The sequence below is a fragment of the Archocentrus centrarchus genome, chromosome 14 (genome assembly GCF_007364275.1).
Source record: "Archocentrus centrarchus isolate MPI-CPG fArcCen1 chromosome 14, fArcCen1, whole genome shotgun sequence".
NCBI classification, from domain to species: Eukaryota; Metazoa; Chordata; class Actinopteri; order Cichliformes; family Cichlidae; genus Archocentrus; species Archocentrus centrarchus.
In genome coordinates, this window is record NC_044359.1 from 4149562 (window position 1) to 4276847 (window position 127286).

Sequence of the window (127286 nt, forward strand, 5' to 3'; positions counted from 1 at the left end):
TGGATGCGGAAAAGGCCTTCGACAGGGTTGAATGGGATTATCTTTTTTCAACCCTGTCAAAGTTCAGTTTTGGTCCAGGATTCATATCCCTGGTAAAATTATTATATACTTTTCCTCAGGCTTCAGTGCAAACTAATAATGTCTATTCAAGTTATTTCCCTCTTGGTCACTCAACTAGACAGGGCTGTCCACTCTCACCACTACTTTTTGCACTGGCAATTGAACCTTTGGCTCTTTTACTGCGTGAAACAAAGGAATACACTGGGATAAGAAGAGGGCAGACAGAGCACAAAGTTTCCTTGTATGCTGACGATCTTTTACTGTACATAGCAAATCCTACAAAATCCATTCCAGTAATAATGGAAATCCTAGAGGAATTTGGGAGGATTTTGGGATACAAATTAAATCTATCAAAGAGTACGTTATTCCCTATCAATTCTAAAGCTTGGACAAATATTAATGCATTTAAGATTTTCCCTAAAAATTAAAAATTAATTTCCCCCAATACAACCGATCTTTCACATATTTCTTATCAACTTACTTTAGCTAATGTTAGCACATTAAAGTGTCCATCAGTTCATTGTAAATATGTTGCTGCTGTCTGATGGAGGCCAGATTGGTGTATCAATATTGTACTATATTAGATTAATCTGACACAAAACCAGAAGATGGGACAGTGGGTAATATTAACCATGATATAAGTGGGATAACCCCAGACTAGACATTTTAATTTATTTCCATCCATGTCAGCTACTGCCAGCCACCTCTTAGGTAAGCACAGGTATGCCAGAGATGAGATTGAGATTGATGCTGAAGAAATCAAGTGACTTATACCAGGACTGAAGAACTCTTAATGCCACTGTAACAAACCATAAACACTAATCAACTCTTTGTGTACAAATAGTAGGATGAAGGTGAAAGTGATCTTCCCAGGAAAAGTCAAAGTGTGCTTCAGGAAAGGACCAGCTGGGTATCTAAGACAAGATCCCTCAGATGAAGCCAAGAGAATTAAAGACAACCCTGATCTCCAGGACAAGTTGGCCCCACAGAGCAAAGACAGCATTAAGGAAAATACTCGCTCTGTTGTGTTCATGAGAGGGGGAGATGTGGCTGACAGACAGGAAGTGCTGGGAGAGTATGTGCTTCAGTTTGGAAAGTACAAGGGCAAGACTTTCAGGTGGCTGCTCGAGAACGATGTAGGCTATGTGATATACTTGATGAAGAAGGTTGAGCAGGAGGAGCTAGCTGGGCAATTTAAACCCAAGAAGGACAGCCTCCTCTCACTTATTGAATATTGTAGAAGCTTCCAGGAAATAGAGGACCTCCTGAAGTATCTAGCTGAGAGGCCAGTGGAAGCTCCTGTAAGCAATGAAGATGACAACTTAGTAGGATTTGGGATTCATGCTAACAAGTCCTGGAGGGATGTTTGGGACAGCAGGGCAGATGGATACGCTGCATTCATCCTCCGGAGGCGGTGTGTACCAGGCAGCAAAATGTATCTGCTACAGCAGTACCTGACTCATAAAGAGAGGCAGGACCAGCACCTTACTCCATCCAGCCTTGCAGAATCTGCATCCAGATATCCAGGTTTGCTGATATTGCCTTTTGTGTATATTAAACCACATTAAAATGTGTAACTCTGGGAGGACACACAATGACATGTTACATGATTGGTTTTGTGGGTTTTTTCTTTTCACAGAAATGGAGGATGATGAAGATTTGGAGAGAATGATGCTTTCCATATCCCCCTCCAAACTTCAAGGCCAGCTTAGTAAGAAAACAACCCTGACATGCAGTAGGTACACACACACACACACACACACACACAAACACCCACACACACACACGCTGTTCATTCATAATTGTTCTTTTTCATTAGAAGTTGTGGAAGATGAAGAAATGGAGAGGAGGATGATGATGCCCACAGATCCAGGCCATCTGAGTGAGAGCAGCAAACATACACACTCACACATACAGACACACACTTCTCCCCTCTGTGAGGACACATTCAATTCATCAATACATCATTAAATTTCCTTATCATGTTTTTGTACAGTCTGATGTGGCCTGTTCCAATGCCATATTCATTTTCATCTATATTCTGTATATCTATTGTTTTATCTCTCCCACTCTCTTGGTTTAAGTAATAAATGTTGAAAAGGTTAAACATGTATTTTTACTTTGCCTTCAGGTTCAGAAGTTGTCGGAGTCCAGTTGGTCAAAGGTGTTTTTCACGCTGAATATTAATGATGATTCTGACATGAGTCAGGATCCGCCGTTCCACCGTTCTGTAGCGGTTTAGTAGTTTGTTTATTTGGCCACGTTCAGGCTTGTTCTAATGCATGTGTTCAACTGTTTTCATATCACTGGAGGCATTTAGGGTAAGTACAGAGTTTTTTTTCTTGCATGTTTTTGTGGCTTTGCTTTAAGGGTTTGGTTTGTAAATGATTTAGAAGTTTGCTGTAGTTGCAGGAAGCAGAAGTACATCAATAATACATATTAAAAATACATTTAAAGGAGGATAACATGTCACATTTGATGCACAAAGCTGCTGATTACTTCAATTAACCTGTTTCTCATAACATACCAAACCCTTAAAGTTATTTTTGGTGTGAAATTTGAAGTGTGTTCTATTTATGCATGTTTATAATAACTTTCTAAAACTAAGGGACAATATTACCGGGGAATCAAATGATTGACTAATTTTACTGCTTCAGGGAGGTGCAGACCAACAGCAACTCTCTCTAAACCAGACCAGCTTCATCAGGGTAGCATCCCTGCATCTCCACAGCCTGGTTGGTATATACACGCAAGATAGATTCACTCCACTCTAAGAACCCACCTGTTTCTGATTACTCTCATCAATTTTCACCAGTTTCCTCTGCTCCAGTGAGGGCTCCGCTCGCAGTGCCGCCAGAGTTTCTGTCTTTGGACTTAACTACATGTAAGACTTTGAGATTAGTGCACAAAACTGTTTCTGTTTGATGTAAAAAAAAAATATATATATATATATATATATATATATATATATTTTTTTTTTTTTTTTAGTCAAAAACAAATTGAATGTGTTTCATCTGTGCAGTTCAAATATCAAACGTTTCATGTAAAATTATTTGAATGTTATCTATGAACTTTGTCCAGCAAAAATCCACCCAGAGACAGCGTCTGCTCCACCCACAGCTCCACCTGCAGCCTCTGCTGGGTGTCCTTCGGCTCCACTGGAAGAAAAGCCTGCCATTCCACAACTCCCCACATACGAGCAGGACGTGAGCCGATGGAGCTGCTCTCACCAGCAGAGGATCTGGATGAAAACAGAGATGGAGGCTTTGGGACTGTGGCCGGGCTCTCGACCAGTGAGACATTTAATGAACATGATTTCCTTGTGGCGTTATCCACCTCAGCCTGAGCTCATCGATGCTGTCTGTGAGCTGCATTCCCCAAAATACTTTCATCTCCATCCATTTTTCATTTGGAAACCTGAACACGCTATTATGGAAAGAGTCCGGAACAACTACCCTCTGCCATGTCTGTACGGGTGTAGAACTCCACATGTGGTCTCATCAGGTGTTGGACGGCCCCGTGTCATTATTGGCACAGTTGGCCAGTACTACATATTAGCATCTCGGCTCACCTGTAAAGCCTGCAGAAAGTACTGGTTTGCAGATAAACCTCAGTGGTTGGACATGCTGCCGAGCCGGTTCCAGAACATTTCGCCAGCTTTTCTGACACACAAGAAGGCCATATGTAAAACTGTGTTGGATGAGCTGCGGCGCACTCATCCTCATGTATGATCGTGCACATCTGGCTTACTTGTCTGCTGTCAAGAGTGTGTTGGATGGAGTGAGAGCAACAAATACTCCTGCTCCTTTTGGTGACTATGGTGATGTGGATGGCTGGTATGGAGTAACCATCACTGCTCATTACCTGGTCGACTGCCTTGTTCAAGAATATCGTAGGCAAGAGGGCGCACTCAATCTGCTCCTGCGAGGCACGTTTGGACAGGCACTGAGGGCAGACCATACCCGCAAAGTGGCCCGGAAGGTGGTGCTCGCATCAGGCACTATGTCATCATATGCCGTAATGAATGAGAACTGGATGATCCTGTCGTGGGTGATGCTGCAGTCAGAAAGTGACAGATCATGTGAGCCAGTGTACGAGGGGCTCTCATCATTATGTTTCTGCAGGGCTGCCAAAAGCCAACTACCAGTGGGTGGACAGGTAAGAAATTAAAAAGAAAACCTCCATTCCAACTTATTTCATATTTGTTAAATAAATAAATAGATTTCTCTCGCTTACTTGCTGTCTGTCTTTATTGACAGGGACTGCTGTGCTGCGTTCAGGATCGCAGACCCTGAGCCCCATGAGCACCTTGTCTGGGATTGCTGGAAGTCTACAGAGGCTGCAGTGGCTGAGGAACCTCTGGGCAGCTCACCAACAGTTGTGCGTCATGCAGAAAATATAACGACAACCTCAAGCTGGACTGATTCACTACATGCACCGCTTCACCAGAGTGTGTGTGTGTGTGTCAGAGCACCATCCCCTGCACAGCCCTCTGTAAGTTCCTCTCTGCAGCTTTCAGTGTTGTGGACCAGACTGACCTTCAAAGGCTGAAGCAGGCCTGTGTCTTCTGTGGCATAGTACCTGCTAATCCAACAAAGCAGCACATCAGACAGCACTGCTGCACCAGAGTCCCACAGCCCAGAGAGCTGCAGGAGAGAGTGGAAAGAGTTCCTGAAAAATTCTTTTTAGAATGTGATCCTGATGGTGAGCTGCTGTTTAAACCTTCAATGTTGAAGGTGTGGAGGATTCAGCAGGTCCCCATCCTCAGAGGCTGCCTCAGTGACCCGAAGGTTGCAGGGGGCATCCTCTACAGACATGGTGGAAAGGTCCAACTAAAGCAGAAAGAAAGGTTTGGACTGCAGTACTTGGAGCCAGGCTGTCACCCCTTCCCCCTGGACTGGGACAAGCACAAGTCCCTGAAGGTTCCTGCAGAAGGACAGGGAGAGCCTCACTCCTCTGAGCTGTCTGCTTTCAGTGAGAGAGTCACAGATGACCCATCTGAGGAGGAGAGGAAGGAACAGATTGCTCAGGTAAGCTTGTCCTCTGAAACATCCTCACTTACTTAAATCAATGCAATCATGTAGTCACTGACTGTAACCCTCTGTGCTGCAGGATCACATCTTTGCAGCATCTCATGGATCAAAGACAATGATCCAGCCTGCTAGAGTAAAAGGTCATTCAGCTCACCTCTTCATCCTTCAGTTATTATTTCTATTATTGTTACATTCATAGAGATTAGAGTGAAATAACTTTTTTTTTTACACTTCCTCTCCTTCAGACATCCAAATGACAGCACAGTCACCACTGCCCCTTAGCGTCTCTCCACAAGCTGCACGTACAGGTCCCATCAAAGCAGGAGGTCTGCTGTATGTCCTGGACCATTCTCGGTGGACGCAGCCCATGAGAGATGCCATTGATAACTTGCTTATAAAGCACCATGGGCAGAAAGACTTCCTCACGCGGGTGGATGCTGAATATGCTGCATGTGTACAGGCTGCATCCAGGGATCCCAATAGTCTTTTACACCCCACCACCAAACATCACATCTCCCGCTATGTGAAGCACCTGGCCAAGAAGATTAACACCAGTTTATCCCTGAACACCAGTCCAGAGGAAACTCCAGGAAACCCAGAAACTGTGGCATCACCTTACAGAGGGCAGTGAAACTGTACACGTTCCAGTGGTGACCCTCCCATCTGCTCCAGTAAATCCAGCCAGCATTAAGCCCCAGACGCCTCCTTTAACTAAGGAAGAAATAGAGCAGATGGTGAAGGAGGTCATGGAGACACAGCAGCAACAACTTCAGCAACCACTGAAAAAAAGGACAAGGAGTTGTCTTGCTTGTGGCCAGCCAAAGTCACGCTACCTTGGTGATGGTTCCTCCATTCGCTTCTTTTATCAGTCTGGAGAAGTGAAATATTTCTACTGCTCCACAAAGGTTTACCAAACATATGCAGCAGAAGGTCTCACCAATCCTCGAATGGCATTTGCTGACTTTGCTGTCACACCTTTTTTTTAGCAGAGAACTCAAGGCTGCAAAGCAGCGTTCTGCAGAGTGGAGGCGTATAACGGAGGAGCGGGGAAAGAGAAAGTCCCTGGAGCAGCATCCCACTGGCCGTCTGTGCAGGTTCTGCCACAAGCCATTAAAACAAGGCCCAGACAGTCCCCATATTCATACTGGGTTCACTGGTGTGGCTGGGAAATATATCTGTTGTCCTGCTAAAGTGTTTTCCTTGTATCAGAAGAATTGGAGGACTCGTGAGATGACTTGGGGAGAGTTCTGTCAGTCTTCTTTTTATGAGACTGAAAAGAAGAGGTGGGCAGCAGAAAGGGGGAATGACTGCTCTCAGACCTTTGGTTTGAGTGCATCTATAAATGTGTTTTACTCATACTTACATGCTGAAACTGTTGTTGGTTGGTTCTTGTAGAGTTTTTAAAACTGTAAATACTCTGAGTCTCACCTGGAACATTCTTGTAAATATGTCCTATACATGATGTCACATCATTGTCCTTACTTTTTATTAATTTATGGATATTGCTTATCACATCTATGTGTAAAAGTACTGAACCTGCTTCGGTTTAATTCTTATAGAAGTTTGATGTTTAAATTGTCATTTGAGGGATTCATTATAGTTTATTTATTATTAATGTTGCTGCAAATTTGTTTTATATTTTATTTCATCAGTCATCAGTCTGCTTCATGGCATTTGTTATTGTGGATTTATAAATGTAAACATATAGCGCATGGTCCCTATTTCAAACATCATCGTGCTTTGGCGCTTTTAAGCTCATAGATGAGGATCTGGGAGCGAGCGGGTGTCTGTCTCACCCCGTCATAGCTCGGGTGTACCTCAACCCAGGGTGCTCTGATAGATGTTTGACAAAACCAGGAGATGGAGTTAAGTATTTCCAAAGGAATGCAACACTTCAGCATCTCGGGGAGTGTTATTTCAAAGGAAGTTAAAAATTGTCACACAATGATGCAGTCTTTATTTGTTGTTTACTGTTCACTGTTCATATTTGCGTACCAATGGCCTCTTATACCATAAAAAAAACTGTTTGTCTTTCAACCCTGAGAAGGAAAAGTGGAAGAGAATGGATGGATGGATGGATGGATGGATGGATGGATGTCTTTTAATTAAAACACAATTTAACTGAAAAAAGTCCTGCATATTTTTGCTCTTCATTTCCTTTCTATGAAAGAGGTTTATCTTAGAAAACAAAGGGAAATTCTTTTATTAGATTAGATTAAACTTTATTACTCATGGCATTTTTGAAGCATTCACTCGTTAATGTTAGAGTCACAATCAAGAATACCACCTGAAGATAGCGTCTCTTCTGAGCTCTTCCACAGCAGACCTTTTGACTCGTCACAGTAATGAAAGCACAGGTGGAATGAATATTGGTTCAAACCCATTAAAGGGGTAGTGGTGTTAGATTGACTGGGGAACGGGTGGAGACATCCCACAACCTCTTCTGGAATGATGAAGTCAGCGCACGAATTCCTGCAGTCTGTGATTAATGGCTCTGTGGTAAGTCCAGGCAAAACCCAAGGCAGCAGTCGCAGCCAAAACACTCCCCGTCGGGGAATCGAACCCCGGTCTTCCGCGTGACAGGCGGAGATACTGTCCACTATACTAACGAGGAAGTCTGAAGCACCCACGGAGTCGCGTCAGGCTGGGCCCGTTAGAAGGTGCGACCAGTGACGGTCCTCATGCTGCTCCAAACCTCCCTTGTATTGTTGTGGTGGAGTTTCCACCCCAGCTTCTTGCTGTATGTTTCCTTGGCCTCCTTGATTGATGTCAACAGTTCCCATCGAGCTCGTCTCACCTCTGATCCTGTCAGGTGATTCATTTCGAGAATGAAGCGGGACGTCATATGTCACGTGATTCTTTTTTTCACCCTGAAGCAGTGGTTCTATGTTGTAAGCCCAGGGTTCCAAGCACGTATGAAGCTTCAGTTTCACACTCGTCACCTCTCCAAAGCGAGTTAGTTCGGTAAAGGTCATTAACACTGTGTCGGAGATCATTTCTGAGTTTCTCCTCAGTCTCCCATTCAGCAGGAATCTACGGTACTCCTCACATTTCCCACAGACACAAAGCCAAAGCGGTTCCTTCCAGATGGCGTTTAAAGGATACCCGTTGTCCTCAGCTCCAATCAGCCTCCACGGTGTGAACACTAAAAATAACAATCGACCACGGGTTTGACGATTTATTGACACGAGATGTGGTACTATGACCATTACAAATCATTTACAACTGGCTTACAGCAAGGACACAAACGTTTCCATTTCATAAGATGCTGTGACAGACCTCGCCATACATTGTGTGTTTCTGCCAACAGCTTTGGATGCATTTCTATTTGCAGGAGTGTGTTTAAGACTGTTGTAGAACAAGAGTTCTACAACGGAGACGGGAGGTCAGGAGGTCAGGAGCCGAACACTGAAACTAGAGCAAATCCACAGCTGGGATGAAAAAAGGATAAAATGACAGAGAGCTCATGCAGGCACAATAATGTTCTGACTTCATGTACGAAAATGTCACCAACACAACTTACACATTGGGGGGGGGGTTAATAGAGGCAACGCTTCATTTTCATACATACTTATCAAACATTTTCCTACTACACCATTACTGGCCTACAGTGCAACTCTGGGGCTTTGGGCATATGCACTCTAAATGTTCATATAGCTCACACTATGCTACCTTTATAAGGTTTTATTGACAGAGTATTAAAAATAAACTTGGCATTTCGTTTACATCAATGTGTGGTCCTGTGAGTCTGACTTAACTGATTTGCCACAGTATAGGTGAAAAAAAAAGCAACAAAAAAAATAAACCACTGGCATTCGAATAACATTTAAAGCACAGCACAGAAGGAACACTAATGTGACAATAAAACCTGTGAAAACACAGAGGTAGATGCACAATAAATAGGAATGACAATGTAGCTGTATAAAGTGTGGTTGCAGTAAAAGGGGCTGTCCAAAAAAAAAAAATCAGTGGCACTGGAGTGTGAACACAAAATCAGCTATTGTGGTTTGTGTAGTGGTTGTAAAACTAAGATTTTTAACAGTCTAAATGACAGCTTGCGTTGCTCTGCTTTTGAAGATTTCTGATTACTTCATACGATTTTATATTGTAGTTATATTTTGTCAGAACACGTCAGGAAAAGGTGGAGTGTCAACAAAGATGTGCTGAAGGCTGAGGGGAAAAGGTTTAGATCTTTGTGAAGGTTGGATGGCTGCATTTACAGCCATCCAACCTTCTATGCGTCCACTCCGCCATGAAGACCAGAAACAGCATCGGAAACAACGATAAAACACCAGGATTTTGCAGTTGCAGAGTTGCTAGTGCTCTTATTTCTTAAATCTGGTCCGCATTGTGTCTAAACACCTCACAGTTTCTCAGTTAGTGCACAGTGCTGCACACTAAGGGAAGAAAAGGTAACATTTGTTACTAAATGCTGCACAAATATTAAGCAATCCCACTGGATGTGACGCAAGTTGTCAGACATCAGCTCAAATCAAATGAACATTATGTTTACTCTGAAGGTACAACTGAAGCAAAGCCAGGCTCAAAACTGGATGTGAATCAAAAGAAGTGTGAGCTAAACAAAATCACAAAAACGTCACTTTTTTCCCCACTCAGGACAATTTCATCATCAGACACATCTTTACAACAATAAGATGCTAAAGTTGAGGATGGAATGGTAAAAGCGTTTTCTCTGAGACATAAAAATGTAAAATCAGGGGTAGAATTAAGAGGATCTAATGATGCTTTCAACTGCCAAAATAAAGGAAATGTCAACAGCACATTTGGCAATGACTTCCAATACCGCTGTCTCATCTGATATTTACCCTGTTGATCTCTTGGAGAAAAAATAAACTCAATGTCCAAAATTGCTTAGTATCCATCTTTTACTGTTTGGATTCTCTTGTTTTGGCAGTCAGCTGCACATACAGAAAAAATATAAAAACAATGCGGTTTGTTGTCAGGATGAGTTGCCAAGTGTTGAAGCAGGTCAATTCTTCAGCACAGAATCGTACATCTGGTAGACGTACTGAGACACTTCTGGGGCCCGACACTTGAGGGAGAGCTGTGGAAGTGAAGAGAGCAGAGTTACAAAGGGAGACACATTTCACTAACACACTCGTAAAGATGCTGTTTTAAGACCTCAATCAGAGCTGTGTTTACACCGAACGGCTGAGGAACAAAAGAGTAAATCTGGAACGAAGGAAGTTATTTTACTTTGGAAGATTTGTGCTGTCTTTGAGCAAGGCTACTTGATGAGCTGACCAGACTCTCGTGTGAATATTGTAGTAGACTTTCCGTATTAAGGTAAGAAAGTGCTATATAAATGTAATCGACTCTATTAACCATTTGTAAATCTGCATATAAAAGTATTTTGTTTACCCTTCCTTGGATAGGGTCACTGGGCCCTGCCTGTACGTCTGAGTTTTCACCAGTAGACAGAGGCTTGCTTCCCTGTGCTTTCGGGCCAGGGAATGGGTCCTGACTGTTGTTTGTGCTTATGTGCCAAATGACAGTTCAGAGCACCCACCCTTCTTGGAGTCGCTGGGCGGAGTGCTGGAGAGCGCTCCATCCAGTGACTCCATCGTCCTGCTGGGAGACTTCAACGCTCACACGGACAATTACAGTGAGAGCTGGAGGGGCGTGACTGGGAGGAACGGCCTGCCCGATCTGAACCCGAATGATGTTTTGTTATTGGACTTCTGTGCAAACCACAGTTTGTCCATAATGAACACCGTGTTTGAACATAAGGATGTCCATAAGTGCACATGGCACCAGGACACCATAGGTCGCAGGTCAATGATCGATTTTGTAATCGTATCACCAGATCTGCAGCTATATGTTCTGAACACTCGGGTGAAGAGAGGAGCTGAGCTGTCAACTGATCACCACCTGGTGGTGAGTTGGATCAGGTGGCGGGAGAGGATGCTGGACAGACCTCGCGCACCTAAATGTGTCGTGAAGGTGCGTTGGGAACGTCTGGCAGAAGCCCCAGTCTGCGAGATCTTCAACTCCCACCTCCGGCGGAACTTCAACTGCATTCCGAGGGAGGCTGAGGACACTGAGTCCGAATGGACCATGTTCCGCACCTCCATTGTTGAGGTTGCTGCTCAGAGCCATGGTTGCAATGTGGCTGGTGCCCGTCGTGGTGGTAACCAGATAGTGGTCACTGGAGGTGAAGAGAGCCATCAAGCTGAACAAGGAGTCTTATCGGGCTTGGTTAGCCTGTGGGACAGTTGATAGGTATACGCAGGCCAATCCGAACGCAGCTCGGGCAGTGGCCGAAGCAAAAACTCGGGTGTGGGAGGAGTTTGGTGAGGCTATGGAAAAAAACTCAGTGCTCTACTCACACGGTTTATAGTGCGGGTGGAGTGCTGCTGACTTCAACTGAGGCTATAGTCAGACGGTGGAAGGAATACTTCAAGAACGTCCTGAATCCCACTGACATGCCTTCTGTAGTGGAAGCAGAGTCTGGGGGTGAGGGGGATGACTCGCCCATCACTGGGGGTGAGGTCACTGAGATGGTTAAACAACCCCTTGGTGGCAGGGCCCCTGGGGTGGATGAGAATCACCCTGAGTTCCTGAAGGCTCTGGATGTTGTAGGGCTGTCTTGGTTGACACGCCTCTGCAATATCGCGTGGAGATCTGGGGCAGTGCCACTGGATTGGCAGACCGGGGTGGTGGTCTCCATTGTTAAGAAGGGAGACTGGAGGGTGTGCTCCAACTTTTGGGGGATCACACTCCTCAGCCTCCCCGGTAAGGTCCAGGAGGAACAATGCGGTTTTCGTCCTGGTCCTGGAACACTGGACCCGGAATGAGCTTCCTCCAAAGGGTGACTGGCCTCTACCTTAGAGATAGGGTGAGGAGTGCGGCCATTCGGGAGGGGCTCAGAGTAGAGCTGCTGGTCCTCCACATCGAGAGGAGCCAGTTGAGGTGGCTCAGGCATCTGACTAGGATGACTCCCGGGTGCCTCTTGGGTGAGGTGTTCTGGGTATGTCCTACTGGGAGGAGGCCCCGGGGTAGACCCAGGACACGCTGAAGAGATTAAATCTCTCGGCTGGCCTGGGAATGCCTTGGGGTCCCTCCGGATGAGCTGGTAGAGGTGGCTGGGGAGAGGGAAGCCTGGGCTTCTCTGCTTAGGCTGCTGCCCCCACGACCCAGATAAGTGGAAGAAAATGGATAGATGGATGGAAAAAGTATTTTGATCAATATTTAGAGTCAGTATTTATTTTGACTTTAATCAATTTGAACTTCTTCTTTGTTAAGTTTAGTCTTCACAGGAGACAAAAAATGTAACAGTTTGAATAGGTCTTCTCGTGTTAAAAAAAAAAAAACCTGGATGTTTAATAAGTATTTAGCACAACAGAAGGTTATTCTGGTTATTCTGCTGATACTGCACCGTGTAGTTGGGGTTGCCAGGCTGAATGCGGAGTTCGGCCAGGATCCAGATGCCATTGGTTAGCTTCAGGGACTGGTACAGCATATCCTGTCCTTCTACATTTCTCTTGGCAATAGTGTAGATGTTGTTATTCTGCAGCTTCCCTGACACTGTGTCTGCAAGACCAGAATCAAGGCCATTCAGGTTATGATTACAACTCACACCCAACTCAGCAACCACATAAACACACACACAAACAAGGGTGCTATCACTACTGGAACCATAATCACTTCAAGGAACTCACACCAATGTATGCATGAGCTAATGCAAAGTCCACTACTGGCAGAAGGTAAACAGGCTTTGTGAGGGTTTTAGTCAACAGGTATTCTAACTCTAGCACTGCTCTGATCAGCCACTATGGGCTGCTAACCAATCTACTGCTAGGATCACAGCGGCCAAAATATTGGCCACTTCTAAAAAGGAAAGGAGATGTCATTCAGCATAGGTAAAAAGAAAGTAAGTATCCAAAGATAAGCATGTGGGTGGAGAAAGAAAACAGAAATAAAGCTTTTGGACAAGTTGGAACATTTTTCGAAGTCTTAAAAATGAGAGGTTTTCAACAGCTGGAAATGTGTTATCCACTAATCTAATGTGTTCAGCACAAACACACTGATTATACCCATCAAGTTAAAATGTATTAAATCATTGAAACAAAGAAGAAATTTTGTCATTTGTCATATTCTGCATGAGTAAAAGCACTGTCTACTCTTTGGATATGCTAGAAAAAACAACCAATTACAGAAGTACAGGCCCAAGTTATGTGGAGGAGAAAGAAAAAAAAACAAACACGCAGGTGAAACAATTTTATGTCCTAATGTGAGATTTTGCCAAATGCGTCTACCTGCATTAAGGTGGCAATCTTTTATCTGATACTGTAGCTCATTCTCATTGGGGATGTCTTTCCAAGTAGCCAAGAACACCTGTCGCTCTGAAGAAGGAGAAACAACATGAACATCATCAGTGATAAAGAGTTTCAAACCACTGAAACTGATGTTAAAGGCCCTTTAAAGGATTTACTGTTTTTGTCCGATTCCATTCAGTCTCATTATTTTTGAACATTAGGGTTGATGGACTTCATTTCATTCTATAGCTTGTAAACACTTCTAAGGCAACTATGTAAATACAGCCCAAAAGCAGGTTAAAACTGGTCTCAACTAAAATCTTTATTTTCACGTGTACTCTCAAACTTTTTATTAAATCACATCCAACATGAGAATTAAATGACTGAACAAACATTTTAAAAGTAACAACAATCTTAGTCCTGCTTCAAGAGTTGTAAAAGATATAAATTTGCCATTTAAGCAATAATGCCACAGTGCTGTTGCTGTTTTAAAAAGTTTTAAGAATCATACCCATTTTTCCATCTTCAACAAAGAATATATTGAGAGGGATGAGTACGCTAAAGTAGAACACATCGATGTTGTTCTTTACAGCCACCTGTAAGACAAGAGAACATCAGTTTGACATTATATATCTTGAGTATAACAAGCAACATCCCAACACTCATTAAAAGGTTAAAATACTGCTGCCAGTGCTGCCCCTCAGCCTCCTGGCACTAGACTCTTTAGGTGGCACAAATCTCCTGCAAGTACAAGCTCTAGGACACATAATTACAGGTCTCAGTAGATCTTAATGTTTCAGACAGACCCAGGTATGGGATCTTGTTATGAACACTAACTCTGAATCTGCCTAATCAATAACTAATGTGAATGTTAAGATTTGTTCTCAGCGCTTGTGTTTCCAGCCAGCTTTCTGAATGTTCCACTGCTGATGAAATGTATTCTTCTGTACCTGCAGATTATTGAGAGGATCCATCTTCATAACTGGCCCAATGGTGTTAAGAGGCAAAGAGATCTCAATACTCTGATTGGGCATCAGTGGCGTGTGAATGGGCAGAGGACTGGTGGGGATCATCCCAAAACTGCAGAAACAAACAATGTTAAAATTTATGGCTGCTCAGCTGCACATTTCTGAAAGAGCAAAATAAGCAGCTAGATATGACTTTCCCTTTGAGTCACATTACTAACCTGTTCTTGTTAAACTGGATAGCAAAGTCAGTCATGTGTTGCAGGGCTTTGTTGGTGAAGGTCATGTCCATGTACATGTGACCCTGGCGGCGAGAGAACGTTCCAGAGATCTCCAGTCCCTTGGCTTTCACTGCAGGAAGCCACACCTAATTAAAAGTATAAATGCAATCAGTAACACAGAAAGACATTCTCATCCCACCCCATCTCTTGCATCCTTTCCCATCACCCCAACAATCTGCATGTCCTCTCTCATTACATCATAAACCTCCTCTGTGGTCTTCCTCTTTTCCGCTAGATATTACTTTGCTCAATATATCCACTATACCTCATCTGCACATGTTCAAACCATCTCAACCTTGCCTCTCTTACTTCTCTCTTCAAATGTTACCTCGTGGCTGTTCAACTTTATCCCTCTGTAGTTAATATAGCTCTAAAAAACAAAAAAAAAAAAAAAAAAAAAATCACCCTAATTCTTCTTCTTTAAAGGTCCACTGGCCTTTCTCCTAGACATCCCCATACCTCCACACATAACTGAACACGTTTAATTCATTATCCATGTAGGCTGTGTTATAACTGCCATGATACAGTTGTGGGAACTCACTGCTTTGGGGACTATATAGCCTCCTGTGGTGATGGCCATGCCCGTGGAAAGCTCAAACAAGTCGTTAAGGCCACTGCTGGCAGCAGGAGGTGCAGGTGTAGGTGAAGGAGCAAAAGTGTTCGGGACAGATGATGGGATAAAGTTCTGTCCCACCTGCAACAAAAAAAAAAAAAAAAACACACACACACACACAAAAGCAAAATCTAAGAAAGTATAATTTCAGGAAGTGACAGGGAATACTTAAATCTACTAAATCGTCACACAGAAAATCTTAGACCAGAACAAAGGAAGAAGCCACTGATAAAAGTCTTTGTGATTATGAAGAAAAACAAGATTTCAATCAAATCAAGATCATGATTAGCCAAATCGCAGAGAAAAAAAAAATCAAGTGTGAGGTTAAAGATCTACAAATTTAGTTTTGTGTGTTTGAGCCCATTTATTACAAAATTATTATTAAAAAAACCACTACCCTTCAAAAAGTTTGATTCCAAACAAATCAACCTCAGATTAATATACAATATACAATTATACAACAATATGGAAGAGAGTGCATAAACCAATTTTAGATCAGTCCTATTTATATTTTGATATATTCAAATTTCTGTAAAAATCAAAGAAAACAAATCAAAGTACTTTAAAAGGCACACTGGTGGACTTTCTAGTCTATAAATGGCTCTACAAAATGTAACCATCATCTGTCCCGATGATGCAACAATTATGTCTATCCCCTTGAAATAATTTAGAAACCTATGAATAGTGTACAGTTTAGAAGGAAAATAGTTCTATTTATAGAAGGAAGTGCCAGTGGCCACTTCAAGATCACAAAAACAGCAAAATCCAACAGTCTACTGCACGGTTGATCTGACAATATTAAAAGAAAGGTCTTGGAAAGGGAACTAGCAACATTGCTAACAGCTAAATGACTGATGTATTCATCCAGGCTGGTGTTCATCTTGATGTCTGAGGGAAGGAGAGAGCTTTCAGTTTTGCCTGCATCAAACTATTTTAAATACATGGTCTATCGAGGGCTAAAATGGGCTAAAACATTCAAAACATCTGTGTGGTCTTGTTAAAAAAATGTGTGCATAAGACGAATGTGGTGGGTTAAATTCAGGAAGCATGCAGCACGCAGACGGCCAAACAGAAGGTCTTGACTTACTGCTGGACTTCCCCCAACACCTCCGCCCAGGTCTCCCCCCAGCTACAGGAGAGAGGAGAGGCCACCAAAGACAGCATCCAAACATTACCGACAGACCAAAGACACAAAGACAGAGACATTCTTAGCAAGTAGTACCCATCAGAAGGAGCCCTCACTTTCTGGGGAAATATTCAACTCTGCGTGGTATATTTGACAATCAAAAATTGCACTGCAACGAGATTATGAAGATATCCAGATATTCCAGCTGCTCGGGAAAAAACACCTATTAACATTTTTATGAACCAATGTTATGGTATTCAAACAACTTCAATATGTGCTACAGCAAGATGCGGTAAATGTGCATAACAGTTACTTATTAGTTATCAAAAGCACATTTACATGAACAAATGAAACCCAGTGGAAAGAAAATTTGCTGTCAGAAGGCACAAGGTCTGAATAGCATTCTCCTCACAGTAAGAACCATAAGAAGGAGCAGAATATAGACAACTATATGCTTCATTTGGGCAAAATTCTGCTTTTAAGATGTTACAAAACAGGCTGTGCAGTCTCATTTTTCCCTAATGTGATGACAGAGCTATTCACAATGAACTGTGATGACCACTAGGCAGCCTCACATAACTGCCACTGGTAAACTATATTCACAATAGAAGAATCTAATGGGGGTCAAAGCTTTAATACAAAATAAATCTCTTATTATTTCTTACAATGTGCCAAACAGGTGAACAGACCCACTGCTGCAAAGACAAAGCAGCACAAAAGCTGTGTAAGTAAATGTGTGTATAAATATGTTCATGCTCACCAAACTGTCCAGGCCTCCTCCAAGAAGGTCCACCGCACCCATCTGCATGGAGGAGACCTGGGGAACATTAACTGGAGGGCCCAGGTCTAGGTTCAACAGGTCACCCAGCAGGTCACCCTGGCTGGGGATCACATGTGGCTGGTCCATGGCTCCTGCCGGCCCCACCGCTCACTGGGCTCTCACCTGTGTCGATGCTGTGAGTGTGATAAGAAAACATTAGACTGGTAAAATAAATGTACGGGAAGAAACTCAAATTCCAAGAATTCCAAAATATCACAGATCACTGGAAAATTATGAAAGGATGGAAAACAGAAGATTCAGTAATGAGGCAAGGCAACAACATGCACACTCATTCTTTTTTTTTTTTTTAAACATTACTTTTGAGGGCTTTTTGTTAGATAGCATAGTGGAGAGTAGACAGGAAGGCAGGAGAGTCGAACCCGGCCCGCTGTGTTTAGCCTTGCGGCATCTGTTTGCCTGCTGAACTGACAGCCAACATGCACACTCTTAGAGACCTTGTGCTACAGCACTGTGTGGAAGAAGTGAGCTTAAAGCAGGAACACACAGGGAACAAATCGGGAACTTCCTGTTGTGGATTCTTCTGTCGCACAAAATTTTGCCTGACTCTTCAACATCAGTGTGACATGAGGCAATATCTTCAAAGTTGGGCAATGTCCTGTTCTTGAAACCAGTGAGTAAAGTAGAAACTGAGCTATGATTAACAGACCTGTGTCTGAACCAGGCTTATTATAGTTAACGAAAACGAACAAAATAACGAAAACTGAAACTGAAAAAACATTGTCGTTAACTGAAATAAATAAAAACTATAATTAAAAGGAAAAAAAACAATAACTAATTAAAACTGAATTGTGAGTTTACAAAACTAACTAAAACTAACTGAAATTATCCATAAACTGACTTTCATTTACTTGTTTTTTTTTTTTTTTTTTTAAGCCTTGTGGATTGATATGAAATCATTTTTTCCGCTCTCCGAGTTTAAGCTGGGAGCGCCAGAGGACAACTGTGTGAGTGAGTGCGCATGTGCGTGCGCTCAACTCGCTGGTCGGCAAAGTAATGGCTGCGGTCCTGCCCGACGGAAAGCGGCAGAGTCCCGTATATGGAGGTTCTTGAGTACAAGAGCAAGATAGAATCGAAAGTCTGTTGTGGACGATGAAAAATGTGTGGAACATTCTCTCAGTCAGGAAAAACCAGCAACATCAAAGTCCATCTGAGAATCGCACAACGGCTACAGAAACCGCTCTGATCCTACCAGGTAACCTGGCCTGCGCCTCTGGAGAAACGGGACTACTTGTCGGGTCCATGCAGCCCCAGAACGTTGTGACTAAACTGTTGCGTCCTTGTGCGTTTCCGGCTACTTTATCAGTCAGAGAATAACAATCAGGGAATAATAATCAAAGCATCAGTTTAAGGACTCACAACTGTCAACAAAATTCCTGGTTGGAGGACTGCTGAAACTGTCAGGATGGACGTGAAGGAATGAAGAAAGTGAAAAAAAAAAAAACAGGGACAAATATGTTTTGCAGCCAAAAAAACTGAGCACAAAGAGCGAGGACCAAAAAAGAAGTCCCAGCATGCACTGCATATAAAACACCTGCACACGACCACAAGGTAATTAATAACACAATCCAGCTACACAAGCAGAAATGTGGACATGAGGTCGGCAACTTCCGTTAGGTTGTGTACAGAGGCCGCAAAGACCCTTCAAGTCTAATCAGCGAGCATCTAACCAAGCTAGCTCCAAAACAGAAGCAGCATCAGTGAGAACATCAGGATGCAGCTGGATTTGACCTTTGACTCCTTCAAAGAGTTTGTTTTTGTCAAACACCACATGTAGCTGTTGTTAATCTGCTGCACTGATGCTGAACTTTATTGTGGAGTTTATTGTAGAATTTATTGAGTTTGGGAGTTCATGTTTTTTCTTTGTTTCTCCCTGTTGATGTCCATGTGTGTCCTTAATATTACACACATTAGCATGTAGTGCTTCTGTCTTGTGAACAGTTGGTTGTTGAATATATTTCTTTAAACTGTATCTTTTGTCAAGTTTTTATTACACAATAGTCACTTTGTGCCTTGAATCTTGCACTGATCAGGTATGAAAATACTAAAACTAATACTGAAACTAACTGAAACTAAGCATGAAACCAAAATAAAAACTAATAAAAACGAGAAAAACCACTCTGAAAACTAATTAAAAACTAACTGAATTAGAGAAAAAAAAGAAAAAACTAACTAAAACTAAACTATAATGTAAAATCCAAAACTATTATAACCCTGGTCTGAACATGGTGCAAGTGCAAGGAGAGTCACTATAGAGCTTCTGCTTATAACAGCAGGCATCAAGCAAAAACAACTACTCCCCAGTTACTGTCTGATTTCTGCCTGATTGCTTTTAAAGAAGAAGAGACAATATGGATAAAATTGGCAATTAAAAGTTATGCAATTTCATCTACACAAAGTCAACAAATGGCATGTTTTCATGAACTGACCTTGCTGACTGGCTTGCAAATTGCCTTGTGACATAAGTATTAAAGGGATAAATATGCAAAAATTATTTATTTTCTTCTACTCTCATATGTGGAAAATAGAGGCAAAGCATGGTGTGACCCACATGAATCATTTAAATATAATCAGTGGAAACCAAACTGCTTATTAAGGTTAGGCTCCGAACAGTTTCAAGAATTTATTGCATTTAATTTTCAGTGCAATAAACCTGGATAACTTTTATGACAGACCATAATCCCCCCAAAAAACAAATATTGAAGCATGAACTGCATGTGTGTTTACTTAGTACGTGGTGCTAGTAATCAGAAGAAGTTTGCATGATGGCGCCTTGCTCCCAGAACTGCAGCTGGTAAAAAAGGCAGACACGATATTGCGTAAAAACAGATGCGGCACTTTAATCTGTATCTGACCTGCTGTGCTGAACAGGAAGGTGCTTCCGGTGATTCCGTGGCTTCCCTCCACAAGGCGCTGGGGGGCTTGTGATAAACGGAGGCCAGGGAACCAATGTGGCATATGAGCTCATCCAGTAGCGTGGGCTCTATCAGGTCAGTCTCCTCTGAGATCAGGGGCTTCTCTGACAACACCACTCTTTAGCAGTCACAGGGTCAGTGGACAACAGGCGCCAATAAATGTAACCCCTGTCACGCAGGTCAGGGTTGTCAGAGTCCTGCATGAGAGGTCGACACGTGCTGTAAATTATATTTATTAAGTGCAGAAAGCACATACTAGAAAATCATGAGGACCACAGTCTCACAGTTCAGAGTTCAGGAACAAATACTTTCATATATGTTAAAGACATGCTTCTCAGAGAGGGCCAAAAAAACTAAAAAAAAAAACCCAAAACAAAACAAAAACCTCAAACTCATGTAAAGCTTGAATGAAATATGGCCACTCACCTGAGTGGCCAAGCTGAGGACCTGTTGCACAAGCTCCTGAGTCTCTGATGGTCTTCTTAAGGAACAGCTTGACAATGCAGTCAACAGAGTAAGCTGGACCTGCAAGTCCAAGCACACACTATTGGAATATGGTCACCTTTTGTATGCGGTGCCTCTCATCGTAGCTGTGCGAGATCCAAACAAGTTTGGAAAGAGCCAATCTGAGACGAGGACTTCATGGATTCTTTTGGAAAAGCCTCAGGGCTTTGGTGATTGGACAATCCTGCACTACAGCAGATAAAAACGATACAGGAAATATACAGGAAAACCACTCCCAACAACCTTTGTGGAGACATGTACTCACAGAGGTCTCAGTATATCATTGGGGCCTCCACGTCTACAGGCTTAAGGGACCCAAAATACTGGTGGTTACATTAAACTGGCCCAGTATGAGATTATTGACCACATTGCTGGTGCACCTACTTTCAATTTTAACTTCAAAACAGATTAAATACTCTGGGTAAAATGTTTTCTTGTTTACATCCTGATAATACACAAGGTCATCACAAATAATGGGAACACTGGCAATGTCTTTAAAAAAAAAAAGGAATTAACCATTAAATACAACTCGACAAAGTACGTGAAAAAAAAAATTTATTACTCTAGAGCAGGGGTGTCCAAACTTTTTGGACACCCCTGCTCTAGATAAAATTCAACTCAGTGTTTATGTATAAGAAAGATTAGCCTTTCCAAACTGTGCAAGGCCTGCCCTCTTATCTTGTATGTACATGATTCTGTCTTTTGTGTGTTTTTTCATTTTAAATAAACCTACCTGGGTGCTCTCATCATGGAAGCCCTCGAGGAAGCTCTCCAGCAGCTCGTCAGCGTTGTCGATCCTCTCCGCGTACTCTCCAACGATCCAAATCATGGCAGCTCGAGCGTCTGGCTCATCCAGAGAATCCAGGTTCTCACAGAGTGTGGCGATGATGCTTTCATACCTGAAGAACACCATGTGTCAAGGTCAGAATTAGATTACACACCGCTACACTAAACCACATAAAATGAGATGTACAGATGTGAGCTACACGATCCTGTATGGAGGACATCTAATTAAAAAAGTTTATATAAAAGACCGGATAGTTACTTGTTAAGCATTTTTGAGAAACCTACTTGTTTGGGTACTTGCGGAAGATGTCCCTGATGACCACAATGGCCTCCTGAACCACGTAGTTGACCTTAGTCTGGATCAAGTCCAGCAGAGTGCTGACACAGCGCTCGGCTGATTGCTGAAGAGGAACAGGACAGACACATCATGCCACCTTTACTAAAGGAAAAGAGTTTAAAATAACTAACATAACACCAGTTTATGTGGTATAAACTAGCATTTGATTAACAGAGTCTGACACATGAAAGGAGAACCTCCTGACATCCATTTATCCTGCACAAGTTTATTTTTAACACTACATGCAGCCACTAATTCTCTAGATTTAAAGACAGCAGATCTATGCTGGTTTACGGGGTTGTAATCCAGCAGATCTATGCTGGTTTACGGGGTTGTATCTGTCTTACTTTCATTCTTTTTTTGCTACCACTTCACACAAAGAGTGGAGCTGCTGTCCCAACAGTTTTGTTGTGCATTAAACAAACAAACAAGGGTAGCGGGGTTTAACTGAGCAGTGCCATTTTTCTCACCTCCACTTTAATGGCACAGCGTCCGATGGCTCGTACAGCCTTACGCACAAAGTCCACATCTACCTCTGTGGCATATTCCTTCAATTCAGCCAGAACCTGAAAAATGACAGAACATCAGTCAATTATTTTATATCTAAGTTCTACTAATAATGTTAAAGATTTTTGAACAATAAATTGCTATGGTATACTTTAAAGTTTTGTTTTCAATCAAGTACCTGAGCAATGTTGGCCTGAGAAGCCAAACGGATCATGATGTCCAGTTTCTCCAGTTTCACATAGATGGGGTCGTTGTACTTGACAAAGAACACCTTGATCTCCTGCTTTAGGATCTCAGGCCTGCATAAAATAAATACATTACACATTAGTGTGGCGCCCAGTCCAAAAGAAAGACGTCATGGAGGATTTTATGTGTATGACTGCCTGTTATACAGTAATATAAGCTGTTTATGGTGCTCAAGCTGTTAGACAAGAAGGTTGAGCCTGTGTGTCTGCAAAGGCTCAGCGTGCCTAATTATACAAAAAAACATTATATTAGAAGGTGAAAAACTGTTACAAAATCCACCTTTCTCAGCATCCAAGGGCCTGTTATTGGTGTGTGTACACAAATGAGAGCAAAATGAGAAGAAAATGCAATCAGGAAAGATCCAAATTGTTAAATCTATAGATTAAGGATTTTTTTTTTTTGTTTTGTTTTTTTAAGATAACATTAAAACCAGTAGGTAGCTGTTTCAGTTCAACCTTTAATGAAACCTTTTTTCCGGAGTTTATGACCATATACCTCTTCTGCACGATGAGGTTGATGTTCCTCAGAGCCACATACTGGACCTCTGGCTCTCCAGAGAGCAAGGTGACCAGTGGGGGAGATAACTTCTTCAGCAATGTGTTGTAGTAGTCGGAGTCCTTGGGCAGCAGCTCCAAGAACTTCATCAGCACCTTGACAGCTGACAGCACCACTGCTGAGTTGGCATGGGACAGCCGGGGTGTGACACGCTCACAGATACTTTGAGAAGTAGAAGAGGTGCCATTATTTTCAGTGGTGTCACACAGTGATACTGTTTGGCTTATGTCTGGTCTTAAATAGATTTTAGTAACTTTTCCTAATATCACAAATGGTCCAGTTCCAATTAAAAGTCGACAAGATTGCTACCTTTGAGCCTCACGCTCATCCTTGGGGTTGTAATTGGACAGGCAGTCCAGGATGAAGGTCTGCCCCCACTCCGTGCACTCATTGAGGGCCGTCAGCAGCTTGTTGATGTTCTGCGGATTGAGGTCCAGCAGGTTGCTGTTGGGGTGAGACTCACTGATCTCTGATAAGGCAGCAACTGCATTGGCCACAACCTAAAAGACAGATATGAAACCATAATGATAATCCACAGGAAACTCAGACAGCAATCACAGGTACAAAGCACCACTGTGGGAAAGATACAGCTCAAGGTGAAAAGAACTGAGACCTACCATGGGATTCGAGTCAGCAATGAGATCTCTCAGGGAGTCCAGGAAGCCCTGGTCCTCCACCATCTGGGCATTGATGTCATGAAGTTTAGCTACACAAACAGCTGCTGTCTTCCTCACATATGGGTCCTCATCCTTTAGGCACTTCCTCAGTGGTTCACACAGGTACTCTGTGATCTTGTCCACTCGAATGCAGCCCATGGTGCGGACAGCGAGAGCTCGGATCAGAGGGTTGGGGTCCTCACAGTCCTGTGGGTCAGGCCAAGAAAGATTTTATAGGGGCACGTTACCAGTGGGCCTTAAAGCGGATTCGTTTTGTAAGGTGGAGCAAATAATGACTTTTCTTGTGTGTAAGATATCTGGGAAAACTGTACAACAATCTTAATCCCTCTGGCCTGTAGTAAACCCATGTATGGGTAATGTGAAACAGCAACTATAGTAGCAGAAAAACAAACAGCATTATTAAATCGAACTGCCTCGGGCAGATATGTGTAGGATGTTGTTAATAAACAGTTAACTCTGGGCCTTGCCTTGACGAAGCTGTTAACTGCCATTATGGCCATGTCAGGCTGGCTCTTGGCGTAGTTCATCAGGTATAGATAGACCAATTTCTTCAGCTCCAGATTATCAGTCTGCATGCAGTTGACCACATCTGGGAACAAAGAACTGACAGCAAAGCAAAATGACTGGTTAGAATTTACAGTAGAGTTGTTTTCAAAATGAGCTCTGGTCAATATTAGGACACTGTCTGTCACTGTGCTTCCTCACATCTGTCTGTGCTCTCACTACTGGAGATACTCCGGTCAAGGGTGCTGCCTGAAGGCAGGGCACCGCTTGCTAGATGCGAATTTAGTGGATGAGTAACTGAGATGAACTCAGATTAGTGGGTCTTAACTTGACATATCACAAAATTGTACTATGACCATTTAATGCCTGAAAGCTTTAGCACACTGTTAATAACACTGAGAGCAAAGTGATCATCCAAAAGTCCAACAAAGTTCACTTTTGCTCCCTGATTTCTGAGGTTATCAGTCAGACATACAAAAAGCATCAAAACAGGCAGAGCTTCAAGCACTCTAGCAACGCTCACATTCCTTAATTTCTGCTATGTGTTCACTTGTTACTCAGTAACATATGAGCAGCTGAATTACTTGGGAGAGTGAAGGATTTTAATCTGACTAAAACTTTCCTCTTGTATAAGATATGCAGTGACAACACGCAGCACAACTGAGAAATCACTGACGCTGATTCTTTTTGATTTGCTGAACTGCTGTTTTATTATATACCTGTGTGGAACCTGTCATAGTTACAGTCTTGTAGCATACCTGACATCCTTGCCAACAGTCATGGCAGCAATGACCTTCTTAAACTGCCTCTTTTCTCTTCTCCTTCTTCTCATTGTTCAGCTCTGCCTTCAATTCAAAGATCTCCCCTGGAAGATGAGTCATTAATAGTTAACAGCAGTACTGTTTGATACATTTCCAGTCTTAAACATATCCACATGAAGGAAGCGCTACAACACCTCTTCCTTACTCACCTTTTTTGTTTGTTGTGAAATATTGGAGTCCGTCATGATTGTGCTCCTTTAGTCTGTAAAAAAGAAATTTACATAAGTATCCAGTCAGCCTTTAATATTCCAAGAAATACACAAGGCTATGCTACAAGTATGTAGGATACCCCTTAGTAACAAGAAAAAAAAAATCATACAGCAATGTATGGTGTCACCCCTTTGCTGAGGTCTGGAAGAGACCCAAACTGTCACCGTCAGATAATAAGAAATGGTTAAGATGTTCAGGAACCACCAAGGCTCGAGCCTGCCATGAACTTGAAACTGCAGCAACACACCATCACTGTCCACAGTGAAGCGAGTTTATATCACAGACTGAGAGGGTCCTGACCAAGAAAGAAGCCCCTTCTCCAAAATCAACCCCTTCAAGCTCAACTGAAATTGTAGCTGCCCACATGGCGAGCCTTCTGGAGAAAAGTCTGATGGTCAGACGAGAAAAAGATTGAACTATTTGAACACAACACTTGAGAGTAAAGGTGAGGCTTTCAAACCTAAGAAAACTGCTCCAACTGTCAAAGCATGGTGGAGCTCTGGGGCTGTTTTGCTGCCAGTGGTACTTGATACATTACACAAAGTGGATGGAATCACGAAGAAGGAGAACTGCCTCCACATTCAACTTCACCTCAACTGCTAGATGATTGAAACTTGGAAACAACTGTGTGTTCTAACAGGAGAATGATCTCACACACACACATCAAAACTGGTTTTGGAATGGATAAAGCAGGCTAAGATTAAGCTTCTGGAATGGCCTTCCCAAAGCCCCGACCTCAACCCTGATGAAAAACTGTGGACTGCATTTAAAAGCCCGGTCTATGTCAGGAAATTGACCAATTTAAATGAACTCTACCAATTCTGCCAAGAAGAGCAGTCAAACATCCAGCCAGAATTATACCAGAAGCTTGTTGATGGCTACCAAAAGCATCTGGTCAAGGTACAACTTGCTAAGGGACTTTTAACCAAATATTAGTGGGGGGTGTAATGTATACTTTGACCCTGTGTGGATCAGAGAAAAGCCAAACTAATTCAAACCTGTGCACCCAATTCTTGTTTTAAAGATGTATGCTGTACAATCATTCCAGCCTGGAAAAAAACAGTTCAAAGAAATCCTTAAAAGTCCAAAATTATCATGACATTAATGTCCATGATGAGTAGATGTAAACTTCTTACCACTAGTGTATTATTCTGTGCATCCGCAGCCAAAACACGCTATTAAATGTATAATTAAAGTCTCTCTTTGGGGCAAAACTGTTTTCTGCTAGTTTGAAAATGCCCCTACTCACTAGGGCTGCAACGATTAGTCGAAACTGTCGACAATAAAAATAGTTGACGATGAATTTAATTGTCGATAATAGTCGTTTATTATTACTGGTGATTTTTTTTTTAATGTAGTGAGACATCTTCCTGTCCATCTATCTCTGGCGAGCTTCACACATGCGCAATCCGGTTGTTAAGTGATGTAGAATTCGATTTCCAGGTCCAAACTGTCACGTGATCAATTTTCCGCAATGTTGTGTCCCTGGTTGTTTTAACTCGAAAAAAACACACTCAGCTGTGATTTTACCGATGAGAAAGAGAAGCTGAAATGGCTGCAATTGATAAGGTATGTTACAATCATTAATAGTTAACAGTCATTGGTTATATCATTGCTGTTTATTTAGAAGCGTTTGGACCCAGAAATGACGTTAGACTTAAAGACCGGATAGCACTCAGCAGCACGTTTAGTGATGGGGATACTGGTGATGAAACTGTGCCAACTTTTACAGGGACGAAAAAGTACTATATATATTTTTATGGTTGGAAAAATGGACCGTTAAAGTTATATCAGCAGCAAACCTAAAGTTTTGAATGAAGTACATGTTTACTACCACATTTTAAATAACCTTATGCAAAATGTAAAAGCTGATAGCTAAATAAGTGCCATTTCATAATTATGTGATTCATAATCCGATTAGTCGACTAATCGTTTCAATAGTCGATGACTAATCGACTATCAAAATAGTCGTTAGTTGCAGCCACGCAACCAAGTTCATAAAGAAACAGTTTTCCCAGTTTGTTGCACCCTCCTGCATCAGCGCCTTTAAATTTGGCATAACGTGGAACCCCATCTATTAGTCAGGAACTGCCACAATCAGCATTTTTGTCTGTCCTTACTCGAGCTGCTGTGGCTGAAAGGAAGCAAATCATCTCTACCTGGGTTGATCACAGTATGAAAAACCTTCCCAGAAAAGTGGAGGCAGGATCTAAATAACCATGCTCCGTGTTCGCCTCATGACGGACTGGTGACCTGGACAATCTGTCAGGGAAAAGCCACGGGTGGATGTTTTGGAATGACAATTAGTTACCAAACAGAAACGCTTACATTGCCTCTCAAAGACACTTTGCGTAATAATACGCCTGAACAAGGATTCAATATTATTACAGGTGCCAGCCAGCTTCCGTTTTACCGTGAAGAAAACGTACTTAGCGTTACATCCTAAAACAATTAAACATTTACTGTAGCTGCTATTAGCCATTTTCTTCATCTGAGCCTAATCTAGCCGTGACATTAACAGCTCTGCGCTTCTGGGTGTGTGACGACGTTTGACCTCCACAACATCAGGATAGCGTTAATTAACCGGGAGGCACAGCGGTTCCACCAAGCTAACGCTAGCTAAATGCTAAACACCTCCGCTACTTCTAGCGATACCACAGATATTAACTGCAAACTACAAACACAGGCAGCTTCTGACATCCACTTGCCGTTTTCAGTTAGGTACGGAGTGATTTATTTATGTTAAATCTGGCGTCAAAATAGAAAAGTGAGCAGCGGCCCAGCTTCCAGGAGCTGCCTTTGCGGTAGCTAACGACGAGCAGCCCTGCAGAAATACATTCGACACAAAATCACACAGCGATGGCAGCAGGGTCAAAAGAAATTATGTACTGTGGAATATCTCAGGTACCTTGTTGGGTGTATGTGAGAAGGAAAAATAATATTCCCCTGGATGTCAGACGCAGGCTGGTCCTTCGCCTGTTTGGAGGAAGATGGAGAATCAAGGATAGCAATGGTGCATTCACAGTCATCGGAAACTGGACAACTTCCCTCTTGAGGCTGAAAATACCAGGATGTCTTGTTGTAACAAACACATTTATTTAAAATAGCTATTAGCAGATGTTACATAGTTTCGATCTGCCAATAGAAAGGAAGCATTATATATATATATTATATACATAAATGCCGGGAACCACCAGCGGTAATGATATCACACATAACCGAAATCATGTGGACAGATCAGCCTGGAGGATTTATATTCGCGTTTCAGTTGGGTTAACAAATAAATTTAAATCAGTGCAAAGGTTGTATTTATAAACGGGGAATGACTTTTACAATATATAATAGAGCCCAAGCCGGACTCCACGGTTTCCCATAGTTATGAATGCAACACGAGAGGGAACTCTTGGTTGGGGATCTCGCCATGTCTTCACAGCCCGAAAATCCGAAACCATAGAAATAACAGCTTCATATAATATCACTGTTTCACGTTCATTGCACAGGGCTGCCTTTTTCAGAGCAGTTTCAAATCAGGCGCTGTAAAATAGCAGCTATTTAAAGCTGTCAGATAAATGAAGCTGAGTAATACAAATGTGATAAAGGGAGCAGCCGGAAGAAGAGGGAGATTGTATTTGATAAAGCTATGCAAAATTTTACCTTCATACTTTGAATATTTCCAGAGTTGCCGGTCCTAAAAAAAAAAAAAAAAAAAAATCATAGCAGAGGGTTGAAAGTTTTAGCTTTTTAATTCAGGATCTTTTTCCAGCATTTTTAAAGCTCTCATAACTTCTCAAATACAGGAGATAAAAGAAACAAATTGTCTGAAGCTGAGCAGACAATAAGGCAACAAATTCTGCTGAAGCATCCTTCAAAGTGTCAGTCATGAGTTCTATTTGAGTATTAGCTTTTATATGCAACAGTTCGAGTCTAGACTGAACTGCTATAAACTGCTGTATGAATACCCCTAACTATTATACCAAATATAAAATATAGTGCAAGAAAAAAAATGTAGCAAATGTGAAAAATTGGCAACGTATTCAAAGATAATAGTTGATATAAACGTTTATATTACAACAAATATGTGAACTACAATTACAGTTTGAAGTAACCAATAAAAAAAATATACAATCAAACTTTTAAAAACATTATTTTACTTTACATGTTTCTAAAAACTTCACTGAGCTCCAAAAAGCATTGTTTATTTAAGTCTAATACTAACAGTGACTACAAAAAGAAAGCTTTGCCAGGTACAACCATACACAGTAGGCATAATGGCACTGCTCTCTATTAATTAGCAGATTCATTGTTAACTCAATTATTACACCTGCTGTTGTCCAGAATGTCAGCTACAAACGCACAGAATAAAGCATTCAGACACAGTTTTCCTCTTTGTGAGGAAAAAACTCACTGATTAGAGTATATAACAGATCTGTTTTCATACTCATTGATAACAACAATTATAATCTAATCTTCAAAAAAGACCTAACAGTCCTACTCCTTTTTTCACACCTAAGCAGAGGAGTGCATTTGTAGCTGCGACACGGTGCTGATCAGGTCTTGTGGAAGACTTTCTCTGGCTTCTTGCATCTTTTTCCTGGCCCTCTGAAAGGCCTCTGCAAGAAAAAGAAAGTACTAATATAATAATATACACATAAAGAGAATGCTTAAACAACACACACACAATAAATAGCTACCGTATATTCCGGAGTATAAGTCGCACTTTTTTTCATAGTTTGGCTGGGGGTGCGACCTATACTCCGGAGCGATGTATATGTGACATTTATAACACATGAACCAAAATACTCCAGCCACTTGACATCTCCGTGAACTGCAGCTTTAAGGCAGTCTTGCGTAACCTGTGGGCGCAGTGGATGATGGATGGAGAGCACAGCTTAACGGCAACTGGGAGAATGCGCCACCCAACTTTCCTGGAAGTCATTGGATGGATCAAGAAAACATGGGCTTCAGTGACAAACCATCCTGTTGGGATTCAGAAAGGCTGGAATAACTGGAACTGCAGCTGAGACGAGTCTGACTAACGCGACACAGAAGAGGAAGCGGCGCTTCGTCTACGGAGTGTACGGAATTGTTTAGAAGTGACACCGAGGATGAAGAATTCAATGGATTGATGGTTTGGTTAACTGTTAGTATGTTCTTTATGCTATGGTTATCTGAATAACTTAATGTTACGTTAACATACCGAACACGTGTTCGTTGTGCGTCATGTAGCTGAATGTGTTACGTTAGCATAACGTAGGCGTAACCGTGTTCGGCCTGTTCTTTAATCCATTATTATTATAATTGCCGTTCAAGATGGAATTTCTGCTCTGGGTCTCGGATTCTATCAACCCCCCCCCCCCCCCCCCCCCCCCCCCCCCCCCCCCCCCCCCCCCAAAAAAGTGCGACTTATAGTCCAGTTCGACTTATATATGTTTAGCCTCCAAACTAATCCATAACTTATGCTTGTGTGTGTCAGTCTTCTTACCCAGGATGGTGCAAACAGCTCCTTGCTGACTAAAATCTCCCAGCTGGTCAAAAACTCTTTGTCTCCTCTTCTTCAACATGGCAGCATCAACAAAAGCCCTGCACATTAGACCAAATTGTACAGGAAATTATAACATTTACTGTTATCATTTTAAACCAATTGCAATGCAAGTAACTAACTGTAATTTGACATTAAAATAATAATAATGTGCTTTACTATTTTTTCTTCTTTTGTGTAAAACAGTAATTTTGAAAATTTACGGATAAGAACGATAATTATATTTTAGCATTAAAATCTAATTGCAATTAAGACACTTGCACACACCAGTCCATTAACCATTGTAGAAACATAAAAAAATATTTTTGTAATTATCAATGCTGTTAATTTAGGGCAGCTATGCCATAAACCTTACATTGCTACATTTGTTAAGCACTGCATGTACGGCCGGACTTGGTTGAAGCCGGGCTTTACTTACCTGGCTTGCTGAACGCAGTGCAGAGTAAAGGTGACACTTCCTGTGGTTTCAGTGCAGAAGCCAAAGCGACTGAGCCTCTCCCCCTGCATCCAAACACAGACATGTCAAACTTTCTAAAGTTTTCAAGTACTTGCTTTATAACCCACTGTGGCACTTTCAGCAGGTTTTCATTCTTTGTTTCTAGCAGGAGCAAAATATTCTACTGGTTCTCAAGTAAAGGATGAACCAAAACTATCCTTGAAAAAAATCTAATCCAACGTAATCTAATGTAAATGTTTGTCAGATCCACAGAGCTTCCACAGAGGTCTGAGCACACCTTGAAGGTCCCCGGTATTCTGACGTAGCTGTGGTCCTCAAGCTCTGGAGAACCTCCAATAAAGAAGCGCCTCAGCGCAGAAACCGTCCCCGTCTGAAGTGGTCTCCACGTGTGGCATGTCATTGTGTGTTTACCTGGTGCGCGCACACACACACAAACACACACAAATGCAGACAAAACATATAATGCAGCCAAATATAAAGTAGTCATTACTTAAACAGTTTTTTACAGCTAATCGCAACAATTTAATATGAAATTAAACTTAAATTCAAAAATGGAAAAAAATAAAACCTTTTCCAATGTTAACTTGAGCTCCAACATTTAATTGGTTAATCACGAGGTTGGGGAACAGGAGATCCTAATAACAGATGGATCATTTTAGTCATTTCTAAACAAAAAATTACTATTGGCTGAATATATAGAGGACATACATATTTATAATTTAGGATAGAGTAACTGGACTGCTGGTCACTCTGAATATGTAATCTTGGGATCTGGGAAATCATTATTATTATATTTTGTGCCCTAATTTCAATCCAGTAGTTCGGGTACACATGGCATACCAGGCATGGCAGGAAATAGCAGATAGCCATAGCCTTCAGTTCGATAGCGCTGCCAGGAGTCCAGAGAAAGAACCTTGAAGTAGAGCACTGGCCACTGGAGGGCTGATTCTGAAATTAGGAAAAAAGAAACTTGTGTCAGTTTAACCTTTTAAACGCAGTGAAGCCCTTAAATGTGACAATCTGTTAATGACACTAACCGTCACTCTCTTTTTCACTCATGTAGAAAGCCTCAAAGTTGAAGGGGTAACTAAAGAAAGCTACGTTTTCCTGTTGACAGAGAGAGAGTTTAACAAATCTCATCAGCCAGCCACGCTCTCAATATGTCAAACATATTTGTTGCTTTCAATACACACCTTCCTTAATGTTTTAGTCCGACAGGTCTGGGTAACCCCTGACAGAGACTGGAATGGCAAGCTGGACCAATCTTAAATAATAATAATTATTATTATTATAGCTTAATGGGCAAATTAAATGCACCTGAATCCATTTTAAAGTGCACAAAATGTAAATGTCAGAAGTATAACATGTGACTCACTGTTGGGCAGCTCCATGAAGAAGTGGATGTACAAGTTATCATATTCAAAGCCTTGAGCTGAGACTGGGTAGAGAAAAGAACAAGAAAAAAGACATTTGAATGATAAAACTTGTTAGTTTCCAAAAGTATCCGTAATAATGGGCACAGTGTTCCTACTCACCGATCTCTCCGTTCATCAGGTAACGCAGAATGCCTAGAGGAGGCTAGAGGGAAAACATCCAGCAAGAACAAGAACACGTTTTGACTGTAAGCCGGAGAATACAAGAAATCTAACTGATGTGACCTTTGACCTTCAGCTCTTACCATTTCAAAGTCCTGTCCAACGAGGCTATTTAGGTACTCCTTATGCCTTATGTACAGCTACACAGAGAGAAAAGTTAATATATTTCTGTCAGTTAGACCTGTTATTTGACTACAATTTTTCTCTAACCCTGAAAAAATAGCGATGAAGATGAACGCACATCTTTGTACATGTTCTGCTCCCTGCCCTTGTCCTCAGGCTTCATAGACGCAGATACATTCTCCACAGTAAGACGCCAAACTTCTCTCTTCTCCCCGCCTGTTACAACCCTGCACAACATTACAAACATCAACCCAGCGCTTTATTCGTCACACTCTGATGTAAAGACACTTTTGCTTTCTTTTTAGTTTTAGTAGCAAATACAAAAATGCAGATCTGGGTCACTAAAAAAATATGTTGATGTTTCATCGAGAACTCAAGCTACAGATCTCCACTGATGCTGTGAACTTGCCTGTAGGGCTCTTTGCCTTTGTTAAAATCCGGTTTTACAATCACTGTTCCAAAGCCGTCGGTTTTTATGGTTACTAGCAAACACTCGTTCTCTTTCTGGCCCAGCCTGGGGAAACAAAAACACAAACAGACATGAATAAAGCTCAGTAATAGCTAAAGGTCTCCTGTCATGGAAAAAAAAAAACATGCCTGACATGCTGAAAGACGCTGAAAATAAAACATGTGCCACTGCATGTACTAAGAAAGTGAAGCCTGATGGATGAGAAGGTTTTCTCTGTATTTGTCACAAGAGCTCAAATGTGAACCAAACTGAATCCCTTACTTTCCACTGGGGCCCAGGTCTCCCATGATGTGCATGGTCTGCATGGCATTATTCACCACATGCCTGCTCCTCACAAACTCCTCTGTGGGCTCCCAGTTGATGATTTTTGATTTTGGGACACTGGAATCCCTGCCAGGCAATAATACGACATTATGTTTTACATGTTTATACCAGCAGTTTACAGGAGATGTCCTGACTGACAATTAGAAAAGGGCACGTTACATGAGTCACGTGTAATGTGCATTTACACAGAGTGACAAATAAGAACATTTCATCAGGGAAGACAATCAATCTGAAAACAAGGTTTCACCTACATGGTGCGCCTGTCTTGACGTCTGTGTCTCACACTGGCCATCCTCTCAGCCAGGAAGGTTGGGTTGGATTTGGTTGTGGTCAGTATGTCAGTGGCATGCTGCTGTCAGGGGTCAAAAACCACAAGAAACTTACAGACATGGTTAAAGAAGCTCGAAGTGCGCAGTTTGAGGTCTGACATTTATTTTTCACAAATAAAAAAAATTGCAAAGCCGGTTCCTTTTGAACAGAAAAGTCTAGCCCGTGTGTAGCAAAGAAGATGTAACTATGTATAAACTATGTTTGTATCATGCATTTCCAATATGAACTGAATCTCTTACTCTATGGACTGTTCCTCCTTACACTAAAGCACACTTTAAAGATAGGGACACCCCCTGCACTCAGACACACTGCACTACTTTTGTAGGTTTGATCCTTTACGTGTACTTGTGTTTTGCATCATGTTGTGCTGTGTTGTGTTGTTGGATGTGTCTTGTGGTATATGTGAGCACACCAAGACAAATTCTTATCAGCTGTGTTGCTGAAATGGCTACAATAAACTTCGATGCTGCCTCTCTGCTGGACTGGGTGTTTCAACGGCCGTCAGTCTGAGTGCCATTTTGTCTCATTTGTTCCAAGGTCGTGCTACCAAGGTGGCAAACAATATATACACAATAGATATCATTAAAAAAATTAATTTAGGAATGCCTCAGTAAAGATGCTTGTCAGACACCAGTGATTCTGTAAAATACATAAATCATGAATGCAAAAAAATTTGCTCACTTGCTCTGATTTAATAAATCTTCTTTGAGCTTCATTTTATCCGGTGACAGAGTAATATAATTCTGTAATGTGTATTATTGGAAGATGGTACTGAAACAGTAAAGCCATTTTCACAGATGTTCTGCAGCCCTGAGCTGTTCTTGACATACCAAACAGAGCTGCATGTGAGAGCACAAATGTCCGACTCAGACAGATTGGACCTTAGCCGATCTTTGACTTGCCAGCTCCCCATTATGAAGGTCAGTGTGAGGTCAGATTGTGCTGATTCCTGAACAGTGCAACTAATATTTCTACACAGGTAGCACTTTTAGTAGTGCATCTGATGTTTTCCTGCTGTACGCTGCATGTGAGAACACACAACTGTGGAAAATATCCCAGTTTGATTTTCTCACAATTGTCTGATGTCCCATGTGTGAAATTGGCTTAAAATGCAGTGCAACCTACCAGCTGGTGTACTGGAAGGCAGCTGGTGTAGCGGTCATGATCGGTGTAAGTGAAAATCCTGTGATTGCGTCGACCCTTGCCCCTGCCGAGAGCCTTGACTTCTGTGTGGTATTGCCGGTCCAGAGGGGTCTGACATGCTGCCTCATTCTGGAACAGCTCCATCTCATACTGCAACCACAGACACGCACATCTTAATATACGGCAGGTTTTTGTAAAAAAAAGAGAAAAAAAAATCAAGGAATAATGTCCAAAAACAGCTTTAAAAATAAACATTTTAAATTTTCATTATAATCTGCAACGGGACTGGAAGTTAAATATTCAAAACGCTACCTGACTGAAGAATTTCTCCTGCCAGCCAACCACAAGCTCCTCTTCATTATCACCTGGTGTCAAATAAAATAAATGTCAAGATATTAAAATATGCTTTAAACAAAAGCGCCAGCCTAAAGTGGGCAAATACAAGTGACACATAATGGCTGCTAAACCCCTGTTTTAACAAATAATACTGTTTTGTTGAAAGGTGGTGATAATATTTATGACTTCTAATCACGGCTGAAAAAAATCCATCAAATGAGAAAATGGGACTTAGATTCTCCACCGACAGCAGCTCAAACAATCAGGGGTAAAGAGTGGAGGAACGACCCAGTCACTTCCACGGCCACAGGTGTATAAATCAAGCACCTGGGCATGCAGACTGCTTCTACAAACATCAGTGAAAGAATGGGTCGCTCTCAGGGGCTCAGTGAATTCCAGTGTGGTGCTGTGATAGGACACCACCTGTGCAACAAGTCCACTTTTAAAATTTCTTCATGACTAAATATTCCACAGTCACCTGTTAGTGGGATTATAACAAAGTGGAAGCGATTGGCAGTAACTCAGCCATGAAGTGGTAGGCCATGTAAAATCACAGAGTGGGGTCAGAGGATGCTGAGGGTCATAGTGCACAGAGGTCACCAACTTTCTGCAGAGTCAGTCACTACAGACCTCCAAACTTCATGTGGCCTTCAGATCAGCTCAAGAACAGTGTGCAGAGAGCTTCATGGAATGGTTTTCCATGGCAGCTGCATCCAAGCCTTACATCACCAAGCTCAATGCAATGGATGCAGTGGTGTAAAGCACGCCACCACTGGACTCTAGAGCAGTGGAGATGTGTTCTCTGGATTGATGAGTCTGGGTTTGGTGGTTGCTATGGGAATGGTACCTGTATGACTGCATTGTGCCAAGTGTAAAGTTTGGTGGAGGGGGGGGGGGGGGGGGGGGGGGGGGGGGGGGATTATGGTGTGGGGGTGTTTTTCAGGAGTTGGCCCTTTCCCATTAGTTCCAGTGAAAGGAGCTCTTAATGCTTCAGCATACTGAGACATTTGGGACAATTTCATGCTTCCAGGTTTGTGGGAACAGTTTGGGGACTGCCCCTTCCTGTTCAGACACGACTGTGCAGCAGTGCACAAAGCAGGATCATACAGACATGGATGAGTGAGTTTGGTGTGAAGAACATGACTGGCACAGAGTCCTAACCTCAACCCGACAGAACACCTTTGGGATGAATCTGAGTGGCAACTGTGAGCCAGGCCTTCTCATCCAGCATCGGTGTCTGACCCCGTAAAAGCACTTTGGAAGAATGGTCAAAAATTCCCATAAACACTCCTAAACCTGTGGAAAGCCTTTCCAGAAGAGTTGAAGCTGTTATAGCTGCAAAGGGTGGGCCCACATCATATTAAAGCATATGGATTCAGAATGGGATGTCACTCAAGTTCATATGTGTGTGAAGGCAGAAAACTGATATTTTAAAAACAGAGAATGATAATAATTTTGTGTTATTTAAAGGTTAAACTTGCAGGCTTAACTGAGTAGTTTGTAGTATATAGTATAGTAGTATATTGCACTATGTTGCACTGGTGCAGAACGGGCTGTAGTGTTCATGCTTACTGTTAAATCAGGGGGAGCAGTTGGCAATTTAAATTCTTATCTTGTGCCAAAATCCACCTCATCTTTATACTAGCTTTAAACTGGCAAGAAGTTGGAGCCATGCAGCCATGATACATCATGTTACATCCTCAACAAACCTCAAGGCCATTATCTGATCACAGCTTTTACATAAGGTTAAGAAAGAAGTCGTTTCTCCCTGCAGCTGAAACAATTTTACCTGTTTGGACTTGTGATGAGAGTGTTCCCAGTTCAATGTCTCCTCTGACTTGCTGGGACAGAACCTGCTGCTGGAGATGCTGAGACAGAGCTGATGTGGAAGTCACTCTCTCTATACGCACCCTAGAGGAAGTGAACAAATGGGAATAAAGTGTGAAAATACTTGAGGTTACACACGTGTTCACGGCTGTAGATTTCTAGACCTCCGCTTCCTTCTTTAAAAACGTGAAAGCAGAAAACTAATGTAGAACAAAAAAACAGCTATAAAATTACTAATCTTAATCTCAGTGACGCTCCTTTTCCTCTCAGTTAGTCTTTTTATTTAAAAAGAGCTAATACAGCCACATGCTACTCACTTTATTCTCAGGTTTTTGACAGCATCCCGGGACCGATAGACGGCCTCTCCGGTATCGGTGTTCCAGCAGTCCGCCATCACTCTTCAGCGGTCCGAATAGCTGCTGCCTCTTAGCCCTTTTCATTAGCTGGAATCAGCACACACCGCCTGTCATTTAGTAAGGGAAGACACGGATCCAGGTTAAAAACGCAGGCGGCATAAAAAAGTCCACCTAGCAGTTCCTGTCTAATATTAATAAATCAAATCGCTTTTGTAGACGAGCTCAAAACAAGATAAACTAGTAGTAGTTGTCGTTGCCATAGAGATAAGGGACCTTCTTCTTCGTGTTTCTATTTTTTGGCGGTTGGCAAACCAGCTTACAGGAGCATTATCTCCCCCTATTGACCGAAGGTATCAATTCAATCCAATTTTTCACAACATGCTGCTTACCGTTATATTGTAAGGTAAAGACCCTAAAATAATACTGTACAGGGAAAACCCAACAATCAAATTGACCCCCTATGGGCAGCATTTGGTGACAATGAGAAGGAAAAACTCCCTTTAACAGGAAGAAACCTCCAGCAGAACCAGGCTCGGGGGGGGCAGTCATCTGCCGCGACAGGTTAGGGGAGGGAGACAGTACAAAAGACAGTAGAAGAGAGCCAGAGAATAATAATAACTTACGATTAATTGCGGAGTGGTGCATAAACACTCAGTGCATCATGGAAACCCCCTGCAGCCTAGGCCTATTGCAGCATAACTAAGGGAGGTAGGGTCACCTGATCCAGCCCTAACTACAAGCTTCTGTATCAGTGGACCATCTGCCTCCATCTGCCTCCATCTCACTCCATCCCTAGCACCCTCCTCCGCTGTCACACCAACACTTTGCATGTACTTCACTACATCCACAAACCTCCTCTGTGGCCTTTCTCCTTCCCTCCTGCGAGGCAACTATCCACCATCCCTCCTCTGCACATCTCCAAACCATCTCAACTTTGCCTCTTTGACTTTGTCTCCAAAATTCTCAACCTGAGCTGTCTGTTTGACAAGTGCTACAGTAAATAAATAAATAAAATTATGTTACATTCTCCTCTAACAAGATAATGAAATATAGTTGGATCTGCTGAAGGGAAACAATAAAACAAGAGATACATAAAATATGTATTCAATATTTGTGAACACCTTTTTATAAATATGGAAGCTTGTTTTCTCCAGTGGGGAAAAAATAGTAATAATTAAAAAAAAGAAAAAGATGTCAGGTAAATCTCGGGATACAAACTTAACTTTGAGTTACTAAGTCAAAATTTCAGCTTACTAAACATTTTTTTTTTCAGTGGGGGAAACAAGCTTCCATAGGTATAGAAACATGTTTTTAGATTTTTTTTTAATTGCTGGGAGGTTTTATGCTTATTTTTAATCACAATACTGTATGTGCGTATACCCTGTGGGAACACGTGGGGGCGGTAGCGGTTTGCAGGCGCAGTTAAAGACGACAGCGAAGGACCAATCAGAGCGATCGGCGGGTCTCGGGCCGTTGCTGTGCTGACTTGTCACAGTTTTGCTAAAACAATATAACGTTATTAGATAGCATGGCGTCGTTTGTGACTGAAGTTCTCGCCAGCTCTGGCAAACTGGAGAAGGAGGACCTGTCCAGCAGGATAAGCAAAATGTCGCGCAAGGTGGAGGACACAAAGGTAAGCGCCAACTAGCGTCATAGCATCGGCGCTAAAGCAAAGTTTGAACCAACTCTTAGCTGTTAGCGCGTTTACCGTTAGCTCGCAGTTCCTGCTTCAAGTTCACCACCTGAAGTAATACAGCTGCATGTAGGCAGTAATCAGAATATTAACTAATACATGCAGACTGTCAGTAAAACTCGAAGCAAGTTTACTGCGTTTGTTTATTAGCACTGTCATCAACGTCATCAACGTTACGTGGCTTAAGAAACGAGTTAATCTTTCTTCAGATACTGAACTGTTTTATTGGAGTGTGAATGTATGAGAATGTTAGAAAGCACTTAGATGTAGAAAAATTGCTGGTGTGGATGGGTTAATGAGGCGTGTTGAATAAAAAGCGCTTTGAGTGCTCAAGAGTTGAACAGCACTTTATAAGATCAGTCCATTTAGCATAAGCCACTTTAACAATCAGAGATTGCAGCTTCTAGCTTGTTTTTTCTGGTTCAAAATGACTTTATGTCATTCTTGAGATATGTTTGGGATATTTTTGACAGCTTGCAGGCCAGCAACTCATTTACAACAGTTCAAATACCGGTGTTGTGCCAAAAAGTGATCGTCTGCCAAAAAGTGATTGCCAGAAAATGATTGCCCGTATTTAAATTGTGTAAATGACTTGCTGACCTATAATCTGTGAAAAATATGTCAAACATTTCTCTCGTGAATGATATCAAGGCATTTTGAGTAACAAACAACATTTCTGTCACAAGGTAGACGCTGCAATCAGTTTTTGGCAACGACTTTTATATATTCTTTATTTATCAGGGTAAAAACTGCGATTGGCCAGATTTTTAAAGAGATATGTGGTCAAGACGGCAGCAGAAATCAGAACAAATATGACATTACACTCTATAAAAATATTTTCAGTGACCAAAGAAGACTGGATTTATTATACGTAAGTGCAATAATGCAGAGTCATAAACATACTTGAATAACAGGTCATTTCTTCATTTTATATCTAAGTCCTTCATAAATCCTATTGACTACGCTCTATTCACCAATATGAGCATATACATTACACATAAAAGCACATAGAAACATCAAAAATCAGTTTCTGGCAGACAATCACTTTTTGGCACAACACCGGCAGTCATTTGTTTGCAAATACTGGAGATCACTTTTTGGGACCGGTTCATGACCCCTGACAGAAATACTCAAAATAAACAAAACGAGTACCGGTAAGCTAATATTAGGTATGTTACAAAAATTTTCATTATTTCCAGTTACATCTGAAACCCATGCTGATAGAAAGATCATGGAAAAAAATACATTTTGATACCAAACCACACTAATAGCACAAATAATAATAGCACTAATAGCACCTGATTAACTACTCCGTTAGCATGCACTTTTACCATTATAATCAATGAAAACTGTGATCTTAAAGTGCATTACTCTCAGAAAAGTTAGCATTTCTTTCTCTGACTTTAATCAATATTTGAATGAAATTTTCAGCAAATAGAGGCAGAAGGATGGCAAACAGAAAATGTAAGAGCTGAGAAAACAGCTTTATAACAAACAGAATAGTTTAATTTTGTCTAAACTGACTATTTTTTTAATTTGTTGAATGCATTGGCTGCCATGGAATGTTGCTTTTACAACAGACATTTTCCTTACATTATTAAACTGCTTTATGATCAAGAAAACTTGATGAAACTTTAACAGTTTTAAGTTGAAACATAAAATTACATGTCCATATACTTTAAATTGATGTCCATCCAGTTGCTTATTTCAATTGTTTGTAAAGCAGTCGCAAGTAAGAATTTCATTGCTCAGCATAACCACAGTGTTTTGCGGTGTACATGACAATAAACTTCTTGAATCTTGAATCTTGAATCTTGAATATGTGCCATTAGGGTTTTGACACCTTAATTTTGGCGAGGCTTTTGAAAAACAACCGTTCAGTATGAAAGACTTGACAGAATGAAAAAAAAATGGAAAAAGAGGCCGTCCAGGGGGAGCCCCCCCTACATTATAGCACAAAAATCATGGAAAATACACCTTCATTTGATCAGAAACCCGGTTTTTGGCAGACCGCTTCAGCGTATTAGCCGCAGCTACAAACAGTGTGTCTGTCCAAATGCTTATTACAAATACTGCTGTATTGGATGCTGTTAAAAATTGTCAATATGGTCAATAACCCTCTAGTTTACATGTAAATTTAGGCATCACCTCAAAAGTGTCCATTACATGAGCTTGTTTCATGTGGTCAATATTACATCTATTTCTCTTAGCTTAAGTGGGTTTTGAAGGTTTAAATAAGTTTATCTCAGGTATAAATAGGCGGGAGTTGTTGATAGCTGAAGATGACATTCTTCCATGTTTATGTTGCGTTCCATCAGTTTAGCTGCACCTATCAGGCTATGCCTGTCTCAAAATGGGCCTTTGGGGATGACTACACATGTAAGTGCAAATGGTCTGCACATAGTTTACACAAAGTCTTTGTTACTGTGTTTAACTGGTGTTCATGCATTTTACTAAAAAAAAAATAGGTTTGAGTTAATTAAACCCCACTTTTAAAAACTGGCTAAAATATATATTTTGGTTATCAGCGTTCTGTTCATTTTTTTTTTTTTTTTTTTTTTTCACCCCCGTTTTGGTGGGGAAACCAAAACCACCTCTAGTGTGTTCATATTAACTAATGTGTGTTATGACAGTTTAGTGTGAGTTAGAATATACGTACAAAGCCTGTGCCTCAATTTCAGCCATGCACAAACATTTGTAATTGTTTACTGACTGCAAAAAAGTACCTCCTCAGCTTATTGAGTGGATTTTAGATTAGTAAAATTCAAAGGAGTATCTAATAATTAATATTATGAATGAAATGGCTGTGTGTGTGTGTGTGTGTGTGTGTGTGTGTGTGTGTGTGTGTGTGTGTGTGTGTGTGTGTGTGTGTGTGTGTGTGTGTGTGTGTGTGTGTGTTTTCTGCAGGAAGAAGTGTGTGACATGATAAACAAGCGGTACAGTGATTTCCTGCCTAGTCTCCAGTCATCAGAGGAGCTGATGCTACAGGTTGATGCGGTCTCCAAAGAAATGGACACTCTAAAAAGTTGCATTGAGAATGAGGTGTGTATTAAATTGTTTAATGTTCAGAGTGACAGTTAAAGCAGGTCTCGTGGAGCAGTATAAGAGACCAGGATTTGTTCTACTCAAGCTGGATTTCCAGCAGTTCGTTTTGTTTCATGCAGCAGGTTCTTCTCGTGATATAATTAAGAAGCATGCTTTTAAAGTGTTTGCTGATGTGGACGCAGGTGCAGAATGTCCACGTGGCTGTGACTGAATATACAAAACTGAAGCAACAGCTGGAGAAAAATACCATCATTATAACAATGCTTGGACACCTAAAAGAGGTACACCATAATGACTTTTGGAATTTTTTCCTATTTTTATGCAATTTTTTTCCTCTGTCTTAACTTTTCTTTGATTTCATTCTGTTATTTCTAATGGCCTTGTGTCCATCTTTCTATTTGAATGTACTTTTCTGTTCTTGCTTGGTTGTCAAAGCACCTTGTAATTGTGTTATATAAGCAAAGTTATGGGGGCAGCTTTTTGTCACATAACAAAACTCTTATATTAACAGAGAACCAGTAGTATTTTAAGCAGTATGGGCATTTCTGTGGCTGAAATGTCTGCTGTGTGACTCAGTTTCACAGTGCAATGGAAGAATTCAACAAGGCTTTACTGGAGAAGAAGTATGTTGATGCAGCCAACCAGCTGGAAAAGGTAAGAGCTGCTTCCATCATGTCTACACAACCTAAGCTGTCCTTTTAAACAATAGCCGAGGCTTATCTGACTTAAAAATGGACCTTAGTGGGGTGACTGCACTCGTAAGCCCCAGTTAGAGCAGGTCGTCTATTAGTCGGAAAGTCAGTGGATCGAACCCTGAGTACCCCAGTCCGCAGGCCAAAGTATCCAAAGATACTGAACCCTGAGTTGGCCCTGATGCATCTATGGAAATGTAAAAGAGTCAGTGAACGTTAGAAAGCACTTAGATAAAAGCACTGCATGAATGTATGTGTGACTGGGTGAATGAGACTTGAAGCAGAAAGTGTTTTGAGTGCTCAGCTGCACTAAATATGACTAAGTATCAGTTCATTTGCCATTTATTTACTTTAGTCTGCTTACTGTTAAGATAATAAGACTGTTTACTTAAAGTCTGTGCATTTTCCTTTTATTTCTGTTTGATAAACAGAAGTGGGGCTGCAGTTAACTGAAAACTGGTGCAATGATAAATGAATCATATTTACCTCCTTCCTCATAAAGTCCACCTACAATAGATCTGAAAGATATGTGATTACAATCACAGCTCGTTCTAAAAAGAATAAAAACTGTTTGGCATTTTCACTCAGTAGCATTTTCGTCATATAATTAATGTGTACGATGTATAGTCCCAGTGAGTCTATAAAGTGGCTTTAAGCTAAACTGAAGTGGTAGTGGCGCAGTGGGTAGGCACTCGCCTTGCAGCCGGAAGGTTGCGAGCCCCTGTCCCTGTGCTGCGTTGTGTCCTTGGGCAAGACACTTAAACCACATTGCCTAACAGTACCGCCGGTCTCTGGCTGCGTGACCGCAGATGCTCGTCTCTGAATGAGTGATCTGGAACCATCATTTCGTTGCGTGCCTTGTGCGCGCAATGACAATGAGTTTAATCTAACATCTAACCACTTCTTGAAAAGTAAAATTAAATTTTAAAACAAGCACCTAAATATCATAGAGGCATAATTGTGTTTCAGTAAAAATGGGTCTTTTTTTCTTTTTCTCCAGGCGAGGAAGAACGTGGAGGCACTGAAGGGCTGGAAGACTTCTGAGCTGCCACTTCTCAGTGCCCTCAGCTCTGAGTTGACAGTGCAGAGGGAAAATCTAATTTACCACCTGGGAGATGAATGGAAGCGCCTCGTCATCTGGAAGTTACCGTCCACAAAAGGTAAATCATCCTGAGAGAACAGGTTAGAAAGTTCCTGGTGGTACCATTACTTTGTGTGAACTGTTCTTCACATTTCATGTAGTAAAAAATTTGAAAAACTCTAGCGCTGCTGGTGCTAACTAATGCTCACCCTTTATTCCAGTGACTTTAATACTTCTATATCTAATCTCTAAAAATTACCCAAAATTATCCACAATTGCAACCAACAGGCTTGAACACATTAGATTTTATAAGCTAACCTCAAAGTAGTAACGGTAGCTTGTGTGTGTGTGTGTGTGTGTGTGTGTGTGTGTGTGTCCAGAGCCTGTGGGTGAGAAGTCCTTCCTGAAGGTGGAGCTGAAACTGAGCAGTGCTTGCAGTAAAGATGATGAACCAAAACCACCTGCACTGCTGAGCTGTGTCCTGCAAGCGCTGGCCATCCAGGGAGACCTTCAGCATAAGATCAAGCTCTTCAGTAAGAACAAGCAACACTGTAAACCTGCAGTGCTTTCATGTCCTGTTAAAAAAGTGTTTTATACGTTATAGGTACTTTATTTCATTTAAAACGAAGTTTCTTTGCATACGTTTTGAGAAATGTCAAAGTCTGTCTGTTCCGTACCATATTTGTGGTACCGCACTGCAAATTTATTTTTTTTTTGTAATTTTATTGGCAGGTTTTTACACTGATCAATGTTTTTCAAGTAAGTCAGCCAGATTAATCTTATCTGGCTCTGAAGCACAATGTATCTAAGGTTAAAGTCTGCTCACTTCTGTTGATATTCAGGTCAGGTGCTGCTGAAGAACATGTTAAAGCCATTAGTGATGTACGCGTCGCTGTCAGTGAGGGTAACGGAGCAGCAGGGGGATGGAACCACACTGGCCTTGCAGTGTTTGGAGGAGAGCCACGAGGAGCGATGCACACCCTCACAGGTCTACAACAAACTGCTGCTGGTACTCAAGACACTTCATTCATACCTCCTAGGTAAAATGTGACTGACTTTTTGAGTCTGTACTTAGAAAGCAATGGCAGTCTGAATATGAGGAAAAATGATCCATTCTAACCTGAAATCTTCCATGAGAGTCTTGTTGGAAAGGCAAGTCACTTGTTTGTTATTTTTCAGATGTGTCTATTGGTGATAAAAAGCTCTCAACTATCCTGGGGGAGCTGATTTGGGAGGACATGTCCCACACCATCATACATGAGTGCCTGGTCCACTCCATCCCCACCAACAGCAGCCAGCTGGAGAAATATAACACTGTATGGGCCAACAGCTGTTTCTGTAGTGTAATGCATACAGAAAATGCACAGAAACACTGGACTATGTATTTTTCTCTTTTGTTTGTGCTCAAGGTGATAAAGGAAACAGAGGAGTTTGAGAAGTCTCTAAAGGAGATGGAATATCTGCAGGGTGATTCCACAGACCTGCTCAGATATGCCAGAGATGTCAACTGCCACTTTGCCAGCAAGAAGTGCAAGGACGTCATCGTGGCCGCCCGTAAACTCATGACCTCCAAGATGCACAACACTGTTAAAGTACGTGTCTGAATGAATTCTCCTCATCATGTGACAAACAGGCCTCAGAATTTCAAGCAAAATATATGGAGAAAAGAATTGTGTTGTCTTTTTAGCCAATATTTAAAAGCTGTCTTTGTGCTTTTAAGATTTTTGTGTGAAACCTGTTAATCGTTTGTGTGCTGCAGTCAGTTGGATTCATTGTAACCAACATCTCACCCTCGAACTTAATGAGGCCAGGTCTTCAATGCTGCAACTGTCATAGCTGCGATATTTAAATAACTATTCCACTGGAGCTGTACAAAATTGCATGCGTATGTAATATAATTACCCTGTTGCAGCAGCACCAGTGAGCCCTCAAAAATGCCAAGAAATTGAGATAGCTGATTGACTCTGAAGAAAGGGACATTACACTCCCACTTCAAATAGCATCTTCACAAATCTCTGTATCCTTCCCATTATTTGTTTCTTAAATTGCTTTGTTTCTTTATTACAAACTTCCTCTGATAGATCACACCAGATTCAAAGTTGCGTCTCCCAAAGCTGCCAGCTCCAAGTTCAGAGGTCAAGGTGAAGCAAGAGAGCTTCAAGGAGGAGGTGACAATGGAGAACTCAAAGCAGCTGTCTGCGTGGAGTCTGCGCCTGCCAGCCTGTCGCATCAGTGAGTCAGTGCAGCAGCTGATGGAATTGGCAATCGACACTCTATGCGAAGCTGTTGGAAGCTCAACACAATGGTATGGCACAGTGCTCAGAGACCTCACTGTCTTTTGTGTTGGTGTATCATGAGTCCTGATAATAGTCCTGTACTTTTCTACAATGGGAAATCCAAGACTCCTGTGACTGTAGCAATTTCAGGATGATTTAGGAATTTTTAATTCGAGCTGCACAGCTCAGTGCCGCTTTATCTGACTGAGAAAGAGGGAAGGAACCTAAACAGTAACCCGTCCTAACAACGAGATACTCTAAAAGTTGAAAAGTTGAGTTAATACAGGCCAAAATGTTTTTTTGTTTTGTTTTGTTTTTATTGTTCCACCACCAGAAATGTTTCTTCTTTGGCCACTGGATGGGGAGGGCCGAGTCCTGTCACACCGACATCAAAAACGATTCTGTTCTTCTTTTCAGTGCTTTGCAGCTCTTCTTCACTGTGAGGAACATTTTCCAGCTGTTCTACGATGTCGTGCCAACGTACCACAAGTAAGATTGTTTCCGTCCTGTAGCGTACGTCAGACCAAAGCAACGCGTTTACTCTGAAAGTATAAATGAGTATGAGTCTTGTTTCTCTGCTGCTCCTTCTACTCAGGGAGAACCTGCTCAAATTTCCTCACCTAGCTGCCATCCAGCACAACAACTGCATGTACCTGGCCCATCATCTGCTCACCCTGGGCCACCATTTCAGAAACCACCTGCCACAGTCTCTCAGCGAGGGCGTTGCGACTTTCGTTGACATGGTGCCTGGATTCAGGAAATTGGGTAAGCACTTTGTCATGAATTGCCATAACATAAACTGTTGCCAGAAGTAAATTACTAATGATTGAGTTATCTCCAGATTTGATTTCAAGTGCCTGTCACCCTGGTCCAAAGACAACAAGCTGGTTTTATAGCCTAAATTGGGGCAAAATTTCCTCATCATGTAGAAACTAAAGGTCAACATTAAATCTGCAGTTTGCTTTGAAATGTGAGCACACTCATCTCTCCAATAACATTCTCCCTTTCTGTAATGTTCCTGCAGGAGCCCAGTGCTTCTTAGCCCAGCTGAATGTTCAAAGAGCTGAACTGCTGGAGCGACTTTCCACTGCTCACAACTTCTGCAACCTGGATGATGAAGAGAACTACACAGCAGCCAGCAAAGCAGTAAGGCAGGTGAGAAGAGAGAAGTGCTCATTATACTCTTAAGAATAAGCATATAATAAAATATAAGACTAAGTTTTATCTTCTGGCAAGGCTTGTCAAATTTGTGTCTGTACAGGAAGTGTTATGGCACAATACTGAGGTGGGGACCCCACATTTTTGAACCCACAAACACTAGACCGACACCTGTAAAGTGCTTGGAAGCAGGCTCATAGCACGGATAATACTTAGGTTGTTTCAATGTCAGTGTAGAAAGCTGGATCGGCTGAAACGAGGTATCCATTTTAATCAGATCCACACAAGGGGGCCGCTGAAATGCTTTCTTTATAGAAATCCTGTTTAAGTGGTTAATGAGTGTCATTTAAATGTCCATTCAAAGCACTTTGATTGGTCAGTAAGACTAGGAAAGTGCTATATATGTGCCAGTCCATTTCCATTTTCACCCTTTGATCTTTGAAGTGCTTTTTTTAACGCATGCTCTGCTCGTCTGCTTGCTTGGTTGCAGGTCATTCATCAGTTGAAGCAGTTGGGGACAGTCTGGCAGGACGTCCTTCCTGTCAGCATCTATTGTAAAGCTATGGGCAACCTCCTCAACACAGCCATCACAGAGGTCACTGCCAAAATTATGATGCTAGAGGTTTGTGCTACTGTAATAAAACTGGTTTAACATTAAATTAACAGTAATGACTGGGTTGGGATCTTAGGTTTTCCATATTAAATTGTCTTCTGCCCCCAGAATGAGTCTCTTCAGGCCCATCTGGCTGAAGAGACACTTTCTCAAATATAAGATGAAATTAAAGTTCACAGCTCAAGTAAATAAATGTTTATTTGAGCTGTAATAAAGGCCTAATAACACAGTGTAAAAAAATGCTCTATTATATACTCAGTTTGTGTATTTATTGATTAATCTTTTAATTTGTCACTTAACTGTCTATAGGACATTTCCTCTGAGGATGGGGAGCACCTCCACACTTTGTGCCAAACCATCATTGAGGAAGGCCCGCTGGTCTTCATCCCTCTGGCTGAGGAAAAGAAGAATAAGAGATATCAGCAGGAAGTGCCGCTCTATGTGAGGAAGTGGGGAACCTTCAAGGAGCTCGTCATCGTGCTGCGGGCCAACCTGCAGGAGATCGTTGACAGGTAAGAGAGAAACTTCACAACAGGAAAAAAACTCAAAATAAATGAAACATGTAGTGTACCATTGGCTTGTCTAAAGGATGCCATTATTCATCAGTTTAAATGCATTCAGCCTTGAAATGAGTGCCTTGCTTGCGAGTTAGACCGTCTGTCAAATTTTGTGGCTTTAACAGTAAGTAGTTAGGATGTAAGAATTTGCAGTTTAATCACTGGACATTTCTTTATTTTATTATGGGAATATTGGATTTTGTCCATCCATTTTTCACAGAGATTTTCATATAACACTCGTACACAGCATGTAAAACCATCTTTGTAACAAGCATATCGATTTAAGCAATTAAAGAATTACCTTACTATATCTCTTTTCCATTGATTAGTCTGTGATTATTCTCCACAGGTGGACTGACGGTAAAGGTCCGCTGGCTTTGGAGTTTTCCAGTTCGGAGGTGAAGAGTCTGATTCGAGCCTTGTTTCAGAACACAGAGAGGAGAGCTGCAGCTTTGGCCAAAATCAAATAGGTTCGTTTACAAAACAAAACCCCAAGAAGATACTACAGCACTTTTCCACTGTGGGAAATAAGGAACCATGCCTTTACTCATTTCCATTTTCTGTTCTGTGCATAAAATATAAACATTTACATGTATGCAGGCTGAACAGCTTGACACAGAAATGGTTGAGGTGTTGTCACTGGGGATATAAGACCTGTCAGCATCTAGCAGCCACACAGCTTTGGGGGTTACTGCTCCCCAGCCAGCTGAGGTTGTGTCACCAGAAACTTGCCATCTGTTGACGTGATGCAGGATTCGGGGTTAACTTTGCTGCACTTCATTAATCAAACCTAAAGACGTGATTTCAGGAGTTTATTAGTTTGAACCTAAGCGCCTCTAAATGACCTTAAAGTTGTGACAAAACCCATTCTGGACTTACTAATACAAATTTTCTTGTTCAAGCATTGAAACTGAATTTTTCCATGATGTATGTGTGTGTGTACATATATAACTTATCCAAATAAACCAAAACACTCAATGTTTTTCAAAACCTTGTCCAAGCTCTTTGTTCTTGATGAATGCAAAATGCTCTTGGTGACAGGTCATGCTGTCGTACCGCTTCATAATATTCAGTGTGCTGAGAACTTGCATCATTTCCAGCTGCTCCTTTGATTTCAGTTCACGTACTGGGTTGGATCTGTGTGCTTCAAAGCCCATTAATGTGTTTAGTAAATGGGCCTTAAACTAGAAGCTTAATTATCCATGTATTGGAAACAATTTCCAGTTTCAACTCATTAAAGGGCTTGATTTATAAAAGGTTAAAAAAAAAAGAGAGAAATGTATACACCCAGTTTATACTGTTCAAGGAGCTGATGAAATTAGCAGAGTAGGGTGAGAGCATCTGGGCTGAAAGATCGCAGAAACCTGCAGACTGTTGCAGGCTTTAGAAAGCAGGCAGGCGGGCGAGAACTGAATGAAAGTATGCTCATCAGTTCTGATGATTTAATGGCAATTTCATTAAGGCATTAATTGTGAGTTAATTGCATTTTCCCTTCATGACATTCCAGTTTAATTTTAATGACAGAAAAATCATTTTAAAAAGCCTTCAAAGCCCACAGACTGTATATAAAAGATGAATGAAGCCACCATGATAAAAAAAAAAAAACAGCTTTGTGGACTCCACACTAAATGGATTTTATCCACTCGGAGTGCTAAGTTATTAGCTAATGATGGCAAACTTAGATATTGGCACCGATTAAAAGTGTACAGGCAGACACCCACTAATTAGTAACAGACTAACTTTAAGCCTTATTAAAATCTAATCAGTTTAGTTATAAACACTAAATTAACAACTGTATAGTTATAAAGGAATTACAGACTTTAATTTTATAGTTGAAGTTTGGCATTTAACGTGGTGTATTCTGTGGCAACTGATTTGCTTTTTCAGCTGATCTCAAGTCAGCTGATAAACACTGCACTTGCCTCATTAGATCAGCTGCAGCATTTGGCAGATCTGTGTTGGATTTCTTTATCAGCCCAAGAGGCTGTGAACTTGATGCAGGAGGATGTTCTGCTCTGCTGATGTTGGACCTGACCTCTGCCTTTCATGCAGTTGACCATCACATTTTGCTCGATAGGCTGAGATACTTGGAGGTTGGACAGCTGACAATTTTGTTCATCATAATGAAGCATAATGAAAAGAAGACAGAAGTCCTTGTTTGTCCCCAAGATAATGTAAACTGTAGGTATCCTCACCATTTATGCTAAATCTTCTCTCAGGAGCTGTGGTGTAACTTTTAACTCTCTGGTTCACTCTTGCTTTCATCACTTCAGAAACATTCCCAGGTTGAGTTCTGTTGTGTCACGCTCTGAATTGAAGATTTTGTAACAGTGACCCCCAGACTCTGGAAGTCTCTGACTATAAGATCTGTGGACTCAGGGATCTCTTTCAAAAAGCAGCAGAAAAATCTTCATATTATCCAAGGAAACCTTTAAATTAACAAAGGTGCTGTTCAAATAAAGGGAGTTATCGTGTGTAGAGCTGCCGGATCCACTCGCATTGATTTGGGTTGAGTGCCGTCAGTGCTCTGAATGTCTCAGAGGGAGGAGACAAACATCTGGATAGGTACACAGCAGCCGCTCTTCACCCTAAACTCTCCTCCTTTATTTAATTCCCCTGATAACTTGCAGGAAGCTGCATTATACCAGCAGCCGCTGTCTTAGGACATGCTTTGCAGAGGTATGTGAGGTTTTTCTCCTTTTATAATCACATTAGCAGTAGATAAATTTGACCATGTGAACTTAACTTGAGAGATATTACCACTTTTCTTTCACTTTTTAAAAATCTAAACTCAGCTACTTAAAGGACTGTTGTTGTGCATGATAGGTATTTTTTGTAAAGCTTAAAGTTATGGCAATTTTTTTTTTTCATGACTTATACATCTGTTGGTTAATTGATTAATTGTATCAGGAAAATATTGAAAAAGTGAAGATTCAAGGGGACATCGAAGGTTTGATAAAACATAAACCAAACAATATTCAATCTAATGTAGGTAAATTATTTTCTGTCAATATTCTTGTTGATTAAACTACTCTAAATATTCTTGTTCCCAATAAATATCCTGGAAATAACTCATACTCATTTCCTGCCAAACTAAACCTGGTTAGTCTGAGTGCACTGTGAGGTCAGCTCAGCATGCTAAAATGGGATCTTTGTCCACATATGGAACAAAAATTTTCTGATTAATTACAAAATAAATGACATTTTGCGTGGTTTTAAATTAAGCTGTTCTTTCAAGGCGATTCCAATTTCCCTATCTGAAACAAACATGATTAATTTCTATTGTTTTACATGAAACCTCTGTAGATATAAAAGTTATAGATGATAATATTAATTAGAGGTATTGCTGTATTACCACCATACAGCATATTTTTTATACATTACAAAATCCATGCATTAATTTCTTAAACTCCTTATCATATATTAGATCTTGAGGTCTTATCTTGTCCCCGTTCTGTCATTATTAAACTGCTATATTTATAATGTTGCAGATAATAACTTTCACATTAACAGTCAAGCTGCTACAAGGTAACTTCACTTCAAACTCTGTTTGTACATAACTGTTTAGATCATGACTTTTTGTGTGTTTTTTTGTAGACTAAATTTTTTGTTGATAATTATGACACATGGTTGACATTTTTTTTCTTGCTACTTGTGTTTATATATCAATATGACACATTTCAGTCTCCATACGATGTGAGACGATGTGAGGCACCCTCGCCTAAAAACATGTACCAGGATAAAAAGATTTAGGGATCAGTGTTTTTGAGTTAATGTTGTTCCAAATGTTTCCTCACAGTCCAGCTGACTCACTTTGCTTGATAGCTGTAGGTGTATTACACACATGTAATCAGGATTCAGCAAAGTTGGTCACGTTTTATGCTTCAGTGTTGTGATGCTGCAAGCACGGCACTGTATAAAGGAAGAATTAAATTTAGCCACATCTGGACAATACTTTGTAGGTTTAAGCCTTCAGGCAAATACAGTCAGTAATCTTTTCAAATCCTTTGTCTTCTTTGGTGCAGCTCAGATTAATTTTAAGGATTAGGACAATCCCATCGTGTGCAATAAGTTGCAGCAGTGACTGATCAGGAAGCATGTTCGACAAACTCTGAGTTTAAGAACATACTCTGAGTTGATCAACTCTGATATCGGCAACTCTGAGTTTCCCGTTCCAGAACAGCTGTTTAGAGTCAGTTCAATCAACTCTGAGTGTGTTCACCCTGAGTTAAGCATGTGTGTGAGTAAGGAAAGAAAGCCATCATCAATGGAGCTCCGATATGGACCGAAATGTTCCCAGTTTAAGCATTTCTAATCTGATCTGAGCTCAGCTTCACTGATGGATGACAGCCACAGCAGAGCTGTTTCACTGAGTTACTGTTAAAGGTCAGAGTTTCACATTTAACCGAAAACATGCGGGGCAGCTTTCCAAGCCTGTAATGGTAAATGTACTGGTTCTTATAGGGCTTTTCTACTCTGAGCACTCAAAGCACATTATGCAATGCACAGAATGTAAAGATAAATCAATTAAGGCAAACACGTTATCAGAAACGTCTCAGATTCATAGGTTTTAACTATTTCAGTACAGTTTGGGTGGATGAGCAGAATGTGTTGGGAAAAATGAAACCATTCTGAACTGATCCGGAGGGGATGAGCTGGGAAATAACTGGATGAATTTCAGACACCATAACTTTCAAAATGTTGACAGCATGTGAGTCACATTTAGTTCAGTTTTCAAGTCTTAAAATCATTTTTTGCCTCATCGTCACTCAAACATTCACATCATGTCCTAGATCCAGACATTCTTCCATCAGTGACCTTTTACGACTATAACTGGGATCTCAGTGCTTGTAGAAACATAAACGTCTGCAGATGAATTCGCTCCTCTGACGCTCTGACACTTTATGAAGGAGGAAATGAATGGGAGTGTCAGACAGGTGGTTCAGGTGCAGCAGGAGGGGAGGAGTCAGAGAGACACTCAGAGGTTGTTGGATAAAACCTGCCAGTGAGCAGGTTAGGGTCACAGAGAATGTTACATGGTACCTGGTAACAGACGTCACAGAGATAACCAGTCTCTGTGACATCGTGCAGAGCCAAGAGTAGAAAAACGTCTGAAAAAAGTCTTTTGGTTCACAGGGATTACTTGCACATATACTGACCTCACTATTTGAAACTTTGGGGAGGTTTAATATGAGCATCCACCATGGTAATTTATTAGCTACACCTTGCTAGTATTGGACCCCATTTTGCCTTCAGAACTTCCTTAATTATTCATACAGAGATTTAACAAGGTGCTGGAAACATTCCTCAGCGATTCATTCTCTGTAAACCCCGGAGATGGTTGTGTGGGAAAATCCCAGTAGATCAACAGCTTCTGAAATTCTCAGACCAGTCCGTCTGGCAACCAACAACCATCCCACATTGAAAGTCACTTTAATCACTTTCCTTCCCCATTCTGATGCTCAGCTTGAACTTCAGCAGTTCACCTTGACCATGCCTACATGCACTGATTTGCTGCAACATGTCTGTTAATGAGTAGTTGAACATGACACAAAATAGGTCCACTTTAATTCTCACAAAATAAAAGCTTTAGCACAACACTGTCACTCGACACCAGCTAGCTGAGGGAAAGAAGACTTGTTCAGCAGGTAAATAGTACACAGAGTAAGATGTGGCTGGATTGAAAAACCATTCAGGATATTTAGGCTACAACTCTGTTCTGTTTACTCTAACTGCCCCTGATAATCAAACATAAATTATGTGTATTGTTCTAAGCAGTTTTACTTTTCATGTTGTTTGATTACAGGAGAAATTTCAGTCTAAGACTCCACTTGTCACGTGTGCATTTTGTGAATATTAGCCATTGCTGTCTGTCTTTTCAGGTTGTAGGTAAATTCACTTTGATCCACGATGATCACAAACTGCTCGTCACGCCCACCATCCCAAGAGGGGTCTCAGTGTCAGCCTGAGAGTCCCTGCAGCCAGTCCTCTCAAGTGCTCACTCCAGCTGAGCATGACCTTCTTCAGCAGGGCACCATCCAAGAAGTTCCTCTAGGACCAGCTGAAGACACATTGAAACCTCTTCACATGCATCGTAATAGACACTTTAAACGTTTCAGCTCCCAGAGGCAATCAACCTTGAGGGGCAGCATGCCTCTCGCTCCAACAGAGAAGCGGCACGGTGCAAAGAGCTTCAGGAGGCGCTGTAAGCTGCTGGGAGATGAGCAGCCATTATGTGTCACTACCAACAATCAGCGCCAGCGTTACGTCACCAAGGATGGCAAGTGCAGGGTCAATCTGGGACACATTAAAGACAAGAGTCGTTTTATTTCAGATATTTTCACCACGTTAGTAGACCTCAAATATGTCTGGTTTCTTCTCGTCTTCACTGCGTGCTACATTCTCACATGGATGTCCTTTGGTGGAATCTACTTCTTAGGTGCTTGGCTACGTGACGACATTGCGCACGTTCACGACTCGCAGTGGCAGGCGTGCTTTGAAAATGTAGACAGCTTCCTCTCAGCCCTGCTGCTGTCGCTGGAGAGCCAGAGGACTATTGGGTATGGCACCAGGAGGGTGACAGCTAATTGTCCTGAAGGTGTGGTGCTCCTGATGAGCCAGTCCATCACTGGCTCCATTATTGATGCTGTGATGGTGGGATGCATGTTTGTTAAAATCTCCCGGCCGCAGCAGAGAGCCCAGACGTTGATCTTCAGCAAGCACTGTGTCATCTGCGAGCGTGACGAGAAGCTGTGCTTGCTCTTCCGCATTGGTGATCTTCGAGAGAGCCACATGGTGGATGCCAAAATCCGGGCCAAGCTGATCAAATCCAGGCAGACCAAAGAGGGTGAGTTCATCCCACTGGAGCAGTCAGAAATCAATCTGGGCTATGACACTGGAGGAGACAGGCTTCTCCTGGTAGAGCCCCAAACCATCACCCATATCATCAATGACAGTAGCCCCTTCTGGGAGGTGGGGGCCAAGCGTTTGAAGAGGGAGATACTGGAGATCATCGTCATCCTGGAAGGCATTGTGGAGGCATCAGGTTTGTAGAAGTGTTGTGCTTGTGCTGTTTAATTCTGATGCAACTACATTTACAACTCTGCACGTTTATCTGCTTTGAAAAGGAAAAAAAAAAGAGTTGTCCAGTAGGTGAATGGTAGATTGAGTAAAGTGTGGCTCTATGGAAAAGCCATATACGATCTTTAGGAACAACTCAGTTCTGTCCACTCTGACTATCTCTGACTACTTATTTTGTGGTTCATGAAATGTGTGTATTATTATTGGCCATCTTTCCCTTTTGAAATGCTATTTGATTGCGTGTCGTGATGTTTACTGGTTATTTTGGGGATGGTACAATAATAACCTTGATTGAACTACTATTTGACCTTGTGATGCCTGTATTGTACTGTGTATAATTACAGAGAAACTTGGCGGCCACGGAGGGTGTCGTAAAGGTGATTCGTGTTAGTTGTTTGGCCTTGTTTGAATGGTTGGCAAACTGAAACCAACTGAGGGAGGAGTAGATGCCACCTCAGGTGTTTCAAATACAAGCCAGTGCTTTAAACTAGTACTTTATTGTTTTCTGTTTCCATTTTTAAAGTGGAAACATGCAGCTATGGTACATGTTTGTGTAGGACAGGAACTAACCAGATCCCAACATGCTAAATGTGGGGCAAAGACAATATGGGACACATTATATGAAGTACAAATGTACTACATTATATCTGAAGGCAATTCCACCAAATATGTGTAAGATATGGGAGCATAAATGGCAGCTAAAGGCAGCTTTTGTGATATTGACCCATAGTTTTTGTACACTTCTGTACTGCAATAACTACTAAAACTTTTAACTGTTACTTCAGCCACTGTTCTATTCTGTCTGCTAATTATCTTTGGCCTTCAGTAGAGATGCATCCATAAAGCAGAACTCCTCTTTTTGAGCCACGCATTTCTTGTGAGAGTCTTTGGCTTTTGTAAACTAGAGTCAGTCAGAATGTGGGACAGGAAGACAAGGTGTCATGTATAAAGAAGGATACCTGATCACTAGTAGCTGTGGTGGCAGAGTTTGAGACTCTGTGCTGGGTTAAAGACCCAGAGGTTACTGGACACCATCTAAAACTGTCTTGAATTTGTGTTCATTTAAAAACTCCCTTCTTACGGGTCAGTGCTGGCTAATTGTGGATGGAAGCCCGGCGAAAAAGATGTGCTTCCATTTAATCTTGTATACAGTGCAGTCGTGTCCTGATAAAATGCTGTTCTGAATTTATTTGTCAGGTCTTTTTCCCAATAAAGGGACAGTTTCCTAACCCACCAATACTCTATTTGCTGCAGGTATGACATGCCAGGCGAGGACATCTTACACACAGGATGAGATTCTGTGGGGCCACCGATTTGCCTCGTGCATTTCCCTGGAAAAGGGGGCGTTCCTCGTGGACTACAGTGGATTTGACAAAACATTCGAAGTCCAAATGTGTCCACTCAGTGCAAGAGACAGAAGCAGAGCAAAGGATGAGGATTCTCCTCTTTAGAAAATGGAAACAGGTCTTGTTTATGGGAGCTGAGAATCTATGGTTGCAATAATTTGATCTATTTTCCTGAGGTGGAAAGGTAACCATTTTGCTATCTAGTGGAAGAAGTAGGTGAACCTGGTCATTTTCACTAAGAAAATGTGTTTTGTTTTTTTAAGCCAAACATGACCATTCATGACTTTCATACCTCTTTTTGTACACGGATATTACACAAGTGACTTTAAGTAACTGATATTTCCTAAAGTAATAACAATCATGAATATTAATCTCAAGGTGGCCATAACTTCTGTTGCTTTCTTCAGTGTGTAAAGTTGTTTGGTGTATGTTTTAACATAATATGACATTTTATGTTTCACATTAAGAAAAACATCACGTCTTTTTTTTCCTTCTTCGTCTTCTTTCGGCTGCTCCTTTTAAGGGGTCACCACAGTGGATCATCTGCCTGTAATCTCACTCTATTCTTAGCATCATCTTCTGTCACACCAACCCTTTGCATATCCGCCTTCTCTACATCCATGATCCTCCTCTGTGGGCTTCCAGTTTTTCAGCATCCTTTGTCCAGTATATCCACTCTCCCTCCAAACCATCTCAGCGTTGCCGCTCTAACTTTGTCTCCAAACTGCTCAGCCTGAGCTGTCCCTCTGATGGACTCATTTCCAATCCTGTTGCATGCAATTCCCCAACTACTTTCACTCCCAGTGAAAATATGAACATCTTTAACTCTGCCATCTCCAGCTCAGCCTTCTGTATTTTTCTCAGTGGTTGTCTCCAAACCATACATCATAGCAGGTCTCACTACCATCTTGGAAACCTTCTCTTTCACTCTTGCTGCTCTCCTTCTGTCCTCACACTCGTCTCCATCCACTCCACCCTGCCTGCACTCTCTTCTTCACCTCTCTTGTGTCTGTTGCTTTGGATGGTTGACATCAGATATTTAAACTAATTTACCTTCACTACCTCTACTCCTCGCAGCTTCACTGTTACACCTGTCTCCCTCTCATTCTATTGATTTTCATTCTTCTTCTCTCCAGAGCATACCTCCACCTCTCCAGGGTCTCTTCCACCTGCTCCCTGCTCTCACTACAGATCACAGTGTCATCTGCAAACATCACAGTCCACGGAGACTCCGGACTGACCTCATCTGGCAGCCTGTCCATCACCGCTGCAAACAATAAGGAGCTCAGAGTCGATCCCTGATGCAATCCCACCCCCACCTTAAATCCAACTGTAACTCCAACTGCACATCTCACCTGATTGTTACCTCACTTCTAAACTTCGCTTTAACACCTCTTTCTCATATCTTCACAGTATGGCTCATCAGCTTTATCCCTTTGTAGTTTCTACTGCTTTGCACATCACCCTTGTTCTTGAAAATCACTACCGGTGCAATTCTTCTCCATTCCTCAGGCATCGTCTCAATCTCCAGGACTGTGTTAAATAATCTGTTTTCTTCCATCCATCCATCCATCCATCCATCCATCCTCCCTCTTTTCTCTTCTTAATTCAGGAACTCCTTCCAAGAAATGTATGATTAAATAATATCACAAAATAAAAAATAAACATCTTGCTAAAACCACTTGTCTGTGGTCTTGTCTTGGCTACTACAAGAGTAGCATAGCAAATCTAAACTCAAAGGTCCACTGTTTTTGGGAGGAAAGTTTCCGTTTTCAAACCCAGCAGAGCTGTGAAAAAAGTATTTGCCCCCTCCTATTTTTTTTTTTTTTGCATATTTCTCACTCTTACATGTGTCAGATTAGAGTAGGATAACCTGAGTGAATACAAAATGCAGTGTTTAAATGATGATTTCATTTAATAAGGGGAAAAGCTATTTAAACCTACCTGGTCCTATGTGAAAAAGTAACTGCCCCCTTGTTAAATCATGAATTAACTGTGCTTAGCCACGCTTTTTTTGGAAAGCTGTTAAATTTCATAAGCCACACCCAGGCCTAATTACTGCCAGATTTGCTGAATCAGTAAATCAGAAGCTGTCTGACAAAGTGAAGCAGGCTGAAAGCTCTCAAAACACAAGACATCATGCCCCAATCTACAGAAACAGCTGAGAAACAAAGTCACTGACATGTATCAGTCTGGAAAGGGTTACAAAGCCATCTCTAAGGCTTTGGGACTCCAGAGAACCACAGTGAGAGCCGTTATCCACAAATATAGAAAACTTGTAGCAGTGGTGAACCTTCCCAGGAGTGGCCGGCCTACTTACTTCAAGAGGTCACAGAAGAACCTGGAACAACATCTAAAGAATGTGTCTCAGTTAAGGTCAGAGTTCATGATTCAACTATAAGAAAGAAACTGGGCAAAAAAAGAGCATCCATGGGAGAGTTCCAAAGAGAAAACCACTGCTGACCACAAACAACACAAAGGCTCGTCTCACATCTGCCAAAAAACATCTTGATCCCCCAGATTTGGAGGAATATTCTGTGGGCTGACCTGAAGCTTTGCTGCTTGAGGACATGAATTCTGCTCTCTGCCAGAAAATCCTGACGGAGAATGTCTGAAGTGCCCTGAAGCTCAAGCTCACTTGGATTATGCAGCTGGACAATGATAGAAAACACACCAGCAAGTCCACCTCTGAACGGCTCATCAAAACAAAAATGAAGGTTTTTGAGTGGCCTAGTAAAAGTCTGGCCTTAAATCAAATTGAGATGCTTCGACATGACCTTAAACAGGCCGTTCATGCTGGAAAACCCTCCAATATCTTTTTCTGTTATTAAATGCTTAATGCTCTGAAACATGTAAATGTGACAAATATACAAAAAAAAAAAAAAAAGGAAATCAAGAAGGGGGCAAATACTTTTTCACAGCAGTGTATGTATGAGTCTTAAGACTGCGCTGGTGGAGCTCATATAAATTTTCCACTGGAATTTACATGTCCTTACTTTACATTAGCCCCAGAAGACACACCGCTGTCAAATAATGTTCCGGTTCAGGAGACGAGATTAATTTCATGAGCAGTCACCGGGGACGCCCCCCGGTGTCAGTCAAGCCTCCACGAGAGCCCCAGCTCGGTAGATGGCGCCAATGCGCGAGAACACAAATGTAAATGTAAGAAGCAATGTCGGAGAACAGCATGATGGGATATGAGAGTCCTCCGGCGGCGCGTTGCCGCCATGTCTCCTAGAGAGAAACATTTAGCGCTTCTCTCTGCTTTAGGCTTAGTTAGTCTCGCTTTTTATTATATACCCAATTTTCTTTACGCGATTTTAATTCTTGCAGTTTGTTGCATTGCCTGTTACTATCATAGCGGAGAACCGCTTCCCGCCAGGTTAGGCCCGAATCCTCGAGGTGGGCTGAACGTCCCGGCCGTGCTGCGGCGCTGGTTGTGGGGCTGGGAGGCGACCGGCGTTTCTGTGCCCGCACGGGGGAGGACGAAGAGCAGCGGCAGCAACAGAGCCGAGCTCCGGGAATCAGACGGACACTTCAGACAAAGACTCGCTGAAACTGGGGTTTATCGAAGGGAAGCCTTGCCAAGCGAGTCGTTTCTTTTCAGCCCGGGGGATTTTCTCATGGGGAGTTACATCGGGAAACCAGAGAGTCCAACCGCCGACTCTGGGAGGCGGAGAGCCACGAGAAATCCCCGAGAGCAGCTTCGGGAAAAGCTGACCAGACCCAACCATGCTGTCTATACTCCAAACAGAAGGCTTTCATTTGCAGGGTATGTTAATAAAATCAAATAACGGTTATACCGAAGTAAGCCAGCCCGGTCTTTTTGAATGGAGGCGGTGGAGTTGTTGGCATCCAAAAGATAAAAGGTGCAGCTTGGCGGGTTTTAATGACCAGCCTTCGAGTCACTGGAGCTATCTCCACCGGATCACACAACTAATATATACATATTACTGCAGTGGGATGTATATGTATATGTACAGGTTAAGAAAATTTGCGTAGGTATCCCCCAAATACAGTAAGTCGTAGGTAGAGACTTTAAGAAAATACTGGTGTTTCCTCGTTGTGAACTTAGGATTGGAAACTTGGATTGCAGGCCACACGAAAGTCTTTAGAAATGCAAAGCATAATACGTAGCAGGTGTGGTGTATTGGCTGTGTTATAATGTATTTAGGAAGCACATCACATCAGGCTTTTACCTGATAAAATGGTTTATTTCCACCATGGTCCCAAACATCATGACAGGAAATATTAGAGACAGGAAAAAACAACAGATGAATGGGTGTTATTTAATATTAATAAACAGTCCGCACCTTTTCAGTAACATTAGTGAGTGTTAAATGTTTGTGGGATCATGAAAACATATTGAGGGACATAAACAGACTTTCAAGGCTCTGTATTTCTGCTGTATTGTCATATTTGGATTCTGCACGTTGCCAATTCACCTTATTGCTGTATGTCCTGCAGGGAGACACCAGGACCAGCAGGCAGGTTCACCATCACCCCCCAGCGCCACTACCCCCTGCAGCAGCCGGGTGTCTCGTCAGTGGGAATCCTTCCTCCTGTCAAGTGGGATGGCTTCAGAAAGAAAAACATCCTCAGCCCTCGCAATTCTCCGGCTGCCCTCAGTCCTGTCACAGTGAAGATTGCCAGGCCCGACCACAGCTCCCCCAGGTCTCTGCACACACTGTGCACTACCTTCTTCAGTTTAGATGATCAGCTTGAGTCAGATCTTTTTAGTTTTCGTCATGAGTTTCTGAAATTTTGATTTATTATTTAATGCAGTGGAGACTTGAGCGAGCAAGTGTATTCTTGTCCATGCAGCAATGCTCTAACTTGTCTTTAAGAGATTAATGTTAAGTATTTGTCAACGCCCTTTTGATACAACTCTTGTAATGGCTGTTTACCTTTCTTTTTAATCCAGCAGATCCCTGATTTGTGTGTTTTGCTCAGCTCTGGTTTTCCTGTTTGATTGTTAAAACTGACCAGTATCGTACTGTTTCCCGCTTTCTTTTTTAGTATGGATCATCTGAGCTGTGCTGGTCTCCCCAGAGCACCTGCCGACCCATGCTCCAGAGAAAGTGTCCTCAGGGTGCTGAAGGAAAGCCGTAAGAGAGAAGTGGAGGATGAGGACAGGAGCTTTACAAGTGAGCAGAAAAGCAAAAGAAGGTACGGGGCTGGAAGAGAGTTTGAAATGCAGCGCACGAACACTGTCGCGCTTCATATTTGTTTCTCAGTGTAGTTCGATCGCACTTTAAGGCCTAAACTCCGACATTGTGCAGGGTGAGTATAGAGTTATTATAGTTTTGTATTTTCTAGTTAGTTTTTCTTTTCATTTCCTTTTGAATTTTTGTTCTCAATCAAGCAGGCAATATTTTATCACATATTGCTTTTCACACACGAGAGGCACGAAGTGTTTGACAGAAAATAATCAAAATAATACAAAATTTGAAAAGAATTTTACATTTATACATTAGAAAACGATGCAGTTAGTTTCCAGAGTGGGTTTACTCATTTCAGTTTGTTTTTTTTGTTTGTTTATTTGGTTTAGTTAGTCTGGTTATGAGCAAGACTACAGAAGAACAGCCTGGTGACGCTTTCAGGTGTCTCAGTCTCTTAGGTACAGCTGCAAACACAACGGATGACTAGTTTTTCCTATTACATAATTTCCTCGTCTGTTCATAGTCAGCTTGGAAAACTCATTCTTCTAATGTAATGTTGTGAATGCATGTAACATCTGCGTTGTATTAAAAGTGTTAAAACTTCTGGCATTTCACATGTATTTTCTATACGCTTATCCATCAAAAATGCTTCGATGGTTGAATAAAAATCAGTGTTTTGTTTATTTTCATTTTCTTTTCCTAAGGCGTAATGACAGCGGTGGAAGTGCACACTCTGCTTTTGAACCCCTTTTGCCCAATGGCACGCCGTCACAGCTGGTTCCTAAGTGAGTTCAACTTTTCTACTTCTCGTGCTGTCAGATCGTGTCTCAGGAAAGTCCATGGTGCAGGGTGAAGTACAGCAAGGTTGCCTGAACATCGGTGGAAATGCTTTCCCTTTTCCTTTTTCCAGGCCAGGAAGCCTCAAAAGAGGGATGACCTCAGTGGCTGAGGAGTCCATCATGAAGAGATCTCGCACCTCCTCAATCAGCTCTGGCAGTGGAGCCCATGCCCCTAGAGGAACCTTGGGCACCAGGAGAAATGCCATCCAGAGTTCCTACAGCTCTTCATTGGGCCTCAACCAGGTGACACTTGAGCTGCTGCATAAAGCGCACACGTGCTTCTAGAGGAAACACTGGAGCTGTGACACTTTATATCTTCTTTTACTTTCACAGTGGAAGAAGCCGTCAGCACCCAGCTCCCCTCTGTCCAGCCCTGGATCATCTCGCTCTCAGACTCCAGAGGGACTTGCAAAAAGGCCCAGGTGTGTCTCTGCTAGATTCCTAACCAATCGTTGACATTTAATCCGATATTACAGTTTGTAACCTTTAATTTAATTTCCAGAGAGGATGACCTGCAGTCTCCCAGCTCCGCATCCTCTGCAAAGTCAGATCAGACACCCTCGGACAAGACACCCATCGCTTGTAAGTCTCATATTTTCAGTGGCTGTCTTGTGTAGTAGGCAAGAGTTCCTCAGTCAGATTATTTAGATTTATGCAACATTGACTTAGAAGTTTCACTACTAATTAAAGATGCATAAAATAATTTGCCAGTTGGCCATTATAGGTTACACTAATTAAACTTTTGGCATAAACACGTTCCCTTATTACCCCAAGGACCCATTTTAGAAAAGAATAGAATGCCTTTATTGTCATTGTCACAGCATATACAATGAGATTGGAGATTTCCAGCATGGGGCTTATCTGAGTGGGTCTCCAAATTTATCAGGTAACTGGTGGCTTAAGATGTACTTCAAGCAGTACGTATAGAGTTGGTCATGCATCAAAAATTAAGGACTGACTGATTGCACTATTTCTCTCCAAATTCATTCCTGGTTCTTCATCTGGAGATACCGAGAACTGATCCAATTCAGTATTTTCCTCCTCCCAGATTTTGAATGTGTGCACGTGCAGTGTTATCCACTGTACAAAGTGTCATAGGGCTCTTTAACACATCTGTTTGAACCTTTACCAGTTAAACTGTGACTGGTTGATTAGTCACTTTGTCTCCCATCATTAAGCAACTTAAGAAATTTGTTTCCGGGAACATCCCCAGACCAGATTTTGCTGTGGCAATAAAACTGGGTCAACTGGGCCTGAACGAATGACCAATAAGTCAGAATTTGTGCAATTATCAACACCAGTGTGTCCTAGAAATTTAACATGACTGCAGTTGACTTCAGGGGGGAAAAAAAACACTTTAGAGATATTAAATTGCTTTAGATTTATTGTCTTATATGATGATGTTGCAGCCAAGCTTTCTCCAGTTCCCAAGGTCCCAGTCAATATTTCAACAGACTCTACTGGCAGTGGTGGGAAAAGAAAAAGGAAGATCCAGCTGGTGTCCAGCAACCGGGATGATCACATCTCTCTGGTAAGGATCGCTACAGTCTCAGCCTGTACTAGAAACCCCTGTTCTTAAGCTTAGCCATTACAGTATTTTACTCTCTGTGCTTGTTTATTTCCAGCCTCCACCTCCTGAGCTGGGTTACACAGTTACTATAAAAGATCTAGATGAAGAGAAAAGGGCTGCCATCAGTAAGATCCAGAAGGTCCTGGAGACGCCCGGTGAGTAGAAGCAGCTACTCGAATGAATTAATCCTCCATTCGCACACCGAGACTCAAACACCCGAAGAATTATTATGTCACCATGGAGACATGGTGACAGCAGCTAGTCTACACACGTGTTTCCACAAAATGGAGGAAAATTCTGAGCCCCAGTATGTCTGTGACCCTCTTGTGTATGTGTTCTTTTTTTAGCTCCAGAGCCAGAGAAGACTGTCTCCCCCTCAGCCACCACTTCCACCCTGCCTGTCCTCGCTCCTGGCTCTACTGCTACTACCACCACGACCTTAAGCAGCCTTCTGGCAGCTCCCTTACCCACATCTAGCTCTGCTACTCCAGTCATCAACCTGGATCCCAGCCCAGTGAGCAGTACCAGTACAGCACCTGCAGCCCCCAACCCCCTGCTGGAGGCTCTGAAGAAGACTAGTACACCTGCTATCTCCACATCTGCAACCAGTGCAATTACAGGTACAACCACTGAATTAAGTGTTAAATTATTTTGGGTTTTATAAAATCTGATATTCACCTGATTTCATTTTAACTACCTTTATTTTATTTTATTTTTTTCCTTTGTTCTCATATATCTGTTTTTTTTTTTTTTTTTTTTTAAACTCATCCTCTCTCCCCATTATGTTCTTAGTGTCTACATCAACCACACCTGTACATCCCAGTGGCTCAATCCTGAAGGCATCAGTGACAGTGGCTTCCCCACAACTTCCTGCAGTCTCCCAGTCGTCCTCTGCTCAGGTGCAGCAGTCCTCTGCTTTTGCTCAGGTCCTCCTGGGTCAAGTTTCCCAAGCTGCCAGCAGCACCCCACCTGTGGCAGGCCTGTTTGGGGTGGCTAGCCAGGTCAGCGCCCCCTCTGCTACTTCAAGCTCTAAAACAGCTGTTGTTACTGCAGCCCCAGCCAGCATCTCTGTGTCAGTCAGTAACACCAACCCACTGCTGACTTCGGGGTTCAAGCCCATCTTCGCTGTCACCACCACATCCTCAGCTACATCAGCTTCAGAAAGCAAACCTCCTGTCCAGAATTTCAAACCCATCTTTGGAGATGCCACTGCAGCTGGTGGCTTTGGACAGCCTCCATCCCTCACAGCCGCAAGTACGGTCTCTACAATTTCCAGTACAAGTAGTGCAGCCTCAATATTTGGTGGATCAACAAGCAGCAACACAGCTGCCCCGTCTGTTTTTGGTGGCTTGACCACCACCAGCACATCCGCCGGCTCCCTCACCACTTCACAGCCTGCTTCCCAGCCAGTTGCAAAATCCCCGTTTGGAAACTGGCCCACAACATCCACAACAAGTAGCAGCTCCTCAGCTTTGATCCAGGCCCCGAACGCTGGGAGCACATTTCAGTTTGGAACTGCTCCTACTACTACTGCAGCAGCACCTGCCCCTGCTACTGCTGCAACCACAACTTCCAGCAAGGGTACCTTTACATTTGTTTCTACACAGCCAGAACCTCTGGCTACCAGCCAGAAGGTATTTACATTTGGCCCAGCAGTACAAAACCAGAACACAACCACTGTTCCATTTGGAGGCTTTGCCATGGCCAACACAGTTTCTACTGCTGCTCCTGCTACCACACAGTCGATCTTCACCTTTTCAAAGTCAGCTTTCGAAGCCCCTGCAGCTCAGACGACCTTTGGCTCCTCAGCAGCAGCACCAAAACCATTCCCTTTTGGAGGCAATGGAGCATCATCCGCACCTGCTTCTAACCCCACCGCGGCCCCTTTCACCTTTGGGACGACTCCTGCCACCACAGCCGCCCCCTTTGGGACAAAAGCTAAACCAACATTTGGACCCAGCACCACTGGTTTTGCTTTTGGTGGCACTCCTGCACCCTCAGCTCCACCAAGTTTCGGTGCAGCAACCCAGACTCAGAGCTCCTCCACATCCACCTTCCCGTTTGGCAGTGCTGCTCCTCAGCCGGCTCCTGCTGGTCCAGCTCAGCCGGCATCTGGTGGATTTAACTTTGGAGCTGGAATGCCGTGCCCTCAGTTTGGAACACCAGTTTCCAATAATCCTGCACCACCGATGGGAGGCTTCAACTTTGGGTCTGCTGCTACAGACAAACCAACTTTTGGTAAGCAATAAAGGCAGCTGCTGTTTTGCTTTGTTATGTCTTAAACCCATCTGCAGATTATGTCAAGTGGTGAACATAATTTTGGCAGTCACTATGCTTCTTTTGGCTGCTCCCTTATTTGCAGTGGATCACCACAGTGGATGGCTCCACATATTTGATTTGGCACAGATGTTACTTTTGTGGATCTTTCTCATTTTAGGTGAAGGTGTTAGCCGCTACACTATAATTTCAGTCACTAATATTTTAGAATTATCTCATGCATTTGATTATTGGTAGATAAAAGAAAATTAGGTACTATTTTGCTTCACATATACTCTGTGACAGACATCAACTTAAAGTCCATTTGATTGCGGTATGAAACATAACTGGCTGAATTAGCTGGTCTTGATGACGGCACATAAAGGTGAGAGTGTGGAGCTTTTTAAATTAACATATTACTTTTTTTTTTTTTTACTTCACTGTCTGCGATGCTGTATGGGTGCACTCCTGTTTGTGTGTGCGTTTCTTACTTTGTCGTCCACTGACAAAAGTCTTCATGGAAGGATTAATATTTTTGATTTTGGTGGAAGAACGGGTGTGCATTTTTTTTTTTTTTTTTTTTTCCATACCATTAGAATTTAGTAGTTGGCTGTTTGACTGAGGTTGTATGCTGTTTTCCCTGCAGGAACATCTACTCCATCTTTTGGCCAGAATGCTGCTGCAGGTCCAATTCCCTTTGCAAGTCCTGGAACTCCAGTCCAAGGCTTCAATGCTGTTCAATTTGGTAAGGCATCATCTGTGCTGTTTATTAAATAGAGGTGATGCCCAGCTGAGCTCCTGAGTAGGAATACGTGTGACTAGATGATTAAAAGGTTGCTGCCCTCAAATAGCTGTAATACTAGTCAGTTAAACAAACTATTCATATTTCATTAATGCACAGCAGCAGTTACATGTTAGTTCTAAGATGTTATTACACCACCCGGCTGTCTCTCTCTGATGGGAAGTTGTAAATGAGAGGTGAAAAGTAAGCAAATAACAGCTGTGGGACCCACACTGTGCAGTACTTTGTAGAAAAACTGGTTGTGTGTAGTCTGCGTAAGTGTAACTATGTGGCCAAAGCGAGTGGTGGAGGCTTTTCAGTGCTTTTCTCTACTTGTACTATTTCTCCCTGCAATATTTCTAATAAATGCATGGATCAAATAGTCCAGTTTATTTATTGAAGGTGCAGCACAACCAGTGGCATTCTTCTGATAAGTACATTAAATTACTCCATATCTCTTCTGCTGGTAACATGATGCTACATTAAAATAATACAGGCATAGTCAGGTGTTAAGTTTGCTGCCATGAACAGTGTGTTTTGGTGTGTTTATCTACTGCTGTGAGGTCAAAGTGGAAACCTTCTGCGGTTGGTCTTTTTCGGCTGTTGCTATTGTGTCTTGCTGTGGTTTCAGTTTGTAGCCTGGTTTTATGTGTTGTTGTACGCAGAACAGCAGAGAAAGAATGCATGAGAGTATCTATTTACAAAACAGACAGGAAATCAACAGGAATCTGCAGAGATATGCAGACAAAACTTTCTAATGATGCAGTCTGTGCTATAAGAATTCCATATCTGTCCTTCTATTAATCCTTAATTATCCTTTTAACAGGATCTCCAGCAACTCCCTCCTTCTCAATCGGAGCTGGATCAAAACCAACCGGAGCACGGCAGAGGCTGCAGGCGAGGAGGCAACACAACAGAAAGAAGTAGCCTGCTACGTCGGTCCAGCGGTGCTTTCAGAGGACTCCAGCTGTTGCTGCTATAGCTAATCTGGCTAACATTGCTCTGTTCTAAGCCCAACATCCCTCCCCATCAGGCCGCCACCATGCACTCTGCTTCCTTCCCCTCCTCCGCTCCGCTGTGCTGGTCGGAGGTTTGCAGAGGAGGCAGAAAGAGCACATCAGCCTGCTGAGTTCATGACTCAGTGAGGGAATGCAGCAGTAAGGAGAGAGAATCCACAACAATGTACTATACTTGAAGAAAGAGAAAAGACAATTTGATAGATGCTGAACAAAAGCATATCCAAAGTTCTTTTTCTTTTTGCCGTACACGGACACTCCCATTGGTTCGTCTTAAGGAGAAAGTTGAGTCGAGCTAAGAGGTGGAGCCTTGGCTCAGACATTTATTTTTTTACGTGAAGCGCTCGCTGGTTTGTATGTTACCGAATATTTGAGTACATTCTCTGAGTGAGTCTGAATGGGGGGGAAATGCACAGTTGATTCAGATAAGGTACACAACACTGCAGTGTAAATGTCAATTTTGCATTTAAATTATTTTTTTAATTGGCTCTCTGACCCTGTAACTGAATAATGTGTTTCTGCACTTAAAGGGCGACTTAGTAAATGTCTTAATGTAGTTTGTGCAGAACCTTGTGTTCTTGTTTCGCACCCTGTCATTGCAAGCATTCCCAGAGTCCTCTTGTGGACGGCCTTTTTGATTAGCGGGTCATTGTGTGAGTAGGATGAGTACTCGCGTCTAGCGCTGACAAACCAAAGCCAAGTCTTCAACTTGCTCCCTGTGAAAAGAATATGAGATGTGTGTGTGTTGTGCCAGACTACCTCTCTTTGCTCCCAGGCACTGAATCCTTGTTAATTCACTGAAAGATAACAAATCTGCTAGAATCAGTTACAGTTTACCTTCACCTGCTGTTAATGCACATGTACCGTAACAAATAGTGAGTTTTAAATATCTGCACAGCAACACGTTACCCCCACTTCAGAAATATCACTGCTACCTAATGTCAGATTGCGTAAAAGAAATTACAGTCTGTTGTATTGGATCTCTCACAATGATGCAGGGATGTTTGTTTTGTCTTCAATGCCTTTTACTCGCACCATGATTTGAGCAGTTTTTGTGCAGCAAACACGACAGCGAAGCCGTTGATGTCAGCTATTTTATTCAAAATGATCTCTTCCCAATAATAATCAACTTGTTGTGAGAAGTGAGCCGTTATCTGATGCAGTTTTTGTTTTGTTTTATTTTATTTTATTTTTTTTTTGGATGGTTAAAGTTTCAATAAATAAAAATGTGAGTTTTGGATGTGGATGTTCCACATTGAACACTTCTGGATCGCCGCACTTGGTTCTTCAGATGACGAGACCATCTCTCATACTGTTCTGTAGTGGGCATACAAGAAGTCTTTCTTAGCGATGTTGCAGGAAGGTAAAGAGGACCTGATTTTTCCTTATTTTCTATCATGTATATACTCTTACAGTGGTGGATCCTCATATTTGGTCGCTGGAGCCTATCCCAGCTGACATAGGGCGAGAGGCAGGGTTCACCCTGTACAGGTCGCCAGCCTGTCACAGGGCCAACACAGAAGGACAGACAGCCATCCGCACTCACACCTATGGGCAATTTAGAGTTTCCAATTAACCTAACCCCAGTAAGTGCATGTCTTTGGAATGTGGGAGGAAACCGGAGTACCCGGAGAAAACCCACCGAGACATGGGGGAGAACATGTAAACTCCACACAGAGAGAGAGAGAGAGAGGGGCCTGAGCCAAGGTGGAATCGAACCCAGGCCTTCCAGATGGTATTCTGTGAGGCAGCAGTGCTAACCACCGTGCTGCCCCCAATAAACTTAAGTGATTTAATTTCAAGAAATCCAGAGTTGATATCAAATTTAATACAACAGAAAAGTCCAGACTGTATTTTCTTTGTTGATTTGTGAGAAGAAAACAATGTGTTAAAATATACAGAACAGTAAACAGCCAGCATCCTAAGCAATAAATGATTTTATTATGGATACTTCAGGTACGCCTAAGTACAGACACTGCAAATTTGTTAGGTTCAACTGCTTAATGCAGATATCTAATCAACCAATCACATGACAGCAGCTCATTGCATTTAAGCATGTAGACATGGTCAAGATGACCTACTGAACTGGCTGAACTGACTGACTTTGAACATGATGTTCAAACGTGAACAACCACATCACATCACGTGATGTGGTTGTTGGTGCCAGATGGGCCAGTCTGAGTGATTCAGAAAGATTTTCCCACACAATCGTCTCTAGGCTCACTTTGCCACACTTTGGACCCCTTAGCACCAAGTGAGACATTTAAATGTTGCTGCTGACCCATCTTCAGATGGCTGCTTCCAGCAGGATAACGCACCACATCACAAACCTCAGATCATCTCAAACTGCTTTACTGAACATAAAAAGTTCACTGCACTCAAATGGCCCCCACAGTACGCAGATCTCAATCCAATAGATACCTGTGGGATGATAATGGATGTGCAACTGAAACATCTGCAGCAGCTGTGTGATGCTGTCATTTCAATATGGACCAGAATCTCTGAGGAATGTTTTCAGCACCTTCTTGAATCTGTGCCATGAGGAATTAAGCCAAAGGAAGTCCAGACCAGTACTTGTAAGGTGTAACTAATAAAGAGACTGATGAGTGTATGCCGTTCACAACTGTGCAAGGAAACGGTCCCCACACTCCGGTCCATGAGGTGGCAGTAAAGACGGTTTCAAAGCTCTTACAGAGCTCCGCTTTGTGCTGCATTCAGGACTGCCCTGAGAACAGGAACTTCATTGCTCTTTGCAGTTACACTAGATAACGCATTTAAACCACGTGGTGTGCTACTTAATAACAAAAACGACATAGACCCGAAATGATCCATGTCATTAGCGAGGCCATATATATGATAGTTGTTGACATCACGATTATATATTGTATGTAGAGTCAAACATTTCAGCCATATAATTTGATGTATAGAACAAAGAAATCTTTAGGGTTTTGACAAACGCTTGGGTACTATCAAAGGCTTCGTAAAATTGCATCCGATTCGGGTTTTGTCTTGCTTTATGTAAAACTATGCAAGCCAAGTGGACGGAATATTTGAATAAATTTAAATGCTACTATATATGTTTTAATAGATCATCAGAATATACATTTATTACAGTCGTAGGCTGATATTAGCCGTTTTCTTCATGTGGATTCTCGTATTTACTGTTCGCGGTAGTAAACATGAACGCAGCTATAGATGAAGCGTAATTATAGGGCGCATGCGTGGGGCCCCAGTCGTACGGGGTTAGATGAGTAGACGTTAGCGTTGCAAAATACGTGGCAGAAAGGCGTCAGCATGGAGATAGCCGCTCTGGCCGCGTTGACTTTGTTACTGGGTGCACTGGTTATTCTGGTTGCGTTAGCGGTGGGCAGACGGAAAGAAGAAATAAGAGAAGAAACGGAGCAGGCGGCGGAGTTTGCCGGTAAGAGCTACACAGGCTAACGTAACTCTAGCTAGCTGCTGAAGAAGGCGGCAAGTCATCAATGCTGCGTTCATTCATTCATTCATTCAGTGTGCCAGTCACTCGCTCAGCCATTTGTTCATTCAAGAGAAGCGCTCCGTGCCTGCGATATTCACACCAACTCACGAAGCTAGAAACAGAAACTGCGGCAACTTGTGAGTGGCTGTCATTCACATTAGCAGACCAATGGGTGCACTGCTTCCTGTTGAGTCACTGCCTGTTTTATTTTTTTAAAACGCTTCATTGATGACAAAAGCGCACGTGGCATCAGTTCATGGCAGCACTGAGACTCCTCGAGTTATAACCGATTTAAGAACAGTGCTGAAAGAGACCGAGAAGGGCTGGCATCTGATAGGAAATCTAATAGGGTTCATTTTGAAAGCAGGTGGAAAATCTCCATCTGTTTTTTCTTTGTTTTAGATATGACTATAACTATGAAAAAAAAAACATTAATGTCAGTACTTTGCTAACTGGATATTAATTTACAGTCAAACCGGAGGGTGTTTGTGTTTAAAAGAGAGGTTTCAGTGCCAGGAGAAAAACACATGGTTTTAGTTTATATTTGACTAATAACATAGTAATACTGATGGTAAGTTTTGTTATAGCCTTGGAGTTAATCACCGTAATAGTTAGTTTTTGATTTTTTAAACAGGTTTAATTTTTATTTCATATTGACTTTTGGTTTGCATGTTTCAGTTTTCTTCCACTTATCCTGGTCAGGCTGGCAGTCTGTTGCAGGGTTAACATAGAGACAGGTGACAGTTACACTCACATTCACACCTGTGGCCAATTTAGTGTCACCGATTAATCCAACCCCATGCATGTCTTTGGACTGTGGAGGAGGCCAGGGAACCCACGCAGACGCAGGGAAACTGCATGGATTGTCACAATCCCAAGGATGACAAGTTTCCCACACAGAATTAACTTTATTTATTAATGCATCTCATGTGCAGAAATAGTATAACCATTTTTAGCATTTTCCTTGGGACTGGGCTTTGGCATACACTGAAATGTGCTGTTTTTTTTGAAGATCTGTAAACAAGAGATCGTTCCAGATGATCTGTCACAGATTTACAAAGATAACCGATTCACCACAGCTCACAAGAAATGGTGTTCTCTTTGCACTGATATGAAAGCTAAATACCTGGAAATGATTAACTATTATTTTAACAATATAAGATATACTTTATTTATTCCAGAAATTCGGAGGTTACTGTGTTGCAGGAGTCAAAAAGTTTAATACAACCTTAGTAAATGGAAAAATTGTAAAATTACACAAAAGAAGGTTCAGTACAAATTCAAATAAAACAACAGAAGAACATCTGTCTTTTAATGATCAACCACACAACTATATTAAATAGATGAAATGTTAATGATATTAGAAAAACTTGCAAAACAGTGTGGCCATCCAAGTTGAGAGCAACTCATTCAAGTCTGTTCAAAATGAATAAAGTTCTGGATGTTTGCTCGATGTTTTAATGCTAATCATGCAGCATAATGTGCCTGTGCTTTCAAAATGGTGTTAGTAGGCTTCAGTGTCATGAAAAGGTTCCTCATTTTTGCTTTGTGTCTTCCAGCTGAAGCCAGTGTTGCGAAGGGACCCCCGTCCAAGAAGCAGAAGCAGGAGAAGCAGCGTGGTCGCAAGGATAAACCTGCACAGCACACTTTCAGCCATCCGCTGCTGGCTGCCTCTCTAAAGGTAACGCGCATCAAACGCGCACACAGTAAAAGCCTCAGAGGGCATGGGAGATTTTTCACATGAGGCAGAGGTTTTTATTTTGGGGTTTTTTTTGCCTTTTTAATGTCACTTTTTCATCTCTCAAATTGAAATTTCTGATGCAGTATTGAAAATGTCCAAACCTTCATAAAGTATGTAGAATTCACACCAAACAGGAAGCGAAGTTTTTGTCCAGCACAATGATGTGATTATGATATTCATGACAATGCAGAACAAGCTTATTGATGCAGTTTGAGGTCTTGATAAACTGGATTAAAATTAGACTGTTACTCCTGTTAGCTGTTAGAGGAGAATACTCATGTGATGTGCATTAGTGAGCTGTTTTGGTCTCACTTTCTGCAGCCTCTCCACAGCCATGTTTGAGCGTGTGTGTTATTTGTGTCCGTGTGCTTTTTAGGGCCACAGTGGAAATGTGACCTGCTTCGATTTCAGCAGTAACGGGAAGTACCTGGCGTCCTGCGCTGACGACCGCACTGTTCGGATTTGGAGCACCAAAGACTTCCTGGATCGTGAGCACAAGTGTCTGAGAGCCAATGTAGAGCTGGATCATGCTACACTGGTCCGCTTCAGCCCCGACTCCAGGTCTCTCCACCTGACTGACATAAAGCATTCTCATTTTTTCCTAAGATAACCTTAACTGTAAACGAGAGGTAGTGGAAGTTTAACTTAAACACTTAAAGATTAATACAAGACTTGAGGTAATGATGTCATTAGTTAGCTATTGGGCTTCCTCATTGGCAGCATCAGCTGCTAATCTGTTCCCTCAGTAATCAGTTAATAGTTTGGGTTGTATAGAATGCTGTATTTAAAATTTGAGGTCTTAAATATACTTCTCAAAAAAATTGAAGGAACACTTTTTAATCAGAGTCTAGCATCAGATCAATTAAACTTCTGTGATATTGACCTGGTCGGTTAAGTAGCAGAGGACATATCTGGACCCTACAGAGGCTGCACAGGTGGTCCAACTCCTCCAGGATGGCACATCAGTACGTGTCATTGTCAGAAGGTTTGCTGTGTCTCCCAGCACAGTCTCAGGAGCATGGAGGAGATTCCAGGAGACGGGCAGTTACTCTAGTACCCCTTTTCCACCGCCGGGGTTCCAGTGCTCGTGCTGTTCCAGTGCCCGTGCTGTTCCTAAATGAAAAGCTTAAGAACGGGCCCGCGTTTCCACCTCCTTTACATGTGAGTGTGGGCGGGTCCTCGTCTGGACACTGAAGGGCGCACAAATGTGGGAGAACACGCTCTCCTTTCTTGTGCTGCAAATACGTTTTAGGGTCCAAACCAAACTACTGCAGCATCTGTGTGCAGCACAGAGGGAAACACAGACAGCGATTAGAGCAAGACGACAAGTACGCACTTTGTGTCCTTTTATCTGTGATATGAACTGATACAAAGCAGCAAGTTCAGCCTTAGAGCCCAACCTAATTCACAGCTGTGAAAATCGCTTCGCTTTTCTCATGTAATACACATGTAATATGGTAGAAAACGTGATGTTGAGACGGCAGAGTCACGCCCTTCTGCCGCTTTCGTTCTTGGTTCCAGACCAGCTAGTTTGCGGGGCCCGAGTTGAACCCGTTTTTTGGCCGAGCACCGAGTGCTTCTGCAGTGGAAAAACGGTTCAAATACTGGCACCGGCACCGGTGGAAAAGCGGCTTAGGAGAGCTGGACAGGGCTGCAGAAGGTCCTTAACTCATCAGCAGGGCCGGGATCTGCTCCTTGTTGCAAGGAGGAACAGGATGAGCACTGCAGAGCTACAAAATTTGATTTGTTGCCTTTTTTGCGCCTCTTTTCTCAGAAATTCTTTCCAGACTGTTCTTTAAATATTGATGTTTTGTCTTGGCCTGTAATTTATGGTGTTTTTGTTTTTGTTTTGTTTTTTAAATGTGTAGTTATGAGTGACGTACATAACCAGACTTATGGTAAGATGAACTCTGGAAACGGACACCTCCTCTTTCACTGAATGGCTCCTTTTCTTCACAGGGCCTTTATCACCTGGTTGGCCAACGGAGACACCATTCGAATCTTCAAAATGATGAAAAAGGATGACGGCACCATGAGCTTCAAAGCTGCCCCTGAGGATTTCCCACAGAAGCACAAGGCCACCATCCTCAACATCGGCATCGCAGAGACAGGTGCAGAACCCAGAAATATCGTTTTTTTTAAAGTTTTTATGATTGTGTATAGGCCAGTAATGCAGTTACATAGGGATGCGGATGGTTCATTAAAAACAACCTTACTGGACCCTGAAGTAAACCGCTGAAGGGTTTTGAAACATTTGTGGTTTAGTATTTAACGATGAAGTGAATTCATTTCTTTTATTCATTTGTTCCCTCTCTCCCACATGCTGGTGATGATTGTAATGGCAATCAGATTTAACATGTGACATAAGCCACAGTCAAGCTGTAGCAACCTTGTATTTGACCAGTGAGAGACAAACGCAACAAAATGTATCTAATTATATTTATTTAAGACCTGAGGTGACTGGTTTTTACATGTGAAGAAAGCTGGTAAAAAGAGAACTTCTGTAGAACATAATGAAGTATGGTTTTCAGCATTTGTCACCAGTTTATGTGGCTGATTTTGTGTCGTCCACAGGCAAGTTTATCATGAGTGCCTCCACCGACACCTGTATCAACATTTGGGACTTGAAAGGAGAGGTACTGGCCTCAATCAACACTAACCAGATAACCAATTCTTATGCTGCCATCTCCCCATGTGGCAGGTCAGTTTCACCCCTCATTTATTGCAAATCTTACACTTGAACGCTCTCTAATATCTCTGTAATATCTTACATTGTTTTTACTTTTAAATTCCATTTAATAAAAACTTGGCAAAAACAAAAAAGTGTGCTCTGCTCTGCAGGAGCTCTAATCGTGCTTCCTGTCCGTCTCTTTGCTCAGGTTTGTAGCATCCTGTGGCTTCACTCCTGACGTAAAGGTGTGGGAGGTTTGCTTTGGCAAAAGTGGAGAGTTCAAGGAGGTGGTGCGAGCCTTTGACCTGAAGGGCCACTCTGCTGGAGTTCACGCATTCGCCTTTTCCAACGACTCTCGCAGGTAATGCGTTGACAATACGATCCCAAAGAGGTACTTTAAATAGTTCTGGGTTTATGAGACCCTGTTTACACGACACTGTTTCAAAATGAAAACGGCTTCGTTTTGATGTGTTTCGACCTTCCGTTTACACGAGAAAACGTGAAAATGATGAAAACGAGTGAAAACGATGCGTTTTGGAAACGGGGGCACTCGCACACGCGCACTGCGGTTGCAACTGCCACAGTTTTCTGCACATGCGTTAAAAGAACAACAACAATTGCAAGGACGGATTCACGAGTGCTTCTTGTGCTGCTCAGTCTTTTGAACTTAACTTAAACTTTAACTTAAGTATCTGCGTACTTCGGGTGGCACGATTCCCAGTCAATGTTTTCCTGTGTTTTTGCAGTTTTATAATTTAGTGTTGTGTGCAGCAGCAATCCAACCTCGTCGTCAGTCCACACAAAGCTTCCCACATTGACCCTTTTTGTAAATAATGAACAAACCTTTGCCACGCATCCCACTGAGTCCCTCCACGCATGCGCGTGTTGCGTAAACAAGCTTTGCAAAAAAAACCACACCGCCAACTTGTGGCCTGGCAGTGGGAACTACAGTGTTTCCATAAGTGGAAATAAGTGCAAATTTTCTGATAGTAATCCCATTTTTAGCATCTCATTTTAAACTAGCAGAATGATTCTTTCCCTTTATTTATCAGGATGGTGAGCGTCTCCAAAGACGGCACGTGGAAACTGTGGAACACAGACGTGGAGTACAAAAAGCAGCAGGATCCCTACCTCCTGAAAACTGTTCCTTGCAGCTCATCTGAGGGCAGCCGGGTGGCCTTGTCTCCAGACGGTCGGGTGGTGGCCGTCAGCGATGGCTGCAACGTGGCGATGTATGACGCTGCCAGCGGAAAGCTGGAGGAGGAGCTGCATGGCGTCCACAGCGGGGAGATCACAGAGCTTAGATTTGACATCAACGGACGCTTCTTGGTGTGCAGTGGTGACAAGGCTATTCGAGTATTTCACAATACTCCGGGCTACCGGGCTGCCATCAGAGACATGCAGGACATGCTGAAGAAGGCTCAGAACGAGGCCATGAAGCAGAGACTGCAGCAACAGATCAAAGAGGCTCAGAGTGCCCTGGACACTGTACTTGCTGCTCCCTCCAACTGAAAAAAAAAAATGACAAAAATTGGAAATCACACTCTGATTGTGACACCGTCTGACTCTGCTAATCATTTGTTTGCATTGTCACCGCTGCCTTTTAATGATTTGGACTGGGAAGAGTAAGATTTGCATGCAGTTTAATAAAGGGTATGTTTTTATGGAAATGCTTTGTTTGATTTGAAGCTGGACATCTGAGTTTCATATCCAGCCTTTGTATGTGTTCAGTGTGATCTCTGCTGTGTTTGTGTTTGATTGGCTATAGTTTGTGAAGTTCTGCAGTGTAATTGTTCTTAGCATGGTGTCCCTTCATAGGACAGTCACTAAGTGGAAAAGGGAACAGCTTAACGGTCCCTTTTCAAACAAGACCTTTGACATCTGACGGCAGGAAAAGCAAACGTGGAAACGATTTTTAGGTGCTTCATTTCTGAGTCCAGATATTGTGCATGCTGACTCACTGGGAAACTTTCAGCAGAGCTAATGTTAACATTATTAGTAACACCTCTTCTTTTCCTTCTCTGGTAGGTCGAAATCTGTGCTGTGGAAAAAGAAGTTAAAAGTGTAACATTTGCCCTGAGGGTGGCACTAAAGAAAAAAGCCTCTAATTGTTTTTTTTTTTTCTTTAATTAGATGCAAAGTAAATCTTTGGAAATCTCCTTTGGAGACCATTAACATCCACAGGTTTTACATGAGCACCTGTGCACCCTCACAGGTGTACAGTTTGGGTCAAATACCCAAGGAGAATTGACACCAGAAACTGAGTTCTCCCATCAACTGCAACGAAGTAACAGGAGCGTGAGGGAGGTGTCGGGCACGAGTATATACAGTTTTGAAAACACCTCTTGGGGTTTTGTGAGTGTGATCCAAGACTTCAAACTCAGCCAAACTGGGGAAGAAAAACTAACAGCCCCTCTTCTGTCACTGAAGGTTTGATTCTCAGACAGATAATATTTTTCTAGAATTGTAGCAGGGAAATGTCAAATTTCCTTTAATTCCCAAAAGGTTAAATAATTATCAAAATATTCTCAGGATTGGAATAAAAGCATATATTTGATTACAGTGTGCTCATGTTTGAGGACGCGGGGTATAAGTTAGGCCTTAAGCATCTTAAACTGTGCAGTGTGCATTCATTTGTGTAGCGTTAATGGAGGATCTGATTTATTTTGTCCTGTGACACATCCTGGATCTGAATGGTGCACCATTTTGGTATTTTTTAAGAATCTAAGATAAACTATTTTGTAAAACATCATGAAAAAATAAACTTCCTTTAATCAATCAGTCGACTGTTTAGTTTGTCAGACCAAGCTGGCTTAGTAACATGATACCACTGTAAGCAATTAATAACAACAAAACTACAATAACATATAATGGGATTGTTTGCTTTGCAACAAGTGATCCAAACCACCGTCCTTGAAAAGCTGCTGTTAGCAGGAACTTAAATTAATCAGAAAAACTGGGTGATCAGAGTAATCTGGAGGTTCGTGTAGAACTTCTTTCCATTGTAGTCACTGCAGTATAAAAAGGGTGGAAGTCAAGAGTTAATAAATCACAATACTTTATTAATTCCAGGGAGAAAATGTTGTGCTACAGACAAAAACAAACAAAAAAAAAATATATATATATATATATATATATATATACACGAAACAGAGCAGGTAAACGCAATATAAAAAATGAGTAAAACGAAGGCACTTAAAGTGCAATATTAAATTAAAATTTAATATTCCAAAGTTAAAACAGTACTTTGTACAATATAGACAAGATATTACAAGTGAAAATATCACGGATACACAAAGTAAAACTACAGGAGGTAAGTTTCATTATTTGTTTTAATCAGCTGTGCCGCACATAGATCAGAGCTTTCTGATATTTAAATGTATAAACATGCGTGAGTATATATGTATATACGCGTTGATGCAGTTTTTTTCTGCTCTATTCTGATCTGAATGTGGAGTTATTTTGTTTTTTTTTTTTGAAGCTCTTTAAACCGTTAAGTGTCATTTCTATGAATCGCTCAATAAAGTTTATTTTTAAGAAAAAAAAAAAAACGTGGCTGCGTTGACCCGGAAGTAGTTGCCGTAGATCGGCACGTGTTCCCCCTGCAGCAGCATGAACGGAGGTTGTGGTGGTTGTTAGAGCAGATGTCTACGGAGATGGTGGAGCTCTCAGTGAAGGCGGCGGAGCCGCTCCGGCCGGCCGGGAACCTGCAACAGAACCGGGTCTTCCTCGACTTCTTCTGGGACTTGGCCAAACCGGACCAGGACGTCAGACTGAAGGCGGTGGAAAACCTGATCCAGTACCTGAAAACCAACAACAAGGTGAGGCAGACTGCGATCAGTGCCACTGAGAAGGATCCCTAACTCCAGTGTGGTCCTGCTGCACATGGACCCCTCAGAAGTTTTCCGGTAGTAGTATTTAAAGTAGTGGTTGTAATCATAGTGGAGAGGGGGAGGATGTTATTCAGAGTTACCTGATTCTACAGTACCTTGTATTACAAACTAATGTCCAGTAATATTACTCACACTGAAAGTGTCAAGAGTTTAAAATACTTATATTATTAAATTAAAGTACTAATTGTCTTTATAAAAGTAGTAAATACACAAACCTCGTATGCAGTATAAGGATCAAAGTAAGTGTAAAGTGTCAAATAGAAGTACTCATACTGTAGTTAATGTTTTATTACTGAAGTACAAGTAGGAGTACTGTTACAGTACTGTGAAGTATTTCACTGTCAAGGTTTGCTGTCGTATACAGAAAACAGTGAAGCACCCAACACTCAAAGTAATACAATAAAAAGGGTACTTTAACATGCCTGCTGAGTGTAATATGTAGTATGTACATGTTCCAGCATATGTACAGTTATGTATATTTTTTGAAAGTGACTAGAGAGTATAGTGTGTGGATGCACATATATGTTTTAAAGTGGGTGTGGAAGCAATATAAAGGGGAGTGAGTGTGCGAGGTGCCCGGTTTTGTTAGAGGTTTGGTAGCCTGATGGCCTGCGGGTACAAATTGTCCCTGAACCTGCTGGTGTGGGTGTGGTTGTGGGTGTGGATGCTCCTGCGCCGGCTCCTCGACCGCCCGCAGCGCTGCCTATAGAGGCTCTGCATGGCTGTTTGCTTATAGTGTGTTTAACTGCAAAATCACTTATCACTGAACTTTTAAATGAACTGTAATGAGGTGTTCTCTGTGTGCTGCAGGCAGATGAGTTGGAATACACCTTTAAAAGGCTGGTGGATGGACTGGCTCACACGCGGGAGACTGCCAGACCTGGGTTCAGCCTCGCTCTGGGGCAGGTGAGTGGAGTTTAACCCCATCCATCTGCGACTTCAACCACATCTCTGTCTCTCCGTCAGCTAATAGAGCGATGCAGGAAATGCATTTTTCCATCCCTCTTTTAGGTTAAATATTATATAAGCATATATTAAAATAATGTAACCTTCTACAAACACCTTTAATAACAAAAAGAACCCCTTCAATAATTTAATGTACAAAAAATAAATGGACACTCAAAATGACCGTATTTTAAAAATCAGAATCACTCTAAAACATCAGGCTCGATTATGGATTATGGATTATGGATGCTGTCACGCCCCTCTTTTCTCTGTATAAGGATCGTGGTCACCTCCGGGTAGATCACTGTTTGGAAGGTTTACAAGATGTTAGTGAGAGCTGCTGTGGTTTGGAGACGATGGCACTAACAGAGAGACGGAGGCCGAGCTGAAGCTAAGATGCTAATATTTTCACTGGGAGTGACCAGGATGGACAGGATTAGAAATGAGTCCATCAGAGGGACAGCTCAGGTTGAGCAGTTTGGAGACAAAGTTAGAGATGCAGGGCTGAGATGGTTCGGACATGTGCAGAGGAGCGATAGTGGAAATGATGAAGATGGAGCTGCCAGGCAGGAGGAGAAGAGGAAGAGCACAGAGGAGATTCATGGGTGTAGCGAAGGAGGACGTGCAGAGGGTTAGTATGAGAGAGGGGGATGGCTCGGGATAGGGTGAGGCAGATGTGGCGACCCCTAAAGGAATCAGGAAGAAGATAAAGAAAATGATGAAGATGAAGAGACAGAAGCAAACGAAAAAGATACAAATGAAGATGAGCTGAATCCTCATGTTTCTGACAGTCTAAAATGTATCACTGTAAACTCTGCATAGAAAGAGGTTATGACAGCACCATGTACACATGTACTTAATAAAGTGGCCATTCTAAGGAGGACAGGTGGTCATTTAAAAGCTAATTAGTCATCTGTATCTTTATATTTATCCTGCTGAAACGAGGCTGGTTTCAGCAGAGGTAACTTCAAACATCACTCAACAGTCTGCTGCAGCAGAGCAGCAGGGAACATCAGGTCCTACATGTACATCTCCTTGGTCCCAGTGTCAGGTTTGGAGTAAATCTTTGTGACGTGTGGTAACACTTATGATAAAGTGTTACCACAACAGCTGGGATCTGGTTATCTGATTGTAATTTTTCTCTTTCTCACACATGCCTTTTCCCCACCCGTGCTTCCCTTTAAAATCCAGAATGAGTCATCCTCTGATTCCTGACTAGTATGGACAGTCTGCCTTTATTGGTTTATCACCTTCTATACAGGTTAATGTCATTTAAAGTGCCAGCTTTCATTTGTAAAGATATTGTTTTGAGATGAGTATTGACCTGAATGTATTGGTCGTAACGTTTGGAGTGTGCAGTAAATGCTGCCTCCCCAGTAGTGTTAAGAAAGTAAAGTGTTCCTTATTTTTAGGTCCTGAGTGCCTTTGAAGACGTCTCTCTGCAGAGCATACTCGGCAGAATCAAAGAAAAGCACAACTTGCAAGGAGTTAAAAAGGTGAGTTTGGGGGTGTTTGGTCTTTTTTAGCATCAAAATCAGTCAATCCGATCTTTGAACTTCCATTTCATCTCCCCTCTTTCAGAAATTTGCCAGAAATGCTATGTTTGGAAACTTGTTTGGTGTACTTGCCCTTCATCAGTCCAGCCGCCTCTGTAAGGTACGTTTTCTCACACGTTCAGGATGCATTAAGATTTATTTTGCTGGATAAAAAGGAGAGCGTGGAAAGGCCTGCAAATATGTGTGCCACACCCATCGTAGGAAAAGCACGGGTCAGGAATACAAAGGTGATGGCTGCGTTCCATTTTGCTGTTTCCTGTTTCCTGTCATGGCTCACACTGTCACTGAATAAGAAGCTGATTGAAAGGAAGGCGCACTGTTTTTTTGATCAGCCTGATTATATCAGAAATATATCTTGGCTCCATTATAGAATGTAAGATTAAGAGTCAGGAGGACAAGAGAGATTTAAGAGCCAGGGCACAGAGGAAGTCCGGGACAGCTGATGGGCTGTCAAACATGTTTATGGGTTGTGGTCTCTGAACTCCGTCTCGTTTCTCTGCAGGAGCCACAGGTGGTGTTGGGGTGTGTGCAGCTCCTGCAGAGACTCAGTCAGCACAAACAGCACCTGAAGGACCTTCCTACCAAGACCATGATGGACATCCTTGCTGAGGTGACAGCTGCAGCCTAGTTACTCCTAAATAACAGGCTTTTTAATCGTTTTTTTTTTTTTTTCTCAACTCTGTATACGTGTCATGCTGTCCGTCAGGTCCCTGAGGAGGTTTTTGAGGAGGTCCTCATGGGAGCTCTGCAGACTGACCTGGAATCAGCTTTCAGGACTCCAGAGCAGCTACAGCTGCTGCTGGTAGCTCTCCAACGCTTCCCACAAACCCTCAAACCCCAGAAACTGAAGAAGCTGCTGGGCTCCTCCACCATCATCAACGCTGACAACATACCCAAGTGAGAAGGCTTCAGTCCTCACAAACACACACCTTCTGTTTCTGCTCTGAATTTTCATTTTAACTTGGACCATACTGGATTATAAGTTTCTCTCCATCTATATACTATAATTATGCAAAACCTCTTCACCACTTTCTCCTTCTGTCTCTGCTAATCAGCAGCCTCTGACCGAAATGTCTCATCTGATGTCTGGCAGGATAACAGAGGTGTTGAAGACAGCGGCCCATGCTGTGAAGAAGGAGCGCGTCCTCCCAGCAGTAGCCCTGGACCTCCTGAAGCTCTCTCTGAAGGAAGACAGCTTTGAGCTCTTCTGGAATAAAGCCATCACCGACGGCATGTTAAAGGAGCAGCCGGGCCCAACTCAGTGAGTCCTGTCGACCGTAGAGAACCTGCAGCCTGCTGTACAGCTAAACTCCTTTGACTATTTGATTATTATACTCACAGGAAACAGTTCAACACGATGGTAGACAGCTGAATGCTGCACTAGATGAAACGGCACTCGTTTTGTTAAGGTTTCAGTTGCTGTGCTGTAGCAGAAGTAGATGCAGGACATCTGCAAGTCGGGAATTTTGCAGGAAAATCAGTAATCAGGCAGTTAGTGTTGATTTTAGAGTGAAACCTGGGATCAGCTGATACGTGAAATGAACAGCAAATCTCCCATGTGTCAGTTTTATAAAGCGATGTTACGTCGCTGCTGTGTTTACTGCTTGTTGTGTTGCTTTTTTTAGCAACACGGGACAAGAGGTGGAGAGGGCTGTTCCTGCAGGATTCGTTCTTCCTTTAACTTTAATTTGTCATGTCTGTATATTATGCCGTAGCACTCAGTCCTGCTTCCGGCTAAGCACACTCTGCTGTTTTCCCATCTGCGTCCAGTTACATGAGCTTCCGTCTGCTGGGCGGCGCCCTGCCTCTGCTGTCAGCAGCCCAGCTGAAGGACGTCTTGTCTGGAGAGGTGATGATGAACTATGGGGAACACGTAGTGTCTGCTCAGGTCAGTGTCCTCTGTCTAGACTTGACTATAAAGAACAGCTTAGACTCTTCAAAGTCATCTAATATAGAGGACGAACTAATAAAATCTTTACAGTGGAGGAGCCTGCCTTCAGGGCTTTCTGCTAGAAGCCCTGTTCACATGACACTAGTATTACCTCTGGACTTGTAGGTGTCATCTCTGATCTTAATCCCATACAAAGCTGCCCTGCCCATAATTTGTAGTATGAAAAAACAAATGACCTACGATCCTTCGGCAAACACAGAGGTCATGTGATAATTTTACTCCCGTGTTAATCTGTCATGTTGGCACCAACCAACAACCAAAGTGTTGCTCTTGATATTATTTGTAAAGCTCTTAATAACTAATAGAAGACTTACAGCATATTCATAAAGGTTTTTTTTTCTACTATATTAGTTCCAACTTTATCAGGTTAAAGCTGATGTGTTGTTTCTCTCTCCCAGAAACCGGACCGCTTCAAGCTGGCCCCTGAGATGGACGTCTTTGTGTCGGACTTCTTGGAGGGCTGTCAGGACTCAGACAAACAGCTGGCAGTGATGGTGGGCTTCTCCTCGCTGTCCAACCGGGGCTCCCCCGTGGTGCCGTCAGTGTGGAAGGCAGTGCAGCACCTTCGGCCCGCAGCTCTGCAGAGCTACGTGGAGTGGCTGAAGAACATGTTCCTGCAGCCTCAGCTGGACAAGCTGCTGGACATCAGTACTCACAAGAAGAACAAGGGAGGAAAAGATCAGTGAGTGCATCTGTCGTTTCAGCAGAGAATCTGTTCTGGTGGCGCTGAACAGGAAGACACATGGATGGAAAATGCATGAATACAACTGTTGGTTATCTTTCCTCAGGAAGGAGGACTGTGTGTTCCACCTGAGGAAGTGGATTGTTTTCCGGCTCACCTACATCATTGACAACCACCAGGTGAAGAAGCAAGAGGATCTCATCATGGATGTGGCCAGGTGAGACTTGCGGAGCACTGTGAAGTTCTCTGTGTTTGACGATGATAAGGTTATTAACTGATGAGTTGTTTCGTTTCCAGGTTTGTCTTTTTCCACGCTTTCTTCAGCACCAAGAAGGCCTCGGCGGACCTCCCGGAGACGACGGCAAAGCTTTCTGTCCCGCTGGATGATAAAACCAGAGGAGTGCTCGTTAATTCTTTCTTTAGGTGAGAGATGAAAATTTCTGCCACCAGTGGCAGTGCTTTATTTTTCCAAACCTCTTCTAAAAAATAAATAAATAAATAAAAAATAGTTTGGCTGAGAATTCAGGTGACCTGTGACCTCTGCTGTATCACTGACTCCTACCCAGACTGCTCCTCTCCATGTACCACATGCCGCTCACCGGGGACTCCTCGACCGAAGGTACAGCTGTCGGCCAAAAGCGGGTTCTGGGTGTGACAGCTGACGGCACCATGTGGATCTACCACCTGGTCCAGTATGCGCAAGCCCTGCTTAACCAGCCAAAACACGTCCAGAGCAGCCAGCCCTTCAACCCTGAGCAGAGACAGGCCTGGGACAGGTAGGGGAGCAGAAACAGTCTTTACATTTAAATGAGTTTTACTTCTTCATTTGTGGCATGTTTGATTGCTCTGATTTGTTTTCTTCCAGCATGCTGGAGTCGGTGGCAAAGCTGAAGAAGAAAGCAAAGAAGGGCCAAGCAGCAGAGAACAACGCGTTCCAGCAGCTCTTCCTGCTGGTCGGCATGCACTTCTTCAAGGTAGAACGTCCATCAGCCTGTTGACCGCTGATTTGTTTTACCCTTGAAACCTAAATTAGTGGAATGAAAGCGGTGTAGTAACACTTTTCTTCCCAAAGGCCCCTGAAGATCTGCTGGATGTAATGAAAGACCTGCAGAGCTGCATGGAGAAGGCTCAGGAGAAGAAGGCCAAAAAGAAAAAGAAAAAAGAAGGTCAGGCTGCTTTTTTCAGCATGTTTCTTTGATATACATCCATCCATCCATTTTCTTCTACTTATCTGGTGCCGGGTCGCAGGGGCAGCAGCCTAAGCAGAGAAGCCTAGACCTCCCTCCCTCTACACCTCACCCACGAGGTGCCCAGGAGGCATCCTCATCTGGCTCCTTTCGATGTGGAAACATATATTTTTATATATATATATATATATAAAAAGAATTGCTTCAGCATTTTTGCCAAAGCCAAGAGTTATGAGAAGATCAATATCGCTCCCATGTCTGTGCTTACCTTCCCACTGTTTCCCCAGCTTGAAGCAGGAGAACACAGACAGCCTCGTTGTCTTTACAGTTCCGGCTGTTGCAAAAATATATTTCTGCTTTCAGTCTCATCACTGAAAGGAGGTCATCAGATGTTTTTCAGCACAGATCGCACACATTTTAAGCTTCATATTTGACAGTTTTTAGGTCATAAGAAAGGCTGTGAACACATCTGTTAACTGTATGCAAGCATCAAAGAATGTGTCCTGATCAAAAAGTGCTAATTTTCTATGATGATGATTCACTGAAGAAACTTCCCGGGCTTTTAAATGGACCTTGAGTTCGGATCATTTTGGTACCTGTATTTTTAACTTCCATTTTTAAATATCAGTTTGTAATTTGCTCGTGTTTTGAAAAAAAAAAAATGAACCTCTTAAAATCTGCACTCGTCAATAATTTTGGAAAAATGGGTTGATTGTGTTGACAATACCACGGCTAAATGAAAGTGTGTGAACGTGCTGGGTGTTTCCAGAAGCAGCCACGGAGCAGGAGGAGCCTGAGTGGGTGGAGGTGATGGTGGACATCTTGTTGTCCCTGCTCTCCCAGCAGAGCCGACACATCAGGCAGGTCTGCAAGACGGTCTTCTCCTCCATCTGCCCCAACGTTACTGCGCCCGCCCTCGCCGCCATCTTAGATGTAAGCAACACATACTGGACTCAGAGTGTGATCTCCGTACAGTCACCGAGGACCCGTATTGTTTGTTTGTTTGTTTGTTTGTTTTTTGCCTGGGTTATTATTTGTAATGACAGCATTTTGTACTCTGTGTAGGTTTTGGACCCAGAGAAGGATGACGAAGAGGATGGTGCTGTGATTGTCGAAGATGACTCAAACACAACACAAAAGAAAGCAGAGGAGGAGGAGGAGGATGAGGAAGACGATGAGGAGATGGAGGTCAGTTCTTGTCAAACTTATTTTCTTTTATCATCACATGCACTGAACTCTACCCACAGCCAATGATTCGTTGAATGTATCTTTATGGTTTGGGACAGAAAACATTTGATGCTGTTATTCTCAAACGTGCGCTCTTCTGTTTGCCAGGATGACAAATCTGACGACTCTGATGACGAAGATGAAGAAATGGAGGAGGAGAACGAGGATGAGGAGGACGAGGAGGAGGAGGACGAGGAGGAGGAGGAAGGTGATGACGAGAAGATGGAAGAGGAGGAAGTCGACCAAAATTTCCGCATGCAGCTCATGAAGGTCCTCCAGCAGAAGAATGCTCTGGTGGGTGTTCAGGCTTTTCGGCATGTCTGTTTTTAAATGAGCTTTTTAAGGCAAAGAGGCCACTGAGATGATGGAGGGGCCGTTCAGAGCAGCGGTGTTCGTTATCATTCACCAAAGTGTGCTTTGGAAAGACAACGTAGTCATTAAATGCACAAATCTTTATCCTTCTGGCAGCAGATTTTATGTAAATAAATAGAAAATCTGATCAAAATCTACATTTTACAGCTGTGACATCAACATCGCAACACAGTGCGGCGCTGCTGGCAGCAAAAAAGAAAAATCCTGCAAATTAATATTTATCACACATAAAGAGATTAGAAATGCATTCCTCAGCACCTTATCTCAGGCACATACAGCATTTATTTGATGTCAGAGTGAAAAAGTTTAAAGATGCAATGAAAGGTTATTCAGTCCATCGCCGCCACCAAAGTACTCTGGATTCATCAAAGAAGAACAATAAACAATGATACATTTTTGGAGACGTCAGTCCCGGGATTCAAACTGCTGACAGAAAGAGAAACAGGAAGCTCCACAAAAGATTTTTATCTGGCAACATTTTCAGTTCAAATTTCAGTTTGTCTAATAATCAATTATAGCTTTAGCTGACGACGCATCTACCCATCCAGCTGCCTCATATCTGGCATGCTATTTAAGGCGGCTATTTAGCCTCCCTTCAGTTTTTGCAAGCCTCTTTGCAACCCACCTCCTCTTTTCTCGCTGTAATTTGCTTTAATCAGTGTTCTCTGTTGTCGTCGACGCCTGCTCTGTTCAGTCCTGGGTCTCACTGCTGTTCTCCAGCGTTCTACATTACGCACCTGGAAGGGCGCGGCGATCCCCGAGCAGAGTGCTACATTGTAACAAAGTAACAGTGTTGTTGTGCTTCATACACAGGCCACAGAGGAGGATGCCAGCAGTGATGAAGATCTGGATGATGAAGCCATGATGGAGCTGGATAAGAGTCTGGCATCGCTGTTCTCAGAGCAGAAGAAAAAGATCCAGGCCAAGAAGGACGAGAAGACAAAACTGCAGAAGGAGAAGACGCTGGTCAGAGAGTTCAAGATCAAGGTAGCTTAACCTCCGTCGTGTAAATGTGCTTCCTTTCAAGGGCGTCTTTTGCCCAGCGTAGCATGGCCCTGAGAAGAGAAACATCCTGAAGTTGTTTTGGTCTCGTAGGTGTTGGACCTGATTGAAGTGTTCGTGGCGCGGCAGGCTGGCAGCCCTCTTGTGCTCAGCTTGGTGGAGCCTCTGCTCACCATCATCGAGAGAGGAATGAGCTCCGGCAGCGAACAGCAGGAGCAGGACTTCCTCCGACGAACGGCAGATATATTCAGGTAAAAGCACAAATCAGCCGTCTCTCAACATCATTTCTGTTTAGTTTGTTTGTTTTGAAATGTTCACTGCAGTGTTTTTAATCCACCAGAGATCAGCTGACAAACATTTTGGGCCTTATTACAAATAATAACCCTGGATTTATTGCACTTTATATTTTGAAGCTCAAAGTTGATGATTAGAGTTTAATTACAGTAAACTGAGACAAACACGTTCACAACCTTCAGCCTTGTAGTTATAACTCCAGAGCTAACAGGACCTTCTGATGATAACAGCTGGGGCTCTTGATGCTTTAACAGTCTTTCAGCAGCAGCTCTTCCTGCTGGTTTTTATATATATTTAAAGCATCACTTACTGTGCACAAATGTAAGTTTCATAAGAGATGATGAGCACTTCTAAAAGCTTTTCTGCTTCATGAGGGTTTGATGATAAATGTGATAACATTATCGGGCAGAGGGTTTTGAACCTTTCATATCTCTGTATTAGTAACAGTAGTGTAGCTGTATTAGTTCTCTGAAGGGGATGGAACAAATCAATAAAGAAGACCTGTTTTACAATAAAATATTTCATGAATATCAGTGTGACAAAAACAGACCTTCTCAGATCGATAATATTTACTGTTGATGTGTTTGTCAGAAGGCTTTGGAAACTCCCACCACCCACAGAATGAGTGGGGTCTGCAGGGGTCCACTTCAAATCATCCATCTGACAGTTTTTTCTGTTAGCACTCTGCTTTGTTTTGCTTTCCAAGTACATCCTTTGCACCTTTATCCTATATTTTGGTAACGTTGCTTGTTGTCATTGAAGTGTGAACCTATCCTCACCCTGCTAAGTAGTATATGGAAGGTTTCAGGTGCCGAGCCTGCATCTAAAAGACAAGGTGATGACAGCTCGAGCCCTCCTGCAAACCTACAGTCGAGGTCAGGAGTTTACAGACATGAATGTCATTGTAATTCATCCAGGGGGGAGTGATTGTACAGCATGCATCTTTGATGACTTTAAAAAAATAAGAATTGAATTATTAAAGATGTGTGCTGTACAATCACTCCCCCCTGGAAAAAGAACAGCTCAAAGAAGTGACATTCATGCCCGTGATGAGCGTTTGTGTACAGACCACAACTGTAAGTCGGATAAGCTGTTAAGAAAGTGGATATACGGATGGAGGGATAATGGCAGCTCTTCCTCAGTCTCCTTCTGAGTGTTTATGATGTTTTTTTAGGAACCAGCTGTGCAGGTCTAAGGCTTACTGCAGGACTGCTGGTGACAGACAGGGGGAGCTCCACGACCTGCTGGAGAAGCTGATGACCAAAACCCAGAAACTGTCGGACTCCTCAGTCTCCCTGTACTACTTCAGGTACAGCATTAGTGCTCCTTCGCTGAGCTGAAGAGAAGATGATGCCTAACATTCTCACGCAGCGCAGTGTTTTTGTATGCGTGAGATTATTTTGCCTTAAGTCTTCTGTATGTTCCCTGCAGTGCTTCTCTGTACGTGGTGAAAGTGCTGCGAGGAGCTCCTCCTGCAGAGACCAAAGAGGAGCCGGCCGACGTACGTTCACACACATACGCACTGATTTCAAATCAGTATTTTAACCTGCTCACAGGGGGTCACTGAGTCTGTGCGTGACGCACGACTACTTTTTTTTTCTCCAGTTTTCCCCAAAACAATTCACACACGCAAAAGACAACCCACGTATGCTTGTAGGTCACACGGCTGGTCAGTAGACAGATGGTAATTGAGTATTTACACAGTATGCAGGTATGAGTGTTATGTTGTGCTCAGCGGTGCACCAGATTCCAGGTCTGTTTCTGGATTTTACTGGGTTAGAGAAGTGTCCTGGATAACTTGGTCCCCTTTTTGGCCACATTATTCTTTCGTCCCTTCAAGGTTAACCAAAAATTTGTGATTACAGCTCCTCGCTATATTCTGTTTTCCTCATTTTTTTATGGTGGTAAAGGGAACACCTTATTATTAGTCTGTAATTAAGGTTAAAAGGTTTTCAGGTCCCTTCATCGAGTTGTCTGCGGTTCACTTTTGAGTTACTTTCTGTTTCCACGACTCTCCGTCTTTTACTTCTGTGCTTCGGTGGACACTGGGGCACTTTTTCTCTTGCTGCTTACACAGTTACTCCTTTTATTCTGCCATCCATTATTTCAGCTACCTTGGGGAATCTACTGATAGCTACCGGGGAGACGAAAAGCACTTTTCCTCTTCCTGTTTTGGTTGTGCAGTCAAGCCTTCATTATCCCAGGAGAGTTAATACCCAGCAGGAGAAAAGCAAGAGCACAAGCTTTACAGAAAGCCGGCGGTGTCATTACTCTGTGGCGATGACACTGTGCAATTAGTGATCGCTCGATTACGATAAGTTAAAACCAAACAACCCGTCTGTATTAATTTTAATTGAGAAAATAATCTAATAATTAAGTGGATTCATATAAATTCTCAGTTTAATGACAGGCAGATTGGACCCAAAAAAAAAGTGTTCACCAGATGTTCCGAGCACGTCGTCGCTGTTGCGCGATGCTGCTCCTGTCAGATGTTTTCATAAGACTTGTTATTAAATGTGTATGAAAATGTACTGACAAAGATTCCTTAAATAAGCTTCTGTTCACGCAGACAGTTGGTGTTTTGTTTTTCCCAGTTTTGACACATCTGTCTCTCAAGCCTCCACACCAGTGAATGGATGTTCTTTTCCCACAAATAGGGTCTTTTTTTTTTTTTTTTTTGCCTTTTATTCAAAATAATGGCTCTTCTCTATTCAAATATTCAACTAGACATGACAGTAGTCAAATCTCCATCTAAATGATGTGCAAATATCTGTTTAAAAAATGCAAATTAATGTGTGTTTCTGTTTGTGTAACACTGAAATGCCTCTGGTTCTGATTCTGACGTCCTCAGTGCTTAGATTAGAAAACTGTGAAAAAAGCTCAGGAGGGATCTTTGACATGTTATAGATATGACGCGTGGTTTTCTGCCCCCATTTTCAGATGTTTCACAACCTTTTCGTCATATTTATGCCCAAAGTGAAAATTATAGTCGTTCCATGCAGCTAATTTAAAAAAGAGGAAAAAAAAAACTAATTACCTTTTCTAAATATAAGAAAACACTCAGAAAACGTAATTGAGTCACACTCTTCGTTAACCAACTATTATTGTCCTGTTTTCTGAGTCTGTTAGTAGCTGTAGTAGCAGACGTCTCTTGCAGATTGTCCCTCCACACACACACCTGTGCAGACTGTAGCTACTGACAGCCTGCATACAGCCGCTTGTCGTAAAGATCAAAGTACTGCAGAGCTGCTCCGGTTAGTCGAGCTGTCAGCTCTTTTTTTTAAAGTCTTGCTTGCGTACCAGTTCCCATCATGGAGAGAGGTGTCTGGTGGGGCTGCATAAAACAGTCAACTGCTGTTTATTAGCTGTGCCTGTTCAACTGCTTGTTAACACAAATATCTAATCAGCCAATCACGTGACAGCAGCTCAATGCGTTTAGGGGTGTAGACACGGTCAAGACGACCTGCTGAAGTTCAAACAGAGCATCAGGATGGGGAAGAAAGGTGATTTAAGTGACTTTGAATATGGTAGGCTTCTAAAGTCTTCTGTGAAAGAGAAAATGTCCAGTGAGCGGCAGTTCTCTGGGAGAAGATGCCTTGTTGATGTCTGAGGTCAGAGGAGAATGGCCAGACTTTTTGTAGCTGATAGGAAGATGTCAGTAACTCAAATAACCACTCGGTACAGCAAAAGGGATGAAGACGAACATCTCTGAATGCACGACACATCCAACCTTGAAGCAGGCGGGCTGCAGCAGCAGAAGACCACAATGGGTGCAACATCTCTCAGCTAGGAACAGGAAACGCGCTACAATTGGAAAGAAATTGTAAAATAAATTGGACAATAGAAGACTGGAAAAATTTCGCCTGGTCTGATGAGTCTTGATTCCTGCTGCAGTGGATGGTAGGGACAGAATTTAGCATAAGCAACATGAAGGCATGGATCCATCCTGCCTTGTATCATGGCAGTGAGTTCAGTGCACTCAGATGGCCTCCACAGTCACTGCAGCTTAATCCAACAGGGCGCCTTCGGGATGTGATGGAACGGGAGATTCTCATCGTGGCTGTGCAGCTGATAGATCTGCAGCAGCTGTGTGATGCCGTCATGTTAATATGGACCAAAATCTCTGAGGAATGTTTCCAGCTCCTTGTTGAATCTGAACCACAAAGAATTAAGGCAGTTCTGAAGCGAAAGGGGGTCCAATCCAGTACTAGCCAGGTGTACCTAAAAAAAAAGCAGGTGAATGTAGTTTAACTGAGTAGAATCTGTCGTGCCAACAAGCAAGTGCAGCAGCCATCGTCTAGCTGAACAATTGCTCGTGTTCCCAGTGAAAACAAAAGTGGCTGAATGAACTCCAGCCACGACTGATTTTTATTATTTATGCTTTTCCTTTTGATGTCAGATTAGCGTCTGAACCCTGATGTCCGCTGTTTGATGTTTTATGTGTGCAGTTGGAGTTCATGGGTAATGTCGATGTGGATCGGGTCTCCGCTCTCTTCAGAGAGGCTCTGTGCTCCTTCATGAGCCGCAGGAAGAGCCCGCTGACCGCTCAGATGTTCGTCGACTTATTCGCCAGGTTCCCCGTGAGTACAACCGCACAGCTCGGCCCGAGTGCAGACGCTCGCCTCTGCAGCAGTAACTGACCACCGTGTGCTGTTTGCAGGTTTTAAGTGTGAAACTGTTGGACACAGCAGTGCAGAGCATCACATCAGGAGTCAGAGACCATCAGCAGGTAAAGCTGGACAAGTTTTCTTTTCCCTTCGTGTCGTGAGGATAAAATTGAAAGCTGATGACATTTGCTAATTGACTGAGAACTTAAAATCATCTTTATTTTGGGGGAAAGTCTCACATGAGTAAATTAAACAGTTAGAGCACATATGGCTCAGTGCTGTCTGCTAGAATAAAATTTCAAATAAAGCTGTGATTCCCAATCCTCAGTTGGTGTCTCGATCTGAACGAAGTAGACCTGTTAGTGATTTAGTACACGAGTTTGGATCCTTGACTTATTGTGCCATATGGCGTTTCAGTATTAAAACACGACGCTGGAGATATTCTGTATTTATTATACTGTCAACAGATCCCATAAAAATATGAAAGTCCACAGTTTTTTTAGTAGCTTCCTGCCTTTCCGACCCTCATGAGAAATATATGTAATAAATAAAGACTAGAACAGCTGGGAATTACAGTTTTTTAGGAGAAGCTAGTCAAGCAGGAGCAAACGGTGCATTTTTTTTGTCATGCATTACTTCACATTTATTGCTCTACTAAATATTTACACCAGCATTAAGAAACATGTAAACCAGCAACACAAATGATTTTAATACAATAACAGACCTCTACAGCATGAAGTGTTTACTTGCTAGAATAATAAATGTATTGTTGGTTGTATCACCAGAGTTATCCTTCAAAGAGTTGCCTTCCTTCCTATGGCGGTTTAGTTGCAGTAGAACGGCGAGTTAGCTACAAAATCACACAGGCTTTGGGCAACCTTGCTTTTATACAGGAATATATCCAAAGTACAACCAGTTGGCAACCTCTTGAGTTGAGTCCCCTTTTATAAAGAGACTCATTGCAGACGAGTTGCGCTCCCCAGCACAGTCTGTCTGTGTTTATAAACTAGATAGCATTTATTTTGCAAACCTTCACCAAATGGGAGTCATCGCGTCAGACTGCAGCTGTTTGGAGACAGGTTGCCTCCCACCAAGCAACCTGTGCAATCGGCCTGCAATTGAAAGTGGTCACCTAATTATGGTGTTGCACACTGGGTGACCCGTTGGTTGCTGCAAGTACTTGTAATCGGGTTTTGACAGAAGTAAATTTAAGCAACTACCAATTTCTCCAAGTCATGAGGAAGTTGCCGTCCTACCTTTTACTCTAGCGTGACTGAGCCATAATCCAGATTTTTCACATTTTACTTATTTGCCTGTCCTTATCCGTATGCATCCTGAGTGATTGTTATAATTTCTTCACACAGATTTTAATAACAATCATAAATCCTGCTGCACTTCACTTTTGGTTAAAGTGCTCAATTTAACTTTAACATCTAGCTTGCTGGATTTAAACTCCATCGGTTTAAGTCTGAAGCATTTTTAAGCCCTTTCTGCACTTTTTCTCATTTTGTGTGTGTGTGTGTGTGTGTGTTTAGGGTCAAGCATGTGTGTTGGCGTTGCGGGCGATGCAGAGCAGGGAGGTTCAGCAGCTGCTGAGCGGCCCCCGGTGGACCGAGCTCTGTGAGGAGGTCGCAGGTCAGCTGGCAGCGGTGAGTCAGCACACCTCTGCATCATAGCCGGGGCTCAGGTGGTAGCGTGAGTTATCCACTAATCGCGCAGAGAGCGATTTGATCTTCTGCCCCTCCACGTGATGAAGTCTCCTCAGGCAGGACACTGAACCCGAAGCTGCTCCCGATGGCGGGCCCTCTCCTCATTTAAATTCTGTAAACCTCTGCTTGTGGAACTGATTGAAAGTCATTTTTCCTTGAGTATAACAGCGTGAGGCTGTAGCTGCACATCATGTCCTCACTGTAAGTAGAGGCATTCATACACCAGCATGCTTCAGGCTTGTTCGCATTTTTATTATATTATTCCAGAAGGTTTATGAGATTGCATCGTCCTGTGATAAATGATGATTAGAGCCGTTGCTCCACTCGCTGTCCTCGGCGTGTCCTCCAGAGAGCGGAGGGTGAAGACATGCCTAATTGCATGCTTCTGCAGATCTTCTCCAAATAACCCCACCTCCTGTCTTTTTCCTCCCAGACAAAACCATGCAGCCAGCTGTAGTCCTTTTAAAATGTGGTCACTAAAAACATGTGTCGTCATAAAATTGAACATAAATCCTAGATTTTTTTTCTTCCATTGAGAATTACTTATCATATAATAATATTTCAAAGCACCTCTCTGGAAAAAAAAATGCAGGAATAGGGTTTAATTTATCCAGATCAAGTCTTCCTCTGTTTAATATTTATAAGTAATATTTAAACACTCATTATAATATATAATATAAACATGAAAACTAATGCAGTTGTATGAAAACATCGGTGCGTATTAAAGTGTCAAAAATGAAAACTCCATGTGAGGGTGTCTGTTGTTGGAGGTACAGCAGCAAACTTTAAAATGTCCTCATAGCTGCTTACATCTGCATTATAGTGTGTTTTAAACTATTTGTTTAGTTGTTGGCTGTGCTTTGAAAGCTGTGTCCAAGTTTCACTCTAAAGTAGTCAGACTTTTTGTTTGGTCATTTTTCACATGTTGGTTAAAACAGCTTTCTGACAACAGCAGAGGAATAGCATTGATCTATGTAGAGTATGCAGTCTGTAGCTTTCATTCTTATTTAAAAGAGAGACGATAACCTGAATACGCTGCTCAAAAAATTAAGGGAACAGTCGAGCCACAGAGTTAAACTTCAGGGACGTCAGTCTGTCCAGTTAGGAATCAGGAACCGCTGTGAATCCATTTCAGCTGCTTTGGTGCAAATCAAACTGACAGCAGGTGGACTGGAAACAAGAAGACAACCCCCCAGAAAGGGGACGGTTTTGCACGTGGTGGCCACAGACTTTTACCCCGTGACTGATTTTTCTTTAGTTTTGCTTTTTTGCTGATGTCCTTGTCACTACTGGTAGCATGTGAGGGTACCTGTAGCCCTTCCAGCTCCTTCAGTGTGATGCATCAGTATGTGCGTTTCAAGAAGCCTCGTGTCTCCAAGCACAGTCTTGGGAATTTGGAGGAGATACCAGGATAAGGGCCGCTCCACGAGGAGAGCTGGACGGGGACATAGAAGAGCGCCTCCCACAGACGATGCAGGCGTGATAATGTTTGCCATGGTGTCTTCGCTCTCTTTCACACCTAAACCTGCAATTTTTTGTGAAGAAAATGGGGTGTCATCGGCAGACCCGTCAGTTCTGGTGGTGGTGAAGGGTCAGACCCCGACATGTAGGCAGCCCGAGCGTAGGAGAGGTGCGCTGGTTTCCCAGGTAGATTCAGTGCTGCAGAAAGCAGTCGTCAAGATGAAAAAAGTTAGAGTTGGGAAGAATTTTCCACAAACTAAAAGTGGAGCTGTTGTGTTTTTCTCTTTATTTCTGTCCTATATTATGGTGGGTGCTCATATTAATCATAGCCAGAGTTCAGATATCGAGGCCAGTGTATGTGCAAGTGAGCCCTGTGAGCCAAATACTCAGTTTCAGACAGTTTTTTCCACTATTGGATCCAAGCGAGTGGATACAGTATAATACGCTCAGGTACACAGCTCTGACTGTGAGCCTTATATATATATATATATATATATATATATATAATATAATATAATATAATATATATATATATATATTATATATAATATATATTATATATAATATATATATATATAATTAGCTCGCCATGTTAAATAAATAGAGCAGACGTGATTACACGATTAAGGCCATGCTGGCTGATGTTTGGTTGGGATAATAGGTTCTGCTTCACCAATCTGATCAGGGGGCCACTGATGTAAAAACCAAGAGTTTTTAATTCAGTGGTCATAAGAAGCACATAAGTCAAACTGTGAAATGAGAAGCAATTGAAAACAGCAGGATTGGGTGCTAAGACCAACATGGATAGCAGTCTAATCCCAGTATGATCTTCTCTCAGAGTCTTAGGCAAGTCGGTCAAGCTGAGAGCAAGGCGGCGAAGGAGAAGGCGGTGAAAACTCTGGAGCTCTGCCAGTTTCTGGTCAAGCACGTTCGCCAGCAGGTAGGTGTGCTGGGAGTGTTGTGATGGGAAGGAGCAGCTAATGTGCTTCCAGTCTCTGACTCTGCTGTCTGCTTTGTGTAGAAGCTGTCTGTGGACCTGGAGCCCCTCCAGCAGGTCCTGCGGTCCCTGACCGGCATCATTGCTTTCAAGAAGACCGGCAAGCTGGAAGACACCTACTGGGCTGTGATGAAACACTTTGGAGTAACGTGAGTTATTTTGGTAACTCAGAAATGAAGAGCTATGGAGGTGTTTTTGTGCAGAAATCAGATTAGAGGAAGAAATCAGGTTTCTGCAAAGTCCTTGTGTCCATGCTGTAAGTGAGTAATCAGATTTCCTCGCCCACACACCATTTCTGGTGCCATGGGTCGCTTATTTTAACTTGTATTACTGAAGATCAGTCTAATGATATATAATCTCAATCCTGTTTTCTGCTATGAAATGTTGTGCATGGGTGCCTGGAGCTCACAAACCTAAATCACATCATGCCATACCACATCATTGGTATGAAATCCCTCCAGTCTTTGCGTTCAGTGTCCTCCAAGCTATGTGAGCACTCCTGATAGTGCACTGCTGCTGACACGTAAACACAGCATGTAGAATTGCATAAAAAGATCATGTTGTCAGTGATACCCGGTTTAGCTTTCTGAGTCTATATAGAATTGACATCCAGTACAAATATCCACATTGGATAAGATGGTAAAGTCAAAAGTAGATCAATTTATTAATATAGGCCAGTATCACATGCTGTGATTTAAAGGGATTTACAGACATTTGAAGATACATTTTAAAAGCATAAAAGAATGAGAATCATTTAATTTAAAAAGAAAAATGAGAGAAAAGACCCTCGCATAGCAAAGTAGTCCAGTATAAATGCTGTTACATGGAGACAGAGAGGGGGAGACGGAAATCACTTTTCCACTTGCAAATGATAAGCATATGCATTTCTCTCTGCCATTATGAAACCTTTGACTGAGTAATAGAAACACCATTTTCTGTCTGAGCGATAAGACACTATTTCCTGCTCTAAACCTCAAGCTCTTCTAAGCATTTGCCTCAAGGAAGAGGGCAGGCACAGTATCGATTATATAAACATCTATCCATTTCTATATCTATCAATTCCATCCATCTACACTTATCCTGTCCAGGGCGAGGGGCTGTACAGGTACACCCTGTCCAGGTCACCGGCCTGTCGCAGGGCTAACACAGAGAGACAGACAACCATTCACACGCACATTCACACCTATGGGCAATTTCGAATCACCAATTAACCTGACCCCACTAACTGCATGTCTTTGGACTGTGGGAGGAAACCGGAGAAAACCCTAGCAAACACGGGGAGAATCTCCACACGGAAAGGCCAAGGTGGATTCTAACCTTCTAGCTGTAAGGCAACAGTGCCTACCCCTGCACCACCTGCTGCCCTGTCTACCAAGTTTACTCTGGATATAGTTAAAACTACCAGCCTGTGATGGCATTTCATAAACAAAGATCAAATCTGGACAAATATATTGAGGCTTTCTTTTGTGTGTTGGATGCAGTCATTTCTGCTAATGCATTATAAATGGGAACACAGAATGAGGAAGGATTTTGAAATGTTAGAAGTAGAATTTTACCAAGACCAGATTTTTTCTTTTTAACACCACAAACTGTTCCAAAGTTTCAGGTTTGATGTAATTAATTCAGTGTTTTAAGAGAGTTTCGAACTGATTGATGGTTAAATTTTTGGTGCCTCAGTTTTGAGGCTCAGGAGGTAGAGCAGTTTGGCTACTAACTGGAGGATCGGTGGTTCAATCCCTGTATACTCCAGTCCATACTCCATATATGAGTAATGTATGTATTTATATGGTGCTTTTCTACTCTTACTGACAACTCAATGATGTAGACTGCAAGTCCCATTTAAACATATATTCATATAGCACTTTATCTGCCTCACATACTGTACATGCATTTACCTGTACATACACTATATTGCCAGAAGTATTCACTCAGCCACCCAAATCATTGAATTCAGGTGTTACAATCACTTCAATGGCCACAGGTGTATAAACCAAGCCTCTAGGCATGCAGACTGCTCCTACAAACATCTGTCTGGGTTTGGTGGTTGCCTGTCTGACTGCATTGTGCGAAGTGTAAAGTTTGGTGGAGGGGGGGTTATGGTGTGGGGGTGTTTTTCAGGAGTTGGGCTCGGCCCCTTAGTTCCAGTTAAAGGAACTCATAATGCTTCAGCATACCAGGATATTTTAGACAATTTCATGCTCCCAACTTTGTGGGAGGAATTTGGGGATGGCCCCTTCCTGTTCCAACATGACTGCACACCAGTGCACAAAGCAGATCCATAAAGACATGGATGAGTGAGTTTGGTGTGGAAGAACTTGACTGGCCTGCACAGAGTCCTGACCTCAACCTTACCTCAACACCTTGAATTAGTGCAGAGACTGTGAGCCAGGCCTTCTCATCCAGCATCAGTAAAGTAAAATTTTATTTATATAGCACCTCTCGAGACAAAGTGCTTCACAACAGCAGAGCAAAACAGGAAAAAATAAATAAATAACCAAATGCAAGTCTAAAAAGATGAGTTTTTAGCTGACCACCAAATCCACAGCTCTCAAGCACCGAGGGAGAGAGTTCATGAGTCGGGGAGCCACTGTAGCAAAAGCTCTGTCTCCTTTAGTTTTCAGCCTTGTATGATGTAGAGACCTGATGGGGGATGTATGGATGTAAGAATTCATTGATGTAAGGTGGTGCTTGTCCATGAAGAGCTCTAAAAGTCAGAACCAGAATCTTAAACTGGACTCTGAATTTAATGGGGAGCCAGTGCAGCTGGACCAGCAACGGTGTGGCGTGAGAATACTTGGAAGACTTTCTCAGAAGCCTTGCAGCAGCATTCTGAACAACCAGGAGACGCTCCAAGGAATTTTCTGTTAAGACAAGTAAACAACGTGATGAAATAAATACGTGAATAACGATCTCAGTTCAGGGTGTGACACAATGGAACTTATCTTTGCAATATTCCTTAAATGATAAAAACAAGAGTGAACCAGAGATTTGATACGAACATCTAGAGTGAAAGCAGAGTCAGAGGTTACCCCAAGGTTCCTAATGGAAGATTTAGCAAATTTAGCAAGAGGACCACAAGCTTCCATTATCCTGGGCTATAAATCTATCAGGGGCACAAACAAGTAATTCAGTTTTTTGATTCATTAAGTTGGAAAAGTTATCAGACATCTAACTTTTGAATTTAAGCACCTAATCAGCATCTGTATCTTAGAAACATGTTCAGGCTTAAAGGAAATATATAACTGAATGTCATCAGCATAGCAGTGATAAGATATGCCCTCAAAGGTGCTAAGGATATGCTGTAAAGGGAGCAAAAAAAAAAAAACCAAGGGCCCTAATGCAGAACCTTGCAGCACCACAGGCAAGAGAAGCCGAAGAGGACCTGTACCCAAAAACAGCCACAGGAAGGTATCGTTCAGATAGATATGAAGTGAAACACTCTAAAGCAGACCCAGGTGCGCCCACCCGGTGTCTCAGCCTATCAAGCAAAATTTGATGGTCAGCAGTATCAAAAGCAGAAGTAAGGTCCAGCATCAGCAAAACAGAACATTCTCCTGCATCACTTCGTAACAAAACGTCACTGGAAACTCCAAGAAGAGCTGTTTCTGTGGAGTGAACTCTACGAAAACTGGACTGAAATTTATTGAGGATACTGTGTTTGTCCAGGACGGCTGTAGGCTGCTTAGCTACAACCTTTTCTAAGATCTTAGATAATAGCGGTGATTTTGAAATTGGTCTGTAACTGTTGAAGATAATAGGGTCGAGCTTGGATTTCTTTTAAAAAGTGGGTGACTGACAGCATTCTTAAAATAAGCAGGGACTTGACCAGAGACCAGTGAAGTGTTAATTATACCGAGCACACAGGGACTGATGTGCCGAAAGACGTTTTTGAACAGAGATGCAGGTAGAATGTCAGGAGAACAGGAAGATGCTTTCATTATTACAGTCTCCATTTGAAAAAATTGGAACAGCAGGTGGAGCAGGAGTTACAATATCACTAAAGGTGTGAAATAACACCTTTGGATTAACTCTACTCATGTGTCTGACCTCATAAAAGCACTTCTGGAAGAATGGTCAAAAATTCCCATAAACATTCCTAAACCTTGTGGAAAGCCTTCCCAGAAGAATTGGGTGGACTGACATCATATTAAACCCTGCAGATTAAGAATGGGATGTCATTCAAGTTCATATGCATGTGAAGGCAGATCAGTGAATACTTTTGGCAGTATAGTGTACACGTAGAATCACCAGTTGCATGTCTTTGTCGGGGAAGCCTGAGTACCTGGATGAGGCCCATGCAGGCACAGGAAGAACATGCAAACTCCACACAGACCCCAGTGTTTTCTTCCTGTGATGTGACAGTGCTAACAACTCCACCACTGTGCCACCCACCAGTAGTGTGTATGGAAGTACTTAAAGGCATAGAATAAAAGCACTGTATGAATGTGTGTGTGTGTGTACTCTACAGTTAAGAGTAGAAAAGCACCATATAAGCACCGGTACCTTTTGTGATTTCTTTACCACTGTAGTTGTTTTTAAATCTTGACCTTGTGTGTGTTGCAGGAAACCTAAAGTTGAAAAAACAAAGCCTGAAAAGGACGCCGACCAAGATCCAGATCCTGCAAAGAAGAAAGGTTTTCTGCCTGAAACCAAAAAACGTAAAAAACGCAACAAACCTGTTTTGGAGCCAGCAGCAGGTGGAACGCCGTCCACGGGCAAACCGGGGACAGAGAAAGGGCAAGCCAAAAAGAAACATGACAAGAAAAACAAGCAGAAACGACCTAATGATGGCGCAACAGCGTTGCAGCCCAACCCAGCCAAGAAGAGTAAAGTGCAGTCTGAGAGCAAACCAGCCAAGAAGAAGAAGAAGTGATTATATTTTTAACAGTGTATGACTGCTTTTATTAAACAAATAAATGTAATCATCCATCAACTGTGCCCCCCCCCCCCAAAAAAAACACGTCTATTTTGTTATCCAGATATGTGAAATATTAAAAACAAAAAACAAAACAGCTGGATGAGGCTCACTTTACTTACATTACACCCTCACAGTCAGCATCCCACTCGTCTATCCAGTCTATGAAGACGTGTATACGCATGAACACAATTTATTGACAGAAATGAATGAATCCGGTTGGCGATTAGACTCCGTTGACCCCTCATGAAAGATCAGAATGGACCCCCCCAGAATCTAGACACTGGTGGTAGTGAAAATGAAGATGGTGGTTTGGATGGAGCTCTGAGTGACTGGGTGAGGTTGGGTGGGGAGGAAGTGGGTCGCCCGAATGAGACTGTAAAGGAGAATGATGGAAGTGTGCTGAGATTTAAACCACAGAGTGGAGGCTGATTGGCTCACAGAAGGTGGGCGAGAAGATGATTGGATGAGTGGTAGAGATGTAAAGAACAGACTAGTAGCAGATTACAGATCTTCCTTATTGAACTTGCGCATAAGCTTCAAATCAGAAGGTTTCACAGAAATGGACCAAAATTTTAATAAATTATATGAAATTAACCATAAAATCTGCAAACCCAGAGTTTATCCTAAAAAGTCATGGCCCTATAAAATCATCTTAAACCTGCAATATTTTTCATTTAAGTATGTTGGCAATGCAATATTGATATATCAGCTTTTTAATTGATATGATGAGCTTGTTAGCAAACAGTTAACTCATCCTACATATATGGACCACCACTATCATTAATTTGGGGACATTTGGGAACTTCCTGTGTTTTAGTGCTCCACAAATTTGGGCTCCACTGTGCTTCTTCATGCAGTTTGGTGCAGAGCTGCTAGTGTACAGCAGATTTTCAGGCTGGAAAAAAAAAAGGGTTCAAAGTGGTGAACCAAAACTGTAAACAGCAGGATGCTAAAGAAGCTGTTAATAAATCTCTAGGTTTATCACTACAGCTTAGCCCTTTCACAGAGTAATTTAATATAACATAAATAATCAGCAGTGTAGTAATGTTGTGGATTTCTTTTGGCATCAAAATATGTGTTAGTTTCTCTCTTGGTGTGCTGAGATCCCCTCATCATGTCTGTACCCCAAGCCCATTAAGTTCAGTGATTTTCCAAACACAGTTGCATGCTGGAGTTTCAGACATTACTCCAGCAGGACAAAATTGTGCATTTATTGGGAACTGTTTGTAGCTGGGGATTAATACAGCACTGTGATTTGATAAGAAAATACACTGTTTTTGCATTCTTGGCAATAAAGGACCTCGTCTCTCATTGACATTTTTCTTAGTTTGAGTTTGAGAATGAATTCTAGTCCGGCCTCCACACTTTCCCCACTCTGTGACAAGTGTAAATGCATGTGAAGTCGCACTTTCGGCTCCTGAGGGTTCTCCTAATTAAATGTAGGGTAGAAATACATTTGCAAGGTTTCAAAACTCTTGCCTTTTTCCAACGACAAAGGCAACTCTTTATCAGTTTCTTTGGTGCCAAGAAACTAGCTCAATAGTGGGAGTAAGGTCCAAGCCTTCAATACTTATGCCCTACCGATCATCGGTTACCCGGCTGGAATAAAAAGCTGGTCACAGGAAGAGATAGATGCCTCTGATGTCAAGACATGAAAACTCTTCACGATGCATGGAGGACTCCCAAAGTTCAGCACTCTGAGGCTCTAAGAGCAACGGAAGGAGGGAGGGTGAAAGTTAGTGAACATCAGAGCCACAATCCAGGATGAAACATGAAGCATCCACAAATACATCAGAAAGATCGCACCCCGGAGATGAGCTGCTCCAAGAGTGCCTCAAGCAGCTCTAAACAGATGGTGATGAGGAAAAGGAGGAGGAACTATCGTGGAAGTCCCTGCATGGAATGTACCACTGACAGATAGAGGAAGTGGCTGACATCACGAAAGCCTCCCACCGGTTAGAAAAGGCCGGCTTAATGGACAGCACAGAGGCTCTGATTATGGCGGCACAAGAACGGGCCCTAAGCACCAGATCCATAGAGGCAGAAGTCTGCCACAGTTAACAGGACCCAAGTTGTAGGCTGTGCAAAGGTGTCCAGAAATTATCCAACACATAATAGCAAGATGTAAGATGCAAGCTGGGACGCTGAGAAGCACAACCAAGTGGCTGAGATGGTGTAGAGGAACATCTGTGCAGCACAATACAAATCCCCAACTCTCAATGAGAGACACCACCAAAGGTGGATGAGAATGACAGGCCTGAGGTCCTGTGGGACCGACAAGGAGCAGAAGACCACACTGGTGATAGAAGTGACAATCCCAGCAGGCGGAGAAGTACCAGGGGCTGAAGGAAGAACGTCCCCGCAGTAATAGGAGCATTAGGAGCTGTAACCCTGAAAATGGATGTGTTAAGATCATATCCATCACTTATTAGAAAATCCACCCATTTTCAGTTTCATTCAGAGGTTTGAGCTACAGCAACAGGAAACCTGAGATTTCTCCACTTGTTGTATTGCATGTATGTATAAATGAAAATTTTTTTGCATATTTTAAACGCTCAGATAAAAAAAAACATTACATCCATTAGACTTAAGTAAACTGTTGAAGTCTTCTGTGTAACTTTAGCCCTGGAACAATTCACTAGTGGTTGTAGGCTGATCATAAAAAATATTAAAGACTCCTCCTTTGAGTGATAATCTGTGTTTTCTGTAGGATAGTTTCATTTTGTTTGTGGAATGGAGAACCTCTGCAACAATTCACCTCTCTGCATGGACTGAAATGTGCATCCATTACATAACAGTCTTATTAGGAAAAATGCCACTGTCCCTTTCACAGGATATGATGTTGCAAGCCTTTGTGCTATAAACTAAGGTGAGCAATCACACAGAACCCTAATTCAGCTGTCAGAAAATGATGCAGTGTCCCACAAATGGATTACTATACAGGACATGAAGCCATGCAGCCATTAATCTCCACGAGTGTGAGCAGGCAGCAGCCCCATCCATCAGTAATCTCATCTTAAAGCCCCTCTCCACCACAAGAAAATTCAGCGGAGGGTATCAACCGGGGCCGTTTTACATCCCAGAAACATATTTGCTGTTCGGCCCTGTACTCACATTGCCGTCTCCTGTGGGGCCTCAATGACTGGAAAATGCACCTGCAGTAATACCCAAGCAGGGTGAACACGCAGTAAATCAATACACATCATGAGTTTTATGTAGGTGAAGGTAAGAGGGACACAGCCTTCCACAACATCAGGAGAAACATTACAAGCTCACAGTGGCTCAATAACATGTTACGTTAAAGAAGCTTTATTGAATTATTTACTAATTCAATAAAGCTAATTATAGATCGATGACTGCCTGTATCAGTCATAGTGACAAATCACCAACTCTGTGGTTTAATCACTTCAGGATATTTAGCCTCTTTTAGCTCATTGTTTTGTTTTGTTTTTGGCCCATAATCTTATGGTTTGGATGGGAGCTAACTATTTCCTTTACAGATATAAATATCAATAATACATATAATACAAATATAAATATTTTGGCTTCCACCAGAGGCTTTGGTCCTCCACCAAAAGAAAATCACCAGAACTGTGATTTTTGTAAGTTTGATATAATTTACTCCAGCTTAGAATATATATCGTTCATTATATGATTTCAGTTAAATCATATAACAGACCATTTGCCTTAACTATATACAGATCAATCAATCTAAAGTGCAAAGTTACCCCCACAAAGGCCCATTGTGGGACAGGAAAACTCTCCTGTAGCCTTTTCCCAACTGCACAAGCAGCAGCAGGCAACTGCGCTGCCTGACCTAAAGAAACTAAACAAGTAAGATACTTCCATTGGACTGGAGCTCTGGATTCATCAACATTATGTGCCCAAAAAAGGAGGTCAGCTGACTTTCTTCTTCCTTTTTCTCCTCCTCCCCCTCCATCACATCAACCTTCTGTGTCCTCGTTCACAACATTCTTGAACATTCCTCTTTTCTTCCTGCCTGGCAGCTCCCTCTTCAACACCCTTTGTGCAGTACATCCACTATCCCTCCTCTGCACATGTCCAAACTATCTCAGCCTCGCCTCTCTAACTTTATTTCCAAACTGCTCCACCTGAGCTGTTTCTGTGAGGTACTCATTTTTAATTCTGTTCATCCTGTCACACCTGACAAAAATTTTAGCATCTTCAGCTCTGCCACCTCCAGCTCAGTTTGTTAGTGCCACCATCTCCAAACCATACATGATAGCAGGTCTCACTACCATGTTGTAAACCTTCCCTTTCACCCTTGCCACTGCTGACTACCTGAATATACTAAATGACCCTTTAAGGTCTGCATGGGCTGGGATGTGCTGGAGGCTTTGGCGGACTGACTCTCACATCATCAGTATAAAATATTGGTGGAAAATTAATGAAGCTCCGGATGGAAATGAATGCTGTGACACTGCATAAGCTTATTATTACAATGTCAATGATGATGGTCATAAACAAAGCCCAACAAATGCAAATGAAGCTTCAGATATGAGAAATGTGTAAATAATCAGCATTTTTGCGCTTCCCCCTGCATGATATTCAGAAAAACGCGTGAACGACCCTGAAGGCGTTTTGTGATCAGCAGAGATCATTTACTTCTGAGACAATGAAAACCTTTGAGGTCTGTTGAATTACAGGAGAACAAGGGCCAGAGAATGAGGGCAGAACAGTACAGCACAGCTTTAACCAAATCAAAAACGATACTCACTTTGAGCAAAGCTAATCTTTTATTCCTTCTTGTTGCTCACACAGCCATGGAGGTACTTGCCTGAGTTCTCGGTAATGTACCCTCACAGTCACAGTTTGAACCCGCAGTAATGAAGCATATAAACAGACACTGGTGGTGACAAATCATCCCCCTCAAACCCTGACAGCAGGGGTGAGAACAGGAGCAGTGGTTCCCTCTCTTCCTGACAGTGAACTGACACTTGTCATCACTCTGAGCCGAGATATGGAGCCCAGAACCAATCTGCTAATGCAGCTCAGTGGAATAATCGGAGTGAGCCGTAAAGTCGAGGGCAAAGCCTTATCAGTATGAGAAAGCTGTAACTGGACGCAGGTCTAATTCATTCCTTCACCTTGAGAAATGTTTTAATTTCAGTGAATTCCTGCTGCATAACATAGACTGAGAATTTTTCCAATCTCTGATGCAGTGGACTGTGGAGTGCTTATCATTCAAGGTTTTTTTTTTTAATATCCCCACCCATGCTGCCTCTGTTAATGTGTAGCCCTTTGAAATCTGATGCTCCACAGCAGGCAGGTTGGCAGTAGTGTTGGTTTTATATTGAGTGCAACCGGAAGCCCATTAATTGGCACGCCCAGTAGTTTACTTGCCAGGCCTTGTAGGAACAACCTGAGCTGAGTTCTTCCACCGCTTGGAGGAGGTCCAAATCTTTGCACTCTCTCACTGTAATGTTACACCTGCACTGCAGAAACATTCCTTTTTCTCGCATGATAATTCAAAAGTTACGTTCTTTATTTTCTATATTCCTTTTTAAGCTTTCTTTTCAAGCATCAAGCTGTGTAGTTGTCTACACAATAGTCTGCGTGTGGAACTGAGAAACAAGCCAAACCAGCGACTGCAGCTTCCTGTGCCATAAATCCTCGCCCCTCCTCGTCTGAGTGGAGCTCTTTTTCTTTCCCTCTCTGCGCATGCATCTTTGAGTTATGCCATTAAGTGCTACATCCTACACAGCAAAGTTCACTCATCCACAAGCACACACCCCGTGTAGTGATCACACCCCTTTGTTGACCTAAGAAGAGTAATTTTAACATTTTAAAAGTTTAAATTGGGGCTGCAGTCAGGAGCTGTTATTACTGTATTATTTTTCAGTTCATTCACTTCATAATTGAGAACCAAATTCATAAATCATCATTTGGATGATGTCACTTTTGTCCACTTAGACCTTAAATTATCTTTGGTTACTGATTCTGTCCCCACAAGACAAAGAAAAAAGTCATCATCACCTTTGAGAAGGTGATGATGCCAGCCAGTAAAAATACTTTGATGCGTAGATCTGTATGCAGGCCTGTTGCCTTATGTGACACATACATTACACACAACCATAATGATGCCATAATTAAGACTTTAAACAGTGTCTAGAGGCCCTACTTACTGGCCAACCAGCACACCTTGCAAAGTCTATTTGGAGCACTAGCGAGCACGCCTCCTGAGACAACAAAACCGTGAAAACTGGCCTCATTAATTCTAAATTAGGTTATAGACAATAAGTAGGCTATTCCCAAAGTGAACTTATGTCACAAAAGTCTCTGTCTCCCCTCTGTCTCTGCCTTTCTAATGCAGCTACGTGTCTGATAATAGATAACAGCAGTTATAATTCATGACTAACTTATTGCCATTCATACCCAATTACTGACTACTGATCACAATCTATTCCCAGCTACTGGCTTCTGACCTCCATTTTTGAGCTATAGACTTCCAGTTTCTGTTCATTCTGAGCCACTGATCTCTGTCCATTTCAACACACTGGTTAAATGATTCCTGGCCACAGCCCTCATAATTCCTCCATTCTTTCCAGACCACCAACCTCTACTGAGCAGAGCCACTGGCTTAATTCATTCCCAGCTACTGACCTCTTTCCATTCTCTTTTCTACAGCTGCTGACCTTCATCCTAGCAAACAACCATTTATGATTTCTCTGTCCTTTTCAACTATTTACTGACCTCTTGCACTGGCCTGTAAATTTCTAGCCACTAACTTCCATCCATTCTGACCTCCCTACCATAACGCTGTCCATTTCTAGTCACTCACCTTCATCAGTCCCTTGCTACTTGTTTCTAAATGGCTACTTAGCCTAGTCACCTCATCAGTTTCTAGCAGCACCCCACCAGTAACCAACACCTATTCCTACCCACAGACTTCTATTAATTGCTAACCACCAACAGTCATTAAATTCTATCAGTTCACAGCCACTGACTTCCCCTTCCCAGAGACTGATCATCATAGCGGTCTTAACCACAGACCTCCACTAATTTGTAGTCATGGAGCACACTTGAGTTCAAGCCAGTGAACCCACTTCCATCCCCAGCTACTGTGTTCCACTTACTTCCACTTCTTCTGAGCTGCTGACCTCCAAACATTTAAACTATCTAGTTACCATTGATCTCCATCCACCCTTGGCCACTCACATTCATTCTTGCACTGCTACTGATGTGCAGCCATGTACTTCCTCATTCTGCCTTGTTGGCAAGAGATGCCTCCCCACCCAAATAAATAAAATTTAAGTCCACATTTAACAGAAGCAAGTGTCGCACAAGGCGATTATGAGTATGATTGCTGCACACTGTTCCCTGTTCTAGACCTGTGGAAGTGCAGCATTTAATACATCAAATCCTTCTAATTATTATGTATTTATTGTATTTATTTTAGATGTCAATAACTTGTTTGACCTTCTGGAATCTAATCTATAAATTGTTGTGAAGTAAACACATGTTTAATTGTAGAATGCATTAGTCATCTTTCACTGACTTACTCCAATTTTCCTGCGAGGATAAATGGTTTCATTTTGTTGCACTTATGCCAACAAGATAAGATAGATGAGCAGGCTGTCAGTGCACGTTCCAGAGGAGGCATCTTGCCAAAGATTGCTTCTTAGTCCCGAGCATTTTTGCTGGGGACAATTAGGAACATGGTGTCCTGATACCCAGCCAACATGCTGACTGATGCCGACTCATGGCCACTGATGTCCAATAAGACATGATGTGGGTTGCAGAAGATGTTAAGTTTAGGGATGGCGTGTATGTGGATAACCGTCATGTCATTATATTGCACAGAAAGACTTATGGGGCCTTCATGGGTGATATTGCTCTGTATGCAGTGGATCTGATTTTGTATTCAGTAGACACAGCTTTCGATCCCAATAGTTCACGGCTCAAGGGTTCTTAGGCACCCTTGGGAAGGTCATTTTTACACTCCGAGAGGACTGAGTATTGGTAAGAATATACCTAATGTCACCTACACAGTATTGTATTAATGTTGATAAGTTGTACCTGTCAGTTCAGTTTCCAGTGTAGCTGCGTATTTTCTTGAGTAGTAAAGGTAGTCCTGACACATTCAAGGGATTACCATAAAGTATTTATGTATCATGTATTTATTTATAAATTTTGAATATTACACATTTTCCTTTGATAAGGCAGGTTATATGAACTCCAGAAAGATGATGTTACTGCAAACATTCCAGCTCTCATAATGGCATACATTTACAGTGAATCCATATAATAAATGACACAATTTCTATTAGGCCCACTATGATACAATATTAAGGATCAGGAGGAAAAAAATCGTTTCAACTGAAAGCCTCTCTTGGAAGATTTCTCAGTTTATTACATGTCAGAGAATACATTATAAATACTCAGAAATGAAAATACTGTATTAGCGCCAAAGAGTTACGTTAAAGACACTTTAAAGGAAAAAAAAAATTATCTTATGTGCATAACTACAGCAAAAGGTTTTGCATCCTGTCAGGCTAACTAGAGCTACCTACAGATGTCTAACAGACATTGGAGGACAGTACTTTATGCAAATATGCTAAGTCACTTGATTGAAGGAAAAATACTACAGCAAACAAATAAACTGTTTTCTATAGCCTATATGCAGCTTTGCACTGCCTAACAGCACCACAACATCCATTATAGACTAACTACATACTGGTAGTGTGTCAGAGGACATGCCAAGGAAGATCAGCGAGCCATTATGGTCTGTGTTATCTCACCAGCGCTCAATAATTTAACACAACCATGTGCACATCCCAGGGAGGATTTAAAGTTTAAACATATTTGAGGTTTAAACAACATTTTAGGGCTGGGGGAAAAGGGAAGAAGGCCAAAAAGTCAAAGCAGGCAAATACTTTACATAGTCCCAAAAGGAATTGGCTAAATAGTAGTGTTAGAGGAGGGTGTGCGGCATCACAGCTATTCTGTGTGCCCGTGAAATGTTACCTCTAGACCTATTCTGCTCAGTATTCTGCATTTTTCCTAAGTCATCTACAAGCAGCTGAGATGGGTGTGGGAGTTCTTTGTGCCTTATTGCTTTTCCTGTTTATTCCACAGTCTCATTCCCTGAAGTTGCACTAAGTTAACAGTCAAGAGGAACTGTCTCGTGCAGCGCCTGTTTGTCCTCCGCCTCCACGTCCCCGCTCTCCGTGATCTGACACGAGAGCTTTTCCTCACATCTCACTGGTCGGACGATGACGCACGGCCTCACGGGCTCCACGGCGCGCGCGGGGCTGCGACTGTCGCGCTCGTACTCCTCCTGCGCGCGTTGGATCTTCCTGTTCCGAAGCTTCCTCTTGTGGAAGTGGAAGGTTGCCAGGGAAACGAGGATGATCCCCACGAGCACGGCCACCAGCACGAGAAGCGCGAGGGTGGAGGAGAACGGCGGAAAGAGGCTGAGCTGCTCCGCGCAGGTGCCGTTACTGGCCTGGAAGCCCCCGTGACAGCGGTGCAGCGGCACCGACAGCCCCGAGGCCTCAGCGGTTCTGGCTGTCATCCGGTCCTCCTTTCCCGGCCACTCTAAGTCTCACTGACCCCTGTACCCTTCGTGCTCTCCGGGCTCAGCGCGGTGACACCGGCCCGCGCATGTGGTTACCTGCACCGAAAAGAAAACACATGAGACCTGCTTAATCAGCTCCAGAGGAGGCAGAACATTAAAAACCCGCCCTCTAATTTTCCCATTAGCTGATCCAGGCAACATTAACAAGACCAACCGAGACAATTAATATGGCAAATGCGCACTCAGTTCAGACAGTGTTAGATGAATCGTGCCAACTCCTAATAGATAATATTTCTTGGTCAGTTTGAAACAAAAAAAATGGGGGGGGGTTGCTTTGAATACAGGACAGAATAGAACAGAAGTCGGGACAATACATCATCTATTGTATCTATTGTAATGTGAAGGCCTCCGAGATTTGGCCCCTTTCCTGCACTCCACGCAGCAGCGTTTTAGGATAAGAATGCCAGGTTTTACGCAGCAGACAATATCTGCATCAGTTCAGGCAAACACGCTGTATGTAAACTGGAGGAAAAATGCTAAAATCTTACCTGATGAAACAGTCAGTGCGGGAAACAGTCCGTGAGTGGTGAGCCGATGTGTGTAAATGGGAAAACTGGATCGCGGTGACGCATTTCATACAATGTGATGCTGCTGCTGAGCTCCGATCATTCAGGGCGCTTTGATTGCCGCAATCCGCTCAGTCTGCATCCAGGACGGCACTTTCCCAGCTATATTCGAGGTAGAGAGGGAAACTCCCTCACTATGCATCAAAGCGGGCTTTCAAAAATGCGATTAGAACAGAGCTGTGTCTGGTTTTCCCTGAAAAGCGTCCCTCCTCCAGTCGTCCGCTGCTCCACTCAGCATCTGAATGAAGAGCTGCAGCTGCATTAAAGGTCTCCTATACCAGTCAGCTGGCAGGGTTGGGTTTTTTTTTTTCCTTCTTAACCCTGAGATGTAATCTATGTATTAACATCACCCTGGTGCGTGCGCTTCATTCTAATCACCACATTAATAAATAGTTATCATCCTAGTAGTACTGAATCAAGCAATGAATAAACACAGAGGTAAATTATTTACCAGTAGCATTCCTGAGGGTGTGGTCAGTCAAATGCTGCAAACCTAAATGCTATGAAGCTTTTAAGCTTCATCATAAGGGCTAAAAATCGTTCATTTGGAGGTGTGTGCATATTGTGAGGGTTTCTTTTGCTTTTAAAGTTGCTCAAAGCACTACACCTACTCTTGTTACCAGAGACATCATGGGATTTGTGCTGGGTAAACATCCCTGTATATTTATTGGAGATCTACAGTTGAAAATCGTTTAAACTCTTCATTAAATCAAGCCATTAGAGTTGTAACTCTGCTAAGTAAACACTTTGGGAATCAATATCTGCCTCAGGGTGTGGGTTCTGGGGGCAAATACATGCTCTTCACACCGCTGAAGTTATATGTCAGCCTAAAGCAGCCAGATATGGTTTGGTGGTGATGGACCCAAATCCACTGAACTGGCAGTTACTTTTATCCTTCGCATGACTAAAGTCCTCATCTTCATAGATATTTACTGAGGAAATGTTCTAAATAGAGAATTAAATCAAGGGTGGGGAAGCTTGACAAGCATTTGTTCTCACATTCAAAATACTCTTGAATTTTATATTATATATATATATATATATATATATATATATATATATATATATATAGACAATGGACAGCAAATCAGAGTAGATAGAGTCTTTAAACAAAAGGAAAAAAGGAAAACAGGCTGATTGGGAAATGACAGGCAGGTGAAAGTGAATACAATTAGGACAATCACAAAGGAGAGAAAAAACTGAACAGAAAACTAACTTCCAAAGAAAACAGGAAGTAACCAAAAACTGAATAAATGTAGAGAATATGAGTCACAGTAGCCATGACGGCAGAGGCAGAGGCACTAAAAGACAGAAGAGGGAGGAACAAACAGGGAAGCGCTGAGGGAAAAATTACTATACAACAAATAAAGATCAAGACAAGAACCAGAAAAACTGAAATAAAGACTGGAATCAAATACTTAATATCACAAGAAATAAACTAGAATAATAAAACCAGAATCCAATAAAGTCAACAAACAGACACAAAAATTATTTTTTTTATTTTTTGTATAATTCAACATCTCCATCAGAGCCTGACAGTTTCCCAGTTTCTCTATTTTGTGTAATAGATTTCTTAATGGCTCACCTCCCATGAAGGTAAAATCTGAGCACACGCTTTCTGATTAAAATGCCTGCAGGTCCTCTGAAGACATTTAACAATTATCATAATTTCTGCTAGAGCTGTTTTGTGTGTGGCTGTATTTGGCAATTGTTAGAAATATACACACTTGTAATGATTTTTGAGAACGTCACCTTCTATTTGAAAGAGATTCAGGTGTTTATTAGTTCAAATAGATTATGTTTTCAATATATTCAACAAAGCGATGAGTAATTTTTTTTTCACAAGACTGTAGAAATAGTTTACAAAAAGCCTCTAATTTAGGTCACGGCCATGAGAAGCTCAACTCCCTGACTGGAAGATTACTGCAGGCATTGTGACACAAACTCCAAATATAGAAGTGTGGGTGAAGGAGAAGTGAGGAGACGCTTCTACATCGAGGACACTTCGACCTACTGAGACTTTAAAGCATTGTGAAAATCTGCTGTATGTCACTCCTGCTACTTTCCCGTGCAAACAGCGGCTCTCTGCTTTACTTCGTGAAGAGTGCAGTCCCATTTTTCTTATGTTTCATAAAGCAGATAATCTGCAGCCTTGTATCTCAGCTTCAGGGTTCAGGTTTATAGTGTGAAAAGCGGTAATTTATGCACAGTAAACATTATGCTGTCTATTTGTGAGGTTTAACTGGCAATAAACTTCACACCTTCACTGTGTTGCTAGACTGTTGTCATTCAAATGAATGAGAGGGCTTTACTTTTTCACACAGTTCTCAAATTAGTGTGAACACAGCTTTAAAAGTCACTCAGCCTATCATTGCCAGGCTGGTACATCGTTTTGCAGTGTAATCACCATATGGCTGCTGTTTAACTCAAAGTCAGGGTGAGGAATGATGAAATGATTGCTTCAATGATAAAAAAATCAAAAATCAAATAAATCATAGTAAGACGCAGGATCTGCTGTGCAGTCCTTTGGTTTTTGTTAATTCTTGAGGTCCTGGATCGGTTACTCAAACTAGACTTTTAAGAGCACTAACAACATCACCAAGATGCCCCTCAGGGGAAATTGCATGTTTTTATTATATATAAAGTAGACCTATTGTGTTCAATTACAGCTCCATTTTTTTAAAACCCAGACTCTACTAGAGTAGCTTTGCATGATTCACAGTTCAAAATAATCCTTATCTTACCCCAGGCCTTGGTGTTTAGCATGCATCTTCTGCTGCTCTACCTTGGACACCTCATCAGGGTGCAGCCCATCAGTTCATCCCTCTGTCCTCATTTTAAGCCAACTTTCTTCTGATTGGCTGCTTCTTGCAAACAGAAGGTTTGAACTGCAGGTGGGTGGGGCTTCTGTGTTCACAGTTGGAGCTGCTAGGCTGAAATGACCATATTAGGTATATTCCCTCTCATTAACATGACACAGAGTAAAGAGTAGCAAAAACCATATGAAACTGAGCATTTAGAGCACAGGGATTACTCATACATCATTGAAACTTTAGCCATGATCCTTATGAGCATCCACCACCGTAGCAGTATATGCGTCTACTTAAATAATAATCCATACAGTAAAAAAAGAACAGCTGTGAGGAAGGTGCTTCTGTGGAGTTCAGTTGTATCAGCTTGTAGCTCCTCCCTTCATCGAGGGTTGAGGAGCATTGTTCGGGATACCTTGAGCAGCTTTTTTTCTCTCTGACACCTGCACTAGAGAATCCAGCTGCACCTCCCACCGCCTGGACAGAGCCAGCATTCCTCATGTGGATTCTTGTTGATTGTGATGGTGTCAGCTAGTCTCAGCCTGCTGACTCAGCACATTATAGAACAACACACTGATCACTACCAAGTGATCAATTCTGTCATTAGGCAGGATCTGCAATATTTAGCGGTTCTGTAGAATCCTGGGTAGCCGTGAATACTAACCAGTTTAATACTAACCATTAATATTTGAAAAATTCTCATGGTCTGCAACACGTGCAGCAGATTTCGTGGCTTCTGGTTGACACTAGAAAAAAATCTGTGAATGCAGCATAATATACCTAACATGTAAGCATAGTCACTGCAAATTTACATATCCAAAAGATATAGGGCATGCATGTGATGCATCTTTCTGGGTAGATAGCCATCATCTCAGCTCTGCTTTGGCTACTATCGACTTCAAAGGGAGCTGATTTTATGTTCCACAGAAAACAGATGTAAGTGAACCAAAAACAGCGAATGAGCCGGCTGGAAAAAAGATGAAATAATGAGCTGATGTCTCTAAAAATGAAGGAAAGTTTCTGAGTGTTTCTTTACTCAAGAATTGTTTGGTTTTTCTAAGCAGCTGACCTCATTATGTGCCTTAAGAAAACACCATTTAATGCTATACATTTAAAGTAGAGTTGTTCTGAATTGAATAGAGCTAATCTTTTTGGGGTTATTATCATTGTTGTCAATACCCAATATGGTTCCACATGGTAATTAAATGTTGGTATAAGATTGTAAATCCAGAGGTGCAGAATTGTCCAGTATGAATGTGTATTATTTCCATAGTACTCAACATACTATTGTAGATACTAAAACAATAAAATCAAAAATCAATGAGAAATTGTTGTGCTTAGAGCTGACAAGTGGGTGGCTGAGGCTCACGTACCTACTAATCACAGCATTGGCTGTTGGTGCGTTTGTCTGTAACTGGTGTGTGTTTGTGCGTATGAACAGATGAAGAAGGAACATACAGTAAAACACTTTGTGGAACCTATTTAAGGTTAAATGATGTTCTATGTGTTTTATGTCTCCTCTGATGTTCACCCCCAGCTTGTTGGTCATTTTCAGACAGTTAAGCCCACACCACTCTGAAATTTGACTATTCATCTATTTTCTTCTGCTTATCCAAGGGCCGGGTCATGGGGGTAGCAGCCTAAGCAGAGGAGTCTAGACCCGCCTCTCTCCAGCTCCCTCCTCCAGCTTATCTGGAGGAACATGGAGGCGTTCCCAGGCAAGCTGAGGGATATACTCTCTCCAGCGTGTCTTGGGTCTACCGTGCGGCCTCCTCCTGGTATACCTGTTTGGAAAACCTTGCCCAAGAAGGCGCCAAGGAGGCATGCTAGTCAGATGCCTGACCCACCTTGGTTGGCTTGTTTCACTGCACTCCTCACCCTATCTCTAAGGGAGAGGCCTGCCACGCTTCAGAGGAAGCTCATTTCTGCCACTTGTATCTGCGATCTTGTTATTTTGGTCACTACCCAAAACCCATGACAACGGGTGAAGGTCGGGATGTAAACTGACTGGTAAATCAACTGCTTCGCTTTCATGCTCAGCTCCTTCTTAAACACGATGAACCGGTGCAGCGTTTGCATCACTGCGGCAGCAGCCCCAGTCTATCTGTCAATCTCCCGTCCGCCCCCCTTCACTCATGAACAAGACCCTGAGATACTTACTCCTCCGCTTGGGGCAGCAACTTGTCCCTGACCGCCACCTTTTTCTGGCTGAGGACTATCGCCTCAGACTTAGAGGTGCTAATTTTCATGCTAGCTGCATCATACTCAGCTGCAAACTGATCCAGTGCAACCTGGAGGCTGAAGGTTCTGGATGTTGGAGAGCTGTCTTGGTTGACACGCCTCTGCAGTGTTGTGTGGAGCTGAGCATGAAAGTGAAGCTATCAATTTACTGGTCGATCTACGTCCCTACCCTCACCTCTGGTCATGAGCTTTGGGTGGTGACCAAAAGAACACGATTGCAGATACAAGTGGCAGAAATGAGCTTCCTCCGAAGGGTGACTGACCTCTCCCTTAGAGATAGGTTGAAGAGTGCAGTCATTCATGAGGGGTTCAGAGTAGAGCTGCTGCTCCACCACATCAAAAGAAGCCAGTTAAGGTGGTTCAGGTATCTGACTAGGACACCTCCTAGGTACCTCTTGAGTGAGGTGTTCTGGCCATGTTTTACTAGGAGGAGATCCCATGGTAGGGTGCTGTCCCCATGACCTGATGCTGAATAAACCAAAGAAAATGGATGGATGGATGGATGGATGGATGGATGGATGGACGGACGGACTTTTTTCATATGAGTCTTGTGGTCTCCTTTCCTTTGAGGGTTGTGACAATATTATAGTTTTAAAAAAAGACTAATTAAAGTTTGAAAAGCATTAAAGCCTAAGAGCTGACTATGGCTATGAAAACAAATGGTTTTCATATCCATATCCATATCTTTTTCTTTTAATCATTAATCACAATGAGGCCTTGGGGTATTTATTACACTGTAAAAGCTCATCAAAGATGTATTGGAGAATTAGTGTCTCACCAGAAATATAAGATTTGAATAGCTTCTGAAAAGCTATAAATCTTTTGTTCTGGAATTAAATTAACTTTCTGGATTTAATAAATAAAGCAGAATCTGAATTTAGATGTTTCTGACAGTTTTGAAACTTGCTTACTGGCTTTGGAGTCTTAAACCAGCAGCAGAAAGCTGCAAAGAAAATTCAGGACAGAACGGTCGTGTTGGATCCTGTGAAATGAGACAATCCAAGAAAATGAATGATTTTTATCTTAACAAGATTAAGGCCCATGTGATTTTTTCTTTTTTAATATTCATACCACAAAGTGTTGAACATTCTCATGGTAATTTCCCAGTTGCACTCATGGACATGCTCCATCACCAGCAGGGCTCCATGAAAAATGAATGGCCTTGGAGGGAGTGAGGGTCCCTGGATGATGAACTCACAGTAGATGAGTGCATACTGAAAGATTAATGCAGCTATTCGGGCACAGTTTAAAGCATGGCATATGTTTGTGGGCTGGTAAATGGAGAGTGATTATAGCACTTATTTTAATATTCATACAGGTCCTCTGAGCTGTCTAGGTCAAACTGACCTGATCTAAAAAGGGAATCCTGGAGTAGAAGAGTAAAAAGACACTCTTTTCAAAGGCTCTTCAAATACAAAGCGTCATGTAGTCACATTCAAGGTAAAACTATTTGCACCTGCTCGCTTGGGGGTGGTGCAAAACACTTGGCACTGCCTTGTCTCTGTCTTTTGTGTGCCTTTGTTATCTTGTGATGAATCATAAGGATGGCAATAACGGGGCACACATTCAGACTCTCGCTCTGAGAAGCCCTCTGGTTTTCACTCAGTTGTACACACAAAAAGAGGTTGTGTGATGGATGAAAAGAGAGCTCAAGAGAGAAGTTTAAACCCTGTCCAATTTCACACCTCTGCACACTGTATGCTGTCAGCCCCTTTGCCAAACAGCAGTCGGTTTAGCAGGTTTTTTTCACTGCCCGCTGGGGCTGGAAATGAGGCTGATGAGAGAGTGAACTACAACAGTGAGCTTGTGAGCCATAAAACCACAACAATGGGATGATGGTGAGATGCTCTGTGGCACTGAGTAGAAGTGCAGAGTTGGTGACAGTTCTTTATGGCAGCCATTGTTTAAGTTAATAATACTGAGTCGCAATTTGAAATCTGAAATAGAAGATTACCTGAACTTTCAATCATGAAATGATTTTCTGGTTGTTCAGACATTAATTTTCTGGTTATGTGCTTACTGGGGTTGAATCTTTATTAACAGCTTTCTTTTTGATGCCTGATTGCCTAAAGAATATCAAAAGAAATGCCTATATACACACACACATATATATATATATATATATATATATATATATATATGCCTATATATATATGCATATATATATATATATAAGATAAGATAAGATAAGATAGTGTTTATTTGTCACATGCACAGTTATACACAGTACAATGCACAGTGAAATGTATTTTGTACCTGCAACCATATATACACACACATATAAATAAGAAGAATAAAAATAAAAATAAGTAATTCACACTATACTCTATATACTATACACTATACACACTTTTACGTGGAATTATAGATTATAAATTATAATATTTACATTGTGCAATGATAGTCCAGTTAGGGCTCAGAGTTGAGCAGACGGATGGCTTGTGGGTAAAAACTCTTCTTCAACCTTTCAGTCTTAGTCCTCAGGCAGCGGTAACGCCGGCCTGATGGGAGCAGGGAGAAGAGAGAGTGTCCGGGGTGGCTGGGCTGTTTTAGGATCTTCATGGCCCTCAGCCTGCACTGCTTGGTGTAAATGTCCTGCAGGTTGGGGAGGGTGGTTCTGATGGTCCGTTCAGCTGAACGAACCACCCTTTTTAGGGCCATGAAGTCCTGCTTGGTGCAGCTTCCCATCCAGGTGGTGATGCTCCCACGCATGATGCTCTCGATGGTGCAGGTGTAAAAGTTCCTGAGCACCTTGAGTGGGAGCTTGAAGTCTCTCAGCCGCCTGAGGAGGTAGAGACACTGTCTGGCCTTCTTCACAGTGATGTTAATGTAATGAGTCCAGGACAGGTCCTGTGAGATGGTCACTCCCAGGTATTTGAAAGTGTCCACTCTTTCCACCTCAGCACCACTGATGACAAGTGGATGGTAGTCCCTCTGCTGCTTCCTGCTGAAGTCCACGATCAGTTCCTTCGTTTTGCTGACGTTGATATATATATATATATATATTCTCTCTGTCTCTCTCTCTCTCTCTCTATCATGTCCACTTATGCCATATCCTTGTTCCAGTAGCAACTTATTGTCAGTATGTGTTCTGGTTCCTCAACACCTGATCTGGACCTTGTTAATCCGGGCGACATCCAAGCTGGTATAGTTTCAGTTATATCTCTCTCACTCATATTCCGAGGTAGGCTTGGGTAGCATGGTGGGTCTAGCCTGGGCACCAAGCGCCAAAGACTGTAATATTACCACTACACTATCAAGCTGCTTGATAGAAGAAGTGGTGATATCGAAAAATCCTATAAATGGCTGGACAAAGCTGGGCTGACAGACAGCACAGAGGCACTAATCATGGCAGCACAGGAACAAGCTCTAAGTACAAGATCAAAACAGGCTGGGGTCCAACACACCAGGCAAGACCCCAGGTGCAGGCTGTGCAGAGATGCCCCTGAGACAGCACATAAAAGCAGGGTGCAAGATGCTAGCAGGCAGGGCATACATGGTACGCCATAACCAAGTGGCTGGAATAGTACACAGGAACATCTGTGCTGGGTAAGACCTGGAAGTCCCGAGGTCAAAGTGGGATATACCCTCAAGGGTGGCTGAGAATGACAGAGCCGAGATCCTGTGGGACTTCCAGATACAGACAGACAAACTAGTGATGACTGATCAACTGGACATAGTAGTGGTGGACAAGAAGAGGAAGAAAGCCGTAGTGATAGATGTAGCAATACCAAGCAATGGCAACATCAAGAAGAAGGAACACGAGAAGCTTGAGAAATACCAAGGGCTGAGAGAAGCGCTAGAGAGGATGTGGAAGATGAAGGTAACAGTGGTCCCTGTGGTGATCAGAACACTTGGGGCAGTGACCCCCAAATTGGGCGAATGGCTCCAGCAGATTTCAGAAATGACATCTGAGATCTCTGTCCAGAAGAGCACAGTCCTGGGAACAGCTAAGATATTGTACAGGATTCTCAAGCTCCCAGGCCTCTGGTAGAGGACCCGAGTTTGGAGGACAAAGACCAACCACAGGGCGAGTGGGGATTTTATCTCCTTTCTTCCCCATTCTGATGCTTAGTTTGAACTTTAGCAGGTTGTCTTGACCATGTCTACATGCTCAGTTGCACTGGGTTACTGCCATGTGATTGGCTGATGTACCATTGGATAGGAGATGTAATTTGTCTACAATCAGCAACACTGACAACCCCTGGGCCAAATGTACCAGTGCTCTGTAAAAGCCCTCAGAGTTCAGTTGCAGGTGGCTGTACTCCTTGAGATACCCGTTTTGGATTTTTGCCACTTTTCTTCCATCACCACTCTTACATCATTTACCACAGTTAAGTTATTTTCTTATGTTCCCTCAATTTAAATACAATTTTTCTTAACTGCCGTTTTGTGTGTGCATCTCCCTGTTGACACAGCGATGCCATCTGGTTTGTGACATTCTCTCTTTACTTTTATCTTTGGTGTCTATCAAATACTGATGGAAGTTTGTGTCTCTGTAGCTGCTAAATGTCCCACTATGTTCAGCAGCTTGCTGTCTTTATCTGAGAGATAGTCCTGTTTTTAATTGCCAGACTAAATAACCTGAAATGAACGTTGATGGGAGAAAAGGCAGTAAATCAAAAGAGTAATAAAGATGAGGACTGATTGAAACAGCTGTCTCATTCTTAACGCGTTTGATGCTGCAAGCAACCATCCTGTTCAGGGTCGCGAGGGGGCTGGAGCCTATCCCAGCTGTCATAGGGCAAGAGGCAGGGTACACCCTGTACAGGTCACCAGCCTGTTGCAGGGCCAACACAGAGAGACAGACAACAACCATGCTCACAGTCACACCTATTACACCACCTATCTAGAATCACCAGTTAACCTAACCCCACTAAGTGCATGTCTTTGGACTGTGGAAGGAAACCGGAGTACCCGGAGAAAACCCACGCAGACACGGGGACAACATGCAAACTCCACACAGAAGGGCCCAGGCCAAGGGGGATGTGAACTCAGACCTTCTAGTTGTGAGGCAGCAGTGCTAGCCACCATGCTGCTGCACCATTGCCGCCATACATATCGTGACAGACTGTTGATGTAAAAATGTTGATTATTGCCGCTTTAAATGTTTAATATTAATCTCTCTGTGGTTCTTTGGTACATCACCATCTAAGCACTGAGAAAGATTTGGTTCTGTACATAAAATAAAGGCTTTAGCCTGGACTTGGAAATAACTATAGTATGTCATCAGGTGGGATTTAAATAACTGGTAAGTACTGCAGCTTCTTATTTGTTTAATCATATAGGAATGCTTAGTTTTCAAATTTATTGTAAACCCCTTTTTTTGTTTTTATTAGTTTTATTATTGTATTTTCTTTAACCAGAGTGCATTAACCTTACAGGAATTCCAGTGTAAATTTATCACGCACCTGTGCAACTCACAACAAAGTGTTTTTATTGCCAGGAAACCCAAACGCTGGCTGAAACTACATTTTTCTGTTTCTTAATGACACTGTAGCTCATTTTCCTGCCTATTATTCAGCCACATTATTCTTTTTCGCTGCAGCCTGTGTTAATCAGAAATACCAACTGTAATGAGAAAAGTTTGTGGGCCTGAATACTAACCATGCATCGATGTCCAGTCAGTGTTTGTGTGTGTGTGTGTGTGTGTGTGACGTTATAAGTCTTTATATGAGGGAGCTGATATCTTTAAAGCTGCAGGCCATCTCTGGGCAGGAGCGGTCCTCTTGTTATTCCCTCCACGCTCACACAGCTGCTTTCTCTGCAAGTCTCTGTCAGCAGAATTTCTAATGAACTGTACAAAAGCCAGTTTACTATGCCTGCACTCACGCATGCACACACACAAACACAAAGAGACACAGGCCAACTTTCCTTTGGTACGCAACAAAAAGGGTTTTTAGGAAAGAATGAATGAGGCACGCAGAAGGGAAATATATTTCAGAAATAGTTTCTTTCCTTTTTCTTAAATTATGACCCCGTCTCCACACATTAGCCTCTAACAGGGTAGGACTTTACATTTGTTGGAAGCTTCCTGTTTCATTGAATGTGGTCTTAATTGGATAGTGTCAGTAGAGGCAGAGACAGGAAGTATCAGGAAAGAGTAACCTAAAACCTAATCCTAATCCTAAAAAGAGTATATATATATATATATATATATATATATATATATAAGTATGTAATATATATATATATATATATATATATTACATACTTTACGTTTATCCAAAATGGCTAGCTAAAACAAAGTGAATTATTACTATAGCGGCTGCATCCAGTATGGAGAGGATGTGCACTATGAACAGCTTTTTAAACATAACACACGTGCATTTTTGGACTCACTCAATAAACCTTACAAGGCCTGACCTCAGCTGACACCTGAACCAATCAGAGCCCTGGAACAGACCTCAGTGTATGGGATATGTCATTCAAGTAAGTGATTTGTTTGAGTGCAGTTGTTATAGTTATTACTTCAAAACAATAGTAAATGAGTGCCTTGATTGATTTACATATTTACTCTTTTGATTTAATACTTTAGGCTTTCTATAGTATATCCACTGCATTGCTATTCACTCCACTCTTCATCCTGCCAAAACTTCTTCTCTCCCTTCTTGCAATACACCATCTCTGACAGTTCTCTCCAAATATGCCCAGTCATCCAGCGCTCAAATGACAAATCCAGTAATTGTTTTGAGGATCCAAAAGCGAGACACATTTAGGCAGAGCAGGTGAAGTGAGGTCATCCTGAGGCAAAGGCAACTCAGCCAGCAAGTGAAGCCAAAAAAGAAAGCAGGCAATCAAGCAAAAACGATTTCTTGTATCAGCTTAGATTTTTTTCTTTGCAAACAAAAGCTCTAGTAAAAGCAAAGTTTTAGGAATTTTAATAACTTTTTCAACGTCAAAAGTCTTTCGCAGAGCCAAGCTCAGGGTAGGGGATCAACTGCCCTGATGAGTTGGGAGACAGGGGCGAAAGAGAAGACAGTTGTTCTACAAAACAATAACCAAACCTTTGAATTCTTCTTTTCTCTCACCTTAACCCCGAAGCCATCAGGGCAGATGACACAGGAGACCTTTTTCTGTTAAAAAGGAGTTCCTCCTCCCCACCGTTCCCGAGTGCTGCTGGCAGGGATTGTTTGACTCTTTTCTTCTGAGCTCTCTCATTTCTCTGTCATGTGCAGTATGCCTTCTTGATGTGTTGTTTGAGTGTTTTGTGTCACTCTCCTTGCTGTCTGATATTGTAAAGAAGAATCGCTTTGAGTCTCCTTAAGTAACAGCCAGAGTAATTCTTAATTGCAGATGTTTTAAGATGTTTCTTCTGAAACAAAAGCAAAGCAACCTTTGACAAAATCCACATAGCGGCTAGTTTGGGGGGGATTTTGACATCAAAAGCTGAGATGTCAGCTGTTACATCCTAACTCAGCTGGGAACAACATTAAGGACGCAGGTGGAAAAGGCTTCCACAGCTGAAAGGGTTTAATGGGTGCTTTTTTTTTAATTTCAAGAGAAGACAGGACATGAGAAAAAAAAAAAACTGGACTCAAAAAATAAAACAAAAGATGACTTTTTAACTACAGAACCTTAACAGAAATAATCTCTTTTAAAAGATCAGCCCTGTGCCTTACTGCATTTTCTCACAAAACAAAAATACCCCTTAATCTATGGTCCATAGTGAGACTTCATTTTAAACCTAGTCCAGTCACCTGGTTTAGGTTTTAGGTTATGTTAAACTGAAAGAAATCAGGTTACAGAACCAAAACTGAGCAAGCACTTCAATGTAAATGCTGGTGGTGGTGGAGACGGAGAGACTCTCTGAGTGACCAGGAAGAACCTGGTCGCATGAATGAGAGTCTGAAAGGCAGAAAGACAGAAGTGCAGAGATTTAAAGCACAGAGAACAGAAGCTGATCGGCTTGCAGACGGTGGGTGAGAAAACTGTTGAGTGATAATGACAAAACTGAGTTTGACAGAGTGGTGATGTGTCGTGACATAAAGGCAGGCCAAACACCAGGCAGAAGAGGGAATACAGACTTCTTATTGAACTTGAGATTCATATGCATGTTACACAGAATGCAGTGCACCTCAAAGTGTATTCAATTTAAATGCAACCTGTTACAACTAACTAATATGCTAGTGTGGCGGTCTTAATCATGTGTTATGTCTGTTTTTTCCAATAAATGAAGACCTTGAGCTTTTCCTCCTTCCTTTATTATGTATAAAGCCAGTTTTTACCATGTAGTTTTATTTTTACCTCTGTTCAGCAATGGTAGGCAATGATTTACACATGAAGGCCAGGGACAGAAAAGAGCACCCCAAAAGGATGAGGGCAAACTTAACAACCTAAATATCTTATGTTAACAAAATGAATACATTGGATTTAGATGAAGTGCATACCTATATAAAAGAAAACTCAACAACGGTAGACAAAGATTTATTAAAAGAAAAATAATGCCAAACTTA

At 42.2% G+C, this 127286-nt stretch overlaps 8 protein-coding genes, 1 long non-coding RNA gene and 1 other non-coding gene across 14 annotated transcripts; 6 read left to right on the plus strand and 4 right to left on the minus strand.

Annotated features, from left to right (window-relative positions):
* The first annotated feature begins 1505 nt into the window (after positions 1–1505).
* On the plus strand, positions 1506–2466 carry LOC115792674 (uncharacterized). 2 transcript variants are annotated; one of them, XR_004021056.1, is made up of 3 exons: positions 1506–1587; positions 1700–1795; positions 1880–2466. It is a non-coding gene; the product is annotated as an uncharacterized LOC115792674 (long non-coding RNA). The 2 variants fall into 2 exon arrangements; XR_004021057.1 differs by having other exon boundaries at positions 1700–1771.
* A 5169-nt stretch (positions 2467–7635) lies between these two features.
* Positions 7636–7707, minus strand: trnad-guc (transfer RNA aspartic acid (anticodon GUC)). Its single transcript has one exon. It is a non-coding gene; the product is annotated as a tRNA-Asp (tRNA).
* Positions 7708–8257: 550 nt separating this feature from the next.
* On the minus strand, positions 8258–27496 carry LOC115791946 (AP-1 complex subunit beta-1-like). Its single transcript, XM_030746255.1, is given in 27 exon segments — positions 8258–10158; positions 12493–12647; positions 13373–13459; positions 13884–13968; positions 14323–14452; positions 14559–14704; positions 15160–15312; positions 16319–16360; positions 17118–17282; positions 17284–17311; positions 20051–20084; positions 20087–20104; positions 20107–20226; positions 20229–20307; positions 20537–20635; positions 21348–21513; positions 21686–21801; positions 22208–22303; positions 22423–22543; positions 22986–23207; positions 23355–23545; positions 23663–23908; positions 24190–24325; positions 24985–25025; positions 25027–25091; positions 25197–25249; positions 27492–27496. Coding segments are annotated over 27 exon segments (2874 nt in total). The 3' UTR covers positions 8258–10083.
* Positions 27497–29023: 1527 nt separating this feature from the next.
* On the minus strand, positions 29024–38030 carry mks1 (MKS transition zone complex subunit 1). The gene is made up of 18 exons (XM_030746467.1): positions 37718–38030; positions 37363–37484; positions 35550–35602; positions 35220–35387; positions 34016–34116; positions 33702–33830; positions 33381–33485; positions 33090–33198; positions 32932–32988; positions 32789–32831; positions 32629–32691; positions 32447–32517; positions 32291–32360; positions 32094–32201; positions 31531–31664; positions 31215–31297; positions 30740–30837; positions 29024–29867 (listed from the first exon to the last, which is right to left on the minus strand). Exons 1-18 carry the CDS (start codon positions 37792–37794, stop codon positions 29764–29766), a joined length of 1695 nt encoding a protein of 564 aa, XP_030602327.1. The 5' UTR covers positions 37795–38030; the 3' UTR covers positions 29024–29763.
* A 1166-nt stretch (positions 38031–39196) lies between these two features.
* On the plus strand, positions 39197–49842 carry zw10 (zw10 kinetochore protein). 2 transcript variants are annotated; one of them, XM_030746140.1, is made up of 16 exons: positions 39197–39389; positions 42357–42491; positions 42677–42775; positions 43071–43148; positions 44187–44346; positions 44648–44800; positions 45110–45307; positions 45447–45583; positions 45677–45859; positions 46349–46572; positions 46961–47032; positions 47139–47308; positions 47568–47698; positions 48192–48323; positions 48624–48826; positions 49221–49842. In XM_030746140.1, the coding sequence occupies exons 1-16, from the start codon at positions 39285–39287 to the stop codon at positions 49339–49341; spliced, it is 2301 nt and encodes a 766-aa protein (XP_030602000.1). In that variant the 5' UTR covers positions 39197–39284; the 3' UTR covers positions 49342–49842. The 2 variants fall into 2 exon arrangements, with proteins under 2 accessions (XP_030602000.1, XP_030602001.1); XM_030746141.1 differs by having other exon boundaries at positions 39251–39389; positions 42361–42491.
* Positions 49843–54781: 4939 nt separating this feature from the next.
* On the plus strand, positions 54782–57635 carry LOC115791782 (G protein-activated inward rectifier potassium channel 3-like). The gene is made up of 2 exons (XM_030746027.1): positions 54782–55916; positions 57206–57635. The coding sequence occupies exons 1-2, from the start codon at positions 54782–54784 to the stop codon at positions 57400–57402; spliced, it is 1332 nt and encodes a 443-aa protein (XP_030601887.1). The 3' UTR covers positions 57403–57635.
* A 2834-nt stretch (positions 57636–60469) lies between these two features.
* Positions 60470–70189, plus strand: pom121 (POM121 transmembrane nucleoporin). 3 transcript variants are annotated; one of them, XM_030746024.1, is made up of 13 exons: positions 60470–61069; positions 61765–61971; positions 62317–62466; positions 63164–63244; positions 63370–63541; positions 63632–63720; positions 63801–63880; positions 64708–64829; positions 64924–65023; positions 65216–65488; positions 65661–67106; positions 67771–67869; positions 68732–70189. In XM_030746024.1, the coding sequence occupies exons 1-13, from the start codon at positions 60495–60497 to the stop codon at positions 68830–68832; spliced, it is 3495 nt and encodes a 1164-aa protein (XP_030601884.1). In that variant the 5' UTR covers positions 60470–60494; the 3' UTR covers positions 68833–70189. The 3 variants fall into 3 exon arrangements, with proteins under 3 accessions (XP_030601884.1, XP_030601885.1, XP_030601886.1); XM_030746025.1 differs by having other exon boundaries at positions 60474–61069; positions 64723–64829; XM_030746026.1 differs by having other exon boundaries at positions 60475–61069; positions 64753–64829.
* Positions 70190–72143: 1954 nt separating this feature from the next.
* On the plus strand, positions 72144–79589 carry tbl2 (transducin beta like 2). The gene is made up of 7 exons (XM_030746339.1): positions 72144–72342; positions 73959–74080; positions 74517–74701; positions 76100–76251; positions 76715–76841; positions 77020–77172; positions 77864–79589. The coding sequence occupies exons 1-7, from the start codon at positions 72216–72218 to the stop codon at positions 78321–78323; spliced, it is 1326 nt and encodes a 441-aa protein (XP_030602199.1). The 5' UTR covers positions 72144–72215; the 3' UTR covers positions 78324–79589.
* An 814-nt stretch (positions 79590–80403) lies between these two features.
* Positions 80404–103668, plus strand: mybbp1a (MYB binding protein (P160) 1a). Its single transcript, XM_030746019.1, has 27 exons — positions 80404–80632; positions 81515–81610; positions 83062–83145; positions 83231–83305; positions 83708–83815; positions 83912–84102; positions 84299–84466; positions 84976–85093; positions 85555–85838; positions 85945–86055; positions 86136–86261; positions 86405–86614; positions 86704–86812; positions 86911–87004; positions 87795–87958; positions 88091–88213; positions 88361–88546; positions 89438–89611; positions 89720–89877; positions 91095–91229; positions 91352–91421; positions 94369–94500; positions 94581–94649; positions 96063–96176; positions 98536–98637; positions 98719–98843; positions 103258–103668. Exons 1-27 carry the CDS (start codon positions 80456–80458, stop codon positions 103565–103567), a joined length of 3813 nt encoding a protein of 1270 aa, XP_030601879.1. The 5' UTR covers positions 80404–80455; the 3' UTR covers positions 103568–103668.
* Positions 103669–111785: 8117 nt separating this feature from the next.
* LOC115792092 (uncharacterized protein C11orf87 homolog) lies at positions 111786–114016 on the minus strand. Its single transcript, XM_030746480.1, has 2 exons — positions 113702–114016; positions 111786–113249 (listed from the first exon to the last, which is right to left on the minus strand). The coding sequence occupies exon 2, from the start codon at positions 113148–113150 to the stop codon at positions 112737–112739; it is 414 nt and encodes a 137-aa protein (XP_030602340.1). The 5' UTR covers positions 113151–113249; positions 113702–114016; the 3' UTR covers positions 111786–112736.
* Between the last annotated feature and the right edge of the window lie 13270 nt (positions 114017–127286).

Coding starts and splice junctions, on each gene's coding strand:
- mks1 (XM_030746467.1), bottom strand. CDS start 37,794: ATGGCGGACTGCTGGAACACCGATACCGGAGAGGCCGTCTATCGGTCC. Junction 33,199..33,380: donor AAAGGCAAAGAGCCCTACAG/GCAAGTTCACAG, acceptor AATGTTGTGCAG/GGTTGTAACAGGCGGGGAGA. Junction 32,361..32,446: donor GGACTAAAACATTAAGGAAG/GTGTGTATTGAA, acceptor CTCTGTCAACAG/GAAAACGTAGCTTTCTTTAG.
- zw10 (XM_030746140.1), top strand. CDS start 39,285: ATGGCGTCGTTTGTGACTGAAGTTCTCGCCAGCTCTGGCAAACTGGAG. Junction 45,584..45,676: donor AGCTGGAGAAATATAACACT/GTATGGGCCAAC, acceptor TTTGTGCTCAAG/GTGATAAAGGAAACAGAGGA. Junction 48,827..49,220: donor CTGCAGGAGATCGTTGACAG/GTAAGAGAGAAA, acceptor TATTCTCCACAG/GTGGACTGACGGTAAAGGTC.
- LOC115791782 (XM_030746027.1), top strand. CDS start 54,782: ATGATCACAAACTGCTCGTCACGCCCACCATCCCAAGAGGGGTCTCAG. Junction 55,917..57,205: donor AGGCATTGTGGAGGCATCAG/GTTTGTAGAAGT, acceptor TATTTGCTGCAG/GTATGACATGCCAGGCGAGG.
- pom121 (XM_030746024.1), top strand. CDS start 60,495: ATGAGAGTCCTCCGGCGGCGCGTTGCCGCCATGTCTCCTAGAGAGAAA. Junction 62,467..63,163: donor GAGCAGAAAAGCAAAAGAAG/GTACGGGGCTGG, acceptor TCTTTTCCTAAG/GCGTAATGACAGCGGTGGAA. Junction 67,870..68,731: donor CTTCAATGCTGTTCAATTTG/GTAAGGCATCAT, acceptor TCCTTTTAACAG/GATCTCCAGCAACTCCCTCC.
- tbl2 (XM_030746339.1), top strand. CDS start 72,216: ATGGAGATAGCCGCTCTGGCCGCGTTGACTTTGTTACTGGGTGCACTG. Junction 72,343..73,958: donor GCAGGCGGCGGAGTTTGCCG/GTAAGAGCTACA, acceptor TGTGTCTTCCAG/CTGAAGCCAGTGTTGCGAAG. Junction 74,081..74,516: donor TGCTGGCTGCCTCTCTAAAG/GTAACGCGCATC, acceptor TGTGCTTTTTAG/GGCCACAGTGGAAATGTGAC.
- mybbp1a (XM_030746019.1), top strand. CDS start 80,456: ATGTCTACGGAGATGGTGGAGCTCTCAGTGAAGGCGGCGGAGCCGCTC. Junction 85,839..85,944: donor AACAAGGGAGGAAAAGATCA/GTGAGTGCATCT, acceptor ATCTTTCCTCAG/GAAGGAGGACTGTGTGTTCC. Junction 88,547..89,437: donor TCCAGCAGAAGAATGCTCTG/GTGGGTGTTCAG, acceptor CTTCATACACAG/GCCACAGAGGAGGATGCCAG.
- LOC115792092 (XM_030746480.1), bottom strand. CDS start 113,150: ATGACAGCCAGAACCGCTGAGGCCTCGGGGCTGTCGGTGCCGCTGCAC.